The sequence below is a fragment of the Crocodylus siamensis genome, chromosome 9 (genome assembly GCF_052110815.1).
Source record: "Crocodylus siamensis isolate JL-2025a chromosome 9, ASM5211081v1, whole genome shotgun sequence".
NCBI lineage: Eukaryota > Metazoa > Chordata > Crocodylia > Crocodylidae > Crocodylus > Crocodylus siamensis.
In genome coordinates, this window is record NC_143403.1 from 38,359,287 (window position 1) to 38,502,745 (window position 143,459).

Below are 143,459 nucleotides of genomic sequence, written 5' to 3' on the forward strand. Positions count from 1 at the left end.
CTTTCTCTTACACAGATATAGCATGCTTGATCACTCCAGCATAACTCCACGATCATATAATGGCAGCATTGTTTGCCCTTGTGCTGAACAGGAATATTTCCTATACAAAATAAATGGGCATACGTGCCCAGTCCTGACACCTTCTCCCTTGTCATCTACCCAAGTTGTTGTCTAGGCAAATGTTTCTGCTGTAGCAACATTCCACCATATAAGTGCCTACTAGGCAACTCCCCCACCTCAACTCCAAAAGTAGTCCTCCTGCCCGCTAGATGCTGAAACTAGAGAGTCAACTTTTTCAAAACCAGCTGCAGATTTTGAATACTCTTTTGTCCCTCAAGTGACCTCAGGCTGGGTATTTCTGGAGTAGTAAGCAGTCCCAATTCTAGCTGAAGTCAACAAGAGATGTAGATATTCAGCACCCTGGAAGAGTCAGATCCCAGTAGGCACTAGTCAAAGAGAAACCAGTACCTCTAATGCTAAGAGCAGGCAGGTATTTTTGCCTCAAATATTCCAGCTTTCCCCCCTCCATCTCCTAGAAAAGCTAGAGTCCTAAAGGAAGTTGTAGCATTCAGTGTTTGATTTTAGCTAATCCCTTCCCCAAGAACAGCACAAGTTGTTTGTGGCTTTTTGAGAATTCAGGTGGGTTCAGCAAAGGCAACAGACACTGAAGACACACAGATGTGCTCCATTTCTAGATTTATTGTAACAGAGGACAGGCTGCATAAAGGCCTAAACAATTACACAATGGCAGAGGGCTCTCCATAATGGGCAAAGGTCAGAGTCTGAAAGAGGCAGAAGCTTCAAACCACAGCACAAAAAAGTCATCCCCAACCACATGACAGACTAGCACCAACAGCTATTATTGCACAATCAGGGCCTTTGGGTGGGCAGCTTCAGGAGTTCCTGGGCAGAAGGAAAAGGCCATGCCATGTGCATGAAGTCTGCAATTAAAGTGCAATCAATTTCTCCTAACCTGAGAAACAGGAAATAAGTCTTTACCTCATGAGCAGTTACTGCTTTTCTCCAGATCAAGGTGGCAGTTGAGGGCAGACAGGCTAGTAGATCTTCAGGGAAGCTTGCTAGCAACAGGAATTACAGAAGCCAAAACTGCCTGTGATTAAACTGCTGTGCAAGAGGCAAAAAAGGGAAAAAGATGGCAGCAAAAGTCCCTTTGACTTGAGGGGAGGAGAAGAGAATACTTATGAAGAGGAGGCGGCAGCAGCATCAGGCACATGCTTATCACTTTGCCTTCTGCAGTGAAGATCTCCACCCTGCCTCTGCTCCCCCTCAACAGAAACATTTCCCAGTCATAAGGAACTGCTGGGCCTTAAAGCTCTCTCCTTTCAAATGGGTCCAGTTACTTGTTTAGTGGGTGGGAATTTTAGACAGGCAGCTGTGGCTCAAATCCACAGGCACAGGCAGTCACAAGATCAAAACAGTCTCTGGGATGGCTGGACACACAGCTGACACTGCTGTCTTTACCTGTGTAATGAGGGACGATAGAACCAGAACTCAAATTATAAAGAATTGCACATACTGTAATGAAGATCCCTTTTCAGTGAAACAAGTTACAGTATCTTGACACAGAAAGGAGAGGGGCTCAACCATTAACACTCAGCTTCAGATAAACACTGGGAAGACAGAGTTCAGTATTAGCTGTCATGTGCTCAGGATTAAACAAGCAAGTCTGGCTTCAAATTTAAGCGACTGGGGGGGGCAGGGCGGAGAGAGAGAGATCATGAGGGTTCTACATTCGCTGATCAAAGATGCCAGCAGAGATTTCCCTAGTGACCAGCCCTTTTCAGAGCAGAACCTCAATTTCAGGGACATTTGAGGAAAGTGGTAAGAGGGGCAGCAATGAAGCAAACAAGAAAGGAGAAGTGGTACCATCAGATTTAGACACCAGGATGTCCTGAGGAGCTGACCAGAATAAAACCCAGAAAACTACAACTGTATGGACTTGTGTCAGCACAAAGAGCAGAGTTGGGAAGGAAGGGGCCTGACTTCTGCTCTAGCTTGTTTTAAGCGAGTAACTGTTTCTTGAAACATTCTCAGGTAAGGGAGAGAGCACTCAGTGCTTGTGCTACTCAAACACTAGTGATGTAAATGTTTGAAGAAATCCTGCCAAGATGCTCACTTCAAGTCTGAAAAACTTCCATGTAGGGTCAGGAGGCAATTCATGATAGGATGCTTTTGAAGGGAAGAGAGGAAGCCAGCCTGAGGAGTGCAAGTGGCTTTGGTTACATGTAGCAAAGCCTCTAGCCACTGCCTTGCCTACAAGATACATTCAATGACTGAGTTAAGTGCTGTGGTTGAAAGCCATCTGCTTGCCCCCCTAAATGCCCTTCACTTTCTCTATCCTCTGGAATCAGAGGCCAGGGACTGCCAAGGGGCAGGCCAGCTGCTCTGCTGCATTTACTTGGTGACTTGGTAGATAGCATGAGCCAGGTAACCCACATTGCCTGACGTGACCCCCGCTACGGAGATGCGGCCATCTTTAGTCATGTAGATAGAGAACTCCTTAGTCAGTCGCTCCACCTGAAACACAAGCAATACATACAAGTTTACATCCAGAGCCAACCTGGCAGGATGGGGCTCCAGTCCCATCCAGTTTGCCTAAAATGCAAGTGTGACCCCTAAAGACTCACACCAGAGCACATCCTGCTTACGTAGCCCTTGACAGCTCACCAAAACTTGTTGAGAGAGGCCCTCCAGAGAAAAAAAATTGCCCACTCCTGCTCTAGCTGAACTTTAACACCATCCATTAAGAGAGGAGTATTACTGATCATTGTGCTTTATGATTATATTCCTTTGGATTCTTTGCTCAAGCAATGTGGGGAGAGGGAAAGGGTGCAGGAATGCTTGTGTCACAGAAGCAATCAAAAACCAAAAGGTTAAGAATACTGATTGAGTGGGTGGGTAGAAAAAAAAGGTGGGGAAAAACAGACATGAGAATAACTAGCAAGTTCCTTGTTAAGAGGAGCAGACTCAATATAAAATTTTTGTTGTTCAAACCTGGAAGGACCAAACTTGCTAAAAAGCAAATCACTGAAGATGAAGTGACTGCACAGAATTTTAGAGATGTTAAATTGCTCAAGCATGAACTGAGCTGCCAAGTACGTTAGAAAAGTAAGCTGTTTCCTCACCAGGCCAAAAACATTTTCCTCAGTTCTCTGCCACCACCATTTCCTCAGCTTCCCTAAGGACACAAGCACTTATCATCCTCTCCTCCACTAGCATGTGGCATCAGGCTGGGCTCATGGCCCAACTACAACAGACATTTGCCTCCTTCCAACTGTTTCCCTTATCCACCCTCCCTCAGTTAAGGGTAAATTCATGCTGATTAGACAGGAACTGCACTAACCTGCTCGGGTTTCAGCCCTGTGAAGCAGAACATGCCAATCTGGTCAGTGATGTGCTGCCAGTTGTAGGAGGAGCCCTCTTTCTTGAGGTTGGACACCAGCTGGGTGCGCATGCCAATGATCCGGTCAGCCATCCCCTTCACCTCTCCCAGCCTGCAGGGACAGCACATGTATGAACAAAGGACGCAGAATAGGACAGGGCAAAAGCAGCATCCTAATGCCTCCAAAGCTTCCCTCTCCTCACTGCACATCCAGTCAGAAGGCAGCTTGTCTGCCTGGAGTGCACTGCTACTTTAACCTGGCCATATACCTCTTTCACTGTGCAAAGGGCAAGAGATCACCAAAGTGGAAGAGGCAGAACAAAACTGAAGGTCTTAGATGAGCCAGTGCTGGCTACAATCTGCTTTTCTTCCTTGATAATGGAAGACAACTGCTTTTTACTAGCCCAGAGAACAGCAACTCTCAGCCAGCATTCTGCTCCATAGCAGCACTGTTAGGTATGCAAACATGTACATGTGATTCACAAGATAAACCCAGAGATTTCATGTAGGAATCCCTTCAAATGGGAAAACATTCTGACCTGCTGCAGTCTTCCCAAGATCTCTGCTACAGGCAAACTGTTCTACTATTTTTCCAGCCTAAGGTTGAGAACCACCACCCTAAAAAGTTCTGTGACAGACTCTTGCTCAGTGGGGACCAAGCTGAGACCCACAATTTCCCAGGATCTCTCAAAGCAGAGCGTTGGAACAAAATATCACACACAAAAAAAAGAGTTATCGCAAAGGAGCCTAAGTTTCTGACATGGTCCATGATAAAGTTTGGTTCAATAGATGTAACTAGGAATAAGGGATAGAAATAAAAAAAACCTGGCAAAATAACTAGCTGACACTTAATACACAGAAGCAATCCATCCAAGCCTCATCTGCTGAGGCTTAGGTCTATATACATGTATTTCAGGCACACAAACATCAGGCTAGATATGTGCCTGCCAGAAGGAAACGGTAGCACAGCATCAACCAGCAGAACAAAACTTTCCCTTTGTTCTGCAAAGTTGACTGCCTACAGGGACCCTGAATTCTACCAAAATATCACAAGGGCTGGGAAAGGGGGATGGAGTTAGATCAGAAAACAGGAGTGAGGGTGGGAAGGCTATCACCCTTGGTCTTTCTTGGGGCAGGTAAAAGTTCAAATGCATGCTCCCACTTCCCCAGCTGAGATGTACTGGGGTGGGGAGAAGGGAAGGCCATGACAGTCAGACCCTTGGTTGCCCAAAGCTGTAGGGACAAACAACAGCTTTCACTTTTCAAGAGACCTAAGTCACCATCACAGCTGGGTCATGGTTTCTTAAAAGTGGAAGGGAACAGCACATACCCGCCTGAATTTCTACCAGGATGATGCCACAGGTGCAGGTGTGTAATTACCATGAAATTCTGAATAAGCTACTATTTCATACAGTTCCCTTGAGGGACAAACAATAAAACAAAGTAGCCAAAGGAAGATGCCAGATAAACTACATTTAAATAGGGAAGCTCTAGAAGTGCACCCACAGCATCCAAACGCTTGCAGGTAAATAGGTTCATTCACTTTGCAGCTTCTTGCCAGGGCTCCATGGCCCCGTAAGACAGAAAATCCAAGCAGGGAAACCTGGTTAGTGGTGCATTTGAGCTGGGGACTCCCAAAAGTGGCAGCCAGCCCCAAGGAAAAGAGAGAAGCATCTCTCTTCGAGCTAAGTCACCAAGCTGGCTCAGTGGGACCAATGGGCCCTGCTTAGGAGCTACTCTCCCAAGAGGAAGCCTCTTGAAGCATCCCCTTTCTTGAGGGAGGCAGCTGAAGGATAGGCCATGGGCCAGAGGACCCTCCAGTGCAGTTTTATTCTGCTGTGTTCCCTCCCTGCGATGGGGACATTCCCATGTCCTGATTTATTTAATACTTTGGCCTGCATTTTTCTACTCAGCCTCTTTCCCACCATAAGCAGATAAGGAAGAAGTTGGTGTCTGGTGGAGGAGACTTGTTTTACCATTCTTTCCGCAGGTCAGGGCTGTTTAGGATGGTGGAGGCAATCCGGGCTCCATTGATGGGTGGGTTCGAGTACATGGGACGGATCAGGATCTTCAGCTGGGACTCCACCCTTTTGGCTTCCTCTGCATCACTGCAGATGACGGTGAAAGCACCCACACGTTCCCCTAGAACACAGGCCAGGCCAGGAGAGGTGAGATCATATACTTCTACTATAGGGGCGGGCAATTATTTCAGGTGGAGGGCTGCTTACCCAGTTTTGGCAAGCTGTCAAGGGCCACATGGGTAGCCCCACCCCTTGACAGGTGCCCCGCCCCCTGGTCACCATCTTGGGACCAATGTCCCAATGTCTCAGGGCCAGCACCAGTGGGGCCCAGAGCAGGATGCAGGCTGGCAGGGGTCTGTGGAGCTGGGCTGGGCTGTACCAGCAGGGAGAGGGGGGGAGCTGGCTCAGCTCCATATGGCCCCTGCCAGCTGGGACCCTGTACTCCTGCTGCCCTGCTCTGGGCCCCACTGGTGCTGGCCCTGGGACACCAGTGTGGGCCCTGTGCACCCGCTCACTCCCAGTGCCCCCCCAGCCCACAGTACAGGCTGGGGGCAACATGCAGCCCTGACCCCCTGCTCCCCAGCAGGGACAGAGCTGGTGCTCCAGCCCCGCAGCCAGTCTGGGCCCTGTGCTGGCTCTGGGCTTGCCCGCTGAGGCTACTCTATGGCAGAAGCAGCTGTGGCCCCCTGCCATGCTGGGCAGTGGTTGCCACTGCCACCTCTGCGCTTCCCAGCGCACGAGCTCTGGGCAGGCAGCAGCAGCAAACACTGCTCAGCATGACAAGTGGGGGGCCGGAGCTGCTGCTGCCATGCATTGCCCCAACGGGTGAGCCTGGAGCTGGCGCGGGGCCCAGGCTGGCTGCCGGGGTGGGTTACGAGCTGGTGCTGGGCACGGGAGAAGAGGCCCCTCCCCCGTCCTGTGGCTGGTGCCCCACGCTGCAGCTGCTCGCAGCCTGCATGGGGCTGCCTGTCCCTGCTTAGGACAGCCCCGTGTGGGCTGTGAGCAGCTGCAGCAGGGAGCGCCGACCATGGGGCAGAGGAGGGTCTGCTTTTCCTCAGGCTCCTTTCCTGCCCGGGGTCCTCTCCTGCCCTCAGATACATATTTTCTAAATTTTTTAGGGGGCCTGCAGGCCATATTTTGCCCACCCCTGTTCTACCACAACAGCTGCTGCATGTTACAGGTCTGCTGTGTTTTGATTAGACCTACCCCATGACAGCATAGACCTCATTCAGGGAGCAAGGCATGCTCAGGGATAGAGACCATCCATTTGTTCACAGCTACAGCAGCATGCACTTTCATGTCTCCTCCTAGAGGCTGAGTGAAGACAAAGACCAGCTGGGATGAGGGATGCCTCTAGGGTGGTCTTGAAAAAAAAGCAATGACTTTTGATCACTACAGCATAAATGGCTTTTCCCATCAGCAGCCTAGAAATGAAAATTCTCAGAGAGCATCATGAATCCTGCAAGCCAACTCCTTGCTTACCATATAGGCCCATGTTCTTGGCGTAGGACTGGGACAGCACAATGTTAATGCCTTGCTCAATGAAGTGACGCACAGCCCAGGCGTCCCTGTTGATGTCCCCACTGGCAAAGCCCTGGTATGCCATGTCAAAGAACACAAAGAGATTCCTTTTCTGCAAGTGAAAGCAGAGGTTTAGCAATTCACCCAGGTTCCTTCTCACAACTGAACCCCCATTTCAGCAGTGATGATATATGACAGAACAAGGAGCAACAGTCTTAAGCTGCAGCAAGGGAGGTTTAGGTCAGATATTAGGACGAACTCTCTCACTCAGGAGGGTGGTGAAGCACTGGAATGGGTTACCTAGAGAGGTGGTAGAATCTCCATCCTTGGAGAATTTCAAGGCCTGGCTCAACAAAGCCCTGCCTGGAATGATCTGGTTGGGGATGGTCCTGCTTTGAGCAGGGGGTTGGACTAGATGACCTCCTGAGGTCCCTTCCAACCCTAATTTTCTATGATTCTATGAAGAGTAACACCAAACACAGAGATCAGACACTGACACATGAATCAACTTTAACTCAGCTCACCTTTACCACAGAGGCCAGCTCTTTCCATTGCTCTGGTCTTGGGTCCACACCCGTGGGGTTGTGAGCACAGGCATGAAAGAGGATGATGCTCTTCTCAGGAATTTTCTAAGGAAGATGTTAGAGAGTAATGTGAAAGAGTTGTAAAAGCTACCTTTTCCTTCAGTAGCACATACAGGCTGCTGTACAAGACAAGTGAGAGGCCCTGGGGCAAGCAGTAATTTAGAAGACAAAGTAATGCCAGAAAGGAGGAGCTGACCAAGGCAGCAGCAAGGAAGTTTGCCCTCAGGAGTCTGAAGAGTCTTGCAAGTCTCAAACCAAAGTTCTGAGAACTCCCACATTCCAGTTATAGGGGGAAAGAGGTTCGAGTCAGGCTCAGCCTAAAGGTTATACAAGGATGCTCAAGAACCCATAGATGCACCTCTAGTAGCATCTGTATCTATAGATCAGATATTAGCCCGATGGGGCCAATAATTTGCCTGATAAGCGCCCATGCTGCACGCAGCCGCAGTGCAGCAGAGCACACAGTATGGAGAGCTGCCTCCACCTGCTAAGTTGGAAGGGGAGGGAGAAGGGAAGGGGCATGGGCGGGGGCAGATCAATGTCCACTGTGGTGAGCAGGGGCGGGGCAAGGGCAAGCACTGCCCAGCCAGGGTTGGGAGGCACAAATGGGACAGAGGTGTGGCTCGTGGGGGGAGGGGGCAGCTCTCGCTGCTGCTTGCACCACAGGAGGGCAGTGGGGGTGGGTCAGGGGAAGTGTGCCCCCATATCTGCATAGCATGGGGCAGGCTGCAGCTGCAGGGTGGAACCGGCCTGTGCAGCTATTCTCGCTGGAGGCTGGGCTTGGACTGGGTTCCACTGGCGCTGGGAGGAGGCTGCAGTCACCCAAAATTTCGCTGCAGCTCTGCTCCCAGTTCCTTGCTGTTGCCCGGCACAGCCGCTGCTCAACACCCTGCTTCCACCCAACCACCAGAAAAAGCCATGGCTGTGCCGGGTGGCAGTGTGGGGCTGTGGCGAAACTTGGGGTGGCTCCAGCCTCCTCCTAGCGTTGCTGGAGCCCACTCTGAGCCCAGCCTCTGGTGAAGAGCCCCGCACAGTGCTGGCCCCACGTCATGCAGCTCTGGGGGCATGTACCCCTTCCCCCACCCTCTCACAATGTAAGCAGAGGCAGGAGCTGCCCACCCCCATGCCTGTCCTCCCCCCACCCCAGCTGGGCAGCATCTGCCCCTTCCCTCACCACGGAGGGCATTGATCTGCTCCCATGACCCTTCCCTCTCCCCTCCCATCACCACAACAGACTTACCAGCTGATGGCAGCTGTATTGGATATCGGATCAGTATTGGCCCCCAAGATCTCTGTTGGTGTACCCCTAGATGCTACCTTTGTTCACCACCCTGATTCCAAATCCAACTCACAGAAATGTCATCCAAGGCTCCAGAGAAGTCAAAGCCGCAGGTCTTGGGATCATAGTAGCGATAGGCCTGCAGCTGCAAGCCTGCATCTCTGAAAATGGGGGTGTGGTTTCCCCAGGACGGTTTGGGCAGGTACACATCATGGCTAGACTTGAAGAATCGTTGCTATGGCAGAGAAAGAAAATATGCTGAAGTGGAAGATTCAGGGTCCCAGGGCCCTAAATGTGCTGCAACCCAATATGTCCCCTCTCATCACCTCCTAGGGACTCACCAGGAAATTGGCTCCAATTCTCAGAGACCCAGTCCCAGAAATACTCTGCACAGTGACATACTGCAAAGAAAGAAAGGTACAAACATGTAAGACACTGACCTACCACACATGGCATCAACCATGTTGAACAGATACTGACATCTTAAGTGCTCCCTGGGCAAAGAGCAGAGAAGTATCCAGTTCACGTGTTAACTCATCACTAGGAATCCAGGTGTTCCAATTCCAATGGAAAAATGTAGATTTTCTCCTTTAAAGGAGAACAGCATGGGAAGCCACAGGTTTTCCCTTGCAGGCTGGCAGCCTTCCAACCTTCAAGGAGCTGTTTGGGGATGGGGAGAGCAATTGGAAGCAGAAGGTCCCATGTGTAGGCACATGCATGCACACATGTGGCTGGCATACAGCCAAGCAGTGTGGTTGGAGCAGCCCTGGGAGCCAGATACAGGAAGTCTGGCGTGGGGTAGGAGGGCAGGAAGGTCAGGGCTTAGGGACTGTCCAGGGGCCTGAGGAGGGGAGCACCTCAGTAGAGGGCTTGAGGAAAGGCAAGTGCCTGCTGGTGCTGGGGGAAGGTGTCTAGGTGCCAGGGCTGTGGCAAGTCAGGGGGTTCCAAGGCAGCACTTGGTGCAACTGGCAAGCCCAGCACTGTGCTATTGGCAGCAGGGCCCTCCCAGAGGTGCTGTGCCTGCCCCTCCAGCAGGTGAAGGGGGTGTGGGGATCCTTCAGGGTTAGCAGGAAGCTGTGTGGCTGGGCCAGCAGTGCCCAAAGCTGTTGCCTGTGCTTTCAGTGGCAGAGGCAGGGTGGTGGAGAGACCCATGGTCAGGCCTCCTAGTGCAGCACAGGAGCCCCAGCTTGGAGGAACACAGGGGCCCCAGCCTGGAGCAGGGTGTGCCACAGGCATCCCCCTCCTTCCTCCAGCCCACACCAGTGCCAGACTTGCTCCACTGCTGCCTCCATGCACCAGAACCACTGCAGTCACCATGCTGTGGTCCTGATAGGATGGAGACCATTTGGAGCCCCCCCTCACCATTCTCCTGCTGCCTGTGGCACAGGGCAGCATGTGGTGCCCCAGCCGCTGCCTGTGCTTCTGCATAAGGTGCACTGCATACACCTCATACTGAAGGTCCCTGAATAGCACCATCCTGTGAGACCATGTGGGGGTAGCTGGGGACCCCCTCCGGCAGGAGGCTCTGAGTTGGTAGTGAGTGGCACCAGCAGGGCTGGAAGGTATAGGGATAAGGTATAGAGGTTATAGGCTGGGAGTGAGGGGCACTAGCAATGTTGGGGGGTTGCGGGGGAAGACAGTGTGGGTCATGAATGAGAGGCACTAGGGGGGCTAAGGGGCTGCAGGTCAGGAGTGAGGGGTATTGGTGGGGATAGGGGGGCTGTAGGTCAGGAGAGAGGGGCACCAGCATGGCTGGGGGAAGTGGGGAGGGAGGGAAGACTGTGGATGGGGAGTGAGGGCCAATGGCAGGGGCAGAGCACTGGCATATCAGGGCTGCTCAGAGTCACAAAGCAGTGCAGGGGACAGCTACAGCTGGATCCATGTCCTGGTGACTGAAGGAGGCAGGGAGAATTCTGATTTTCCCTTATAAAAATCAGAAAATCAAATGCAAAAATATATAGGTACTTAAAATTTATTTTAGTATAATGATTTAGGCACTGATAGGCTTCCAAATTGCTTAAACATTGTAAATATATCAATAAAACTGTGTTCAACTAATACCGATATACAGATACGTTTCTTTTTATTGTGGAAAAATGCAGATTTGGGTTGGTTTGTTTTTTAAAATCAAAGAATTTAGGAATTGTTTTGGGTTTTTTTTTTTTTTTAAATCGGAGAAAACCTGATCATCGCTACCTATGCAAGACAAAATACTAGTTAGTGCACACAGCACATTTAGTTGAGACCGTAGATCTTTTAGTCAGTGGTTGGCAATCTTTATGAATGATGGGCCAGAGCCCATGAAGTGACTACTGCTGCAGGCTAATGGACTGTTGCCCCACCACTCCTGTGCCCCTCACCAGTTTCCACTTAGATTCCCATGGCCAACAGCCATGCCAAGGGGCAAATTCAGCAGTGAGGGTCAAGAGTGCCCAGGGCTGGGTAGTCAGTAGAGGCTCTGCATGAGAGAGAGAGCACAGCACAGAACAGACAGAAGGAACTTATCGGTGCCCCCTCAGCAGCCCCACACCACAGACCAATCACCTTAGCTGCTGCAGGCTGGATCCAGAGGCTGGCCTGAGGACTATAGATTGCCAACTCCTGTTTTTGTCCATTTTAAATTCTCACTTCCAATACAGCTTTAGGATAAAGAGAATTAGCTGTACAAGAACATATGATCATGTTGACCAAATACTGTATTCTAACAGCCTGGGAAGCCAGAACTGCTGATTTCAAAATCCAGCCCAGACGATAGAACAATAGCTCGTTGTGATGCTGGATACTGCAGGAGAGCTCAACCACTGCCAACACAAGGACCAGAACTCAGCCACTGCTAACCAGAACAGGACTTGATAAGCCAGGCAGCTCCTCCCCACTTTGCCACTGGCTTGTGCATGAGTCACTTTCATTTCACTATGCCTCTGTTCCTTCCTCTGAAGATGGGGAAGGACTATATTAAACTCCTTTGAGACCTACTGATGAGATCCCACAGAGGTAATTCCCTTTGCTGTTTAAAAGGGAAATGCATCCGTCATGTGAATATAGAATTGTTTACCAACAAGCACCACAATGACAGGTACAACATATCAGAGTAAACAATTGTACAATGGGGGCTGCTCTAACATTTTCCATGTAGTTCCTTACCCGGCCATTCTTGATAACCTCACTGGTTTCACCCAGTGCCAGCTCTGCTGATGCCTTATTGAACTCTGCCAAGCCAGCAATCGGCAAGTATTCTTTGTCCATCTTCTTAGCAGCGATCTGGGCCTCTGCCTATGGAGAGGAACACATCTTCAATGTCACTATTGTACAGGACCCATAGGCACTTCCAAAAGCTGGGGTCAGGCGAAAGAAAAGAAAGTTTCCTTTGCTTTCCACTCACTGAGATGGTATGATAACTCAGTTAAACAGGAAGTATCCCTCAGAGGTTAGGGCTCCATCCAAAGTCAAAGCCAAAAACACCAATAAATGTTTCTGCTTACAGCTTTCTCCTGGAGTAAGGGCAAAGTTTACAACTACCCTGATACACAGCATTGAGCCTTTAACTTTAGCATTGCTTCAGTGGAGCAACTAGCGACCTAGCGAATGCTATGAGCCAGATACAAGAAGCAACATGCTCAATGCCTACTAGCTGCAAGTGCTCACAAGCGGCTACCTGTTCCTTCTGCTGGCTGCAACCAAACCATTCTGCAGAAAGGGAGAACAACTCATTTACAAAAGAGCAAAGTTTCTGTATGTGCAAACATGGCCCAAGCCCCTCAGTACTGTAGTAATAAGCCTATCATGCCAACTCAGATATAAGCCTATACTCTGCTGGAAAAATTACAAGACTAGTTGCATCATTCTAGAAAATGGCTGGGGCTATAGTACAAAAGAGGCTCTCCTGTAAGTCAGGTTTGCAGCTCTCATCAGGCCGCAGTTGGAGTACTGTGTCCAGTTCTGGGCGCCGCACTTCAGGAGGGATGTGGACAGCATGGAGAGGGTCCAGAGGAAGGCCACCCGCATGATCAGGGGGCAGTAGGGCAGACCCTACAAGGAGAGGCTATGGGACCTGAACCTGTTCAGCCTCCACAAGAGAAGGCTGAGGGGGGATCTTGTGGCCATTTACAAACTAGTCAGAGGGGACCAGCAGGCACTGGGGGAGTCCCTGTCCCCCCGAGCACTGCCAGGAGTGACTGAAAATAATGGTCACAAGCTGGCAGAGGGTAGATTCAGACTAGACATCAGGAGGGGCTACTTCACAGTCAGGGTGGCTAGGATCTGGAACCAACTTCCAAGAGAAGTGGTGCTAGCTCCTACCCTGGGGGTCTTTAAGAAAAGGCTGGATAAACACCTGGCTGGGGTTGTTTGACCCCAGTACTCTTTCCTGCCATGGCAGGGGGCTGGACTTGATGATCCAAACTACTCATGCAACTCAGCTCAGATTGTGGTAGCAGGACCAGTGGCTGCTGGCCACACATTCCTCTCTATACATTCACCCTGCCTACTTCAGCCAGCCAAGAAATACTGGCAACATGTCCACAGTCCATAGCCTATTAATAGTTATCAGAGTATTTGGGAGGATAAATATATCCTTAGTCCCAGAACACAGGAATAGCTCTTGCCATGGCCTAAATGCCTAGGGAAAGCTGTCCTCTCTTAAAAAGGTCACATAAAAGGGCAGGCCACTGTTAAGAGCTAGGGCCTAGCTGGTTCAGACCAAGCTGGGAAGTGACTCTCCAGGAAAAAGCTGACCACACAGCTGGAGAGCACCAGGACCCTGCTGCAGGACCTAGAAGCAAGGGGTTAAAAAGAAAGAGCCTCCGGAGCTGAAGCCCAGGACAGACAAAAGAACTGTTTTGTTGAATGTGCCCTGAAAACCAAAAACTGCCACGAAAGACTTGAGTATAAGAGTCACTGTAGAGCTCGAAAAACAGGCAGAGTGGCCTGATACAGGCCGCTGGCCAATCAGAGACTGATTTCAGCAAGTAATAGAAGTACAGAGCTGTAAGGCTCCAGGTAAATAATCCCACCTTCACCATAATCCCTCAAGGACAGCACCTCTGCACTTCACACTGGATTAGAGAGAAGCCAGTAAGGGAGACTCAGCAGAATTTCCCAGACTGCCCCCAAGCTACCATATATGCATGTATTTTAGTCTCTGCACCTAAAAGGTATCCCTGCTCAGCAGCAGGCTTACTTTGCGGACGCAGTTCAAGACGTAGGGCTTCCCGTTATCATCCCGGTAGGCTCCAACACCCAGGTTCATCTTCTTAGTGTTGGTGTCACGCTTGAAAGCTTCTGTCACTCCCAGAATAGGATCAGGGGGTCCCATCTCTACATGAGACCACCAGGAGCTGCAATGAAGACCAAAAGGAAGCCTAATTATGAACAGAGCTCTTTATTCACATCTATTAAAAGGCTGTTTGTTATAGCCTGGATTATTGGCTCACCTACAACAGGATCACTTTGGAGCCGCAAGATCCCAGGCCAAAACATTTTTTTCTGTAGACAAAAACCATAATTTCCCTCCCAGGAAGGTATAGTTCAGGAACAGTGCTTGTTTCTCAGTTTTGCCAGTTTCAAATAATTGAGAGGTCTCCCACTGCCCACGCAATCCCTCTCCCGGCTCTATTGTAGAGGATTAGAGAAGGGTACCATAGCGAAAGTACGGTGCCAACCCTGTCCAACCACCAGACATGGTGCAAGTTAGATGGAATTTTCTAAGGGAGTCTGAAATTCAGTGACTTGAGCCACTGAACATCCCAGCCTACACTGCTGGTGTTGATGATGTTAGTTTTGAATGCAAACTGATCCAGTATCTCAAGGCACAGTGTATTGATCCTTGGTCCATCCAAAACTAGCATAAATTCTAGTATATCAGCTCTAAGCCTTGTTTGGGACAGAGCCAGGCTCTCAACTGTACCTGAAAAAGAGTTGGTATGAACATGGACCTACCCCATATCGATTTATCATTACAGAGCTAATAAACAAGTGCAGGATTGTTGCATAAGCTAGGCATCTCAAAGTTTGACAACTTCAATCTGACGTTAAAAGCCAAGCAGCTGTATTTCTGTCCACCAAGGTGCATATCCTTCCTCCCCCATAAAGTGGTTTATAGGGACTAAAAGAGGTAAGAGCACTGTTAATGGGAAGAACCATCTTAAATTTATGCTCCATTAGATGCTCAGCTCACTAGTCTCCTGGATCCACATTTAGACTCCATCAATTAACAAGCAAACAGCACCAGCTCAATGCAGAGGAAAGCATTCTAGCTTCTCTGTAGAAAGCTACAGAAGGCTGATTTTCATGCATGCCAAACACTAAAAACTCTGCTGGAGTCAGTGGGAACTCTGGCTGCTACAGCAGCAGTGAGACCCTTAGAGAACAGCTACAGCTTTATGTTGTGCTAAATTCATCTTTAATCACAGTAGTCTTAGGCTGCAAGCTCCTTAGCAGAAGGACCATTCCTATTTCGGTGCACAGGATACCTAGTATACAAGGTCCCAAATTCTGACAATAAATGTACCTTGGCAGCTCCCAGGCTTCCCTCCCCCCCACCACACACACCAGGCAAGCCTCCTCGCCTCCCAACATACCAGAGAGTTCGCAACCCCAAATGCTATAATTTCTCTTGGAGTTTTGTTTGTTTAAAATCTGCTGCTCTGACAAGCTTTTGAAGCTAGAATACAAACCCTCTTCATAACCAGAGACCATGGAAGTAGGAAAGGTCTTCAGCTCAGAGTAATCAAACAAAGCCCAAAGTCACTTTCAGGTCAGTGTGCTGTGAAAGGTCTGTATTTCACAGCACAGAGTCACTTTGAGGTCCGTGTTTCACCGCAGGAAACAGTTTTTTAAAGCACTTGCTTCCAGATGTGTTACACTGGCCTTCACAGTCTTTGTTGATGCATCACTGGTAAATACTTGACCAATCTGCACGTGGCCATGGAGAGCAAGTCAGCTTGCTGACACAATCCCCGTTTATCAGGGAGTTCGGATTTGAGGTGGGTGGTCTGATCCTGCTCTCTACACTCCAGTAAGGAGGTCAGGTGTGTTTCAAGGGGAAGTCAAGAGGCAGAGGCACCTCCAGGGCCATGCTTTCTAGCCACCTGCTCTTGTTCCATCTGCAGCACTGTCACTCCAAGGAGTGAGAGGTCCTCCTAATTAATGTCAAGGACGCAACAAGTCAGACTATAAGAAGCCTCATTATTTTCTGTTTGGACTCAGTTTCTCCACTAAGTGGCATAAGAGAAGACCTGGAGCTTTTAATCTGTCCCTTTGATTTGATGAGCAGCTAGATCTTTAATGAGAGTCCTCATCATGAACAATGGGAGTACTAAATATAGCTCCAAGACAAAGGACAGCAGTCCTACATAGCATATGGATACGTTGACAGTACGCATGATTGTGCCTTAACATGAATGTGTATATTTACCCCGACGTGGGATCTGGGGAGTAGCAGGATTTTGAAGGTGAGGGCTAAGAAAATTTTTTGCCATGCAATGCTCATCTCCTGTGCACCTTAGAGCTGAAGAGAGAAAAGCAGAGTGATACTGTTCTCCTTGTTAAAGTAAAAGAACAAAGGGGCTGTCAAACCCTGATAAGTCAGGCAGAAGGCAGGACAGAAAGGCACCTTGCAGACTAATTAAGAAAAGTTTCAGCAAGGCCTAAGTCAGTTTACACCAAGCTTTACCAAAGTAGATAAGTTCTTTGGGCTAGGAAAACTACCTCACCTAGATAAGACAGCTTTCTTGGCCATACATAAACTGATATCCTGGGAAAGAGGCCTGGACTCAACTCTTCAAAAAAAGGAGGTGAGGGCAAGTGCCCTATAAAGCACATACAGTGACTAATCAGTGCTTTGCAGTTAGGCATTTAAGTTTTATAATGCTGTGACAGACAAGTTACAGTATGGGCAGCCAGGTGTAAAGGGCAGCACTGAGATCTATTACTGCAGTGGTTCTCAATGTTCTTTGGGTAGATGTGATCTCTCTCATTAGACCAACTGAGTAGTTTGGAAAAAGTTCTTTGCAAGCTTTTGGGTGCAATCACCCTTCTTCAGGCATAGGGAGTCTCTGCTGTCCTGAGACTTCAAGGATTGAAAGAAGTTAAGAGTGTGACAGGATGTCAATGAGAACATAAATAGGTGGAAATTAGGAAAATAAAGAGGAAGGGAAGGGAGGGGGGAAAAAAGCCAAAGGTAAATAAGGGAAACTCTACTGTAGTAGTTTTCCAAGGTAGAAAAGAGGCTGCCTGTAAAAAAGTAAATAGCTGGAAATTAGTAAGCCAAAGGGTAGAAAAGGAGGGGAAGGGAGGAAGAAGGGGAAAGAAGAAGCAGAGCACCCTCTACAACCTCTCTGAATTTGGTAGGACTCCTGGTTGAGAACCACTGTTGTGATGCCTCTACTTACTTCAGTGCTTCTCAACCAGGGTCCTACCCCATGCTCTTGCCCATACTACGGTTCTCTGTAGAGGTCCACTGATATATCAGTCCATATTAGATCAGCACCAATAAAAGCAAAAATTGACATTATTGGCAATTGGCTTTTTTTGGTCAGTGTACCCATGTACATGGCTAGGAATGCAGCCAAGCACCTTGGAGAGCAGCATCTAGCTGGTAAGTCTGGGGGGAGGGGCATTGGTGGGGGCACACTGATACACCCATAGTGAGGTAGGGAGTGGGGCTGGGGCAGGGTGGGTGGGGAAGGGGTGGCTTCCCACCACTTTGCACCCTGCTGGTGGAGGCATGTCCCCCTGGATTAGGGCTGCCCACTGTGGGCTCAGGGCCAGAGGCTGCGCTAGCCTCTTCTTGGTGAGGGCTGGGCCAGGGTCATGCTTGGGGTGGGCAGCAGCAACACTGGGAGAGGGGGACTATAGGATGGGCTTTAGCCACCCCAAAATTCCCTCACAAGTCACCTGTGGCTCCACCTCACCGTGCCCCAGCCCTACTCTCGCCCTCACTGTGGAGGTCCTTGATCTGCACCCCCCACAAACTTGCCTGCTGGATGCTGCTCTCCATGCTGCTGATATGGCTGGTTAATAATTGGCAGTGCAAAGGGCTATGTCTGGAGTGTATGTTCTTGCCACAGTCCTTTCACAGTCCTCACGGAAACAGAGGGCTGTAAGGCAATCCCCCCTGTCTGGCATAGGTTTTCAGGAGGAGCATGTGGAATCAGACCAGCAAAGAATATGGCCCAGCCACAGCTGCTGTCCACGAGGCAGTTCAGCTTGACCATGGAGGCACTCATGTTGCAGTATCTTTGGAAAGGCTTCATGTAACTTTGGTTGAAAACCACCATGTTATTGGCCTTGTCACCCATACGTCCAAGAGGTGACTTACTGTGTTCTCCAGTATGGCTGGACAATGAGACCATCAAAGTGGGGCTCCAACTGCAGTTGGGTTCTCTTAAACTAGTCCAGGCCATTATTTGTATTGCAGTAGTGTCAAAAGTGATCCCCAGATAAAGAGCATCTTTACCTACTACAGGCAAGAGCATTATGAAAGGAGGTCATTGAGGATGCAAGACTTGACAAACTGAAAAATTCTGCTCTGGATTTGAGGACTGGAGAGGCAGTGAATATTTTAAAGTACAGGATCAGCTTTAGGAAGAGACAGAGTTAATCATGCAATATGCATATTCAGCCTTCTTGAACATCACCTGGACAGGTGTTTAACCAGAAGCCAGAGTCTGCGACAGCCAATTTAAACAAAAAGAGAACACTACCTTGGATACCTTCAGAGGCAAATAACTGGTACAAGTAAGGAGGAATTGATGTACCTGCACATTGAGGTACATTTCCATTTTGCCCTTTAACTATAACCAGAAATCAAAGATTGAGCTATATAGGATGGTGTTCCCTGTGATGCACAAGGTCACCCATGAGCTTTCTTTTTTGTTAGCTAGATAGAGCTCCAGATGCTTGCAATTACTTTTGAGATTCTTTCTACAATGCTTTTCACTTAAAACTAAGTGCTATAAGCTGCTTAAAAGTCCCAATCCTGCAAATACTTAAGCAGGCTGACAAGCTGAAGGGTGCTCCTCAAGCAGTTAAGCATATGGGGGATCAACATGAAGTTAAGCCACAGCACACCTCAGCATTAAGTACTTTTGTTCCAAGCTCCTGCTTACATTGGCTTAACACAGCCACCGGAAGGTTAGATTTAGGGCCAATGAGTTTCATGTTCACAGACAAATGGTTTGGGGTGAAGTCTGAAGAAACTCTCTTCTCTTGTTCCTGGTGCACTGCATTTGGCAGGGGAGGAACATGATTCAGCCAGAGGAAAAAAAAAAGGGGGGCGGGCGGGGTTTTCCCACTCTGCTTGCAGGAGTTTAGACTTCGCCTCTCTCAGGAAGAACATATGCTTTGTTTCCTAGGGGAAGGCTGGAAGTAAGAGTGAAGGGTGTAACTTTCATTACTGGTTTCAGTGCACCACATGAGCATTTGCCTACACAAATATGAACAGCCACATATGTACAAATCCCATGTACAGAGACTGTTTGAACAGATGACCCAAAATGCAAGTCAAGGCCTGAGACAAGCATGTTCCTGCCTGGGGGTGCACTTGCTTCACCTCTTTAACATGTGACCTAGGCACTCTATCCCACCTAATTAAAATTAAGATGACATCCGTCTCAAATTAAACGCTTTGAACCAAACATCACCCCAGCCTCTTCTGAGCTCTGGCTGCACATCAGTAGTAGTACGCCCCCCCCGCTTCGCTGTGCATCGAGAGGATTTCGCTGCCACGGACGACCCCGCCCCACACGAAGAGGACCCCCACGATTGGACTTTATGGACTGAGATGCTCTCTCCGATAGATATGTGTGTATCTATCTCCTTTCCCTCTCAGCGTCGCGACCCCCCCTCCCCTTCCCCCTTCCCACATCCCCCCACCCCCGGGGTTAGTTGGCTAACATTGTATCATATGTAACCTAGTCACCTTCCCCTCCTCTCCCCCATCCCTTGATTGTTAGTCCCTCACTCAGGCACTTTGTATTTCCATCTCAGCTTTGTCATCTTTTTCCTGGATTCCCCATCCAAAACATCTACTAATAAAAGTCAATATGCTTGTGGTTACAGTAGTGCTTTGGCAGTTTTCCTGGCAATTAAAAGAAGCTTCAGTGGTTGTCAAGATTTTTAATGGGCCACCTGCCACCCCAAGAGAATCACATGATTCCTGGCTATATCTAGTGTCACAAACAGCTAAAAAGCACTGAGTTTCACAAACCCTGTCAGTATGAACCCCTGAAACTATTCAGTTACTTTGGAGGGCTGGTGGGGGAAGAAACAAAGGTCAGCCTGCTGCAGCATCCAGGCCGATCAGCTGTGATGAACACCACATCCCCAAAATGATCACTGGAGCACAACACTGCTGCTAACTGGCCTGTGCCCACTGCTACTACAGGCCTTTCAAGCACTGATCTGGAGCACTTCCTCCTCACCCCCAATCAACCAGAGCTCCAACCTTACCCCATCCCCTGGGGTATTTTAACAGCTAGTCAAAGTCCAGTTACATGACAAGGTGTCATCAATAGACTGGGTGTCTTTAACTAGGGTTATTCTGAAGGTCAGGCCTACCAAGGCCTTTGTGGTGAACCCTCCCCACCTTGCACAATTTGAGAACTGCTATTTCCCCTGCTCACAGTCAACTGTCATTTGAGAGCCCAGACCTGGCAGAAGCAGGTTATGAATCTCCGCTTGACATCACCCACACTGTGGGCAAGACAGTGAGTGGTCTGGAGAGCTGCTCAGGAACAATCAGCCATCACTGTCAGGTCACTAGTAAATGCAGGTGTTAGAAAGGAGGCTGGACACTCACAGGTCATAGTCTTTTAAATGCTACCTGCCTCACGCAGACAGTTGGGAGAGAAATGCTGCTCCCAGGGCCAGCAGCAGCACCTAACCCAGGGTTCAGGAGCAGAGCTCAGTATAAACCTCCCTCCCATCTCAGAAACCCTCATGCTTTTAACGCTCAGGCTCCAGATGCCCTTGGGTAGGGGTGGGGAAAATGCAGCCCGCAGGGTGGATGCGGCTCACCCAGCCATTCTATCTAACCCACGGGACCCCAAAAGTGTAGAAAATTAATATTTATCTGCCCCTGGCTCCCTTTCATGCAGCCCTCAATGGCTTGCCAAAACTCAGTAAGCAGCCCTCCACCTGAAATAATTGCCTGTTCCTGCCCTTGGGCAAGGCCAGCTCCAAGCTTCTACTCTTTTTGGCTACAGGAAATCCCCAGATGAACAGTACCCGACCATAGCAGCCTTGGCCACACCCGGCAGCCCAGGCCTAGCTCCACCTGCCTGCCCGGACCAGAGCTCACAGCAGTCGGGCCCGAGTCAGACACGGGGGCGGGGGGGCAGCCCTGATCCCGTGTGCAGGCAGTGGCCCAGGGGAGGGAAGGGCCACGCGGGGGCCGCTGCTCCCTGCGCAAGATCCGCCCCCAGGCAGCCCCGGCCCGGGAAGGGCTATTCTTTGGGGCGCACGTGGACGCTTCCGCCGCCCTCTAAGCCGGCCGGTCAAGGGCACGCGCGGCCCCTCAGACCCAGGAGCCAATTGGAGCAATCGGACGCGCCCCCCGTCCAACCAATCCGGGACCCCCCCGCGACCGGGGCCGTGCCCCTACCTCACCACCCGCGCTACTACGGGCGCCGCGGAGGGACAAGCTTCCTCAGCGGGACGGAATCTGCCCTGCCAAGTAATCCCCGCACGAGGCAGCCCCAGGTCGGGCCCGCGCCCCCCGCTCCCCCGGCCGCGGGACCCACCTGGCTCTGGCGGCAGCGGGGGCGAGGCAGGCGCGGCGCGATGTCGCGGCGCCCAGGAGCCGGGAGGGTTGCAGCAGGGCCATGGCGCGCGGAGCTGGGACACGCAGGCGCAAACGGGGCTTCAGCGCACACTTCCCCGGCTGCTGCCTGCACAGACGAGCAGACCTCGGGCGGAGCCGTAAGACGGGCACCCCGCGGGCCCGTCCCATCGCGCTTGCCCCAGCGCCCCCGGCTGCGGGAGGCCGCGTTGCAGCTACAGCGGCGCGCGCGGATCCCGACCGACAGGAGGGACCCTACCGTAATTCTCCGTAAACGCGCAGCAGGGACTGCCATTAGCTAATGAATCCTCCCGCACGAGGCCCCTAAGCGGATGAGTGTCACGGCAGCTCAATCACATGAAGGCCGGGCACAAAACGCCTTAGCCAGACGCTGCCCCCCGACACCACCTGGCTTCCTCCCTTGCCTTTACTCAGGCCTGCCTGGATGTTCCCTCCATCCCACTCCTGTGCCCTGCTCAGTCTTTGCCCTTCATTTGCCTTCAGCCACAAATGAGCGCTGGCCAGATCCAGGCCAGTTTTGTCAGAGTGAGAGGCTCCCAGAACTGTCCCTGCTCCTTCAGTCCTGTGGGTGTGCCAGGTGCTTGTCACCTGCGGATCAGTGCCCCAGGAGCAGCATCGCCCTCCCTCTGGCTCCTGTGCCATGGGCCTCGGGTGGGACATCAGCCAAGCGCAATGCACCAAGGCTGTGCTCAATGCCCTCCCCCTAGCGCTTGTCCTGTCTGCTGGTCCCCAGACAGTTTGGGGGATGACAGTGAACCTAGAACATGTCTCAGAGACCTCCCTGCTTCCTTAAGATCACACTTAGTTGAAAATAAAGGTCTGGTATGAGCTGCAGACCACTCACTGCAGCCTCCCTGGCAAGCAGCAGCCCACGGCCCACAGAGTGCACTGGTTTTGATTCTCCAGGCTTTTAAGGACACATGATGTAGCTTTGGATCTGAGCAACTTTGGCTCTCACAAGGATTCCCAAGACAATCATGGAAGTCCTTGCAGGTATAAGAGCCACTTACATAACCACAAGCTGGTGGGACTGGGGTGTTTTTGTAGTTCACCATGACGGGAAGATTTAGAAAGCCTTTGGATCCTTTGCTGAAAGCCAGTTTCATCTGGGAGATGTGTATCTGAGCTGCAACAAACAGCAAGCCCCAAGAAGATGGGGGGTGGGGGGAGGGTGTTTTCCCTTTCTGGAGAACAGACAGAGCAGTTTAGCTCAGTGGTGTCTGCTTCTGTCTTAGGAAGGGGTCTGTGATGGCTAAAAGCTTGCCTTCATCCAGACCAACCGTACAGTTGGTCCAATAAAAGATAGTGCCCACAAGAATTCTTGCCTTACACAGAGGAAAAGTCATCCAGGCTGCTGCCAAGGACTATTGACTTACTAATGACTCTTATCTGCTTTACCACCTGCTCTGGAATAAGGTGGGGGAGGGGTTTGCATGTGATGACCAGGGCCTGAGAAGCAAAGTGCTTTTAAAAGAGATGAGTGCTCTCTGCACTGGGGAAGAGGAATCAGAACTTGTGGTAGAGGTGATATTTTTTATTAGATCAACTAGATTTTTGCAAAAAAAGTTCTTAATTGCAAGCTTTTGAGTACAAGCACCTTTTTTCAAGCATAGGAAAAAAGATCTTGTGTCTGAAAGCTTGCAATTAAAGACATTTTTTTGCAAAAATCTAGTTGGTCTGATAAAAGATACCATCTCTACCATGAGTTCTGATTCCTTTTGCCTCTAGATCAATATGGCTACAACCTGGATACCTGACTACAGGAGGGGAGTCATTTCCATCCCTCCCCTCCCCCTCCTGCCCCTGCTACTCCTCCGACTACTGGAGAAGAGCAGGTAGGAGTAAGAGAGACTCTACTTTCCTCCATGGACACTGACCAACAACACAGGGGCCCCCAGGGGTGGTGAGGATGGGGAGAAGAGATTTGTGTTCAAGGGTTTGTGGGTTTGCCAAGCCCTGTCTTTCTCTTGTGCTGCCTATTAGTAAAGAATGTATGTCTATGAACTCAGGGCCAAAAGAGGCCTCCAGGTTACTGAGTTCAGTCTGGTGCTCTCAGGCAACTGTGTCATGTAATTTCTTCCACCAATGTGTTTTACTGTGTATTAAAATGAGATGTGAAGCTGGTATTCTTTAGGCAGAGGACTGGACCAGGTCCAAGGAGAGACCTGGGTTCTATTCCTGGCTTTGCAACAGATTTGTTGAGTTAGTTACTATAAGTGAAGTGATCTGTCAAGCTATCACAGGGCCCCCAAATTGCTGAGCAAAAAAACAGACTGCACAGCAGAGTGGAGCTCTGGGGATGCTGTGCTGGAATGACAAGGGTAGCTTTGGAGGTCCAACCCTGGTTTAGGAGCCAAGGACAGACGGACCCCAGCACTGGACACCCTAGGAGGAACACCAGACAAAGCATCCACAGCTTGTGAGTGTGCCTGAGTGCCTGGACACTGGTTGGACCCAGCTGGCTTCACAGTGCATGAGATCTACACAGCAGCTTGGGGTGGAGACCTTAGGACTGAAGATTAGTTTGTGGATGGACTAATATTTATATTCCCTTCACACTCAGCTCCTCCACAGGATCTTGCCTTTGCCCTTGGAGCTAAGTCTGCTCTATTGATGCTCTGTGGCTAAGGGTGTGCCTATACTGCTTCCCTGGTGCTCCCAGGGAGTGCTGTCCTTCATCATACTCTGCCCATCCTCTCTGCACATACCAAGTACAGAAGGGAGATGGTAAAGCCATTTCAGAGGTGCTTCTGCCAGCCTTCTTGTGATCTCTACTTCTGGTGCACTTAACATCAATGGCAGGGGATGCCCCCAGGGAGGCCTCACCAGTTTCTTTCCATGTTTGATGTGTGTAGAGCAGAATCAGGTGGGTAGGATGTGTCCAATAGCAAGTACTTCTGGGGACATGGGGAATGTATACCCAGAGAGATACAGAGGGCTAGTGCTGTCACTGCAGTCCAGTTTGGTGGTAAGGTGATTGCTAATTTAAAAAGACTCAAGATGTGTGGGTCTGGCAGACTTAGAGGGTTGGTAATGGGAAATAGAACCCTACACCCCTGTCAGCAGCCAGCATACAGGCCATAATAGTAAGAGCTTGTAAGCTTTCTTGAGCTGATCTCTCAGTGAGCTCAGCTGGGAACTTAATGCAAGTAGTGTGTTTGGGATCTGCTGATCCTATCACAAGACAGAGAGCTGTAGTTTCTCAGCCAAGTTCAGAAACCACCTCAGAATTGGCATTGCCTGGTCATCTTAAGAACATAAGAAATACCATTTATTGGGTCAGAAACTGGGTGAGCAGAGTAGGTGCAAGGTCACCAGGAACTGGAGCTAGAGTTCTGTGTGCTAGGGCAGGAGTTGCCCAGCTGCAGCTTCTCCCCCTGCCTGGCTGGACATATGGTGTTTTTTTGTTTTTTTTTCTGTTTTTTTGCACCGGTCCTGGAAGCAACTGCAATACCAGGTCAATGCATGGAGTGGATGGAGCACACTCCAGTTCCACCACCCAATACCAAAAAGAATCTGCTCAAGATAGACCTCCTATGGAGGACATATCAGAGACAATTACCCTGGGGAGCTCGCCTACGTGGTCACGCTGCTTCCCCTGCCAGGTTTTTTTTTTTTTTTTTTCCTGTTTTTTTGCACCGGTCCTGGAAGCACTGTAATACCAGGTCAATGCATGGAGTGGATGGAGCACGCTCCGGTTCCACCACCCAATACCAAAAAGAATTTGCTCAATATAGAACTCCTATGGAGGACATATCAGAGCCAATTACCCTGGGGAGCACACCCTGCTGGACATCCCCCGCCCATAGCAAGACTCTGGCCAAGTCCAGACCACCTTCCAGATCATGGTGTCTCCCCTGCCAGGTTTTTTTTTTTTTTTTTTTTTCTGTTTTTTTTGCACCGGTCCTGGAAGCACTGCAATACCAGGTCAATGCATGGAGTGGATGGAGCACGCTCCGGTTCCACCACCCAATACCAAAAAGAATCTGCTCAAGATAGACCTCCTATGGAGGACATATCAGAGACAATTACCCTGGGGAGCTCGCCTACGTGGTCACGCTGCTTCCCCTGCCAGGTTTTTTTTTTTTTTTTTCCTGTTTTTTTGCACCGGTCCTGGAAGCACTGTAATACCAGGTCAATGCATGGAGTGGATGGAGCACGCTCCGGTTCCACCACCCAATACCAAAAAGAATCTGCTCAATATAGAACTCCTATGGAGGACATATCAGAGCCAATTACCCTGGGGAGCACACCCTGCTGGACATCCCCCGCCCATAGCAAGACTCTGGCCAAGTCCAGACCACCTTCCAGATCATGGTGTCTCCCCTGCCAGGTTTTTTTTTTTTTTTTTTTTTTCTGTTTTTTTTGCACCGGTCCTGGAAGCACTGAAATACCAGGTCAATGCATGGAGTGGATGGAGCACGCTCCGGTTCCACCACCCAATACCAAAAAGAATCTGCTCAATATAGACCTCCTATGGAGGACATATCAGAGACAATTACCCTGGGGAAGCTCGCCTACGTGGTCACACTGCTTCCCCTGCCAGGTATTCCTCCACTACCTGCTACCCAGAGTGGTGATATGAAAATCCCGGTTCGTTTCTTTGGAGGCTCACGAATAATAATTCCTCAGGCATACATTGTTAGCAACACAAAGGATATATTTGCAAATAGGGTCAGAGTGAAGACAAAAGACCACTCTGCCCCCGAGGAAAACTCTTAGCTGGCTTTTATCCCTTCCCTCCTGGGCACGTGTGCAGAAGCAGGAACTCTTACAACTCATTTCCGGTTCATACAAACATACATGAAATGACATCACGTCATCCGTCGCATGTGCATTATAATTAACTACTTAAGTATGCGAGGCGGATAGGCATATATGCATTAGCTAATTACGCATGCTTAGAAAACTCTCCAGGTTACCAAAAGTTCAAATCCTTCTCTTTCTCAAGGACACAATTAAATTGAATTACAGCTTCTGTAATCTACATAAGAAAGCAGAGGGAGTGTGTGATTTGGTGTAACAAAGAGATAGTAAGTTGAAGGAGAAGGAGGGAAATGTCCTTGGTGGTGTTCCTCCTTATCAGGTACGAAATACAAACTGTGCAGTTCTAACAACACTCTATTCATTATGCATTTTTAATAATATTTCTAACAGTGGTGCAGCAGAGGCAGGAGGAGGAGAAGCTGCTGGAGCCAGGGAGAGCCAAGCAGCATCCAGACAGGTACAGCCATACCAGGAGCAGCCTCTCTGGGATGCTGTGTGCAGGGTCAGGGTCATCAATAGACGCAGGCAGGAGTGTGGCACAGGCTGTCCCAGGCAGAAGTAGGTAGGGTTGACCCCATGCAGAGAGGTGCAGGAGCAGCTGTGGGCCAGATACAATTGGTGGATGCTGCCTCGCAGGCTAGATCCAATTAGTTGGTGCACTGGATCCAAGTCCGTGGCCATATTTTGCCCACTCCTGACCTAGCCTCTTTAGTCTCTCCTCATATGGAAGCCCCTCCATACCACTAATCATCCTTGCTGTCCTTCTCTAGATCTTCTCTGGTTCTTCTATATCCTTTTTGAGGTGTGGGGACCAGAAGTGGGCACAATATTTAAGGTGTGGATGCACCATGGATTTATAAATCGGTATAATGATACGTTTTGTTTACAGTTCCCTTCTTAATAGTCCCTAACATTTTGTTCACGTTTTGGTGGCTGCTGAGCACTGAGCTAATGTTTTTAATTAACTGTCCACAATGACTCCCAGATCTCTTTCCCATGTCATAATAGCTAATGTAGAGCCCATCATAGTGTAGGTATAATTTGGGTTATTTCTGCCCAGGTGCATCACTTCACATGTACCTACACTGAATTGCACCTGATATTTAGTTGCCCATTTGCTCAAGTTATATGAGATCCTTTTGTAGTTTCTTACAGTCTGCACCACTTTGAATAATTTTGTGTCACTGGTGAATTTGGCCACCCCATTACTCACCCTAAATTACTTATGAATATATTCTAGATTATTTATGAATATATTAAACAGCACTGGTCCCAACACTGATCCCCATGGCAAGATAGTTCACTTCTTTCCAGTTTAAGAACTCTCCATGGACTGAAAAGCAAAGGTCAGGATTGAGTAGCGCACAAGGAAAGAGCTTCTCATAACACCAGCAAGCTTTGCAAAGCATCCAAGGAGCGGCTTCTCATTGGCCACACTCGCCTATTTTGGGGCTCACTGAGAAGCTGTCTAGGCAGTGTTTGTTTATTTCAGTGCATTGTGAAACTGTCCACCCTCCTGTTATGTGAGCATATCCCTTGTCCCTTTACCCCCACTGTTCAGTTGTGGTTCATCGGTCCTCAGCTTCTGCTTTCTTTCACAGCCCCTTCTTCAGGGAGAGTTTTCCCAAGCCTTGACTTATCTTCTGATCCTTCTGGTCATTCACATCTCTTCATAAGAGGAAGCTTTCCTACACCTTTCCCTGTTGCAGACCTTGGTTTCTGCTATTTATAGGGAATAGTCACTGCTAGCACCCCAAAGTCTGCAAGCCACTCTGTACAGGATATGGTGGGAGAGGGGTTTTACACCCCCTGTCCCCTGCACTACATCCTGTTAAAGGGTGGTGGCCTTGGAAGTTTACAGCATGTGCCAAAAACATGCTGGAGACATGTATAATGACTCAAAGGTCCCGTGAGGCAGGGCATCTCCCAACACCCCTAAAGCATGTCTGCATCTTACTGGCACAATCTGGCTTTTGGTGGGGACAATGGGCAAATTTTTTTTGTCACAAAAATCCATTATGACAGCTTTGCCTTCCAGACAGAGTGAGTTTCATGCAGCCAGTAACAGCGTCAGAGTTCCTAGGTTCTACAACCAACTGCAAGTGTGTTTGCTCTACAATTGCTGCATACCTCAACACACCTGAGCTCTATCTAAACCAGCTGGCTTGGGGATTAGGAATAGTGTAATCAGTAGCCAGGAGCTCATCATGGGCTAACTAGCCTAGCATTCACTGAGCTTCTCATGCAGGTTTTGCATCTTGCATTGAGCCCCATGCTATCTGGATGTATGACTAGATAATATAAGAAGGGTCACACTAGTAGTACCCAAGAGAGATAAGTAGGGTATGTCTACATGAGCTGCACTCAAGTTGCTGTAGTGATTGCAGTGTAGACACACCTGCAATGGGTGACATGCAACAAATCACTGGTTATCTCCATCTGATTCCACTTCCCCATGGGCGTGTCTATACTTGCTGCTATGGCACCATTGTTACTGTGCTGTTATTTAGTACTTCTTTTTGGAAGTACTAAGATGGTGCAGTAACAACCTGTACTGTGCCATGCATGCCACGCATGGTTATTTTTAGGCACTACATCACCATAGCGATGCGCTATAATGGGAGATAGCACATTAGTACAGGGATGTAGCTTTGGTGGCACAGGTTTCCCCACAGACGCTACATTGCTGTAGCGCATTACTATGAGGGCGTAGTATCATGTGCAGACACTCTCCCTTCATAGAATAAGAATGATCTTACCCACTTTTGTACAGCACTCTGAGGCCTTCACATTCAAGATGCAGCACAAGTGAAAATACTTCATGTTAACTATTATGATGATAGCTGAGCCAGCCCAGAAGTTTAGGAGCAAGGACACTGCAGTCTTGCTAGGTTCTCATGTTTTATTCTATTGAGCCATGAGGTGGTGCTGCAGTTCTACCTTTGTTTCTGCCACAGCAACCAGAATGCATGGGAGAGAGGATCAAAACCACACGTTCTGTAGAAACAGTCCATTCACAAACACCCCAAACTTGTTTTGAAATCAGCAAGGCAGGGATCATCGCGGAGCCCTTGGCCCTGCTGTATGAGTATTCGTGTTCATGTGGCCAGGTGTTGGGGGATTGGAAACTGGCTAATGTGGTCCCAATTTTCAAGAAAGGGAGGAAGGAGGGCCCAAGTAACTATAGGCCTGTAAGCCTCACCTCAGTGCTTGGGAAGATCTTGGAGGGAATCATCAAGGAGTGCATCTGTGGGGGGCCTGCAGGGGAGATCATGCTCAGAGGCAATCAGCATGGGTTCATCAAAGGCAGGTCCTGCCTGACCAACCTGATTGCCTTTTATGACCAAGTAACTAAATCCTTGGATGATGGTGTTGCTGTGGACATAGTCTTTCTAGACTTTAAGAAGGCGTTTGACACTGTCTCTCACCCCATCCTCATCAATAAATTAAGCAACTGTAGCATTGATGCCTACACAGTTGGATGGGTAAAAAATTGGCTGATGGGGTGCACCCAGAGAGTACTGGTGGATGGGTTGTACTCAACCTGGCAAGATGTGAGCAGTGGGGTACCCCAGGGCTTGGTCCTCGGGCCCGCACTGTTTAACATCTTCATCAGCAACTTGAAGGAGGGGGTGGAAAGCACACTGTCCAAGTTTGCTGATGACACTAAGATATGGGGCGAGGGAGACACACTTGAAGGGAGACAGAGGTTGCAAATAGATGTAGACAGACTACAAAAGTGGGCAGATGAGAATAGGATGGGGTTCAACATAGACAAAGGCAGGGTGCTGCACCTTGGGAGAAGGAATCCACAGCATACATACAGGCTGGGGAGTTCCCTTCTTGAAAGCACAGAGGCAGAAAGGGATCTTGGAGTCATTATTGACTCCAAGATGAACATGAGCTGCCAATGCCAGACCGCAGCCAGCAAGGCCAGCCATACCTTGTCATGCATCCAAAGGTGCATCTCAAGCTGGTCCACAGAGGTGATACTCCCCCTCTATGCGACTTTGGTCAGGCTGCAGTTGAAGTACTGTGTCTAGTACTGGGCGCCACACTTCAAAAGGTATGTGGCCAGCCTGGAGAGGGTTCAGAGGAAGGCCACCCACTTGGTGAGAGGACAGCAGGACAGGCCCTACAAGGAGAGACTGAGGGACCTGAACCTGTTCAGCCTCAGCAAGAGGAAGCTGAGGGGGGACCTGGTGGTTGCCTACCAACTCATCAGTGGAGATCAACAGCAAATAGGGAGAGCCTTTTCTCCCCAGCACCACCTGGGGTGACAAGGAACAATGGTAATAAGCTGATGGAGAATAGGTTTAGGTTAGAGATCAGAAGGCAATTTTTTACAGTTAGGGTGGCCAAAATCTGGAACCAACTTCCCAGGGAAGTGGTCCTCGCCCCTACCTTGGGCAAATTCAAGAGGAGGTTGAACGATCACCTGTCTGGGGTCTTGTGAACCCAGCATTCATTCCTGGCTGTGGCAGGGGGTCAGATGATCTATTCAGGTCCCTCCTGACCCTAGCTACTATAAAACTATGAAACTAAGGCTACCTCCATAAGTGTAAGTATGAAAATACATCCATCTCCTCTACTTTGTAATTCTCTACCCAAATTCTCAGCAGGTCATAAAGGAAGCAACTATGAGATGGTGAGAGACAACCACTTTGATCCTGCCTCACTTAGCTGGGATATCGAGTGAGACATGACCAAACAAAAGTGCATGCTGGAAGATTCACACCACTCCCATATGTGAGATACCCCACACCCATAATGCCACATTCCAGTGGAAAATTGGCACCTAGAACTTAGCTGTTCTACAATACAGCCCTACAAGGGATCTGGTTACACCATGTGCACTATTTTGTAACAGAAGTTTGTGTGTTTTAACCAGACCTCAGGAAACTTTCCCCTCCTTAGCTGTAGATTGTTTTGGGGGTAGGAGTGTGTCCTGGCTACTTGAAAGCAAGGGTGCTCAACTCCCAGCTTGCAAAACAGATCCAGCCCTCAGAACAGTGCTATATGGCCCATAGAGCTCCTCATGGGTTTGAAAATTTGGCAGTGGGAAAGTAGCTACTGTTCCCCTGCTGCCAAATTTTTCAGCCCATTAAGGGCCTGGTAGGCTGGATAGCATGGCCCTGCATGCTAGATTGGGTGCACAAAGAGGCACAGGGCCTGATCTCAGCAAACAGGGCCAGTGTGAGGCCTGATCCAGGCATTCAAGGGCCAACCAAGGCTGTGTAGGGCCCATCCAGTCCACAGATCAGCCCTGAGCAACTCCTTTGGCCTATAGATCCAAAAGGTTGAGCACCACTGCTCTAGAGGATGCAGCTGTGATTTCATCATGTCAGGGGGCTGTCCTGTGGCAGCTGTGACCTTGAAGTAGAGAGCAGTGAGGCTTACAGGAGGCTGGGTTGGTGCATCAGCAAGATAGGCTTTTACTTACTTCTAGTCTCTGCCCACAAGTTTGTCACCTGCTATTGGGCCTGGTTACCACAGTCCATGAGGTACTCAGCAGCAGTTCTACCTCCCAGCTGTGCCTCACCCATGACTGTGCAGCTTCACCACTGCCCTGTGTTTATTTGTGTGTTCTGAGAAAATCTGTGTGACTATCCCACCATGCCTTAACAAGCCTAAGTGCCCAGAGGACATGCACAAAGAGCAGCACCAGTAGGACATGGGGCAACACATTCTGAGGGCTCTAGGAAGACAGAAGACAAGTCACACCTATATGACACAGAGAGGTTGGGAGCTCCCCTGCATTGCTGTGCAAGTAACAGCAACACAACTGTGGTTTGCCCAGCAAGTCAGGTATCTGGTGAAATCCAGTGCATGTGGGTTTTGTGCAGATACATGGATTTTGAGGAGAAAGCCAAGGTTCTTGGTAGACCACTGAGGAAATCAGTACTAGTCTGGGTGGGGCTGGCAACCTCACTTGAAGAACTTCTCCCACCCTGTACCGACATAGAGCAGGAGCCTCTTACAGTTAAAAAAAACCTTATTCCACTTGTTTGATGCTATTGCCCTGGGCCTCATGGGAGCTATAATAGGTATATTATGCATGCCTCCAGGAGAACTAGGGAGCATATTTTTTTCTCTGCACTAGCTAAAAGCAGCTGTGAAATGGAGCCAATAAGTGTCCTGGCCTTCTCTCAGAGGTGTTGGTAATGATCTCTTGAGAAATTCAAATAGCATCAGATCCCAGATTGGACCTATTCTATACAGAAGCTCTCAACTTTGCAACCTCTTTTCTCCAGAGTTGCTTTAGAGCAGTGCTTCTCCACCAGGGAGCTGGGGCTTGTCTCTGCCTCAACAATCCCCGGTCCCCACTGCCTGCCCTCCCTGCAAGGAGGTAAGCACTGTAGTATATAAATTCATTTTTGAAGCTGGGTGCCACTCTGTTCATAAAAGCTACGGAGGGGTCTCTCCGTTGTGTCCAATGAGGGATGCTTTGAGTCTGAAAAAGGTTGAGAACCACTGCTTTAGGGAATGGGCAGGAATGAGCCTGACTATTGCATTCTAAGCTACCCCTCCTGGGAACAGTGCAACACCACTACAGATAGGCAGCCTAGAAGGAAAAAAATATCAGGAAGTGATTTTTATATTTGCCCTTATAATTAAAATAATAATAAACTGCCATGGAGTTTGGTTCCAGGGGGGAGAGTGAAAGTACACAGTGCAGCATGGAGGGCAGGGGGACGGTAAATAAAGGGCAGGTAAACAATGCTGGGACTTCTTCCTATCACCCAGATCATCTGGATTTCTTCATATTTCTCTTATTTGTTTATCTCAAATCTCACCGCTGACCCAGATCAATTTGCTTTACCGCTCATCATTTGTCAAACTGTTCATGAAGTAATGCAGTGCCAGGGAAACAATAAGGGATGAAATCCTCCTGAATACTTATTTATTTGGATTTCAGCACTTATGTTTCTGGACAACAGTGCGTGTAAAACAGAAAAAAGCTGATTATGTTTGGTGAGCAATAGCATTTTAATGCTAAGTTAAGCAGCCTTTCCCTGCTCTGGATTGCTCTATTTTTCTGTTTCATATCAGCTAAGAAGGGAAGGCCTGGAGATATTTTAAGCCATCTGCTCTTATTGCCTTCGTACTCAAACTGAGCTGGAAAGAGCATTTTTAAACTAAACTGTTGCACAGCAAGAGAAGAACAAAACAGTGTCATGGGGGGTAGGGGTACTCAAGGGCTGTATTGCTGGTAAGGCCAGCGTGCAGCACATAGCAGGTTGTGATCATCTTCTCTCATTATCTTTTCTTTAGTTGGGTATTTCTACTACACCTAGTAGTATCTTAGTGCCCCTTCTGGGTCCTATGTCAGATCCAATCAGCTCTGTCAAAAATGTCAAAGGTTCATTCAAGCCTAAAAGTCCCTCGAGCTTGTGTGGTTGAGGCACACCCATTTCTTTAGCCAATGACAGGCAAGGAAGTGGTGTAGTCAGCATCATGTTTAGTTGCCTTTGACTGCCCAGAATGATAATGTACCATTTACAGCTGGATTAACTGAGCACGCCTAGTTACATCTCTGGAACCGTAGCAACACATCTTACACCAATGATACAGCCAACACCAAGTGTTCCAAAAACATGAGTCATCAGGCCATGTGTAGACAAAACAAGAGGCGTGTGCGCACAACATTTTAAAGCGGGCTAAATGCTTTTGCACCGCTTCAGTGGTATTGGTGTTTGCACGCCTCAGTGATGTACTGCGCATTAATTCCAGCCACTGTAGGAAATTTGACGGTGTAAAGCACACTAAATGACTTGGGGCGTAGCAAACTAAAGGAGTTTTAGTTTAGTTTGCTGCCCTACAGCTGCCGAGCAAAGCACTGGGCTCCATGCAGCTCCGCAACTCTGCAGAAAGCCCTGCAGGCAACCTGGCAGCAACCCAGGAAAGCAGCTCCGCCCGAGAAAAGCTGTGAGCCTGCCCCCGAGCCTGCCTGCCTGAGGTGTGTGGGCCCCGGTGCTTCCCTTCACGGCTGCAGTGCCCCCTGGGACCACCCAAGCCGGGTGCCTGCAGGCGCGTGCGGCTGGGGGGAGCCACAGCTGCCGCAGAGGGAAGCACCAGACCCCGCCCCCTTCTCCCCTCTTGCCGCCGCAGCTCAGGGACTGCTCTACTGCCAGAAGCTCACCCTCCCCTCCCTGCTGGAGAGGCAGGTAAGTCAGCGTGGTATGTGCACGACACAGGGTTGTAATCAGCCCTAAATCGAAGCGGTGTTTTTTAAAACCCGCTGCTTCAATTTAGGGCCCCCATTTAATCTACACACGCTGTATTACGAGTCTAAAATCATGACATTTCTCTCAAATGAATATTATATCCTTCGCCTTTTACTTTTTGAGCCTGGGTGTATTTACTCCGTGTTTTCAGACCTTTCTCCATAATCCCAAGAGCTAGAAACTTGCTCTCTTTTATCTTTTAATAAAAATGGAGAGTCTAATACAGTCTCCCAATTTCAGTAGCTGAAACTGCAAGAAAAAATACCTGAAAAGCAAAACTGGAGAGTTAGCCACACAGAGGTGTAGGGCTCTACTAGCTCCCATTACCAACCCTCTAAGCCTGCCTGGCCCACACAGCTTGAGTCTTTATATTAGCAACAATATGCCACCCAACCCTGGGCTGTTGATAGCATCAGTCCTCCATGTGGGCTGGGTCCAGCATAAAGAGCAAACTCTGTGGATATTTCCTGAACGTGCTCCGCTGGCCCCACATCTCAGAGCTGATGGGTGAAGAGGCTTAGGGGGGAAGAGGGACAAAGGGGTGGCTACCATCTTGTCTGATGGCTGCCCTGTGTGCAGCCCTGCCGGTTGGTGCTGACTGGTAAATGAGCCCTGGCGGAGGGGAATAGGGACAAGGGAGTGGCCACCATCTTGTGTGTTGCTCTTCCTGCCATTCCACTAGCCAGTGCCTTACAGCCCCTGGGCAGGCTATGAGGCTGGGTTGTGGCAACCAGTGGGCAGCCTCCACTGTGAAGCCAGCATTTTATTTTATTTTATTTTATTAAGTTGATTTCATGGACAATCCTGGTTTCCATGAAATCATGAATGGAGTAGACTCCTAGGTTTATACACACACACCACTTTCCAGTGTCCTCAGGAATACTTTTGTTGGGTACACCCTACCTGTGCGCAATTTTCCCTGTATTGGTGACTGCCCACAAGGGAGTGTAAACCCTTTTTCCAAAGCAGCAGAGTATTTTATTGATTATTGGGCTACATCTAAAGTAGTGGTTCTTAACTTTGTTAGACTCAAGGCATCCCTTAGAAAATGCCAGCTCCAACTTTTCACTTGTTTTTTGTTTGTAACCTGGGTGCACCCCAGTATGTGCTCCCTGCACTTCAGTTAGAGGGGAAAAGCAGCCAGGCAGGGGTGCTGCAAGAAGGGTCTCTATGCTGGTCAGCCCCCCTCTATTCTTATAGAGTCAAGCCAGGACAGCTTAACTATTTACAGGTTTATTAGTAAACAGGTAACACTATTTACAGATTTATAAGAGAGCATTGGTAAATACCAGCGGAGGTGGTTCAAGCATCTACATTGAACACCTTCAAGAGTAAATTGGATGCTTATCTTGCTGGGATCCTATGAACCCAGCTGACTTCCTGCCCTTTGGTCAGGGGGCTGGACTCGATGATCTCCCGAGGTCCCTTCCAGCCCTAATGTCTATGAAATCTATGAAATATATACAATATCCAGATCATCCAAATACCATCATGCTCTACTAGCCAAGTGCCTGTCAAGATTGATGGGGGAGGGCAGGAGCAGGTGGGGACAGAGCCCCAGGCCCCCCCATCCGGGCCCTCTCCCCCTTCCCTCCTGCTGCTTGGGGTCTGGGCCCACTCCTCCCCTCTCTGCTGCAGTGGCTGGTGGGTAGGGAGGAGCAGGCCTGGGCCCAACGTGGGAGAGCAGAGGTGGGGGAGGAGTGGGCCTGGGCCCTATGTGGGGAGGAGGCCCACTCCTTCCCTCCCCCAGCCGCTGCTGTGGCCGTGTCGGGCTGGGCCTGTTGTTCCCCCCACTCCTCTGCTGTGGCAGGCCGGCTTTTCCCCCCGCTCCCCTCCCCCCCGTGTTGGGCCCAGGCCCACCCTCCCCACATTACCTCTCCCCCTTCTGTCCGCGCTGTTGCTGCTGCCTCCAGGTCCCACCGAGGGAGTCTTCCAGGGCTCTTCTGGACCACAGCTTCTGCCCGTTGGGCAGCTCTTCTTAGCCCTGCCAGCTTCTCTGTCCCTCAATGCATCTGCCGCGTGCTGGGCACGCAGTTCCTTTTATTCACTGCAGAGGCGCTGCCTCCGAAGGCTTACCAGACCTCAGGTCCCGGAGGCTCTCTCACTCAGCAGTGATCAAGGGGACATACCTTTTATACCCACTTTTCTGCTGTAAAGTCACACCGGTATATTCATGTCTGCCATTTCTGAGTCAAAGGAAGGACTTTGTAGGGAACAGCACCACATATACAAACAATGGAGACTGCAAAACACTAGTCCCAGGTGCTGCTGAGGGCTCCGTTTTCCCAACTTAGCACAACTGGAGCTTTGAGATGCTGTCAGCCTCTGAATTCAGATCTTCTGAAGAGAAGCTCATTTCCTTTGCACTTGCCCCACAGCAGCTAGGAAAAGAAAAGACTTCTCTTCCAGGTGTCATTAGCAGGAGCCTCACTTGGCTAGTTTCTCTCTTCGGGTAGGTGTTGCCGGCACAAGGTGCCCGAGGGAGGCAACAATTGGGTTCGTTGCCCAGTGTGCGTCGCGCCAAATAAACACACTGGGGGGAGAAGTAGACAGAGTTTATTTGAGCTCAAGTAAAAGGCGCAGGGAGACTGTATTGTCTCAAATCCTGCGCACTTAGCTCTGCAACAGTGTACTTTTATACCCTGGTCAATTCTCTGCAGTGATTTTCCACTAGTTGGCCCCCCTCTTCCTCCTCTTTCCCTCCTCCCTTCTCTCTCCAAGCAGTGCCCTTGCATTCCAGAGATAACAGTTTTAGCTCGCCTGTTTTCCAGAAGGACAGGAGATTACAGGAAGCCAGAGAAAGGGTTACAAAGGTTGGGCAAGGGAGGGTCCTGGCTCATCTGAGCCCAGAGCAGAAGGATTTCATCGACACTCGTGGTCTTCCATCTCTCTGAGTTACCTAGGGTTATGCCCAGTGACACCAACAACTCCCCCCTTTGAGAATACTCAACAAAGTTTTGGCTGAGTTTTCTCATATTCTGAAGATAAAAAGCGATTAAGTGTTTGGGAACTGGGATCTTCAATGCAGGGGTATAGTGAAGCGCTTGGGGAGGGGGATGCACAGACTTTGCGCAGGAGGGCATTACAGCACGCAAATAAGAGGAGGGTAATTAAACACAACACAACACCGGTGACCAGGAGGTGAAGGATGCCCGTTCCTAGGCCTCTGAGGTTGGGCAACCAGCTCCAGAGAGAATCGAAAACAGTGGGTTCACGTTCTTGACTTTTCCACTGCTCAAAAGCCTGTTCAGCTGACAAAATGTATTTGTTAATATCTTGAGAATTTTCTGGAATATAAGTACAACATTCGTTCCCAATTAGAGCACATACCCCACCAAGATGCTAAAACATAATCTAGAGCCTGATGGTTTTGAAGAGATAATAAACGAAGTTGATAAATCTCAGAGTTAAGGCTCTTTTCAATAGCTAAAGTGTCATTGGCAAATTTTGTAAGAAACGCAGAAAGTTGACGATACAGCTTGACTAACCGGCCCACTCCATACGACGGGAGAAAGATCATGCCAAATCTGTCTCGTGATGAATCCAGTTCTTGTGTCCATCGACCTTTGCCGCTGTGTGGGAAACTAGTAGGACAGTGTGAGGTCCTTTCCACTTCTCTTGGAGGGGCTCATCCTTCCAGGTACGAACGAGCATGAAATCCCCGGCTGTAACGAGTGGACTGGAGCATCCAGCGGAAGAGGCTGCAAGTCTTTAGTGTACCTATGGAGAGAAGAAAGAACAGCAGACAGAGAGCACATATACCATGACAAAATATTACATCCTATTTCCCACTCCCCTGCTAGAACCGGCGTCCCGTTCATGGGCCATGCCCTTCCAAACATAATCTCAAAGGGACTAAGTCCTAATCTTCCCTTGGGGAGGGCACGGATGCGAAGCAGAGCAAGGGGCGAAGCATCGGGCCATCGCAGAGAGGCCTCCTGGCAGATCTTTGGTAGATGACGCTTGAGGGTCTGATTTGTACGAGTACTGGGGATCCGGGAGCTCCCCCACTGATGGAATGAGGGCATGCATATGGGTGTCAGCAGGTCTCGGCATCCTCAGGGTGGCAGCATTTTTAGCTTCTCTGTCCGCCCGGGCGTTACCTCTGACTACGTCTTGATCCTCTTTCTGATATGCCTTACAGTGCATTACTGCCACTGCCGAGGGAAGTTGAACAGCTTCCAGGAGTCGGAGAATTTGGGATCCATACTTCACTGGGGAGCCTTGGGCTGTCAGCAGTCCCCTTTGTTTCCATAGGCCAGCATGGGCATGCAGTACTCCAAAAGCATACCTAGAGTCGGTATAGATGTTGACCTGTTTCCCTTTTGACAGTTCTAGTGCCCGGGTCAGGGCCACCAGTTCAGCAAGTTGAGCAGATGTTCCGGCAGGCAAACCCTTGGCCTCAACAACATCATAGAAGGTCACAACAGCATAACCTGCCCTCCTTTGCCCTTCTACAACAATGCTACTGCCATCAGTGTACCACTCACAATCAGCATTCAGAAGTGGCTGATCCTGTAAATCTGGATGGCTAGAGTACTGTGCATCTATGATGTATAAACAATCATGCTCTTGTTCCTCCGTTTCAGGTAAAAGAGTAGCTGGGTTGAGGGAGGGGCAGGTTTTCAGAGTCACTTCAGGGTTCTCCCACAGCTTAGCTTGGTACCGAGCCACTCGAGCCTGGGTGAGCCAGAGACCCCGCTTCGCGTCTAGCAGAGCCTGGACCATATGAGGGGTATACACCTGCACGACTCCTCCCAGCGTTAACTTTTCAGCCTCCTCAAGTTACGCAGTTGCCGCAACTGCTCATAAACATGCTGGCCATCCCTTGGCAACTGGATCAAGCTGTTCGGAGAAATAAGCAACGGAATGTTTCCACGCCCCCAACAATTGAGTAAGCACTCCCAGAGCCATCCCTTTTCGTTCATGCACATACAATTGGAAAGGTTTAGAAAGGTCCGGTAAACCCAGGGCGGGGCTTCCATTAGTTTCCTTTTTAGTATTTTAAATGCCTTGTCGGCTTCTGAAGTCCAATAAAAGGGGTCATGGTCTGCCCCTTTTACACAGTCATATAATGGTTTTGCCCATAGTCCAAATTCAGGGATCCATATTCTGCAAAAACCTGCCATGCCAAGAAACGCCCTGAGCCGCTTATGGTTGCTTGGGGTGGGAACCTGGCATGTAGCCTCCTTTCGCTCACTTGAAAGCTGGTGCTCCCCCTGTCTTATGTGAAATCCCAGGTATCGTACTTCGGGGAGAGCAATTTGAGCTTTATTTTGAGCCACCCGATATCCTCGAAGTCCAATAAAGTTCAGGAGGCTTACAGTGGCATTAAGGCAAGAGATTAAATCTACAGCAGCAATTAATAAATCATCCACATATTGTAACAAGAGAACTTCATGCTCATTATTCCACTACTCCAAGTCTTTAGCTAAGGACTGGCCGAAAAGGGTAGGAGAGTTCTTAAATCCCTGGGCTAATACTGTCCAACAAAGTTGTTTTTTTAACCCTTTTTCTGTCCTCCCATTCAAAAGAGAATATCTCCTGAGAGGGGGGGTCAACTGGAATCGTAAAGAAAGTGTCTTTCAAATCAAGAACTGAGAAATGAGTATACTGCCCCCCTATGGAGGCCAGCAAGGTATATGGGTTTGGGACGAGGGGATGAATAGTTTTAACCCATTCGTTAACCACCCATAGGTCCTGCACCAGTCCATATGTGCCATCAGGCTTTAGTACAGGCAAGATAGGAGTGTTCCAGGCTGACTGACACTCTCACAGTATGCCGTACTTTAGGAAACGGTCTATAGTCTCCTGCAGTCCCTCTCTGGCTTCCTTTTTGATTGGGTACTGCTTGATTCGTACCGGACCTTTTCCTGGCAGTAGTTGGATATTAATGGGGGTTTGATGTGTAGCCTTTCCAGGGACCCCCCTTGCCCACACCAAAGGGTATACCTGGTTCCCACTGGTTCCACTTCGGGGGGGGCGTTCATAGCCGAGGGTTCAACCGTGAGGGTCATTATCCATGCATTTTCAGGGGGCAATGTGAGGGTTATTTCATCCTGGGTAAAATGCAGTGACGCACCTAATCGACAAAGCAGGTCTCGTCCTAGCAGGGGTGTTGGGCAATCTGGAAGGCAGACCAATTTGTGAGAAAGAGAGCCCGGTCTCCCAGAGCACATTCTGCAGGAGGATACACTGGGCACTGAGTCTTTTTTCCCGTGGCACTCACCACGGTGAGAGAGTCCGCTACGGGAAGTTGAAGAGGTTGATTTACAGCGGTCCGGGCTGCCCCGGAGTGTACCAAAAAAATCAATTTCTGAGTTCCCCACCCGCATTTTTACTCGGGGTTCCGGGGGTGGGGTGGTCCGTTTCCCTGACACCCCTACTCCTGTCCTTCCACTGCCATTACAGGAGTACAGTCTCTCCCTTTCTCTGGGCATTCATTCTTCCAGCGTCCCTCTTGCCGGCATAAGGCACACTGGTTCCGTCCCAGACGTCTTTCTTGTGGGCCAGGGCGCCCGCGCCCATGACCCCTTATACCTCTGCCTCTCCCACCTTCTTGTGGCCTTTCTCTGACTCCGGCCTGTACTGCTGCTACTAGCATTCTAACTTGTCTCTTTTCCTCTTCTTCCTTTCTGAGGGTATACGCCCTGTTTGCAGTCTCCAGGATTTGTGCTACAGACATACCCATTAAGTCTTCCTTTTTTTGTAAGAGGTAAGACGGGTATGATCCACAGGGTTGTTAGGGTCCCATCTAGAGTCTCCTAGGGGAACCACATCTGCCGGAACAGGAACATTGACGGGATCCCTTTCATGCCTCCGCTGTGCTTCCTCCCTTGCTTTGGAAATAATTTGATTCCGCTCTACTTCAGATAATAAGGTTCGCATAAGGATATTACAGTCGTCCCAATCAGGCTTGTGACTAGCTAAACATCCCTCAAAGACAGAGATAAACTTACTCAGTTTAGTTGAAAATTCTCCAGCCTGTGCCTATAAAGCCGCTAGGACCACCGGATTAAAAGGTACATGGGAGTATACTTCCATGGTCTGGGCTGCACGCCCATCTGCCCCAGGCCGGGCTATTACAGTTTCAGTAAGTAAAGGGTAAAATCCCACTGAGGGAGGAATCTCTGGAACCAGGGGCATCTGATCTTTATATAGTGGAGGTGTTAAAGCCGAAGGGAACACCGACTCTAGCATTACAGTGGTTGGGGGGGAATGCTGAGACTCAACACTGACAACTACCGATCCTGTCGGAGTCAAATTACACTTCTGCAAAATATCTGTCTTATTTCGTAAAGCCATAAACAATTGCGCATACAAATGTTCATTCCACTTACCCGTCCGCTGACAAAATAGGAGTAATTGGAGGATTGTATTATAGTTAACTGACCCTTCTGGAGGCCACCTTTCCTGATCCTCCAGTTGATATTGAGGCCATTCCACTGTACAAAACCTTTTAAGATTATTTTTAGTCATTAAATCTGACTTAAACAGTTTCCAATTAGTTAGAATGCATTCTAAGGGTGTACATCATGCCCTGCCAACCGTACTCTGTCCCTGCCCCATACTCCAGGGAGACACTGGGCGTCCCCAGGTCCTACAGGGAGACACTGGGCATCCCCAGGTCTTAACAGGCAATGCTCAGACTGCTGAGCTTATCCTACCTTGTCCGAGGGACCGGTTTCACACCGTCGCCCACGATCGCTTCTCCACTATTAGAGCGCGTTGCACCGTTGTGCCCTCTGGGGTCGATCAAACCACGTCTCCACCGAGGCCCCCGATGAAACCATCGGTGCGCGCTGGGCATCGGTTGTTGCCGCAAGTCTTCGACCCCAGGAGGGATCCGGGCAAGGCGAAATGTTAGCCTCAAGCCCAGCGCTGGGCGCCAAAAACTGTTGCCGGCACAAGGTGCCCGAGGGAGGCAACAATTGGGTTCATTACCTGGTGTGCGTCGCGCCAAATAAACACCCTGGGGGGAGAAGTAGACAGAGTTTATTTGAGCTCAAGTAAAAGGCGCAGGGAGACTGTATTGTCTCAAATCCTGCGCGCCTAGCCCTGCAACAGTGTACTTTTATACCCTGGTCAATTTTCTGCAGTGATTTTCCATAGTTGGCCCCCCTCTTCCTCCCCTTTCCCTCCTCCCTTCTCTCTCCGAGCAGTGCCCTTGCATTCCACAGAAAACAGTTTTAGCTCGCCTGTTTTCCAGAAGGACAAGAGATTACAGGAAGCCAGAGAAAGGGTTACAAAGGTTGGGCAAGGGAGGGTCCTGGCTCGTCTGAGCCCAGAGCAGAAGGACTTCATCGACACTCATGGTCTTCCATCCCTCTGAGTTACCTAGGGTTATGCCCAGTGACACCAACATAGGTTATTCTGATAGACCTGAATGGTGAATCCCTGCTGATACCTGTAATCAGCTTTGTTTCTCCTGAACTGTTATATATATATATTATTTCCATGGAGATTTCTTAAGATTTCTTAATGGAAAAGTGAAGTGATAAATTATGAGATAATACTTTAGCTAGCTAAAGAGACATTGGCTAAGAGCACGTGTAGTGAGTTATGTAACCTAGTTGCGTTCCCCTCCTCACCCCCTTCCTCTTATGTTAGTCCTTTGTTCGGACACTCTGCATTTCCCTTATGGCTTCTTCATTCTTGTTTCATGCCTCTTAACATTTTCTAATCAAATTAAACCTGTTACATATAAAGTAAAAGCTCTCTTATCCGGCATCCTCCGGGAATGTGGGATTCTGGTTAATCAAGTATGTCGGTTAATCAAATGTGCACCCAGCGTCAGTGTGCTGGGGGATGGGGTGGGGGCCCCTGTGTAGGCTGCTTTGCCCCATGCAGGCTGCCTTGCTCTGGGCTGTGGGCCGAAGAAGTGGCAAAGAAAAATTTGGCTTGCGGCGGTGAAATGGGAAGTCCCCCAGAAATGGTACTTCGGGTTTCACTTTTGCCACATCCCTCAGATGCCGGTTAATAGAGTTTTCTGGCTAATAAAGTGCTGGTTAACACAGCTTTTGCTGTATAGTTATGCTGGAATTTGAGGAAACCTGGTTGAAGCTGGAGGGCATAAGAGCTGCTCTTTATTCAGATTAAGTGGCAGAAGCAATTGAAGTCTTCTTTGGAATAAGGCAGACGTAATAATAGGAGTCACCATTTAGGACTGTGGTGTTCAACCTATTCAGCTCCATGGGCTGGATGAGTGGCATGGGTCTGATCCATGAGCTGGATCCAGCACAGGGTTGGTCTGCAGGTGTGATCTGGCTTTTGTGTGCTAGTCTGACACCATGTGCCTGGATCTGACTCCACATACCAGCTCATGCTGGCTTAACCGTGTGCCATCACCTGAGGGGGGGAGGAGGCCCATTCCTTCCCTCACCCAGCCGCTGCTGCAGCTGTGTTGGGCCAGGCCCACTGTTCCCCCACACCCTCCCAACCTTGGCCCGGGCCCACTCCCTCCCACGAGGTGGGGTGAGGCCAGCACCTGTGTCCCCACCATCATGGCAGCAGGCTGCTTTCTGTTAGAATGCTTTTTTGTGCTCTAATTGATTGTCTGTCAGCCAATTGGAGCATGAATAAAGTGCTATGGACAGACAGACTTAAGACTTTTATAATATTAGAATAATCAAAGGCCCAAGGGACCACCACCTCAAAAGGGCATGGGTCCATGCATAGGTAAGCAGCTCTCTGCAACAGGTAAGTACAACAAGGGCAGATAAATAACAGGTGTCAACAGGTAAGTTCTGACAAGAACAACAACAAGTAAATAAAGGTAAACCTGAGATAAATGACATAACCATGGTCACATCAAAGGATAACAATATGTAAATAACTATTTACAAAATATGAGGTGCAAGTCCCCCCTTGCAGGTACTCACGTAGCCAAGATCATTGGGCATTCACCTACAGGGAGTAAGGGGAGGGTCCCAGTACCTCCTCAGCCCCTGATGGGCCTCCCTTGGCCTCTGATCCCTCAAGACCAATGGGCTAGATGACATTGGCACCACAGGCCAGAGGTTGAGTACCACTAATCCACAACATGAATTATATGTAGGCTTGACAGAATTCAGGTTTTGGGGTTTTTTTTAAATAATTTCAACAGATAATATCAATGCTTATTTTTAAGCATTTATTTCAGTTTTTATTGATTTAAATTTTCAGGATTGTGCAGTTTAACCTCTCACCACAACAAATGTTACTACTGTAAGTCTACCTCCAGCTGAGCATCAGAGCTGCTGTTAGTCCCAGCTTCACTCACTTGTAGCTTCTTCATCTGCTTTGTCACTTCTCCTTCCTTTGTTCCCAGTCCCTTGGGGTTTGTGGGAGTTGCAGTCAAACTACAGTTAGCACAGTTCTGTAGGACTGCTCACCCTGTCGTCACACACTCTATCAGCCATCATTTATTTTTCTTACCCTTCATTCATTCTTCTTCATTCTTTATACAGGCATACCTTGGAGATATTGTGGGTTCGGTTCCAGACCACCGCAATAAAGCGAATATCGCAATAAACCGAGTCACACGAATTTTTTGGTTTCCCAGTGCACGTAAAAGTTATGTTTACACTATACTGTATTCTGTTAAGTGTGCAATAGCATTATGTCTAAAAAAACAATGTACATACCTTAATTAAAAAATACTTTATTGCTAAAAAATGCTAACCATCATCTGAGCCTTCAGCGAGTCGTAATCTTTTTGTTGGTGGAGGGTCTTGCCTCAATGTTGATGGCTGCTTCCTTTCACTTGAACACTTAGAGGCCATTGTAGGGTTATTAACTGGCCTAATTTCAATATTGTTGTGTCTCAGGGAATAGGGAGGCCTGAGGAGAGGGAGAGAGACAGGGGAACGGCTGGTTGGTGGAGCAGTCAGAACACACACAACATTTATCGATTAAGTTCGCCGTCTTATATGGGTGCGGTTCATGGCGCCCCAAAACAATTACAATAGTAACATCAAAGATCACAGATCACCATAACAAATATAATAATAATGAAAAAGTTTGAAATATTGCGAGAATTACCAAAATGTGACACAGAGACACGAAGTGAGCAAATGCTGTTGGAAAAATGGCGCCGATAGACTTGCTCGACGCAGGGTTGCCACAAACCTTCAATTTGTAAAAAACACAATATCTGCGAAGTGCAATAAAGCGAAGCGCAATAAAACGAGGTATGCCTGTATTTTGATTATTAATAATGGAAATATTTTTTGTTGGTCTGTGAGTGTGAGGTGAAATTGACATTTATCAACATTTACCAATAAAAATCAAATTCTGCCAAGCCTAATGATCTGTGCAGCCAATTAGATACTGAACTCTGTGAGGAGAAGTAGACCAGGTTTTGTGTCAGTGGTGCTCTGTGTGTGAGAGCAAGAACTAGAGCACCAAAGAGAGACCAGCAAAAAGCAAAGGGGAGACAGAGAAGCACTTGTAGCATGACACTCAGAGAGCTTTATGGGGAGAATGCTAGCTGACAAAAGAGGCCAGGACACTTCCTGCTGCTGCTTGATTCTATGTACAGTCTCTGGAAACAACCAGGATTGCAACAAAGCAATACCTGACTCCATCTCCAGTTTTCTCCACTAGTGGCAGCATCCTACAAGACCTGAATACTGGCTAACCACTTAGCCAAGAGGAGTAACTGTATATAGATCTTTAAAAACAGAAGGTACCATTATGTTTATAACTTATCCTCCTGATACAGGCCAAGGAACCTCACCCTATAATTTCTGCTCCAAATCTATTATTTGTTTGAGCTACAGCAGATCTTTTAGAAATGCAGTCAGTTCTAAAGATGGCAAGAGATGGATAATCCACCCCAGCCCTCAGTGATTTGTTCTGATGATTAAACAACCTCTTAGTTAAAAATCTGAGCTGTATCATCACATGCATTTTTTAAAATCCTGCAACACAGAGAGCTTGTGAGGGGTATGGAGGGCTGCAAGGAGCCTGTGATGCTTTTGTAACCTGGGTACACCCAATGGTGTTCCCTATTTTCAGTTGAATGGGATGGGTAGGCAGGAGGGGGTGCTGTGAGAAGGATGCCAGAATTTCAAGCGGATCCCTCTTTCCTCTATAGGATTAGCCCAAGCCCAAAATTCTTAACTATATACAATTTATTGAGTTATAATATACAGAAACATAAAACTAAATATCATATACATATATTTACACTATTGGTTAGTGGATACTAACCAATAACCAAGGTCAAACCCTAAATAACACCATTTACAACATCACACTACAACATTTCAATTACAAAATATAAGGTGCAAACATGAAATATCTTAATAACATCTATTCCTTAATATAGTCCCTGACCCATGGCAAGAGATAATCCTTCTTCCAATGGTATCTCTTGTGGGGGGGTGTCCAGGAAGCACCAGGGGCCCCTCCCCTTAGGGCTTTGACTAGGCAGAGGGCTGCTCACCCAGCCCCTTCTCTGGATTTGCCCACCCCAAACACCTTTCTCCTATGGGACCCAAGGGCCCAATGATTCCTCAGGTGGCAGTGGTCAGGGTGCAGCTCGATGGGGTCTCCTCTGCTGAAGCGCCTCTCTAGGCCTCTCCTGCACTGCTGGGCTCCTCCCCACCCTGTGCCCCGCTCTGAGCACCAGGGGCTCACCCCCTCTCAGCTGCTGCACCACCGCTGCTGGCTCCTGGGTTCTGGGTCTCACGCTGCAGCACTGCCACTTCCCTGTGCCCTGGCTCAGCACTGAGGGCTCTCTCAGCAGCTGCCTCACTGTAGCCCGAAGGCCTTTGCCCCGTACGCTGCCCCATGCACTGTGTGGGCCGTTGGCCCTGCTGGGGTTGCAGGTTCAAGCTGCCCCTTGCAGCTCTCAAAGCCTGGGCTCCATGCACTGAACCATGCACCGTGATGGGCCCAAGCAGTTTCACACTGCTCCCAGGGCCCGGTCTCTGCGCACCGTCCCTGTGCGCCATCAATAGCCAGAGCGGTCTCACACTGCTCCCAAGGCTGCTCCTCCAGTGGTGGCTTCAGGAGCCTTGGGCCAACTGCTGGAGGAGAGCTCCCCAGCTCCGCCCTTCATGAGTCCCTTGCTGTATCTGCCCCTCATGCTAGGCACACAGCTCCTTTTATATGCTCCAGGGCTCTGCCCCTGGAGTCTTCCAGACCTGACAGTTTACAGTCCTCAGTCAGGTCCAGGCAAGCTCTTCTCCCCCTCCCCTCAGGAAAGGGGCATGACTTTATTTCCCTGCTGCTTCCTGATTGGTGGATGTGCTCCACCAATCAAAACAGTGGGATCTCAAGCCTGGGATTCAACCCAAGCTCTGAAAGGTGAGCCTGCTACACTTTGAACTCAGACTCCACAACCAACAGTGTAAAGAACTCTTGATTAATGATTCTCAACCAGGATGCCATACCACCCTGTAGTGCCTTGAGATCCTTTTAAGGATGTTATGAAGTGCCATGCAATGTTAGTACTCTTTGGTGTGCAATCACAATTCATAAAATAAACCCAGAGATTTCAAATAGGAATCCACAGCGTTATAAACATTCTGCTCTGTTGTGGTTCTTCTAAGTTCATTGCACAGAATTGCTCTATTTTTTTCTATAGACATGTGGCAGATTTACTAATTCAGCCTTGCTCAATTGGGCTGGGAAAATCTTCATTTTGATTGGTGGAGGCTGCCCACCAATCAGGTAAGGGCTGTGTGGGGTCAGCCCAGCCCCTTACACAGAGGTGGGAGAGTGTGCTGAGTTCCTCTCCCTAGATCTGCCTTGGCCATCTTGGGTGAGGAGGGTGGGGGTACAACATCACTTCCCCCCTCGGCCTCATTGTTTTGTGTAAGACAGGGGTGACCAACCCGTGGCATGAGTGCTACAAGAAGCATGGGCAGCCTCTATGTGGCATGTGGCAAATCAGGGAGGGAACAGGCAGCACAGCAGCAGATAGGGCAGGGAGCATCAGGCAGAGCAGCACATCAGGTGGGGCGCACAGGGCAGGAAGCTGAAAGCAGAAGAAGGGGATCATAGTGATACTCAAGGAGAGCACAGGGCTAATTTGTGGCCTGCCTGCCAAAAAGTTTGATGCCCATTGGCTTAGCATATGAAGATAAGACCACTTCTTTACAAGCTCAAGCCAAGCCATGAAGCTTATTGCATGAGTATAAGGAGCTGGGCGAGCCCTGGCTGGAATGAGAAAGAGCAATAATTAACATTCTTAGCTGGAAAACTCCAGATGGCACTGAGTCTCCTGCCTTGCAATCCCTGTTGCAATGGATGATGGGTGCTATGCTTCACCTAACCTCCTGTAGGCATGTGATCCCTTGGGGACCATATTCAACAGGTACAAGTTAGAGCAACTCCGGGGCAGATCTAGCCTGGGCAGGGTGTTAGAAACTGGAGCTGCTTTTGTGTTCATAGCTCCTCCTTTTCTCCACACTGCATGTCCCAGGCAGGGAGAACGTTTGCTAAGAACTCCCCAAAGTTCAGGCAGAACTAGTCAAACTCCCATTCAGCCTCCCCTTGGGCTGCCTCATTCTAGCAGGGAAATTAGGCCGTGGAGCAGCCATTTCCCTGCAATACCATGCAGCAGGAGGTCAGCAGAGGTGGTGCTAGGCAGCTGCAGTTGAAAAGGGTGGCAGTTGTTCTGAGCACTTGGGTTCCTGTGAGAGCTGCTGTCTGGGGATAACAGTGGGAGGCAGAGCCTCCACCAGCACCCTGTGGCATGGGTATCTGGTGCCTCTTGAGTCGGGGGGGGCACGTGCCCCCCCAATATCAGTCAGCGACTGTGGGGGCAGTTCCCTGGTGGTTGGTCCTGCTGGCCGCTTTTGTTGGCCGCCCCACTCCCTGGCCGGCACTTGCAGTGGGGGCTTGCCCCCCTGCCTGCTGGCTAAACAGGGAGCACGGCCTGGCAGGGCGTGCACTGACGTTCTTAGGGGGTGCACGTGCACCCCTGTGCACCCTCTACACATCGGCCCTACCCTGTTGTGATGGGGCTGCTTCAGATGCTTTCATTTAAAATCACAGGTTCAAGAGGCACATTTCTGATACCTAATGACAGGCTGGAGAACGGGGTGGACCACCTGGGCCATGGCCTAACCAACTTTTAGCATGTTAATATAGCTAGCTGTGCAGTTAAAAAAATAGCTATACAGTTTTAACCGGAATGACAATTGCACATTTGTGGGTTATATATATTAACATGCTAAAAGTTGGTTAGGCCATGGCCCGAGTGGCCCACCCCATTCTGCAGCCTCTGCCTAATGAGGCATTTCCTCCTTCAAAGAGGTGCTCCCAAGGGCTGCAGTTCACAGCTTGGAATTGCCCCCTGGACCAGCAGCCACCTGTCATCTGGAGAGGGTTATGTGGTTTGGATGCCAGGGGTCACCGACCAACCTGGTTAACCTGCTGGACAATACAGGGCTCCAAGTTCTCAGCACTCCCATACCAGGGAGGTACAGGCAAGAGATGCAACATTACTGTATGCTGTATGTGCAGGAAGGCCTTTTCTCAGTGTCTCTGGTGGGGGCAATCTACAGAGCAGTCATGAACTTACAGACTATGTTCCTGACCCACGGGCTGTGCCTCTAAGCCTCCCTACATATCTCTATTGACTGCAGAAAGAATGAGAAGAGGCCCCTTTGGGCTTTCCTATAGCAACAGGAACATGTCCCAGGGACTGCAAGGCTAAGCATGCCCCACCTGTCTGAGCACACTGATGTGCTTCACTGCTTATCAGTGAGGCTATTCTCAGGCTTGTGCCCAGCCTGTTCTTGAGTCTTTAGTTTCCAGTGGTCCTGAGAACAGGTACTGAAGATGAGCCCTGAGCAGCTGCTTTGGCAAATTTCCACCTGTGGAGCACATCAGCAGACTCAGGCAGCATGTACTCAGGTTGGGAGCAGCCACTGAGGCAGCATAGACAAGCCCTCTGTGAATACCCAAGCCCAGAGCCAGGGCAGAAAGACAAGGTTTGCTGCTCAGTCTGCAGCTCTTCAAGTATACCCTGCACCTAGGCAGAATAAAGCCTGTGGATCTGAGTCACTATCACACTTCAGTCTTAACTGAACTCAGTCCTAGCTGAGGCTCATGGCTCACTCAGGCTGAAGGAGTCATATGGTGAGAGTCTGCTTTCCCATTGGTGGGTGACAAGTATTTTGTTTGTTTGTTTGTTTTTAAAGTATAGCTGTGTAATTCACATGGTATTCTATGGAGAAACAGGACCAGTAGATCTGAGCTATATATTAGATAACTCCTCCCAAGGGCACTTGTGACACCAGAAATAACAAGAGTGAGTTCTTCATCCTGTCTCCTACACGCTCTTCACTTCTGTCCCTACTTCTCCTGCTCTCCATCCTTTGTGTGGCCTTAATATGCTGTTCAGTGGAGAACACTCCCACCAGTGGTGTTACACCAACCTAGACATTCATCCAGTAGCCAGGAGGCATTGCAAAAACTTGCTCCAAGTATTCAATGGAGATCCCCTATGGAGGCTTCTCCCAGATATGGCAACCTCTCCATGAAATCTGAGCTTGTATTCAATGGGTTAAAACTCAGCACAATATACTCCTCAGGAAATGGCCCAGAAACTCTGAAAGACAAATGTACCAAGACCAGCAAACAGATTGAGCAGCTCTTTCTAGCTCTGCCTGCTGATACACACATTCAGTTTCTTCAAACAATACAACAGTCATCTCCTTTGCAATCAATCAGGAACGTAGAGAATCTCAGTGAATATCAAACAACATCTAACTTTGAAGATTCGTTTGAAAACTGCTCAAAAAAGACTCAGCTCCGGAATGTGACTGGCCTCAGGAGCTGCAATCTTTTTTTGGGAGAATCATTTCTGAAACTATTCTGTTTCAAAGGCTGGTAATTAATCAGTCTGTTCCCTTCTGTATGAGTGGATGATCCTGCTAAGAACAGAAATTGGCTGGCTACATTCATAATTTTAGCATTCAGCAGATCTTTTAAAGACACTTGTGGCAAAGGAACTCTACCTTGGCTAACTCTATGGAAATCAGATGAGTTGCACCAGAGATGTATTTGCACCATTCTCTATTGTTTGGGATTTTGACCTGGTTCCCTGGTGCATTTGTTCCTACCATTTATAATGATCCAATTAGTCACAGCATAGATTGCTAAAGTCCTGACATTAAGAGAAACTCACCAGATGTTCTTTGTCAAACTCACTTCTAATCACTTGTGTCTTGTGGCTGACATCAGAGAATTCCTACATTCAACAGAATATTCATCAGCAGCCATCACCCAGCTACTGGAGAGAATTAAACCTGCCAGCACTGGGGCCTGTACTCGGATTTCTTTGCTGAGATGAAAAAGGACAAATTCTCTAAAAAATAAATGAGATATTACTTATAATTAGGGGAAGAAATAAAAGATCTTTTTGCTGTACAGCTCTGTTATACATATTTCTTTAATGCTTTAAAGGGTGGTTGTCAAGGTAGATTTGGGCTTTGAAAAAGAAAAGGCTGGTAGAAAAACTAATAAGAGAAAAGTTTTCATGGCAAATATCGGCATAAACTCTTTTGTGAGGACCTAAATTGATATGCAAAGGGCATGGATGTCACTTTATTCTGAATAGCCTTTATTTTAGCCTGGTAAAAATAAGAAAGAACAAAAGTAAGGTCTCCATGACAAAGCAGAGACTCTTGAGCAGCATCAGCTCTGCCTCGGTTTTATCAGTCCAGGATAAAGGGAATCAGGAGAGTTGCATGTTCAGAAAGTGAAAGGAGCAGGTTGGCAACCCACAGGAGGCCAGATCCATCCTGTGGCCCAACTAGCAGACCAAAAGGGCTTTTGTGGCACTGGGAGAGGGGGAGCTTCACTCCTGCCACATTTGGGAAGTAGTGGTAGCATGAGTTGGGTCCTACTGCCAGGTTACCTTGGAGCTGAGTCAGGTCATTCCAGCCTGCGGCTGCAAAAGGGTTGAGGACTGGTCTAGATAGAGTAACATTTAAAAGAAGACATCAGGGCCTGGTGCCCCTGGTTCAGGCAGTTTGGAAACCTAGGTTCCATTCCTGGCTCTTGCCACTGAATTACTGTGCGATCATGGGCAAGTTACAGCACCTTTATCCTCCCTACCATCCTTCATCCATCTTGTCTATAAGCATTTGGGGCAGATGTTCTCTCCCACCATGTGTAGGTGCATACTCAGTTCTGATCTTAGTTGCAACCTCCAGGTGCTATATATTATATATACATATATATATTACAGATGTATTATTACATTATATTACAAATAAAGTAATCTCTTTTGTTAATACTCTTGAAGTATTAATCATCTTAGGTGTAACTAGTAGCATAGGTAAGGACTTCCATATTCATATATGGGCCGCATTGTGTTAGTGCAGTAAATCCAGAATACTTACTCACTTCAAGAAAGTCACTTCAAACTTACATCAGTGTAAGTGAGAGCAGAATTTAGGCCTTTGTGCTGAAAGAGGCAGCCTTCCTTTTCAAAGATAAAGAGGCTGTTTTGTGTTTCCACCTTTCATGCAAAGACACTCTAATCTGTTGTGTTACATTTCTGGCTATAGACTAGTAATACTCCGTGTTGACTGCTACCATGTACTTCACAGAGAGCTCTGAACCATCACAAACAATATCCCTGACAGCAGTCAGCAGAATTACATGCAATTTAGCCTGAAATTATAGCACTTTCCCTAGCATTTTCTCTGCATTGCTTTGATTGTATTTTATTCTCTGTGGGAAACCTCAAACAACAGCATTTTAGAAGGGAAGAAAATGTGACATTAGTGAAATAGAAGAGAAATTCCTAGAGTTACTTGACACTGATTCCTGCTCTGTGATCAGGGTCCTTTTTTTTTTTAATCAAACCTGATCCAGGTCAAACATCTAAATTAGGAAATATAGCATAGCTCTTCCCCCCACTCCTGGTATTCATTCTTCCTTAGGAGGGAAAATATTCATTTACCCTATTATGTTTTTTCATTCATCAACTTCCCTTTGTTTCTCCAATAGCCAGTGAGAGTCAGAATTAGCGAAGGCTGTCTTCTGCTTAACACAGACCAAAGGACTTCACCTAGCAACTACTGCATCAAGCCCATAACTTCTGTTTGGTCTATAATAAATCCTTTAGGACTATATTTGCCCTGGACGTAAAGACTTGGAGAGATGGAGGAGCCACCTTAGGTAAATTACTGCACTACCCCTATGGTTTAAAAAAATCACCTTATTAGACACTCTTTTGTAGAAATTTATGATTTGGAAGCTACATTATCATATTTCCTAGCATACAACATATCCCAAAATAAGACATGCAGCTTGTTTTTGAAAGGCAAAATGAAGAAATAAATCTTTCCTTGCAGGAAGTAACAGAGCAGCAGAAGCAGGGGAGCTGATCCTGCTCATTGTTCTTTTCCCTGTGGATGACATGTAGATTTTACTTACCATATTGGGCAGATGTGCTCTCCAACTACCAGTGAGAAAATGTGCAACAAAATGTGGTATTTATTCAGCTTCTCATGGCACTAACCTGCAAATCCTTGTACCAGTAGCCTTTACTGAAACATAACACTTCCAAGGGAAGTGGTGCTGGCTCCTACCCTGGGGGTCTTTAAGAGGAGGCTTGATGCCTACCTAGCTGGGATCATTTGAGCCCAGTTTTTTCTCCTCCCCAGGCTGGGGGTCAGACTTGAAGATCTACAAGGTCCCTTCTGACCCTACTTCTATGATTCTATGATCTAGTGTTACTGACCACAATGGAATCACTGGCTGGAACGAGGGTTTTCTATCTTGGGTCTCTGTGGTGATTAATATTTCATACAAAATTTATCTCAAACATTTTGTAAAGTTAAGCAGAGTTGTAATGATGAATGCATTGCAACAAGAGACAGAAATTAACAGGTTTAGGGGGTAGAGGCAGCAACATTTTTCAGCCAAGATACAGAAACGAAACTTCCATGTCTTCCTGTAATCAGGGTCATATGTGAGCACCTCCCACACACGTAAAAATAGAACTAGTAATAATAATTTCACTCTTTCTTTATCTCTGTCCTGCAAGGCAAACAGGTCAATTGAGTTAGGCATAATGGGCATTTTGCCCTTGTTCCTGAACTGAATGTAGTATTCATCCATGAGAAATCAGATGAGATATGTGGAAATGGAGGTTTTTTTAAATTTGTAATTTTAGTGTGTATGGTTCAAGATTTTTCCTGCAATCAGGTAGATTAGGAATTTTCCTTAAAAAAAATAAAAATTGATATTTTCCCCAGGAGCTAAGGATAAGCATCAAATACCCTGAGGTTTAGTAACTCCAGCACTTCAATAGTTTAGTGGTGCAACAGAGGTAAGGTTGCTTATGATTGTTTGTGACTCCATGACCCTGTGAATGCAGCAGGTCACATGCCCCACCCCAAGATTGGCCACCGCTGCTGCCGGCTTCCCATGGAACCTTTCCCATTGCAGAATGTGTATGTGTAGGCTTGGAGAGTCCAACAAACTTGCTCCCACCAGGCAAACAAGCTGCCTGGCAAGGTCTCTCTTATACATAAGTTCAAAAGGTGTCACCAGATGAGAAAGAAATCCTGTCCCCTGTTTCCCTGCCATCTCTAGCCATTTTTACCGTCCCCCTCATGAACTCCCTGAGGGTTCAGCTTATGCCCTGAAGTCTGAAATTTGCTACTGTACCTATGAGGCAGCAGGATATGGAGGAACTTGTGTTGTGCTGGGCATCAGGAAGACCTGATATTTCTTTTTAGCTTTAGCATTGACCTGCTCTGTTACCCTGAGCAAGTCCTGTCACCTTTTTGGGCCCCATTCATTTATAAGGCAGGGGTATTGCTGAGGAGTTACCTACTTCACTGTGTGCAATGAACAGTACAGCAGAAAGTAGATTACTCACAGGTCAGATGTCAGAGGTTCTGACCCTATAGACAAAAGGTGACAGGGTTTTTCCTGAAGCATTTGCTCTCAAGCCCAACAGTGCTTGAACTGTCTCATCAGCTGCCCAGGCAAGGGAGTTTCTTGGTGATATAGCCAGTGCTATATGCCTCCTCCAGACATGTGGTGACTAGAGTTATTGCTGGAATAAGGGCAACCCTAAGGCCAGCTCATTCACACCAGGGCACTTTCCAGGCGTGTTAAGCATCCTCTGCCAACAGCAAAGATAGGGAAGTCACAGAGGATCAGGAGCTTGGAAAATTAGGTCATTTAAATATGGCATCAGGAGCTAAAATTTCCAAGCCATGGTGCCTAATATTTTGCCCAGGGCAGCAGCTCCAAACACAGCTATTAACATGACTTTATCTAGCCAGAGACTTTGACACACCAGCAGCCGCCAGGGGGATACTGGCTCACTGTTCACATGTTGCTGTTTGCCTACTCAAGCAACTTAATCTCCACCAGCCAGTGATGGCTGTATGCAATATGGAGCTCACTGCTTCCCATCCCTGCTGTTTTACTGAGGTTTACTAAGACACCAGATGTGACCGAGCATTTTTGGCCTTTCACAATGCCAAATGCCTGCTCTCTCTCTTCCCACAGTAATGGCTTCACCCTCTGAGTTTCAGGTTTCATTGGGCCTCCAGCTTCTATCTCTAAAGATGGTAATAGCAGTTCTTGCTCAACCTTGAACAAACCTGATCTTCTTCTTTGACAAAGTAACTACTTGGGTGGATGATTGGAATGCTGTGAAGATAGTGTATCTGGACTTCACCAAGGTTTTTGACAAGATCCTACATGACCTTCTCATAAACAAATAAAACCACTATCAAGTAGATAGATAACTGGCTCAATAGCTGCAAGTAAAGGGTAATTATTTAAAGGGTCTATGTCAGGATGGCAGGAGGTTTTGAGTGGATTTCTACAGAAACAGTTTAATAGTTCTGGGTCCAGTGCTGCTTATCTTGTTTATTAACTATTTGGATGCTGGCATAGAAAGCATCTTGAGCAACTTCACAGATGGCATGAAACTGGGAAGGACTGTGAACACACTGGAGGATCCAAGCACATTTCAGAAAGATTTTGAGATTGGAAAACTGGGCTAGAGCTAACAGGATGAAGTTTAATGTGGACAAATGCAAGGTGTTGCACCTAGGGAGGAATAATCAAAACCATAAATATAAAGTGGGTGACACCTGGCTGGATGGCAGCACTATGGAAAAGGATTTGGGAGTCTTGGAATATCACAGACTCAGTGGCTGCCTATACAGATGTTCATTGGCATTTTAATTAGAACACATTGGAGCAGCCTTGATTAATCTGCTTGATTAATCTGCTTGATTAATCAAGTCTGCTCCACATTCTAATTAGAATGCTACAGCCTTGCCTCAGCCCTCATGCATTTTAAAAGGGCTGTGGGGTGCTTTAACTAAACCTCATTGAATGAGGTTTAGTTAAAACATCCTGCGACCATTTTTAAGTGTGCAGAGGCTTAATATACATGATGGTGAGGTGCTTTAATTAAAATAGCTGCCTAGAAACAGCTCTAATTAAAATGCTCCCCCTTCCCTCCACCCCTCCTCTGAGCATATGTATAGGCAGCCAGTCTGCAGTGTGATGCAGCTGCACAAAAGGTGAATGAGGTTTGCTGCATCAATAGAATCATTAGGTGCAAGATACAGGCAGTGATAGTGCCACTCTATCTGGCACTCATTAGGCCTCATCTGGAGTATGGTCTGCAGTTCTAGGCTCCACATTTTAAAAAGGATATGGAGAAGTTAGAGAGGGTCCAGAGGCAGGCAACAGAGATGATAAAGGGCTTGCTTGGAAAGCAGAATCATACAGGAAGAGGCTGAAGCAGCTAGGCATGTTCAGCTTGCAGAAAAGGAGCTTTAGAGCAGACATGGTAGTAATCTTCAAATACTTGAAGGGCTGCCATGAAGAAAAGGGAACACATTTTCTCTTTTCCTGCAGAGAGGAGGATGTGGACCAATGGCTTGAAATTGCAGCAAGCCAAGTTTAGGTTGGATATCTAGCAAAACTTCTCCACTGATAGAATAGTGAAGTAGTGGAACAGACTGCCTAGGGAAGCTGTGGACTATCCATCACTGGAGGTGTTCAAGAAGAGGTTGGAGAGCCACTGATCAGGGATGATCTAGGTGTAGCTATGTGTATGTTCTACCGTGGGTTTTTCCCATAATTCTGGGGTTTGATGGTTGCCCTCCTCCTTTTCTGCTATATGTGGTAGGGTGTTTTTAAGCCTTCCCAGAGGCATTGAATGTTGGCTACAGCCAAGACTGGAGGCTTTGACTGGTGTGTGCCAGTGCTCCTGCTGGGAGAAAAGATGATGGTTCTTGGCTAGAGGACCCCTCTTGCCTCCCCAGTAAGGTTCAGACTGATCACCCTATTTGGGGTCAGGAAGGAATTTTACCCCATGGTCAGGTTGGTACAGACTGTGTGGGGGTTTTTGCCTTTCTCAGGGGTGGGGGGAGGAGCGTTATGGTGTGGCCCTCTACCTAGTGCTTCTTGAGTGTATATTGACAACATTTCATAGAAGCAGGACACTGGCTGCCATCATTCCCCTGCTTCTCCTGTGGCAGGTTAGGGTGTTAAGTCTACCTTGTGGGGTTGATGGTAGTCTATGGTCAGGGTTGACGGTAGTCTTATGTAGAATTTAGATTATGGTTTGTATGGGACAGTTTGGCAGTGGGTTGGATTAGATCAGTGATTCTCAACCTTTTTCACACCGAGATCCATTAGCATAATTATCAGCTTGCCTCGACCCACAACCCCCTCATCCTAACCCACATTCACTTGTTTCCCACTGTGAAGTTTGTTGGGACTTGTTTCCCACTGTGAAGCTCCGTGATCCCAGCCTGTGGGCAAGGACATCTGGGAGATGGTGAACCTCTAGTGGCCAGGGAGCTCCTTAAATCAAGCAGCAGTACCTAGTGATGAGATTCATGATCCAGGGCTTTCCTGAATATGTCTGCACTGCATGCACAGCCACCTCATAGCTTTTGGAAATCTGATTTTTTCAAGGGAATGAGGTCAGAGTGCATAGACACACACACAAATATGTTTATATCGCTGTAATTTACTTTCATTTTGTACAACAGTGTAAGTTGTAATGGGCTCCCGAATAGACAGATAAGCAGCTCTCCAAGGGTAGCTGCATGCAGTAGTCACTATGATAGTGTTAGAAATGCACAGCCTGCATTTCTCTCTTGATAGGAAGAAATGCTACTCAAGGTTTCTTACCTCCCCCCAGCTTCTCCCTAGTCTTTCTCATGCTGATTACAGAAGCTGGAATTCAATTATCTGTGTCCTTGAAAGGGGGCGGGATTTGAACTCTTGGCGACCTGTTGTAGTTTCTGGGCATGCTTAATTAGCTGATGCATATTTACCTCTCTGCCCTGCATACTTAAGTAGCTAATTATACTATGCATGCGATGTATGTAGTGATGTAACTACACGTATGCTTGTATGAAACGGAAGTAGCTGTAAGAGTTCCGGTGTCTGCACACGTGCTCAGGAGAGAGAAGATAAATTCCACTTGCAAATACCAATGCGGGGTTAGAGTAATTTGAGTACCTGACTCTGCTCTGACCTTTGTTTGCAAACAAATACAACCTTTTATGCCGGCAGCTGAGTGTATGTCTGTGATTTTTGCGGGCCTCCAAAGAAACGAACCGCTTTTGTGCAACAATAGCACATTGCTACTATATGGCAGGTGTCAGGTATTGGCCTGACTACTATGAACAAACACCTGCTAGGTCTGTGCAAAATGGAAGGATTCTGTTTCTACCAGCGTTTCGACGGTTTGATGAAACAGCATTTTGTTTCAACATTTGTTTCAAGTCGAAACAGCTGTTCGGTATCGTTCCATCAAAACATTTTTGTGTTTCAAGCCTATTTTGACGTTTTGCCCATAGGAAATAATGGGGAAGGTTGAAACAGGCTATAAATTTGTCATTTCTGGCCTGATTCCAATAAAACCTGCAGGATTGGTAGCCCCTTCTGAGGGCATAAAGCCTGCCAAGTTTCAAGGAGATAGGTGCAGGGGGTTTGAAGAAACTGCACCCCAAAGTCTTGAGAGCAAAACTCTTGTCACTTGTATGTATGTAACTACAGCGAGGTCAAAACTGCAGGCCTGCTACCGCTGCTGAGGCCACAAAGCCTGGCAGGTCTCAACAAGATAGGTGTAGCATGACTCTGGGTTCTGGGGCTCTGCACCTCTGGTTGTTGACAGGCAAAATTTGTGACGTGGGTGCTTGTGCAACTGTGTCTGTTGTGGGGCGGGGGACACCACTGCAGGCCTGGCTGCTAGGCCCTTCTGCGGCCACAAAGCCTGCCAGGTCTCAACGAGATAGGTGCAGTGGGACTCTGGGTTCTGGGGCCCTGCACCTCTGGCTGCAGGCAGGCAAAACTCGTGACATGGGTGGGTGACACTGTGTGTGTGTTCAGGTGCACTCTTCCTGGTGCTGGGGCCTCTACATAACACAGCAGTGTGCCCCAGTGAGGTCTCCTCCTCCCCTACAGCCTCAGTTCAGTCCACCACTGTAAATGGCGTGAGGTGAAAATAATGTAGCTGGTTCAAGAGCAATAACACCAGCAGCACCAGCAGCATCTAAGGTACCCAAACGGAACTGTCACAGAGCCTTTCTTGTTATAAAGGAATTGACAGCAAGAAGTAAAGATGTTGTGTTGGATATATGTTACTCATGGTGTGTGTGACGGCTTATCCTGTGTTTTTATGTTTGTATGTTTATTATGAAAAAAACCTGGAATAGTTAGAGAATATCTCTTAGGAAGCTTTCATGTTGAAAAACCCTTTGTCAGGCTGAGGAAGTACCTGCAGTTGGTGTGTCTCCTGGTTCTGGATGGAAGGAATAGTAAAGAAGCCAGAGGCTGGCCTGGCACGCAATGCAGGCAAGAAAACCAGTCAGTGAAAATGGAAATGGAGGCATCAGGGGGTGAGGGACAGGCTGGGGTGGGGAGCAGGGGAGCAAAGGGGGATATAACAGCTCAGGTAAAAGTGCAGAGGTGCCTGGGGTATCAGATGTCTGGCAGGTCGCCATGTGCCAGAACTCCACTGTCTATATTGAGTCCCTGAGTTTCTGTACCTACTACCTAGGAGGCTGATGAAGTGCAGTTCATAGGCCCAGTTCTGAAACCTGGCTTGTACATTCAAACAAGCACCTAACCTCATCACCAGAATGGAAGCCAACATCCTACTGTTCAAAACACAAAACCTGCCAACTATCTCCAGTACCCCCACAAGCTGCACACCAGAATCTATCAAACACAAGAATACCCAACTACCTGTGGGGGCACAGTCCTCACCAAAAAAAACACTATGCTTCCAGTCTCTCAAGCCTGATCCTGAGAGGGAACAAATTACAAACCACTTTTCAAAGCCAGGCCTATGAACTTCACTTTATCAGTCTCCTAGGTACAGAAACTCACAGACTCAATATTGATTAGACAGTGGAATTCTGACACACTGCAGCCTGCCAGACATCTGACTCTGCACTTTTATCTATGACGCTATATCCCCCTTCCCCCCACAGCCCCCTCCCCGCCTCAGTCCCTGACATCTCCATTTCCATTTTCACTGGCTGGCTTTCTTGCCTGCATTGTGGGCCAGGCCAGCCTCTGGCTTCTTTACTATTCCTTCCATCCAGGACCGGGAGACACACCAACTGCAGGTGCTTCCTCAGCCTGACAATGGCATCCCGGGCAGCTAAGCCGAGCACACCAGAAGCCTCAAAAAATGAACTGCAACCAGCAAGCATCAGGCCTGTCAAAGACGTGACAGTTCTGGGCGTTCCCCAGCCAGGACTGTGTGCATGCGTGCATTAGCTCAAGCTTTCACCAGGGGATCGTTGGTCCTGGCATTTACGGGACTGCAGTGCTACCAGCAGTCCCACCAGGCCTCCCTACCCTGGCAGGGTGCAGCTTTAGTGGTCATGCCCAGGACCTGGGGCCTCTTTCTTCCCCAATCCCATACCTCCAAGCTCATCCTGGCAGGGGAATAAGCTCAGCAGGGACATGGTTCCATAGTTTCTAGGGTTGGAAGGGACCTGAGCAGATCATCAAGTCCGACCCCCTGTCATGGCAGGAAAAAGTACTGGGGTCAAACGACCCTGGCAAGGTGTTCATCTAGCCTCCTCTTAAAGACCCCCAGGGTAGAAGCCAGCACCACTTCTCTTGGAAGTTGGTTTCAGATCCTAGCTGCCCTGACCATGAAGTAGCGCCTCCTGATTTCTAGCCTAATCTACCCTTTGCCAGCTTGTGACCGTTATTTCTTGTCACTCCTGGGAGTACTCGGAGGAACAGAGACTCCCCCAATGCCTGTTGGTCCCCTCTGACTAGTTTGTAAACAGCCAGATAGATAGATCCCCCCTCAGCCTTCTCTTGTGGAGGCTGAACAGGTTCAGGTCCCTTAGCCTGTCCTTGTAGGGCCTGCCCTGCTGCCCCCTGATCATGCAGGTGGCCCTCCTCTGGACCCTCTCCATGTTGTCCACATTCCTCCAGAAGTGTGGTGCCCAGAACTGGGCACAGTATTCCCACTGCGGCCTGACCAGTGCTGTAGAGAGGGGGAGGATCACCTCCTTGGACCTGCTTGAGATGCGTCTGTGGGTGCATGACAAGGTACGGTTGGCCTTCCTGACTGCAACTCTGCAATGCCGGCCCATGTTCATTTTGGCATCGATGATGACTCCAAGATCCTTTGCTGCCTCTGCACTGACAAGAAGGGAGTTCCGCAGCCTGTAGGTATGGTGCTGGTTCTTCCTCTCCAGGTGCAGCACCGTGTACTTGTCAGTGTTGAATCCCATCCTGTTCTCATCCGCCCACTCCTGTAACCTGTCTAGGTCCGATTGCAGCCTATTCCTCCCTTCTAGCGTGCCCACTTCACCCCACATCTTAGTGTTGTCTGTGAATTTGAACAGGGTGCTTTTTACCCCCATCGTCCAAGTCACTGATAAAAATGTTGAACACTGCAGGCCTGAGGACCGAGCCCTGCGGAACCCCACTGCCCACGTCCCTCCAGGTCGAAAATGACCCATCCACCACCACTCTCTGGGTGCGGCCCTCCAGCCAGTTGGTGACCCATTTGACCGTGTAGGTGTCAACACCACAGTCCCCAGTTTCTTAATGAGAATGGGGTGAGAGACAGTATCAAAGGCCTTCCTAAAGTCCAGAAAGACTACATGCACTGCTACACCTGCATCTAAGGATTTAGTGACCTGGTTGTAGAAGGCCACCAGGTTGGTCTGACAGGACCTGCCTCTAATGAACCCGGGTTGGTTGCCCCTAAGCATAATCTTCCCTGCTGGCCCCTTGTGGACATGCGCTATGATAATTCTCTCAAAAAGCTTCCCCAGGATCAAGGTAAGACTAACTGGCCTACAGTTTCCCGGGTCCTCCTTCCTCCCTTTTTTGAAGATAGGAACCACATTGGCCCTCTTCCAGTCCTCTGGCACCACACCAGAGCACCACGAGTGCTCGTACAGCTGTGCCAGGGGTCCTGCAATGACCTCAGCCAATTCCCTCAGCACCCTGGGGTGGAGATCGTCCGGACCAGCTGATTTGAATACATCCAGTCCCTCCAGAAGTTCCCTGACTGACCCTAGGTCTGGGTGCGCCTACCTTGGGGCCTACGGATGTCCTGGTTAGGGGGTGACCCGGTCCCTGCTCAGGAAAATGGAGGCAAAGAAATTGTTAAATAGGTTAGCTTTGTTGTCTGGTGTGATGATCAAATTTCCTAGCATGTCTTGCAGGGGCCCCACGTTACCCGATACCTTCTTTTTGCCCCCTATGTATTTAAAAAAGGAATTCATGTTGTCCTTGATCCGGGAAGCTAGTTTCAGTTCCATCTCTGCCTTGGCCTTCCTGACCTGCCCCCTGCATCCCCGAGCAACCGCAGTATAATCCTCCCTGGTAATGGCTTCTCTCTTCCATTGGGTGTGTGCCTCCCTTTTAGCTAGGAGACGACATGTTCTTCCCCTGCTGGCTGGTGATGCAGTTAGTGCCCCCTCCAGCTGACAGCGGGGCATTACCTAGTTTTTGAAAAAATCAAAAAAGGAAATAGGTGGGGACACAGTGCGGAGGGTGGCATTCACTCTGTCTGCACCTGGAGCTTGGGTAACCCCAGCAGTGGGAGGTTTACCTTCAGGAACACCAGCTGCTCCACCAAAGCAGGATCCAAGCAGGTGCGGTGGGGTATCACTACATCCCCAACAATGCTGAACGCCCTCTCACTTGGCACACTGGTCAGTGGACAGGACAGATGTTCCCGGGCTAGGTAGCCTTCAAGGTGTGAGTGCTACCTGCCTGATGCTGGGGCCTGGTGCCTCTGGACCCCACCATAGAAGCCATGCCCTTAGCCCATATTGGCAGCGCCTGTGGTGGAGGACAAGACTGGCTCATGGATGGCGTGCTGGCATGAGACAGTGGATCCCCCTGTTCCATGTCCCCCCTGCTCCGCCATTCTGCCTCCTGACTTTCTTTACCAGCAACTCTGTCCACTGATTCAGTATTTGGCTGCCACATATGGTGCCCTTCACCCTTGAGTCACACATGGTGGCCAGCACATGGACTGTACTGGACTGCAAGGGATCAAGCTGTTTACTGATGCCCTCCTTCAGCTGTTTCACCAGTGCCTGCATGTCTGGTGACAGTGGTCTGCCCCAGCCAGGAACACTGATCCCCTGGAAGCTCTCCATTTGGCTCTGACATTCCTTCACTATAGGGATCACCTGGCTAAGGAGGGTGTTACACCACAGGGGGGGTGAAAACTGCAGGGGTGGGGTGGTAGCACCTGGTGAGGCCACAAAGCCTGCCAAATTTCAAGAATATCGGTGCAGGAGCTTGGGGGGCCCTGCACCTCAAGCTGCTGACAGGAAAAACTCGTGATGTGGGTGGGTGCTTGGGCGACTGCATCTGCCTTGGGGCACAGGGGGTTGAAATCTAATGCAGGCCTGGGTGCTGGGCCCTGACCGGCCATGAAGCCTGCCAGCAGTGTGTGTGTCTTGCTGGGGGAGTCTGTCTTCTGGGGCCCTGCACCTCAAACTGCTGACAGGCAAAACTCATGATGTGGGTGGGTGACCCTGTGTGTATGTTAAGGTGCGCCCTTCCTGGCGCTGGGGCCTCTGCACAGTAGGGCAGTGCGCCCCAGTGAGGCCCCCTCCTACTAGGGCACAGCCTTAGTAAATTCCTATATAGAGTAAATTCTCTAGTAACCTTATCCAATGTAAGTACAAAATTCAAAAGAATACATCAATGAATATAATAACCAAATAAAAGCACCTACAAGAAAAAGGTATTCTGAAATCCCTCTTGCTAGGGTAACAAGCAGGGAATCCTTTAGAAAATCAGTGCCATCACTAGTTAGCTATGGTGGTCTGACGGTGAGCTGCTAGAACAGACGGCTCAGTAAGTGACCCCAAAGCAGAAAGCAGGGTCAGTTAAAATGCTGCCTTTTTTATGCAGTTTTTCTGTCCCTCCCCCAGAGCACAGGGGTTGGAAGGGACCTCAGGGAAGGGTGACAGTCACTGGCCAGCTACCCATCTCAATAATGAGAGCACTCCTTCCCCCACCTCACCTTCCCCCCCATCCCCTCCCTCCGCTTACTTTACTTTCTCCTTCCCTGCAGGAAAACCATTGAAAGTAAGCCTAGCTTCCTGGTCGAAACTCAAAATATCTCATTTTTCGAAACGTTTCAACCTGCTCTGTTTTGTTTCAACCCTGGTTTGAGCCTGCCTGTTCCATTTTGACTTTGTTTTGAGCCATTTCAACCTCGAAACAGCAGTGTTGAAACAAAACAGGCAGCAAAACTTCACACAGCCCTAATGCCTATCCTGGTGCAGTTTATAACTATACTAGTGTAATTTATAATGGTGTCGTTTTACCTCTCACTTTTCCTAGCACAATTCTACACTGGAGTTAAGTGAGCTATACAAGAGTTGGGCTGTACATCATGTGTCTGCTTCTGTACTATATACACTACTGTAAAGTCCTATTAGACCAGTGTGAATGTGTCATTTGTACATGGACATAGTTGGACCCAGGAAGCCTGGCTTATACATGACATGAGACTGAGAACATGAGGCACATAAAGGCTAATTCCTGTGACTCACCCTGGTAGTATTTCAGAATTGAAATACTTCAGTTTCTGATCTTTCTTTTACCAAAAGCTCAAGAGTTTGCAGAGAATCCCACGACGTGCACACACACACGGTTGCTACAATCAACACCCAGTGGCTTCTACTGTTGTGACACTTCTGCACAGATCTTCAAATGTGGTTAGCACCCAACAAGCACTGTAAATCTGGCCAGCCAATTTTCATCCCTCAACTCCTTCAGAAACCTAGCACTTAGGTTCTTGCAAACGTGGCCCTCACCTTCCAGGAGAAATGAGATACCAAATGCAGCTCATGGGTTCCAGTAGCAGTACTTAAGTTTATTTGTAAACTGTTCTTTGGTAAATAATAAGACAGAACTTGAAAAGAATGAACGAAAAAGAACAAAAAAGAAAAATCATTCACTCCAGAGGCAGGAATTTACAGGAAACCAACTAAAGAGAGAAATGGGTCGAGCCCAGGAAGAGAAATGGACTATCACCCTATTGAACACTTAGTCTAAATCAGAGCCACTGGTAGATGAGGTCATGCACTGCTGCCCCTGCCCCCACCGCTAGTGAGATTCTGCGACCCGGGTGGCAAGCAGATCAGCAAGTCTAGCCTTGGGGGTTTGGAGGTTGTTGGTCGGAGGCCCATCAGTTGCACACCGGCATTTGCTCCCTCCTCATCCACTTGAGCTTGCTCTCTCTTATCCGTCTTCATGGAAGTGGCAGGGTGGGGGAGATTTTGGAGGAGAGGGGGGTGGTGCCTCTCTACATGGGAGGCTCGCTGCAGAGCACAATTTCCAGTTCCTTGCGGTACAGCTTCCCCCCATCGGCAAGGCTCATGATGCTCTTTCTGTAGTTGGTGAGTTGCTGGATGTTCATTTCCTGGCAGACAGGAACACAGGGCTATGATGCAGAATAGCCCTCAAACATGAGACCAAATTTCAATGAGGTCTCAGTAACAGAGTGTACTGGGGTGAGCTGCCCTTCTTAGAAGGGTTCAGGGGACCCATAGAGCATGAGAACTGTGGGATGGTAGCAAAGCATGCTGGGAAGTAAAGCAATACAAAGGTCAAATGTCATCTTTTTGCTGCCTCCCTTCCCAGCATTCCTTGCTACTACTCCACAGCTATCTACTGTCTCAGGAGAGAGCTAGGGACTGGGTTTTTCATCTAAGAAAGGAGCAGGTGAACAGCAAGAGAAGAGTTCCTGAGTGTAAGGGTCTCTGGTGAGCCCCTGCACAGGAAGGACTAAGGACCCAGCCAGCAAAGGGACATGGGAAGCAGCCAGATCCAGAAGGAAGTGAAGGGCAGTGCTCTCATGCTGATTCAGACATACCTGGCACTGCTTTACAGTTACACAAAGGGGAGAGCAATTGTGACTCTGGGGCCTCTGCTGTCCCCACATCCCTCTGCATTTAATTCAGAGCAGACATTGCTGAGCACTGGGTACTCTTCTGTACCCATCTGAGTAGGTGCTGAGAACACTCCTAGTACATAGCGCTAGCACTGCAGATTTCCACTATTTCAGTATCCTGAAGGGCGGTGTCCTAGATGACAGGACAAGCTATAGCACCAGCATTATAAACTTGGAGCCAAGCCCCCCAGGGCAGTCACTTAGCCCCTTGACTACAGTGCTGGGGAATTTGGATTGCCCATGCTTGCTGTGGGCATGAAACATGCCCCCTCTGATGGGCTGTTCCCTGGGGAAGCAACAACACTCCACTCATATACACCAGAGACAAGAGTCACAGAGGCCATGACAGGAATCAGTTCTGCACTTAAGGGGAGATATACTGGAACAGCAGGATCAAGCTAACATGCATCTTCATGTGCCCCATTCCCCTTCATTCACTCACCTTCTTGTTTTTCTCATACAGGTCTTTCAAAAGGGCATCCAACTCATGCTCATCAATGTAGCCACTCCCATCCTGTTAGCAACAGCAGAGGAGAACATGCATGTTGATGAAGAAATGCTCACATCTGAGCCCAGCAGCCTGCGATCATGTGCCTCCAAACACAGCCTCTCCTCCCTTGGGGCATCTTGGTCTTACTGAGTTTGTCTATACACCTTCTGAGAACACTGTTGGGAAGCACTTCCCCATACAACCTCTCCTGCTCCCCACAGGTCAAACCTGGAAATGAGGCCTGAAGGTGACAAAGATCTCAAAAGTGGCAGGAGGAGTCACTCTCAGGGCAGCTTCACCATCTCATTTCTGGGTTTGGCATTATGGAGCATGAGTGGGTGGTAGAATGTATTTCTGAGTGGTACTTCCAGGTGCATCATAGCACCAGTAGAGGCATGACTTCTGGCACCTTTCAATGACTGGTCAGACATGTCACTCTCCCGTATCAGTCATAAAGGAGAACGGCCAGCACCTGGGAACAGCTCTCTGTCCAGTCTTTACTTCAAGGGACAATAGTCTGGAGTGCATTTCACTTCAAAATGTGTGTCATTACAACAGAGCTGGGGTGTCAAAGATCTGGCCCATGGAGCCCTACAATCCAGCCTGCAGTGCTGCCTGTGAATCTTGGACTGGCCCTGTATGTTGTATGGTCAGTTCAGGACATGTGCTGCATGTGCTGCCTGCATACTGTATCTGGTGTGTGTGGCCAGTCTGTGAGCCCAATTTGGCCCATACACTTAATTCAGCCCATGGGGCTGGATGAGTTTGATATCCCTGGTACTGATATTCCTCCTTCAGCTGCTGGATCAATAGTGATGCCAGTTACAGACATGTAAGGTCCTGAGCCACAGCAAACCAAAACACTGGAAAAACTCCCAGTAACTTAATTAGGCTTTGGACCCAGCCATGTCCTTGAAGTGACTCCCCTGCAAACAGTGGTGCCACAATGGTAGTGAAAGGAGAGTCCAGCCCCATACACTGAGTTTTAGGCACTCTTCAGTATGGTCAGCACTGTCACCTCCACTTAGCCTCCAGGCCAACAGTAGGAGCAGGCCAGGGAAGCAGGGGCTTTCACTCTTTCTTTAATATTAGGCTTCCATTCAGCCCTTAAGTCATTGCTTCCACCTATGTTCAGGCCCCTGGATCCCAGTGTTTGCTTCCCTCCAAGATCATATTCAAATAATTATGCACCTTCCATGTTCAGAGCTGCTCTAGGGCAGATCGCCAGCTGACCTATGGTGGCATAATTACCCTGCAACTCTGTGGGCCTATGCTTGTTTATACCAGCACAGGATCTAGCCTTCCCACTGTAGGTGATAGGGTCTGTCCTAGTATTTACAATGGTAAATGGGAGAGATTCCTGAATGCCTGCCCATGACAATCTAGGGAGAACCAGGGAGATGATTTGCTGAAAGGAGTTGTTCCTTCTGTACCAAGCTCAGATTTGAGATCCCTTTGTGCTCAAGCTTTTTTCCCCCTCCTGGCAAGCATTTTACCTTGTCATAAAAGGTAAAGATAGCATTGAACTCCTCAGAGGCCAGCTTCATTCCCTGGACAAATACAAGAGAAATAGATATGAGCCAGGACACTGGGGGTGGGGGGGATGAAGAGAACAGAACCAAAAGGAAATACAAAGGTTTCTCTTTTCTTTTTACCTGAAATTTAAGTAGGAAGTTTTCTTGCACAGGCAAAAGTCTGAAAAGAGATTGCCAGAGTGTAAGTCAGGGGAGCTGAGAAAAGGGACTCATAAGAGAAAGGGAGTCAGTAGCAGAGCTGGCTGGGAATTCTACAGGGCCATCTTTTTTCATCAAAGATGGCCAGCTGACCAAAGCCAAAACCTTTGTACAGGAATGTAACAAGAAACCCCTTCTTGCCTGCAGCCCCCCCAATCCCCCCACATTTTGTGCATTTCTTTTTCCTTCTAAGTATTGGCAGAGACCTAGCATACTCATTGCATGAGTGTGGCAAGGCTCAGAGCAAGCCAGAAAGCTGAAATGTTTTTCTGTAGAAGCAGCCGGCAAACTATATCTACATATCAATTGAGCTAAGTGTCATTAAAGAAAACAAAAAAAGTAAAATATCCACTTCAAAGCAAAGCCTGTAAAAGACAAGAAAAGCCAAGGTGCGTTGAAAGTATGACTGTAAATATATCCTGGTGAGCATATTCCCCCTTCAATTAACACCTATTTCCCAAAGCAAACTTCCCATATCTGTCTAAAGTTTATTCTAAATCACTCTACATGACTGCATCTAACCTAACTCACTGTCCCCAGTGGCCTTTTGAACCTCACTACCTCACACTGCATTTTTATATATTTCTCACAGTGCATTTTTATATTTCATCTGTCTCATCTTTACCCTGGCATTCTGTATTTTATGTTTTATACCTTTCAACTTTTAACAAATGTATTCTTTTGAGTAAGTCACACCTTGTATTACTAAAATTTTAAGAATGCATTGGAACTGTAATCACTGGAATTGTATTGCTGAATTAGGCCAGTCCCCCTGAGTAAATGCAAGTATGTATGAATCGGTAGATAACTGAATGACAAAGCAAGAGCCTCTGGCTGTTAATTGACAATAGCCTAGCCAGAGGAACTTACCATTACAAAACTGTACCATACAAGCCATTTTAAGCTTATCAAGCCACCTGAAACCTGCAATGACAGCCTTTGAGTCAATCAAGTCAGGGGTGGACTCCCAAAACTTCACCATGGGGGGGCAGGAGGGAGGAAGCCCCCAGTGACTAACAGCTGTCATGCACTACTAAATACCCATGTGGGACAGCGACCTCCGGATTAGACAGCCAAGATGATGCTGGGGGATCACACGAGTTTCCCAGACAGAAGGGATAAAAGTCAGTGAAGCATGACCCTCAGTGGCACCCCTTCATTCAGCATCCAACCTACTGAGACATAAGGACAAGCAGGCAACCCATTCTGGAGAAGACTCTACCTTGGAGGAAGCTGACCATTGACAGCAGACTCCAGCACCAGAGTCCCGAATAGGTATAAACCAACATTGGTGCTACACTCCAACTGCAGCAATTGTGTATGTGTGTAAGTGTGTGGGAGTGTGTGTTAAGGTGGCCAGTACCACTCATAACTCAAAGTTTGCATTTATGATTTTATTGGCAAACTTCACATCCTGTCTAATAAATCAGAATTTTTGATGATCCTGAGAGCTGGTCCTTTGTAGCCAACAGGAGAAAGTTACTTGTGATTAACTTCTTGACTCAAGTTTTTTCTTTAAAAGGTTTTAAACTGCCATTATGCCTCAATTTGATGCTTTTGGACATGAACGATTGCAGTTTTCTGGTTCAAAATGCCTTGTCATTTAGACAATTAAGTTAAGGAGAGTAAAATCACTGGAGCATTTCAGTTACACCAAGTTATATTTTTTTTTCATTTGCAAAGTTTGGGACCTTAACTTTTTGCTTCAATTGCAGACAGGAGTAATTTCTGAAATCTCCAGCTTTTTCAAGACAGGGGACTTCATTTTTCTGTGCAACACTGACCATGCGAGTGTCTTTCTCAGAGTACTGCAGGTTTACTCCTCAGCAGAGATCAGCCCCATCTGCTCTAGTATGGACTTACTGCATGCATCAGGCGAGTTATTGGGAGCTCTGTAAAGACAGGCTTCTAACCTGCTCTGCATCTGCAGCTTTATCATGGGAAATGTGGTCTGTTGCTTAAGGAGACTGACTCTGTTTTCATGCAGGTATAAATCAGAAGTAACGCCAGTGAAACCCATAGAGACGCACTGTTGTAAGAAGCAAGAGCCAGGTTGTAACAGCACAGGGTTTGATGTCCTTTACCTAGGAATGCTCTTGAGGCAGACTTCCTGCACAGCCTATAGAACAAGTTCTGAGGATACTTGGCTGCCCCTGGATGGGGAAGTAATCTGTGCAGGTAGGAGGTGGGCTGGGTTGAGGGATTTCATAATTTTGGTTGGTTGGTATTGGGGGAAGACTAGGAAGCCTGAGGAGAAAACAGTGTAAAGGGGCTCTTACCGGGCCATCTCTGACAGGCACAGCTTCCCGTCTCCATTTGTGTCAAACATCCGCAACTGTTGGGACACAAACCAGCAGCCAGTTAAGTAACCATCTCCTCACCCACCCAATCAGTCCTTGTAGCTAGGCCTTTGGCAAAGCAAGGGACTCAGCTGATGCAAAGTTAGGTACCTATTGGCAGTCAGAAAACTGGACTCGTTTGTTTCACAGTCCTGCAGGAAGGTTGGCTTGGTCCAGGGTGTGTCAGGGTAAGATCCCAGATGGGTTCAGCAGTGGAGTGGGGACCTGGGCTCCTCCTGTACTGCCCCTGTGCATCACTCAGATTTTCACTGTCCAGGCAGGCTCAGGGGTCAGGCAGCCACATTCCTGCTTTCCACAGCTATTGATATGGTTGCAGCTCTGCTGCAGCTGTGCCCACAGGAGGTGGAAGGAGCAGAATTGGGCCTATTCCCATGTGGACGGGAGTAGCAGGGTGCCTATCCCTCCCTCCAAACCATGCCCTTACTTACAATGGTCTGTGTATACTCCAGTAGCTTTGGCTCATCATAGGGCCTGTTTGCTTTCTTTAACAAGTCTGACAGGAAGCCCTGAAACAGGAAAGGACCTTGTGAGGGACAACACATTTAAAGCCCAGTGTTACAAATTCACTGGCACTTTCTAGGGAAAAGGTATCCCCATTGTCCTCTATTAAGAGCAAAGGGGCAGTGTCACATAAACCCTTGACAGCCAACCAGAGAATGGAACTGATAGGTCCCAAAGGAGATTCCATTCCATGTCTTTCCAGCCAAGGGAGGCAGCCAGAGTGCAAGAGCTGGTCTGGAAATGTCAGAGCTGGGATATTCAGAGGGCAAAGTGGCAGTGGTATCACTGGGTCAGTAGCTAGTATCATGGCAGTTCCACTGCTGTGCCAGTCTTATGGCACTGTAATGCTCAGCATGGATTTCTCTTGGACTAAAATTGGGCAAGGAGAGGTTATCTTGGGATACTCATTCCTCAGATAATTAAAGGAAAGCAGCATCTGCTCCCCTGTGTCTCTAGGGGCCATATTCAGCTTTGGTATCCATCAAACAAGGGGACTGTACCCAGTTCCACCAGGGTTGAATTTAACTTTAGGTTTGTTCATACAGGTCACAATAAGCTCTTGTGTGTAAGAAAGCCACCCAGGAGGTCACCCATTTCTTACTTTGCATTACCACCTAAAGCAGGGGTGGGCAAAATATGGCCCGTGGGACAGATCTGGACCACCAGCTGATTGGATCTGGCCCACAGGCAGGCACCCACCAATTAATTGTATCCAGCCCTGCCAGCAGCTGCCCCTCCTGTGCTCTACATGGGATTGAGTTCTGCCTGCTCCCACCTAGGGCAGCTCCCCTGCTAGAGGGTGCCAGCCCCAGCCAGTGGGTGTATCTTCTTGGCAAGGCTGCTGCTGCCACTGGCTAGGAAACTGCTGGGCTCCTCTGGCTTCCAGTGACTCATCTTCCTGTCCCTGCTGCAGTGCTCTGGGCAGGGAAGGGAAGCTGCAGCATTGAGGGGAGTGGGGTGGGCTCTGCCTTTGGTTCTGCTCATACATGGCTGGGTGGTTGAGCCTGTGGATGGAGGTGGGGCATGAAGATGCTTGGCTGCTCACAAAGCCTTGTTGGGCAGGCACAGGACAGGCAGGTGGGGTGGGAACAGCAGTAGCAGCCAGTGTGCACTTGGTGCTGCCCCCCCAGACAGGCAGGCAGGCACATAGGATGGAAGCAGCAGCAGGAGCAGAAGCCAACACAGTCTTGGTTGTAGCCCCATGGGGCAGGTGAAAGACAGAGACCAAGAGAACCAGTGGTGCCAGGCTTGGCTCCCTGTGCCCCACTCCCCTCTTGCAGGGGCTTCTCTTGCTGCCTGTGGGCAGCAGCTGCTTTCCCACTCTTTGCAGTGTGCTGGAGCCAGGCAGGGAGTGCTGATTCCCTCTTCTACCTCCCCCTGCTTGCAGAGGGGTTGGGCTCAGCCATATCACAAAGAACAGGCAGTGGGGAGGGGGTGGGGGGGAAGCCGGTTGGGGGGAGAAGCCCCCACATGTTCACACCCAACCCGCCCACACCCCAGCCAGTCCCCACTATACCCACACACTCCGTCTCCACCTCCACACACAGCCACCCCGTCACCATACCCACACCCCACATACACACCTACATTTCCCCATACATGCACCCACAGCCCCTCACACACCCAAACTATGCATCTCACACCCCCCACACATCCATACATACACCCCACACACTCCACCATATCCTCACACCCCACCAACCACTTATGTACTCCACACCCCCACATACCTCAAACATCCACATATGTACTCACCCCCCACACACCTACACCTCTCCACACATGCATCCACATGCCCTCACACACGCCACCCCACAACATACCCACACACACATCAAAGTCCCACATACCCGCACAACTCAACCACATCCACACATGCACCCCACACCCCACCATACACATCTCACATCCACACATATACCTACCCACAATATATAACTCCCCCCTGTCCCAAAGGAGTACTTTTGGGGCAAGGGGAGAGACTTCCAGTGGCAAAGGGCGGGGGTGGGACTTCTGGTCACAAGATGGTGACCAGAGGACGGAGGTACCTGTTAAGGGGTGGGGCTACCCTTGTGGCCCTCAACACCTCACTAAAATTCATTAAGCATCCCTCCAGCAGAAATAATTCCCAACCCCTGACCTAAAGCAATGTCTTTAAGAGTCCAGTCTCCTCTCCTCCCAGAGTGGCAATGACCTGCTCTCTGCAATCTTGTATGTGGGCTTGAGAAGCATCCCTAGGTCCAGTACTGGTATAAAGAGCTTCAGGTGAGCTCAGGAGAGCCTGGTTGATGTCCTCCACCTGAGGATCAGGCCCAGCATTTCTTGCTAGCATTTCTAGATCAGGCTCCTCACTCCCTAAAGAAAGGTACAGGACTGCCTTAATTATGGATATCTTACCTCACTCCTGCTAAGTTTTTTGAGACCAGATGCAGCTCAACAACCTTCTGAGTAAGAGGACACGCCATACTGTTCAAATAAGCAAAGATGCACTGAGCCTTTGCCATCAGAGTGGAACAGCTGGTGTTCCTAAACTAAGCCCTTAAAGGGGGAGAGGAAGCTGCTCAGCACCTTACAAGATTTGGCTCTAAGGAAGAGAATAACACTTTCTGAAAAGCAGAGGTCATTGAGTTACAGGGAAGGGTGTTCCAGAGAAGGGACTAAATCCCAGCAGCTAGAATTTTACAAGCAGTGATAAACAGGCAGCCAGGAACTATCCTTATAATGGGGGTAAAGGATGGACACACACAGCAGAGCAAAACCTGCCTAAGACCCCACCCCCCACCCCCTTCCTCCCCACAACAGGGAAAAGCCAAGGTCAGTTGCCTGCTGAGTAGTGTTTGATTACAGGTTTGAGCAAACAGCAATGAGATCAGCTTTCATTGGTCCTTAGGACACAACAATCCCTGATTGAGGTGCTCTTGATACAGGTGTTACTGGGTATGTGAGGAAGGTCCCATCTTGTTCCTTCCATTTGTGCCTCTGTTAATACGGTCAGGGGCAGTTTTACCATTTGCCTCCAATGGGAGAAGATACCTTTCATTCTGCATTATGATGAACAAAAAAGCAAGGAAGAGCTGGGCAGGGACAGTGCAAGCTATCAACACTCTTTCTAGACTGATGGACCAAGTATGGCAGATACATATTGACAAAAGTGGCCCTTCACAGGGGGCATGTCTACACATGCACATTTATTACACAGTAGTTTAGGTTACTGCACAGTAACCAAAATTTACTGTGCAGTATGGGTGCACACTTACATATGCATGCCCTTACTATGCAGTAAATATGGTGCATTAAGCTGACTGGGTGTAAGTTTGATACCTGCATCATGCAGGTATCAAATGGTGGTAGGTATCAAAATGATGCATCATGATGCAGGTATCAAATTTACACCCAATTAGTTACTGCACAGTAACACTGTGTGTGTGAACTGACTTGGGACTAAAGTTAGTCCCAATGCAGTCCACATACAGTATTACTGCACTTTAAAGGCTGCCATGTAGATGCTGGCCTAAAAACCGCTTACTGCAGAGTAAGTTACTGCACAGTAAATGCATGTGTAGATGCACCCAGAGTGGACCACAGGTGAGCTATGCAAAGGTGAGGTCGTCCAGGCAAGACTGGCCCGTAGATGTAGCATAACCATTTAAAGCCTTATTTCCCAGGTCCTTGTGCTCTTCACTTGCACCCCACCTTGAGCTCATTGGCTTCTATGTAGCCGCTGCGGTCTGTGTCATATTTCCGCCAAGCCTGCAATAGGAATACCACAACACATTAGTACAGAATTGAGTAATTTCCCTGAAGAGCAGGTGTGGGCAGCTGACACCCTTTGATTTAGCAGACAAAGGCATAAACAAGCTCCAATGGCAGGAGGCTGGAGCTAGATTGATTCAGGATAGAAATAAGATACACACTTTTTAAAACAATGGGACTTAACTGTTGAAACAACCTCCTTACATAAGGACAGTGTTGGAGCAACCTCCCTAACTCTGTTACTTGAAGCCTTTACGTGAGGACTGGATGTGCCAAGAGATCTTCTCTAGTTCAAACAGATGTGTTGGGCTCAGTGCAGGAGTTACTGGGGGAGGTTCACTGGCTTGTGCCACAAAAGCGGTCAAATGTGATGATCACAGAGGTCCCTTCTGGCCATTGTGAATCCATGGGCCTGTCTACTGTGGCAAAGTGCAGTACTGTTTAGTTATCCAAGCTAGCTGTGAGTGAGCTAGGTCATTGCTAAATGTAATAGAACTGCATTAACAAAGCACTCTGCCCTTGCTAATTTACCCTTCTCAGCAGGGTAAATTAACCCAGAGTTGTGCCAGTTGACCCAACTGCAAATGGATACCTGGTTATTCAGGCTATGGAGTCAAAGGCAACTGGACATGATGATAAATGGATACCTCCTTATGTGCCACTGGCTACTGAAACAGGCCTGTGTTAATTATACCAGCCTGATGAGCTGATAGGCATGGCAGACCTTTGTCCTTTTTTGATTATGTTATGTAGACAAACCCCACAAGACTTAAGAGCTTCCTGATGTCTTTTTAGGGAGTCTTTGGACTTCAATGGGAACTGCATTTCCTTACCATCAACATTGGCTTCCGCCCCATGCATACTCATGTACAACCATTCAAGTGCTAAACCCAAGCAGGGTTTTCCTACCTAGGAAGCCACTCTCTTGGCCTTGAGAGAGGCAGTCAGTACAGTTACTGTGATACCAGAGAACAGGGTCTGTCCTAGCAACCCATGTGTTATGTTAGATGTAAAAAAGCTGATTTAGAGACATCAAAAATGTATCGCCAGTGACTTTCCCCACACTATGAAGAAACCCAAGTGGTTTGGATTTGGAAAAGGGCCTTGCCTAGTGACGAATGAGCCTGTTCTGAAGTCCTGGGGTGAGTGAGGATGTTTCCCCTCAACAGAGGAGACAAGGTAGAAGGAAAGAACAATAAAAATGTGCTTTCCCTGTGGTTTAAGTTCCATCTTGGTTCTTACACTACATCCATTAGCTTGAGAGCAGAGTCCCCACTGGAAGAAAACTCCATAGATCTGCTGCCCATATATAGTCTTCCTTTCACTCAAATTCTCCTTTCACTTACATTTTCCGAATGTAATGTCATTTAGCAAGTCTGATCTTCCTTTTTATTCCTCTGGAGATGGTTGATTGAACTAGTACCCTGCCTTGTCTTCTACGTACTGGAAGTCCTCTTCTGACCCACCTGCTTTACTGTTCTTCTTCCTACCATAGATTTCCATCATCCACAGGTGCCCAGTTAACAGAACTCCTCTTTGCTCCCTGCAGCCACATCTCTCAGGGGACACTGCAAATGTTGTCTTTTGTCTTGAAAGAAATTGGATTAACAGAGCCAGGTGCACTCAGAGATAAACTTCATGTCAAGAGTTCATGCTCATTATTATATTCACTATTGCTAGAGCGGGATGAATTTAATATTTAATGGCATACACTTATATTAAACAGTAGCTTCACTTGCTCATTAAGCAGCAACAGGTGGACTCCAGTTTCATTCAACTGCATCAAACTTGAAATTGTACTCATTTTCCAATGGTTGTTGTAAACTCTTGCATAGTGTTGCTGTGCAGTGTTTGACAGCTGCTGTAATTTGCTCCAAAGATGGCTGCACTTCAATAGCTGGTGAAGCCCTTCATGTAGCTAAAATATTTATGATGAACTTTGAGCTCTGTTTTCATCAAAGGTGCCATATAATACAACACAGTCGCATTACAATTTTAGAGGCATTTTTATCCTCGTTTATGAGATAGCATTATAAATATTAAATATTTAAGCCCCCAGAGGTCCCTCTGAAGTAGATAAGGAACAGAAGGATCATTTCACCCTTCTCACATATGCTGCCACTTCTGGGATAGAACACAGCTACTGCCTAATAGCCCAAAGCAACACTATATGGTTTAGGGCAGCAAATAAAGAACAGAATATTCAAATGCTGGCAGTGGAATTTGCGGAGGCAGCCTATCCAACGGTCAAGCTGCAGTTTGGTCAGGACACCATGATAAAACACCCCTAATTCTCTGAAAAGAGTGAGAGGCTCTTTTTAACCACAGAGTTTCAACATCTCACTTTCATGCCCTGTCCAAAGGTAGCATCTCCAGCAGAATGGCACCCACAAAACATACTAGCCAATAGGCAGTAAGCACTTTGTCACAGCCCAGGTCTGTCTCCCTGATTGTTTCTTCCTTTTTTAATTCTTCAAAAAGGTTAAAAAAGATTGAAAGGCCCTAGCAATTCACAGTGCTCTCTCGCCAAGTGAACTGTGGGAGCATAACTCCACCTCCCCTCTTAGAGGAAAGTATCTGCCAATGAATGGCAGCAGGGGACAGGTGGCTGAGGGAGGAACTTCAGGGGTGTTTCCAATCCATACCAGAGTAGGAAGGTTAAAAAAAGAGACCTTTTCTAAAGAATCTACTCCAGCTTTTACAAGCAGCCCACAGTATTCTGGGTCTGGCATTTGGGAAACTATTTAATACAGGTGTAATCAATATAGTTCCTAGTGATATATCTATGTTTAATCTGTGCCTCAGTTACCTGGGATTTGAGAATGAGGCTATTTGAGGAACTAAGCTAACTACTTTTGAGAGTCTGGGCCTAACCAAAAGCTAACCCAATGCTTCAAAAAGCAGCTCTGTAATAATAACAATAACCAGGAGTAATGGCCACAAACTCCTGGAACCGTTGCAGGCTTAACATTAGGAAAAACTTCTTCACAGTTAGAGTGTCCAGACTGGAATAAACTCCCTCCAGAGGTGGTGCAATCGCCTACCCTGGAAATCTTCAAGAGAAGACTGGATGGTCACCTCACTGGGGCCACCTGACCCTAGTTGTCTTTCTTGCCTAGTGCAGGGGGGCTGGACCTGATGCTCTTGTGATGTCCCTTCCAGCCCCTTACAAACTATGAATCTATAATAGCACTATAATAATATACTCTCTATTCACCTCCATGAATTCAGAACTGGATCCAACATGCTGTCTGAAACACAACAGGAAGTTCTCCTCTGTGGGCAGGATCTGAGCAAGCTGTTGGGGAGAAACAGCCAAAGAATTAGTGAGAAAAGCAGAATTCATTTCATGCAACCTGCAGAAGCCAGGGCTCAGCAACTGCACTTTAGCTCATCCCTGTGGAACATTTACATGAGAGCACATTAAGATTTCATGCTGCTTTCACAGGCTTCTGCCATTTTTAGAGGCAGCCCTGATACAGTATGTTGCTGAGATACATACACTGTGCTCTCTCTTATGGATTTTACTTCTGTTGTTACATGTAAGATATAGTCAGCCAGATTGACGTATACTTCTTTGTTAATGGAAAAACCCTAGCAAGTTTCCTTTCTGTTCTTTGCAATAACTCTCTGAAATCTTGGAAACATAATTTATTTCCCTATCAGTTTTGTCCTGTTCCTGGTGAAACATTTAGTGTCACATCCTTCTGTAGCACAGTTCACCACCACCTAATCCAGTTACTCTGCTAGTTTATGTGGTGATGCCTGTGCTTTGGTGTGAAGGTCTTAGGTGCTAATCCTACTGATGACCTGCAAAGGAACTAACTGGAATGTGACAGACTGCCTCCACACCATTCTCAAAGAGCTTCCAAGTAATGCAACTCTTTCCTTGTTACTCCAGGGTTTTTAACAATCCTAAACAGCTTTTACAGTCAGAATGAACAATTCAGTGCTGTCACAGAACCAAAAGGGGAATGACTAGAGACACATCACACTCTCTTCTACCTAATTTTTTTGTACAAGTGACTATTTTACAGTGTCATTTTTGGTGACTGAGAAAAAGAGAACCAAGAAGTGGGGAAAGACAGCCATCAAAGTATATGTTACTGACATGACCAGAGACTGTTGAAACCATAAAACTGCTGAAAATCAAGTGTCAGTATTGATGCTACGTGTTTACAGGTTGTGCTTTTTTTAGTTTTGATAAGAAAAATAAAGGCGTTCATTTCAAAGATGCTTCCAGCCCTTTTCACTTGCTGCCTTGTCAGGCAAAAAGCAGAGTACTATAAGGTTTGGGTTGTGAATACAGGAAAGGGCTATTGAAAAAAACCCTATTTTATGATGTTCTTGAAAGCAAACCCATGTCAACATTAATACTAAGGCTAGAAACACTTAAAAACTTGCATTTGAACCAAAACTATTTAACGATGTTACTTTAAAAATACAAGGCAGCTAGGATCTGGGGAATTATTTCAGAAAAGATTAAAAATATAAAAACTATTAGAGATAAAACTGACACCTAACTGACACTTCGACTAGGTCACCTAAACTGACACCTAAACTGGAATATTTTCCAGTCCCTCTAGTTTTCCAATCTGTTCAGTTCCCTTCATCTTTTCTCCCTTTCTCTGCCCTTTTCATAGCTGTCACCTTAACTTTTGAGTTATTTCTCTTGAGATAGTGTCAATGTGCTAATCAATGGGCCAGACAATTTTTTAAAAGACCTGTAGAGGCAAGCAGCTGGACAGGAGATTGATACAGGTCAGCAGGTGCCCCCTTTTTGTTAGGAAAATAATAAAGTGAAGCTTGCTGGGAAATCAGGAGAGCTGGTAAAGGACCTGCTGGAAATGGAGCCACTGGCTTCCTTGACTTCATTAGCACTATCAGTGGAAAAACCGTCTGAAAGGGACCATTTTAGCAACTAGGTTTATCCTCGCTATACAACTGGCTCTGTCATGACACAATCTCAACAGAGGTCTCTGCTTGCAGCTGGGGCCAAATTTTGCCCTAATGTAACTGCACCAGTTTCAAGAGAGCTGCAGCAGGAAGGGTTTGGCTTGGTAGATTTTACTGCACAACTGCAAGGATGCAAGTTGGATATCCAGAGGTTTTACAGCCGTCAATTATGGATGCAACTGACTTCAACTGAATCTGTGCCTCAGCTGTACCCAGGAGCGACTGCATGTGGTGTGCAGTGGTGTGAACAGTGGTAGCTCTCTGGAATGTCTGGGAAGCCATACAATGGGTGAGCATCTTAGGATGTGGGAGATTCAGGTGACTGACATGCTCCTGGTCCCCTCCTGTGAGTGCTAGCTCCAGCTAAGAGACAAGGACTCACTTGTCTGTAGCACTTTGCTCCAGAAACAGCCACTGAGGACTATCCACCCTGAGTCAGCTTGGCAGAACTGGTCCTGACACAGCAGAGCTTCTAGGCTCTACAAGGAGGCAAGGCCCCCTGAGCTGGGAGTGGCAAACCAAACAAGTGAATACATGGACGCACACAGTGGTAGGGAAAGGGATAAGAATGGGGCAGTCAAAGCCACACATGGAAAACTGGGAAGAGAATATAGGAGAGGCAGAGACAGATAGGAAAGGCAGAAAATGGTCCATGTAGCACAGAGGGAGAGGAGGAGCAGGAAGAACAGGACAGACACTTTCCTCTCATTTTAAAGGTGTGTCCCTTCCTTGGTGTCTAATCTTCATCACAGGGGGACTTGCCAACATTTTCCGGACCCCAGTTTAACACAGAGACCAACTGGCTCTCTATAACTGCTATTCTTAAAGGCACCTAAGGATGCCTTGGGATTTGGACACCTGAGACACTCAGGCTCCTTTGCAAATGTGCAGTAATACACTAACGGTAGGATTCACACTTCCCATCTGAGGATAGTAGAAGCTATACCTCAGCCTAGGGATGGAAGCCAGATCCCTATGGAATCAGTGACTTGTCTCCTATCAACTCAGTGGGACCAACCTTCCCTCCTGGCTGTACCTGTGTCTATACTGGTAGATGAGGAAGGAGGTTTTGCCACACAGAAATAGCACAACTCACCTCAGCCATTTCAATCTTGCCATCTGCATTTTTGTCATACTTCTGCATGAACTCCTTCATCTTTTCTCCAAAGTTGTCATTCTTAGAGTCCTGTGAATGAAGAGAGAGGGTTATCCCCTTGCACTTCCAGCAGGCCCTCTGTGCCCCATTCTCCATCTATTCATGGGGGTGTCATGAATTGATGACAGAGAAAGGCATCCCCATAACTCAGAAGGCAGCATCTTTAACTCTAACATCCAGAGCAGAAGAGCAAAGAGAACTACTGGCCTCAAAAACACCTGGGTTTATAGAATTGCTATCACTCCAGAAGCACCTGCAATCCCCTTTGTGCAGGAGGCTGGACACATGTGGTATGAGATATTCCATGCTCTGAAGAAATTAGACAAAAGACGGAGAACTGAGATACAGATATGTGGTAGGGCTGTGGGAAGCTTTGGGTGGTGATTTGATTTGGAGGAAATTCGGCTTGATTTGGTGGCTGAATTGCTGAATCCAAATCAAATCAGGGGACCAATTTAAAGGTCTGAATCGATTCAAAGCTCTCCGAATCTTCAGAAAAGATTCAGAGAGCTTTGATGATTCCGGCAGTCCCTGGTGGCTGCAGCTGGGAGCTGCAGCTGAATCCCAGCTGGTAAGTACTAGGGGCAGGCAAGGGGACTATGGAGGGACCCCTGCCAGCCCCCGCAACATCCCTGCTCTCCCCGCCCCACCCCCACTCCCCAGCCCCCCCATGGCTGCCCCAGCTCCCGGTACTTGAAAAAAAAAGCCCCAGTGCTCACAAGGGTGCTGCCGGGCAGTGGGGGCAATCCCCACTGCCCCACGCTGCACGGGGACTCTGCATGAGCCCCCCCATGGGTGCCCTACCCAGGCCAGCTCTGGCTCTTTAAGAAAAAAAGCACAAGAAAAGCCCCGGGCTTTGGGGGCTCAGCCCCCCCATGTGGCGGGGGGTAGTGGGGGGCAGTGGGGATTGCCCCCCGCCAACAGGAGCGGTGAGTCCGGGGGTTTTATCATTTTTTTTTCTTAAAGAGCCAAAGCTGGCCCAGGCGGGGCAGCTGTGGGGGTGGCTGGGAGAGTGAGGGGGGACATCAGGGGGCTTGTGCAGAGCCCCCCATGCAGCATGGGGAAGTGGGGGGCAGCAGGGATGTGCCCTGAAGTGCCGGGAGCTGGGGCAGCTGTTGCCAGACTGGGAGAGAGGTGGGGGATGGGCTTGGCCTGGCCTGGCAGGATCGAATCTCTGAATCAGATTTGGCTGAATTGAATCGGGACAGTGATTCAAATCACCGAGTCGAATCACTGTCCCCCGAAGCAGCTGAATTTGAAGCGAATACTAGCTGCTTCTCACAGGCCTAATATCTGGTAACTTCCTTAAGGTTCTGCAAGGAGTTTGTATCAGAGGCTGGAATTAAACACAGACATCTTGTGTACCAGGCCAGCACCATAAGCACAAAAGCATCCTTCTTGCTTATTAATACGGGAAGAGCAGGCCTGAAGGTGTCAAGGAATGATTAGTCTAAATTAGTTCCAGAAGATTAACATCCCAGCAAAACATTGGGCATGTCTTAGAAACAGGTAGCTGACCACAGGTGGGATTTTGTTTCTCTGGCAGACCAAACCACTGTGAAAATCCCAACATCTTGCTGTCAGATGGCGCTGCTTGTCTGCAGATCAGGGCTTTACAAAAGAGTATCACGATAGCTTTTTTACAGATGGAAAAACTGAGGCACAGAGCTCTGAGATGAACTGCCTAGGAGACCAGCAGCAGAACTGGGATACAACCCGAGTTCTCACTGGTGTTTTCCACTAGATCACACTATCATCCCTTTGCAAGTGATGCGTTAACGGCCTCTATCCCTTTACTACTAACTATAAGTCTTACTACCCTACCTGGAGTAGACCTGCTGGCATCAACAGAGCTACTTGTAGTAGTGAGAGTCCTTACAGTAGAGAGATGAGCCCCTGTTGAGATAACTGATGAGAAATCAGCTGTACATGAAGCTCCCTCTAACCCAGAGGGATCTGGTCAGAATCTATCTGACAAAATACTTTACAGAAATATACTATCTTATCAGTTCCAGTGAAGTTTTTGGGGATCCAGTTTTCTCTGGTTGCTTATGATAACAGCAGAGAGAAGCTTTTACAGTTAATGACTTAGTGTTAAGGCACTAGTGTAGGCTGTAGAAAACTCATGGTCAAGCACCTGCTTGCCTCACAATAAGTAGGGATGTAAATCTCTGCTCTGATTCAGGCAGACAAGAGACTTGAAGGTAAGTTTTTCTCATCTTAGGTCAGTACCTGAATGAGTAGGCTACAGAGCAACTGTCTCTCCAAAGCTCTACCTGAATCAACAGTCTCAGGCTTCAGACTGAAAACAGACACTGGCACAATCCAAGTGTCCCAGCAACACTCCTTATATGGAACTAAAGCACATTTTAAAATGTCAGAAGTGATGGCAGAATGAAACTGGACTCTACCCAACAGCTGTCTTTGCCTACCCTTTGTGGCTACAGCGGTAACTCAGTGTCCCCAACTACCTTAACTGATCACAAGTCTCATAGTATTACACAGAGCTAACCTTAGGGAAAATGGTGCCCTGAGTGAACTTGTATTTTGCACTCCCACCCAGTCAGAAGTACGGCTGCAGGCAGAGGCAGGTTGGCAGGGGCAAGGGCTCAGTTCAGCAGAGAGGTGGAGTGGCATGGTGCACCAGGCAGGCAGGTGGGCAGGCACTGCTGCTGCTGTGCGGGAGCAAGGAGGGTAGGCTGGAGCAGGCACCACCCCACCTGCACGTGCCTAGCCCAGTTCCTCCTGAGTAGCAGTTGGAGGTAGTGAGGCGAGACAGGCTGGGCTGGGCTGGACACTGCTTCTTCTGTCTAGGGTAGGGATCAGCTGGACTGGTGGGGCAGGTTGGGGATGTGTTTGTGCATGTATGTGTGTGTTTGGTGCCCTCCTGACTGTAGCATGCTGGGTGGTTGCCTATGTCGCCCACCCCTAATACTCTGGTATTATGTGCTTTCCTTAAAGTCCCCACTCTTTAGCCAGGTATTAGATGAGCACCTCGGCCTTCATTAAAAAAAATGTAAGTTCTAGCCTCAGGGACTCAAAAGGCCACATTTGTTATTGTAATTTTGAGGTCAGACTTGAAAGCTTGGAATTAGCAATACTGTGAACAATTCAAATACAGAAATACGTATTTTCTGAAACATTCCAAAAATCACCTGTGGACTGTAACCAAACAGGAGCAGAGAGAGTCTGGAGACTTTCTGGCTATGAGGGTGGTCAAGCATTGAAACCGGCTACCTAGAGAAGCAGTGGGATCTCCATCCCTGGAAATTTTCAGTTTGCAAAGACTGGGATGGTTTAAACAGATGATCTTGCCTTGAGCAGGAGACTGAACCAAATGACATTGTGAGGTCCCTTCTAGCTCTGCTTTCCTATGACATTACCCTATGCTACCCACATCAAGCTCTGTCCATCTTGCAAGTCTTATCAGCTGGAATATATTAGCCCAGGCCTTCCCTCAATAGTACACACAAGTTTTCATGAACCCTGTATTTTTTCCCTCTCATTTTTGCCTAGTTGTTTTAGGCTACTGTGGCATCAATAATTACACACTGAAAATGTGAGGGAAAATTCAGGGCTTTTTTAGACTCAAGGTCCCCTTAGAAAATTGTCAGATCTTAGCTTTCACTTATTTTTTGACTGGAAAAAATGATAGAGCAATTTTTCTCTGGCAAAGAACTCAACATAGGCTACAACTTGTCAGAATGTTTTTGACACTATGGATTCCTATTTGAAATCTCTAGGTTTATTTTGTGAATCATATGTAGGTGTTTGCTAATAGTGTGCAGCACACTGTGACACCCTTAAAGGGTTCTCATGGCATCCCAGTGTTGCAGAACCCTGTTAAGAATCACTGCTCTAGGCAGGAACTTGGTTATTCTGTTTTCCTTGGAGAGAAAGTGAGGCCCTACTCACTTTGGAACTAGACCAGATCATGTTTCCTGTGATTCAATAATTCATGCTCTCGATGCCATCTGCAATATGTGCCATGAGAGCTATTGAATCCAGTGGCAGACTGCCAGGGTCTGTGCCAGCAGTTCCAGCACAATGACACCCCAATAATGGGAGAGCTGTACAGGCAGTCTGATGAGCTGTGGGCAAAGCTGATGTCTGGCTTGAGGATTGTGAGAAGGTGCTGTGACCTGTACATTGACTCACACTGCTCCCTGAAGTATGGGGCCCTCAAGCCCTGTGCTGGGGTAGCAGAGTAGGCATAGACCCAGAGGAAGAACACTCCCTTCCGAGCATTTCCCTCTGCTCTGCGAGCTTTCTCCCTGGTGTAGGATAAATGAAGCAGACTCTCATGTGGTCACTAGCCTCCAAGAGCTAGGGATTTAAGTAAAACATCAAATATAGCAGGACTTATAATAGAGTCATAAGAATTGGTGACAGTGGGTAAGGCAAAGAAACGGATGGCAGTAAATGCAACTCCAGACAGCCTGGAGCTTTTACAGAAGAAACTGTGGGGTGTGTTGGGGGGGTATTCTGATTTCAAGACAAGGGAAATATCTGCTGTAAGCATGCTTTGGCAGGACAGATGTCACTAGCCTCATTCTGATATGGCGAGTCAGGGCTGCTGCCTTCTGCTCTATTTCCTTCCAGTGGTGCTGAAATCCCAGGCAGGAGCAGTTTTTGTGGCAATTCTGGCCTCCATTTTGGAGGTGTTGATAAGCAGGCGCACTGGGTTTTCATAACATTTGAAGCCATGTGGAACTAGGATTTGAATGGAGGCCAAAACCTGAATCAGAACCATCTCCCTATGCCCTTGTGAGTATGCCTGGCACTATGGAAATAGCTCCTCCAACGTGAGGCAGTCCTCCTTGTGGTGCCCCATCACTGCAGCCCTTGGAGGGAACGGTGCAGTGGTGAGGTGTGCTGGACATTTGTGTCAGGAGGGAAGCTGACAAGGAGGCAAGGAAAGGAGGGGAAGAAAGGAATGAAACAGTGGAAAAAGAGAAGGAAGAGCCACAGGCAGAGAAATGTCTTCTTACCACTCCAGCTCCCTTCCTAGCACTTTCCAGCTCCTGGAAGAAGTTTTCCAGTTCCTTGCCTTCAATGTAGCCATTTCCTGTAAGGAAAAACATGTGGTTAGACATGATTAAGGATTTGATGAGAGGTGGGTTCAGGTGCCAGCACTGTATTCTCTGCAGAGACCCTGTCCCTGGAGCTGTGGGACTGAAGCAGCCTTTGTACTTGCATGAAAAAATCAAGTTTCTAGCCTTCACAGCTGAGGAGAACAGCTTGACTTGCCCTAAGTAACCCAGTCCAGCAACATCTGCCTGAGTTTGAAGAGAGCTTGAGTGAACTGTTTTGAGAAAAATAACTGCCCCATGCATTTCAAGGAGGTACTAACTCCAAGACCCCAATACTCCAGGGGTTCCCCACATCCCCAGGCCAGCCAGTTACAATGTGTGGATCAGGAGTAAGGAGGGAAGAATGAAATAGGCCCACTTCATCACACAAGCTATGACACCAGGCAGCTGAGGGATGTACTGAGTGCCCCTGCTGCCTCCCTGTTGCCCGTAAGGGGAGCCTTGTTTGACTTTAACCCTGCCTCAGCCCATGTATTCATGCCTATCACAGATGCAATGACAGCTGTCAAATCCCTGCCATGTGGCTCCCCCCTCACTTCTCCCCAGGCCAGGGCTGGTATTCCAGTTCTGCATTTCATAAAACCTTAGCATGTCAGCTGAAAACCCACAAGGAGGGAAGCAATGATGAAAACCCTATGAAATTTAAGCCCATATGCCTTGGCAGCTCTGCTTAGGCCCTGCCTTTTTCCCTTTCTCTCTGAAAGACATGACTGCTCTTCATCAGCTAGAGCAAGACCCCATGCAATAGCTCCCAAACATGGAAGCAAAATAATTCTGAGGGCTGCCACCCCTAGATCACTGACTTTGAAGTATCAGGGCTATTGTGGCACAGGTTTACCTCCATTTCAAGTTTATGGAATAGAAGTGAGCAGTAGGCCTGTGTGAAGCAGCAAGTATTTGCTTCGGATTTGAATTTGGCTGATTTGGAGGGACAGTGATTTAATTTGGTGATTCGAATCACTGTCCTGATTTGATTCAGCCAATTTGGAATTGGAGATTTGGCACCGATTTGGAGATTCAGCCATAGACTATACAGGCAGCAGTCCTCAATGACACTGGACAGAGCTGCCTCCAGCTGGTAAGTCTGTTGTGGTGGGTGGAGGGGGGAGGGAAGGGGTGTGGAGGGGACAGATCAAAGCCCTTGCAGCAAGGGAGGGATTGGGCCTGGGGCACGTGGGACTTGGGGCAGGGGCGTCCCGCCACTGTGTGCTGATGCACACTGCCAGTCCAGAAGCTGCTGTTTTGGTGGTTCCTCCGATGGTTCTCGCTGCCAATCTGAGGCATAGGAGCAGGCATGTGCCCGTGGATCTGCGTAGGGTGGGCTGGGAGGGGCTGTGCTCCGGATGGGTGGTGGGAGTGGAGGTGCAGAACAGTCCTGCTGCAATGCCTCAGACAAGCGGCACACAGCAGCGGAAGCCACTCCAGCCTCCCCATGTCGCCTGGACAAGCCATGGCTTTTCCCTGCCCCAGCTGGGCAGGGAACCCGGGTGCATGCACCCAGATTGGGGGGAGGGGGGGCAGGGCTGGTGGCAGGGGCTATGGGGAATTTTAGGGTGGGTGCAGACCCCATAACCCGCACTCCACTGTGTTCTGCTGAGCGGGTGGAGCCAGGGATGCACTCAAGGTGGCAAGCTCCCACTGCCGGGCTGCACTCCTCGGGGTGGGCGGAGCCAGGGCTATGCTCCTGGCTGTGCCTGGGGCTAGCCACCCGGAGTGCAGCCTTGGCTCTGCCTGCCCTGCAGAGGCCAGTGGCGAGCAGCTGGGGCTAGCCTCCTGGAGCCCAGCCTGGCCCAGCCCACTCCATGCAGATCTGGGGACACATGCCCATGCCTATACCCTTGCAGACCAGCTGTGAGAGCTGCTGGATGAGCCACTGGAAGAGCATCTCCTGGACTGGCAGTGTAAAGTGGCACACAGTGGCAGGAGCTCCCCTCCCCGAGTCCCATGCCCCCCTGCCCTGGCTGGGCCGCTTGTCCCAGCCCCAGCCCCAATCCCTCCTTTGCTGTGGGGACATTGTTACCTCTCAGCTCTGTGTTCTTGGGGAACCCTGGCACAGTACACAGCCTGTCTAACTCACACCCTCTCCACCTCTGCCTGAACAAGAACCAATTAGAGGAAGGACTGACTTACAACAGACTATAAAGATACAGTGGGAGACACATCTAAAGCCCTCCAGGCAAGGGTGACAAGAGTGAAGCTCCCTTGGTCTCATTTGCATCCAAGATGAAACCAGATGACAACTCATTTAACTGGGAGATGGGACAGGAAAGCACCTTCATTATCATCCAGGATGGAGAACAGAGATTCCAAGACAAGGACTGCACTGAATTCTGGGACCAGACAGGCAGGGGAGCACCGCATGATGGGGGGTCCCTGCTCCAAATGCTAATCAACCCACAGCTACATGCACCCAGCTCAGCATTTATCAGACAATTTTAGTAATGACTCCTTTAGTGGTACCCAAAACACTGAATCTTCCTGTCTGTATTGTGAGCTCCCTCAGAGTAATGCCACCCATAACCAGAAATGATTAGTTCCTATTATCCAGCATATGAGCCATTGTTTACCCATAAACAAACCTAATGTTCTCCCTTGAGTCATTGTTAGTTTTCTACATAAGCCCCTACTCAAGCTCAGGGGCTTGGATCCAAAAGCTGCACCAATCTCTTCACTGATTGTGCTGAGAGCTCTGCCTGTCTGTCAGCTCCAACAACACCTGGGAACCTCAATTGACTGGCTCAAGCTTTGCTGAGTGGTGAGAACCCAACTCTCTCTCTCTCTCTCTTTCTCTCTCTGATTCCAGGAACCTGACCTTTATTCTCTTACTCCAGGCACAAGTCTCTAAACCTGACTTTTCTAATCAAAGTTGAGCTAGACTTCCCCAAAAACCTAACTGAAACTATGTAATATTGTAACTATTTTATTTCTCTCTCTTGTATGGCTATTAATATTGACATCATCATAAGTTCATATACCTGGCAATAAATAACTTTTATCATCAAGCTGGTTGCTATACTCTCTCTGAACCTCATTTACTCCTCCTTTCCCTTGACCTCCCCATTTGCTCTGTAGCAATGCTTTACCTAAGCCAAAGATCCCTGTAATGCCCAAAACTCATCAAGGGGTGTGTGTGTGTGTGTGTGTGTGTGTGTGTGTGAGAGAGAGAGGGTCTAATTGCATTTATTATTGTTCTGCTGACATAAGGGATGAACTGAGTACAAGGCACATGAAGGTGTCAGCTTGTCAATGCTGAATGGTCTGGCCTGCCTCAGATGCGCTCTGTTAACCTGCGTGCTTGTGTCTGATTGCATTTTATTGTTTCTCTGATTAACTGAATTCAAGGCATATGAGGGTGTTAGCCTCTCAATGCTAAATAACCCGGCCTGGCTCAGGTGTGTCCTGTTAATCTGCATGTATATGTGCATGTATGTGTTTGACTGATTTGGTGGCTGGAGGAATCCAGCCCCATTGAAACTGAATCCTGCAAGATAGCTCCATTGGGGGTGAGGACTTGCAGAAGGGAGAGATACAGCTCCATATAGAAACACAAGTAACACAAGCAGCACATTGATTGAATTTCAGAGACCCTAGAAATGTACCCCTAATAAATGAGAACACAAAGTGACAGGCAAATCTGGTAACAGCATTGATTTGCCTCCTCCCTCCCCCTGCACCTGCCCCTTCCCTCCCCTCTCTGTCCACCACAACAGACTTACCAGCTGGAGGCAGCTGCATCCAGCATCATCAAGGACTGCTGCCTGTATAACCTATGACCGAATCTCCAAATCTCTCTGAATCAATTCGGAGGCTTCTGAATCAATTTGGACCTTTTAATGGGTCTTCTGATTTGATTCAGATTTGAAGATTCGGCTGTCAAATCTCTCAAATCTATACAAAATGTAAAACCTGCCAACACATTTCCTCTGAATAGAACTGGCTACCAAAACTTTGCACAGCCCTAGTGAGCAGCATGCTTTTGGTGGCATGGAGGCTGCCTGACTTCTCAGAAGCAGGATGTGTAGACAAGGCTCACAGGGAGCGCAGCAGCTGGTAACAAGCAAATGATCTTTTCTGATGACAGTCTGGCAGAACAAAGCTCAGTAACTGTAATGTACAGTGACCTTGTTGGGGCCAAGGAAACAAATAAAAGCCATTCACTATTGTCAGCAAGCTGACAAGAGCTCATTGGAAGCTTCTGCAGGTGTCTTCCAGCATCCTGGACACACGCAGAGGAGCAGGAACTAGCCTGTCTGCACAGCCAGGCAGATGAAAGCTGCTTTGGAGGGTGAGATGAAAACCCCAAACAGACTGACAAAGTCAGTTGCCTTGGCTGCTCTAATGTGCAGCAGTGCACTTGCTAAGTGGTATCTGGGCATCTGTGGTACTTGTACAGTCCCTACTGCAGTGGCACCTGAGTCTATTATAACTTTATTGCCTAATACTCTGAAACACTTATGTGGGGCTGAGCAGTGCTAGCATCCTCCTGACACAGATGGGGAACCAAGGGAGAGCACTAAGTGACTTGCTCAGGGTTACACAGTAAATCTGTGGCAGAGCAGGGAATTGAACTCAGTTCAACAGCTGCTGCCAGATCACTGATCACAGATCTTTTCCATTTGGGGGCATCACCAGAGGCTGGGCTCCTTAGACAAGTGTGTGCTAGGCTGCTGGGTGATCATCAGCATCAGATTATTCAGGAATCCAGCAGGTCTGGATCCTTCACCAACATGTCTAAAATAATTCCTTCCTTCTTTCTTCAAGACCCTGATACAAAAACCATGCCTGGAAGGAAAAAAAGACCTAGTCTCTTGGGTCAATCAAGGTCCGATTTAGATTGAGTTTATCCCTGGCTCTAAAATTAATTGTCTGCCAGCATTTCCATTTTGCAGTTTGGACTCCAATACAATGCGCAAGGTTTTAGCATGCCAAGATATTTCTCTCTTACCCATAGAATAGAGTTAACTGCAGCTTGGTTTTTAAATCACAGGAGAGAGCAAATGAAAAATTGATTGGATTCAGATGCTTTTAGGAAGTTGGTTTGCAGAACTAATTCTGATTTAAAAACAAAAAGGAAAGGGGGTAAATAAGTCTTCCAAATTTTGATCAGGCCATTGCTTTTATTTTGAGAACAAAGCAACGACTGCATGGTATAAAATGCATGATATAAAATAAACCACTAAATATGGAACAACTGGTCTAAAAGCCTTTTCTATGTGGTTTGCTTGTGGGTAAGAAACAACTGACATTTACATGGTCCATTTGCCTTGAAAAATCACAAAGTGGTTTGCTAACTACAGTAATTAATTTGATCACTTCTAAAATGCTGCATTTTAGAATTTACATTTGGTGAAGATTCTGGCTTTCCCTGGTTCTTTGCAAGCCAGCTCATAAAAATAAAATGAAACAGGAGACCCTCCAGATACAAGCTTCTTTACAGTCAGACAGAAGGAGATACAAACCAGAATTTTCCCCAGCCTTGACTCCCAGTTGAAGGCCATGTGAAAGCAACTCCCAAATGTTAGTGAAAAAGGCAAGGTTTGCTGCATGCCCTAAAGGTCAACAGTTTTGGACTTTTTTAGGTCAAGAAGATTGCAAGGAAAATGTCCTCCCAGAAAATCTTTTTTTTTTTAACACAGAGGCTGCTGCTTAATCACCAATGTGCACACCTTATCTCAAGTAATAATCTCCATGGTTATGTAATTTATGTCATAAATACTGGAGAACAGGTATGAAGCTCTGGCAGCCCTGGAGGAGGAGGACAGAGAGGACAAAACCGGGGAGGAGGCAACTCCACGCACACCACGTCCCGTGCAAGCCGAAGGAGGCAAGAAGGCCAGGAGGAGGAAGCGTCGCGTGATCGTCATTGGTGACTCCATCCTGAGAGGTACGGAGGGCCCTATCTGTCGCCGGGACCCCTCGGCACGCGAGGTATACTGCCTACCTGGAGCGAGGATTCAGGACGTGAAAGGGATGCTCCAGACCGTAATCCGGCCCACCGATTATTACCCTATGGTCCTAGTCCATGTGGGTACTAACGATGCAGCCAGGAGGAGACCTGATCGCCTGATGGAGGACTACCATGCTCTGGGGTGCGTGCTGAAGGAGATGGGCACACAGGTGGTTTTCTCTTCTATCCTGCCAGTGAGTGGACGAGGCAGACGGCATGAAACGTGCATCGTGGAAACCAACTGGCGGCTACAGGAATGGTGCTTCGAGGAGGGCTTTGGCTTCCTCAGCCATGACCGGCACATCACGACGAGAGACATGCTGGGGTGGGACGGGCTCCACCTTTCCCCTAAAGGTAAGCGTGTGTTCTCTTCTAGGTTGGCGGACCTCCTCCGGCGGGCTTTAAACTAGGCTCGTCGGGGGAAAGGGAAGATGAGGGCGGAGGAAATATCAGACTGCCAGACCAAACAGCACCCACAACTACAGCCCAGCCCAGACCGACGAGCGAAGCAATCAAACAGGTAAGAGAGAGGGGCCAGGGTAACGTTGGGACTAGGGGGTCAGTACACACACCCACAGGAGGCCTAAAATGCTTCTACACAAATGCTCGTAGTATGGGCAACAAGCAGGAGGAACTCACCCTCCTGCTGGCTGACACCAGCCCGGACATAGTGGGGATTAAGGAAACGTGGTGGAATGAAACGCATGATTGGGCGGTCAATGTCAAGGGCTATAGGCTGTACAGGAGGGACAGGATAGGAAAGAGGGGTGGGGGCATGGCGCTTTATATTAAGGAGGAATACACATCCTCGTTAATTAGCAAGGAGCCAGGGGAGGGGCACTCTGAAGTGCTTTGGGTTAGAGTACAAGGCAGTCAAGGGGAGAGGGACTTAACGGTGGGAGTCTACTACAGACCTCTCAACCAGGGTGAAGAGCTTGACCAGGAATTCTTGGGTCAGCTCACAGAGGTAGTGAAGGCTAAGGATGTGGTTGTCATGGGGGACCTGAATTTCCCGGACATCTGCTGGGAAGAGCAGTCAGCCAGGTCTGAACGCTCACGTAGGTTCTTGGCCAGAGTGCAGGACCCCCATCTAACCCAGGAGGTGCACAGCCCCACCAGGGGAGATGCCTTGTTGGACCTAGTGCTGGCCACGGGTGATGACCTGGTGAGGGGGCTGCGAGTGCTCGACCACCTGGGCGACAGCGATCATCGCCTGCTGGAATTCACCATCCAGCGCAAGGTGGCAAAGGCATGCAGTAAGGCAGCGGCCCTAGATTTTAGGAGGGCAGACTTCAACGAGCTAAGGAGGATAGTTGGAGAAGCACTGAGGTCCTGGGGGGGAGGGGAGCCAGGTGTCCAAGGAGAGTGGTCGCTCCTTAAGGAGACGATCCTCCAAGCCCAAAGGAAGGTAATCCCAACGAGGATCAAAGGGAGCAGGAGAGCACACAAGCCTCGGTGGCTCACCAAAAGAATCCGGGAATGTCTCCTTGCTAAAAAGGAGGCTCACACCCAGCGGAAAGAAGGGGTCATCACCAGGGAGGGCTATTCTGTAGTTGCTAGGGGATGTAGGGGGGCAGTTAGGAAAGCCAAGGCAGAGATGGAACTGGGACTAGCTTCCGAGATTAAGGACAATAAGAAGTCTTTTTTTAAATACGTAGGGGGTAAAAAGAAGGTCCTGGGTAATGTGGGGCCCTTGCAGGACGACATGGGTAACTTGGCCGTCACACCAGACGGCAAAGCTAACATGTTTAACGATTTCTTTGCCTCCGTCTTCCTAAGTAGGGACCAGAACATCCACCTCCCTGCTGGGCCTGCCTTGGGCCCCAGGGGAGGCACACCTGGGCCACGGGTTAGCAAGGATTTAGTTAGGGAGCTTCTGGAGGGGTTGGACATATTCAAGTCAGCCGGCCCGGATGAGCTCCACCCTAGAGTTCTAAAGGAACTGGCCGAGGTCATTGCAAGTCCCCTGGCACAACTTTATGAGCGCTCGTGGTGCTCTGGTGAGGTACCAGAGGACTGGAAGAGGGCCAACGTGGTCCCCATCTTCAAAAAAGGCAGGAAGGAGGACCCGGGAAACTATAGGCCGGTTAGTCTCACCTTGATCCTAGGCAAGCTGTTCGAGAAAATTATGCTGGCACACATCCAGGAGGGGCCAGCAGGAGACTGCATGCTTAGGGGCAACCAACATGGGTTCATCAGTGGCAGGTCCTGTCAGACCAACCTGGTGGCCTTTTACGATCAGATCACCAGATCATTAGATGCAGGGGTAGCAGTAGATATAGTCTTCCTGGACCTCCGGAAGGCTTTTGACACTGTCTCTCACCCTGTTCTCATCAAGAAACTGGGGGGCTGTGGTGCAGACACCCACACAGTCAAATGGGTCGCCAACTGGCTGGAGGGCCGCACCCAGAGGGTGGTAGTGGATGGGTCCTTCTCAACCTGGAGGGACGTGGGCAGTGGGGTTCTGCAGGGCTTGGTCCTCGGGCCCGCGCTGTTCAACATCTTCATCAGCGATTTGGATGAGGGGGTAAAAAGCACCCTGTTCAAATTTGCTGATGACACTAAGATATGGGGGGACGTGGGTACATTGGAAGGATGCAACAGGCTACAATCAGACTTCGACAGGTTACAAGGGTGGGCGGATGAGAATAGGATGGGCTTCAACACAGACAAGTGCAAGGTGATGCACCTCGGGAGGAACAACTGGCACCATACGTACAGGTTGGGGAACTCCCCTCTTATCAGCATGGAGGCGGAAAGGGATCTGGGGGTCATCATTGACTCCAAGATGAACATGGGTCAGCAGTGTGGGGATGCAGTCAGGAAGGCCAACCGCACCTTGGCATGCATCCACAGATGCATCTCGAGCAGGTCCAAGGAGGTGATCCTCCCCCTCTATGTGGCACTGGTCAGGCCACAGCTGGAGTACTGCATCCAATTCTGGGCGCCGCACTTCAAGAGGGATGTCGACAGCATGAAGACGGTCCAGAGGAGGGCCACTCGTATGATCAGAGGACAGCAGGGCAGGCCCTATGAGGACAGGCTACGGGACCTGAACCTGTTCAGCCTCCAAAAGAGAAGGCTGAGAGGGGGATCTTGTGGCCTGTTATAAACTAGTCAGGGGGGATCAGCAGGCATTGGGGAAGTCACTGTTTCCCCGAGCACCGCCAGGAGTGACCAGGAATAACGGTCACAAGCTGGCAGAGGGTAGGTTTAGGTTAGATATCAGGAGGCGTTACTTCACGATAAGGGTGGCTAGGATCTGGAACCAGCTTCCAAGAGAAGTGGTGCAGGCCCCTACCCTGGGGGTGTTTAAGAGGAGGTTAGATGAACATCTAGCTGGGGTCATCTGATCCCAGTACTCTTTCCTGCCATGGCAGGGGGTCGGACTAGATGATCTGCTCAGGTCCCTTCTGACCCTACAAACTATGAAACTATACACACATTGTACACAAACAATTTATCTTTATTTTGGAGGTGCAAAAACAAAAGGCAAGAGTTGGGCTGGATCTTCTACCAGGGTTTCAGTTTGAAGTCACTGTGGCTTCATATTTGAAACCTTGGCCACATTTACTAAGACATTCCTACATCTGAGCCAAGGTTCCAGCAACCCTGTGCTGATGTTAAATTTCTCCACGGAAGCCAAGTACTCTCCTCTAAATTCACCCCTCTGTGATCTCAAACCAGGCTGAGTTTTTATCTGAGTTTTCAACCCTCCATTGTGTTGTGCAAACTCTAGAGATTTGAAGGTAGAAAAGGTGTTTGTATGAATCCCTAGTTTTATGAGGAACTAGCTCCAGGCATACCAAGGACCAAATTAATTTCTGGTATCACTGCAGAGAAAATATCTTAGAACTGCATACTCTCTGATGCTCTCAAATCAGACTGCTTTCTTCCTTGTCTCCATTCCAAAAGTTGTATATACAATTCATGCTTTCCCAAGGTTATTTTTCCATGTAAGCAATGGCTATAATTGTCACAGAAACAGTGTGATTGTAAGTACAGTGGGAGTTGGCCATGAGAGATAATTAAACCTTCAGGCCCCACCAAAATTTAGAATTCAATGTGCCACAGGCTGTAAATACACAATGAGACTCAGTCCCACCCTGAATGACTGATAATCTAGATAGATAAAACAGACAATGGGTGGAGGCAGAAACAGAGACCCAGAAAGGGGAAGCAGCTTGCCCAATGTTCTCCAGCAATCAGAGATCACAATCACATTATAGTGTGTGTCTCACACACACACACACACACACACACACACAGAGCCATAGCATTGGTTGTAATCTGGTTCTCAGGGATGGTGTAGGAGGGATGCTGTCTGGCCTTTATTACTATCCCTCAGATACGGCCTTCTAGTTCTGCTTAGTGCAGTCATTCTCAATCAGAGTGCGGTGAGACCCTTTTAAGGGTGCTATGGGGTGGAAACACCCACTCAAGTTAAACACATAGATTTCAAATAGGGATCCATCCACATAGGAAAATATTCTGAGAAGAATTGCTCTTATTATTTTTCTGTAGTCAAAAAATTAATGAAAGCTAAAAGCTGGCATTTTCCAAGGGGTGTCTTGAGTCTAGTGAGGCGAGCCTTGAATCTAAAAAGGCTGAGAACCACTGGTCTAGTGGGTGCAGAGAACCAGGACTCTCTGAAGCTGCAGCACAAATAGGAGCTCAATTCTCCTTCTGCTCAGGGTGGGGGTCACATCCACTAGCCCCTGTTGCCCATCCTATTAAGAAGTGGTTGTCCTCTGCCCTAGTCCACCTTAGAGTTAGGTGCACTCAGGTAACTAATCAGGGTAGTTTACTTGGTAAGCCTGCTTCACATTTGTGCAGTGTGTCTGCATCAGAGGGTTGCACTGAAGTAAGTTCTCTAATTTAGATGGGTCCTGAGGAGAAGTGTGATCCCCTCCTTGCCACTTAGACTGCAATCTCTTGAGGGCAGGGGCTGTCCTGTTCTGTTTCTTGTACAGCATCTAGCATACATTCATAGTTTCTAGGGTCAGAAGGGACCTGAACACATCATCAAGTCTGACCCCCTGCCCTGGACAGGAATGAGTACTGGGATCATAATACCCCAGCCAGATATCTATCCAACCTCCTCTTGAAGACCCCCAAGGTAGGGGAGAGCACCACCTCCCTTGGGAGTCTATTCCAGAGCCTGGCAGCCCTAACCATAAAGTAATGCCTCCTGATATCAAGCCTGAACCTACGCTCAATCGATCTGTGGCTGTTATTCCTTGTTAACCCAGGTGGTGCCCGGGGGAACAGAGCTTCACCTATTTTCCGCTGGTCCCTCCTGGTGAGTTTATAGATGACCACCAGATCCCCCCTCAGTCTTCTCTTGTGGAGAAGATTCAGGCCCTTTAGTCTATCTTCGTAGGGCCTGGTCTGCTGCCCCTTGACCATGCGAGTGGCCCTTCTCTGGACCCTCTCAATGCTAGCCACATCCCTCTTGAAGTGCAGTGCCCAGAACTGGATGCAGTACTCCACTGTGGCCTGACCAATGCTGCATACAGGGGAAGGATCACTTCCCTGGACCTGCTTGTGATGCATCTGTAGATGCACAACAAGGTGCGGTTAGCTCTACTGACTGCTTCCTCACATTGGCTGCTCATGTCCATGCTGGAGTGAACAATGACTCCATGATCCCTTTTAGCCACTGTGTTGTTGAGAAGGGTGTTCCCCAGCCTATAGGTGTGTTGCAGGTTCCTTCTCCCTATTCTCACCTGCCCACCTCTGTAACCTGTCTAAAACTAGTTGGATTCTGTCCCTCCCCTCCAGTGTGCCCACTTCTTCCCACATCTTTGTGTCATCAGCGAATTTGGTCAGCGTGCTTTCCACGCCCACCTCCAAGTTGCTGATAAAGATGTTGACTAGCACAGGCTCGAGGACCGAGCCCTAGGTAACTCCACAACCTGCATTCCTCCAGGTCGAAAACTATCAGTCCACCACCACTCTCTGGGTGCGACCGTCAATCCAATTTGCCACCCATTTGATTGTGTAAGCATCAATGCCGTAGTCGCCTAGTTTTTTTATGAGCATGGGGTGAGAAACAGTGTCAAATGCCTTCTTGAAGTTCAGTTAAATGACATCCACCTCAGCGCCTTCATCCAAGGAGTTTGTGACCTGGTTGTAAAAGGAAACAAGGTTAGTCAGGCAGGATCTGCCTGCAAAGTACCTGTGCTGGTTGCTCCTGAGCATTATCTCCCATGCTGGGTACCTGCAGATGTGCTCCTTGATAATTTTCTCAAAGGTCTTCCCAAGGACCAAGGTGACACTAACTGGCATATAGTTACCTGGGTCCTCCTTTCTCCCCTTCTTGTAAATGGGGACCACATTGGCTCTTTTCCAGTTCTCTGGGACCTGGCCAGAGCACCACAAGTGCTCATAGAGCCGTGCCAGGGGCCCTGCTATCACGTCTGCCAATTCCCTCAGTACCCTTGGATGAAGAACATCTGGACCTGCTGATTTCAACATGTCCAGCCCCTCCAGAAGATCCCTAACTAGATCATCCCTGACCCTAGGCATGGCGTTGTGTCTCCTGAGCCTGTCTATAATCCTAGTGGTGGAGTTGTCCCGGTTCCTGCTCAAAAATATGGAGGCAAAGAACTTGTTGAAGAGGTCAGCTTTTTCCTTTGCTGCAATCAATGGATTGCCAAGCCTATCCTGTAGGGGCCCCACATTACCTGGTGCCTTCTTCTTACTCCCTATGTATTTGAAAAAGGACTTTTGTTATCCTTAATTCTGTCCAGTTCTGGGCACCGCACTTCAAGAAGGACGTGGAGAACCTGGAGAGGGTCCAGAGGAGGCCACTCATATGGTTGAGGACCTCCATGGCCAGCCCTATGAGGAGAGGCTGAGGGACCTGAATCTCTTCAGTCTCCACAAGAGGAGACTGAGGGGGGATCTGGTGGCTGCCTACAACCTTATCAGGGGCCAGCAGCAGGGACTCGGGGAAAGTCTGTTCACCAGGGCCCCCCTTGGAGTCATTAGGAACAATGGCCACAAGCTGAGGGAGGATAGGTTTAGGTTAGATATTAGGAAGAACTACTTCACGGTAAGGGTGGCCAGAGCCTGGAATAGGCTTCCCAGAGAGGTGGTGCTCTCACCTTCCCTGGAGATCTTCAAGGGAGACTGGATAGGCACCTGGCTGGGGTCTTATGACTCCTGCCACCCCCAGTGCTCCTTCCTGCCCATGACGGGGGTCGGACTCGATGATCTGTCCAGGTCCCTTCCCACTCATTGAGTCTATGATTCTGTGGTCACCAGCCCTAGTTCCGTCTGCCTTGGCCTTCCTAACAGCCTCCCTGCAGTCACAAGAAACGGAGGTGTAATCCTCCTTGGTGATAGCCCCTTGCTTCCACTGATTGTATGCCACCTTTTTTGCCCTCAGGCTTTCCTGGATGCCTTTACTGAGCCAAGGGGGCTTTTTAGATCTTTTGCCCCCTTTGGTTCCTGTTGGGACTGACTCCATCTGAGCTCAGAGCATTATCTCCTTATCTGAACCACCCATCCTAGACTCCCATCTCACTGAGGTTCTGAGTCCCCAGTGTCTCTCTTACTGATCTCCTTGCCTCATTGAAGTCGGCCCTCTTAAAGTCAAGGACTTTTGCCTTACTGCTTGCTTTCACCTCCCTGTGCTGGATAGTAAATTCCAGCAGACAATGGTCACTAATGCCTAGGTAGTCGAGCACCCAGAGATCCCTCACCAGGTCATCTCCTGTGGCAAGGACCAAGTTCAGCAAGGCATTTCTTCTGGTGAGATAATGTACCTCCTGGGTTAGGTGGAGGTCCTGTATCCAGGCTAAACACCTATGTGAGACTTCAGACCTGTCTGACTGATCTTCCCAGCAGATGTCTGGGTAGTTTAGGTCACCCATGACCACCACATCCCTTGTCCTTACAGCCTCCGTGAGCTGACCTGAAAATTCCAGGTCCATCTCATCCCCCTGGTGCGGCCGTTTGCAGTAGACACCCACTAGCAAGTCCCTTTCCCCACGACCCCCTTGCATTCTTACCCAGAGTGCCTCAGCGTGCCCTTCTTCTGAACCCATCTTGATCATTGAGGATGTGTACTGCTCTTTAACTCAGTCCTTAGTAATAAAAGTAAGAGCTTTGAGTGTGGCCACTGACTGTGAAGACAAGGTGAGGGTATGAGGAGAGCTGTAACACTGTCAGGAAAGCTCTGCAACCAGACAGCATGGTTCAAGATGACGTGTCCTGCCTTTAGGCAGTATCAGTGGTTCCAGAGTGACCCCAAGTGGCTCTAAGTGAGGCCACACTCATCAGATTCTGTGAGCTCTCTGACATACCCCTCAAAATCACCGTGCAGCAAGGCCTCAAGAGGCCTGCTAGTGTATGCAGATTTGGATGGCTACAAATGACATCCCATGTGTGAGGGTCCCATTCAGCATCTTCTCCTACACCTACAGTAACGAGAGGTGGAAGTGACCTGCTGTATCAAGTCTTCTGGCATATTTCCAGCCTCTTATGTCTAATGTTATTAATTATCTTGTGGTAGTGCCTAACAGCTGTCCTCAAATTGAACCCCATTGTTCCAGGCCTGAAAAAAATAAGGACCCCTGTCAAAGACAGCTGATATCTCCTGACCGCCATGTCTCCTTCAGATGGAAAAGATTTGCTGAACTCCTGGTATTGTTTGATGGGAATCAGCACTTTGGGAATTTACATATTGCCAAGACTAGGAGCAAGGAACGAGATGGATCCTGATTAAGGGATTCAGTTACAAAGGCCACAGTAGAATGACAGTGGGGAGTGTCAGTGACTGGAAATATTTCTTCCCACAGTGGAGGTCATGGCTACAGAAGGCCATTGCATTAGACTCTGTGGCTGGAATTGAACTGGATGATGTTTATAAACATTGGCATATGCATCTGTGCAAGCAAATCACTCTCATGCTTCAGGGCACACAGCAAGCATTGATGGCTACTGAGGTCAGGAAGAAACTTTCACTCATTCCTCATTCTCCTGTATGCAGCATTACACAGTTGGCTGTGTGTTAGGGCTGTGCGAAGATTCAGGTGGTAATTCGATTTGGAGGAGATTTGGCCTGATTCAGTGGGTGAATCTCTGAATCCGAATCAAATCAGGAGACCAATTTAAAGGTCTGAATCGATTCAAAGCTCTCCGAATCTCTGGAAAAGATTCAGAGAGCTTCAATGATTCAGGCAGTGCCTGGCTCCCAGCTGGTAAGTACTGGGGGCAGAGGAGGGGGGCTGGGGGAGGGTACCATGGGGGGACCCCTCCGAGCCCCCCAATCCTCCACTCCCTCAGCCCCCCTGACCCCTGCCCACTCCCCTAGCCCCACCATGGCTGCCCCCGGCCACCCAAGCTCCCAGTACTTTAAAAAAAAAGCCCCAGTCCTCACTGGGTGCTGCTGGGTGGGGGGGGAATCCTGCTGCATGCGGGGCTTTGCATGAGCTCCCCAACCCCCACCACTCTCCCAGCCCCTCCATGGGTGCCCTCCCCGGGCCAGCTCTGCCTCTTTAAGAAAAAAAAACCCAAGAAAAGCCCAGGCTTGGGGGGTTCATGGAGAGCCCCCCCATGTGGTGGGGAGTAGTGGGGGGCAGTGAGGATCGCCCCCTGCACTGGCAGGAACGGTGAGTCTGGGGTTTTTAAAAATTTTTTTTCCCTAAAGGGCCGGAGCTGGCCCAGGCAGGGCAGCCATGTGGGGGCTGGGAGAGCGAGGTGGGGCATCAGGGGGCTTGTGCACAGCCTCCCCATGCAGTGTGGGGCAGTGGGGGGCAGCAGAGATTGTCCTCCACCCGGCAGTGCCTGCTGAGTCAGGGCTTTTTTTTTTAACAAGTGCCAGAAGCTGGGGCAGCCATTGCCAGGCTGGGAGAGAGGCGGGGGATGGGCCTGCCCTGGCAGATTCAGAGATGTGGCAGCAGCCAAATCTCCAAATCAGATTTGGCTGAATCGAATTGGGACAGCGATTTGAACCACCGAATCGAATCACTGTCCCCTGAATCAGCCGAATCCAAAGTGAATACTAGCTGCTTTGCACAGGCCTACGTGTGTATCCATTAAGAGCTCTTATGATCCTCTAAAAGCTCTGGCTTTGAAGGAAAAATGTTTTGGGTTCACTGAGCCTGGTACCCCAGGTCCTTTAAGACATGCTGCAATACCAAGGGTTCATTTGTTAAGATTCCCAAAGGGATACAGAACTCCTAGGGAAAACTGCAGACTTTTCTTCTGGACTGTAGGTAGAATAGTCACACAAGGTAGCACCATAAATTTTAACTAAAACAAATTTACTTTTTACAAAGTAGCAGAAACTGTTTGTATACAATGGATAATTAACCTCTAGAACTCATATCCCCAAGGGCAGGTAAAATGGGATATTTATACAGATAGTGAGAACATCCACAGTTCTATGAAATAGGAATCTGTACATACTGACCTTCAACTACTGAAGGAAAAAAGCTGGCATTGCTTCAGGGCTCAGACAGGTTCTCCAAGTGGAATTAATTAGAAACTTCAATTCTGGAATGGTTATTACAGATTTGTGTACTCTCTCTTAGGAAGTTTGATGGCTTCCTAACAGCCTTGTATGTGAGCATCTCACAGTCTCAACTGGTTTTCTCTTCATGACCCCCCTGTTAAATAGGATGATGTACAGACAGGAGACAAGGAACAGAGAGACTAAGAGCATGTCTGCACTGCAGCAATAGCCTGCAACAGCTGGAAACCCCCAAGCATACCCTGCTCATCCATATTCAGAGCCATGCTCCAAACATGGATTTACAAAACCATGTGGGAGTATGTAGCAGAGCCCTTCTTTGGGGATTGAACCCGTGTCCCTCTCTCAGTACTAGGGGTTGTGGCTGATACATATGACTGAAGGCTTACACTGTGATGGCCTATAGAGACAGAAGATTTCAGCCTCCAGAGCTGACATGAAAATAACCTTCCCCTTTGTACACATCTAGGCAGAATGAGCAGACCCTACTAATGTCCTTGATCACTTCTCCAAGTGTGGTGCTGCGTGTGGCACTCTGTTTCTGTCCTTTTGTGTATTGCTTGTTTTTACCTTAACATCCCTACTCTATCCCCACTTGCTTGGTCTTTGTCCAAGTTACATATTTTCCCCAGTGCTTGTTGGGCCTTTTACTTCTGTTGACTGAGCCTTTGTTGTTTCACAGCTACAGGCTCACACCGCAGGGAACAAACAAGCTGGTGCCCTTTGCCTGCCCTCACCTCCAAACTGATGTCCCTTGGGCAGCATCCACTACATCCTGAAAGCCCCCCTCAGAGCCATAGGTCATACTCAGGGCTCTGTGCTCAGTGATGCTTCTTCGACTGCACCATTAACTTAGCCCTGTAGTGTTTGGTTATTTATCTCACTGGTTGGCTTCATTTTGGCTGCTCTCCTTTTCTGAGGAACAGTCATTTTGATAAGCTTAATTGATCAGTATCCCAACAAGCTCTGCTGCATTACTTTGCTTGCTGCAGGTCACAGTAACATTCCTTGAAGGAGTCAGTATCTCATCACGGCTGCACTGGAGGTTTATGGGACAACATGTATGTCAGGAAGCCCTGCGGCAGTTCATGCCATGAGAGGGGGATTAGAACAGGGGTGGGCAATAATTTCTGGTGGAGGGCCGCTTAATGAGTTTTGGCGAGCTTTCGAGGGCTGCGTGGGTAGCCCCACCCCTTGGCAGTTGCCCTGCCTTGGTCACCATCTTGGGACCAGAAGTCCCACCCCTAGCCCCTGTCATTTGCCACTAGAAGTCCCTTCCCTTGTCCCCGGAAAGACTTCTTTTGGGAGGGGTGGGTTGCCAACTTTGAACCAGAACCCCCCCCAAATCATGCACTAAAAAAGTCAAATACCTACTATAAGATATTTTATTACAAAAAATATTTGTGTCATGATTTGTGTTTACGTAGTGTATATAGAGATGATTGCATAATACCTCAAAACTAAAGTCGTAGTCTTGTATATTGTGTGTGTGTGTGTGTGGGGGGGGTGTCGTTGTGGGCATGTGCGTGTGTGTGGTGGGATGTGGGGGGGTGTGGGGACAATAGGGTATGCTGGGGGGTGCATATGTGGGGATATCGTGGGGGCAGGGTGTGGGTGTGAGGGATTGTAGCAGAGTGTGGGGAGCCCCAGGGCATACACAGCCCCTGTCAGTGGCACCAGGAGCACCAGCAGGCGATGGGCACCCATGCTCAGTGCAAGTGCTACCACTCGGTGGCACATGGCTCCAACCAGTGCTACATGTGGGGGTGAGGAGTGCAGCCTGGCTGGGGCACCTCTAATCTGCTGTACTCCTCGTGTGCACATGCAGTTCCTGACACTCGTGTGGCACGGGAGGGAGGCTCCACGTGCTGGACCCCACTGCTTTCCCTGCCCCCTGCCATGCAGGTCCCAGGACTCAATGGGGAAGAAGCAGCCAGGGCTCCCTTCCATGTCTGGTGGAGTCTTGGGACCTATGTGACAGGGGACGGGGAAGGCAGGGGCTCCAGTGTGTGGAGCTTCCCTCCCGTGCTGCGCAAGTGCAAGAACGACACGTGAGCGTGGGAAGTACCACACAATAGAGTCAGCCTGGCCAGGCTGTGCTCCTCGCCTCCACATACAGCAGTGACTGGAGCTGTGTGCTGCCAGGCAACAGCACCTGCACTGGGCAGGAGCGCTTGCACAGGGCACGAGCCCTCACCATCTGCTGGTGCTCCTGCTGATGGGAGCTGTATGTGCCATGCAGGGAGGGCGTGGGGGGTCCTCACACTCTGTCATGATCCCTCACACGGACATCCTGCCCACCTAAGCTTCACACTCCTGCTGCCCCCTGGGGTGCAGGCTTCATGCTGCCACCAGCCCCAGCTCCATGCTCCGCACTCCTGTCCAGCTGCAGCTCCCCCCTGCCCCTGACCTTACCTCTGCCACTTCCCTACCTGGTTCCTGGAGCGAGCGGGACACCGGGGAACCTGAGCAAGTCCCTGGGCAGCTGCAGCAGTGACAGCAGCAGACCCACCTGGAAGCTGTGTGCTGCCTGGGCTGAGGCCTTCTGCCCATGAGGGTGGGAGTGAGGCACAATGGAGTATGTTGGTGGGGTTGTGTGTATGTGGGTACCTTATTCCCACCCTCATGAATGGAAGGGCTGGGTGGAATACAGTTAATTAGTGGGCACTCACAGGCTAGATAAAGTGCCTGGCAGGCTGCACACAACCCGCAGACTGTATTTTGCCCATCCCTGGTTTAGAAACTGGGAGATATAAGTCAATAACAGAATCTCTTTTTACTTGTTGCTCATGGCTGCTTCCTAGCAATGCTAGGGTATCTGTGAGCGCTCATCGGACATGTTTCCACCGGTGTGACATTGTTTTCCATGTCTCTCAGAAGTTTAAACAATGAGTCATATCTACTCAGGCAGGGGATTTGGTTACACAGTTGTTGAAGACACATTTCTCTGTCTCCTGCCTCACAGATCTGCATCTTTCTTCCAGACAGTCCATCTGTACTACATAAGCCTCCTGATCCAGCTCCTCACTTCCAGTGGTTCCTCTAGGCAATTATCAGGTGAAGCCTCCTAATGAGAGGCTTAGGGAAGAACTGAAAACAGCCTTGGGGGAGTCATGATGAAGCCACCCTCTCAAGGCTTTGTCTTAAAGTAACAAACGGAATGAAGTGAAAGCGTCCTATGGGACCAGGCTGTGGTTCCTTCTGCAAGATCATATTCCATGTTGTGAGCCCCTGCTTACATGGGCCCTTGCTCTCATGCTCCTAGGAACTGCAAAAGTCCACTTATATCTCCATCTTCTCTGGCATCTTAAACACCTACTCATCCATAATTCTTTGGTAAACTATTAGCTAAGGAGTTACACAATCACACTGTACCTGCCTTCAGAATATGGTGAGACCATAGTCTGTGTTCTGGCCCTTGGTAGTTATTGCTTTAACCACACTCATTTGCATTTTCCCTACTACCAGATTGTATAAGATATTGTCTGCCTACATCAGGATATTGTTCCCATTGTCCATAATGAATGAGAGGTTAGGCAAACGACATAGAAAACAGAGCTATGCTGAGAAGCATTGAGAAAAGTCCACAGGGCAAACAATCAGTCTCTTTCAGAGGTGCAGGGCAGTAATGTTACAACTGTCTATCTTCTTATCACCGGATTTATACTGCCACCCATCCTTGGGTTGTCTAAGCACTTTCTGCCCAATAGCAATTCCAAAGTCCTTTGCAGATTTCAGAGTCTCCTGCACCAATGGAAGGTACAGCTCTAGTCTACCCTTCTGCTCATCTTCAAAACTACAGCAGGACATGTTGAGTTTCATATCCACAATCTAGGGCCTAGTGATAAACTCCCAAGGGCAGGAAATGTTATGAAGTGCCTAAGTGAGCCATTTTGTCATCAGCAGCAGGGAGCCTCATTTCTAAGCATGAACCAAATGGGTCAAATACATTTTTGACACTTCTCTGTTGAGGCTCCTCAGAGCATTTTAGATAGAAAAACCAAATAGAATAATAGTTATGGCTTTTCTTCAAATACTCCTTTGTCTGATTTTCAGTCCTCAATGTTCAGACCCACCTGACAATAGTTTACCTCAGTTAACAGGTTCAGTTGCAAATAGAGCATCTGTACTACCCAGCTATGTCCAGTGGCTAAGACATGGAGAGCTCTGCCATTCATTAGCAGGACCATTCTTTGATGTCCATAGGTTGGTGAATATGCATGACTAAGGGAGCTGGAAGAGCATAGAAGGTGGGGATCAGTCTTCATGGAAAATCTAGATATTTAAACTGGCCACGCCAGTGTAGTGGAGTGTAGTGGAATGGCTTACTTCTCACGACGTCTCCTTAGTGAGGCAGGGAAGTATTGTATTATCATCATTCCCACTTCACAGATGGGAACTGAGGAATGGAGAAATCAAATGGTTTTCCAAAACCCCAGAGTAAATCTTTGGCGTGGTCAGGAAGATACAGTTAGTACTTGTATAGTGCATCAACCACAAACCCACCCTTCCTCCTCTTTATTAATAAAGCATGCAGAGAAGACAAGATCCTTTAAATTCAGGTATTTTTAACTCTCTGCTCAGGAAAGGCCAAGCACTTGAAAAGTAGAGGCTGTTGCTAACACAGTTACTCAGACCAGACCAGGCACCTTCAGTGCCATTGATCCCATGCACTAAACTTCACTTAAGCCACCAAATCCACCAATAGGAACCTTGAGTTGACCCCAGAAGAAGCTGTTTTTCCACCTGCTACATTAGAACTTCTTAGCCTTTTCCCTACCATAACCTCCAATCACAAAGGAGAAGGTTTAGAAACCATGTCTCCTGAAAACTGGTAACAACCTTGTGGCCCCAGATAAAAGCCCCTAGGCTACATGGATGATTCTTGAATGAACAAGCTAGCCATTTCTAGTGTTGAACTTTCCAGCCACCCACATGTATAAAATGGATGCTGGGAATCTCAGCAACCAGCTTCTGCACTACTGCAGTGAGGGGCTCTGTTGTTGGTGCTGCCGTACTGCATCCTGGTCTCTGCTCTTAACCCAGGTAAAGTAGAGACATGTTGCGGCTAGTACCAGCCTCAGTGATTCTGATTCCCATTTGGAGCTTGGACAAAGTGGGCAATTAATTTACCCACACTCTCAGCTGGTTTCTATAAAACTTGGTGCTTTAACATTGCCATTATATTCCTCATCAGTTGAGATATCCCTCAAGTCAGTGAATTCAAAATAAAAAGTATATGAACAAGTAAAGGATGTGCACTGACACTTGCTAGGAGAAAAATGACAAGGATAATCAGTCCTGCTTCTCCCAAGCATACATTGATCAGTGATTTATTTGCTGATGTCCTCGCCATGCAGAGGTCTCGAGGCTGTGGTACAAGTTAAATTAGTGGGTTACAATGTATGCCATAAGTAATTGTGTTGGTCAAAGAAAATGGTGTGAAAGTTGAAAAGAAAACATATTCACTGGTTAGGAAATCTATAAGTCTGAAAAACTGACAGGGACAAAAGACAACAAACAAACCTCCCTTCTCTCTCCAAACCAATGTGTGTTCACTTGGGACTTTATGACAGTTATTAGGAGCTGATAGGCCCTTGCCAGCTGTTTTAAAAGAATATCTCCTTCCAACAGTAGCTTCATAAGTTTCATGGAACATGGTAGAACAGCTCTGATTCTCTCCACCAGAGACTGTTGCAACCTCACAAGATCATTACAGTATGGCCATGTGGCATAGAGCTGCCTCTTTCATTCCCTTGCCTTGAAGAGGGATAGTCTTGAAGTTTAAGATCCTAATGTAAGGGCAGGTCTACATGATAAACTTACTGTGCTGGGTACCAGTTCTCTCAATCATGCCCTGCTGCTCCACACAGGCAACCTTGTAAACTTGGGCTCAGTTCCTAACTCTGCCATACACTTCCTTTATGACCTCGGACAAATTGCTTCTCTTCCCAGTTCCCTATTCAGAAAGGGCTGAGACTATTCCCTAGCCTCACTGGGGCACTGCAAGGTGAGGAGCCCCCAAAATAGATCTGACCCCTCTTTCTGTAACCTCTGCCACAGGCAATGCTGTGTAACAGCAGTTTCTCAAACAGATTCCCTTTGTCCTCCCTCCCCTCAAAGAGTGCTTTGTAAAAGTTTCAAACATTGGAGCAGTCACTGCTTGGAAATGATGAGATTTAAAAGAAGGAGATTTCAATGGCTGGCTTTCCCCCTCCGGTGTTTGATTTCCCCAGGGAGTCCCAGAGAGGCCTGGTTCATAGCACCATTTCAAAATGGACTGAAATAGATTTTTTTTTAAATGATGTGTTTTTTTTATGATGGTTTCCCCTTTTGTCATCCAGAAGCAAAAGCAGCTTTTTTCCAGCTCTGTCTGGGGCTCTTTGATAAGATCAGCAACGAAATGGGCTGAACAGTCCTTGTTAAATAGACATTTTTGAAAGCCAAAGGATTCATTTTCTTCTTGCTTTTGGTCACTGTTCAGCTGTGCCTCCAGTAGGTACTTTTACCCTTTGGGCTGCCAATCTTTGTGAACACACCCCCAACTCCACAGAAGGTGGAAGCCTTAATATAAGGCAAAGTGCTGGTATAACTACTGGACTGTCTAGATTACATGGTGGGAAATGCTAGATGCCATCTACACTAATACCTTACTGTTGCAACTGTATCATCAATGGGTTAGTAGTGGCAATGATGGGGAGTTATAAAAAGGCTCGAGTGTAGACAATGTCTATAGGTAGATCAATGACTGAGCCGATTCATCCAATTGAGCCAGATATGGTCTTACCTTACACACAATTAGTATGAGCATTATCTCACTGCCTCCCTGTTGCTGCCTGCCTGCCTTTCACCTGTAGGCAAATCACCTGTGCATGTTTGTACCTCCTATGATGACTAGCTGGGTTTTCCTGACAGCATTAATTTGGCTGGGGACAGTCCTACCTTTTTAATACCTTCCCTGGAGAGCCAGCGTCCTAGTAAATGTTTCAGATCCATTGGCAGGGAGAGGAGTCTTCCCCCCATTCACTCTTCTCTGTTCCCTGGCTCCTTTTCTCCAGTAGGGCCAGGTTTTTCCAGTAACCAGTGAGCTGAGCCATTCTGACAGTAGGGCGCATCCAGATGAGCCCACACGTGCCCCTTGCAGCATCTCAAGCTCCTTTGAGATGCTGCAAGAGTCAGGTGCAGGAATGAGAGAATGTTCCCCCTTTGCAGCATGGGGTCAAAATTAGACTCCTGGATATCCAGAGGTCAAAAAAACCCACAGAGGAAAAAGGTGGAGCAGCTAGAGGCTGGGTCCTCCACAGAGATGCTCTAGTAGCAGCCAGAGCATGTTTCCGGTTGGCCCTTGTCCTGGTGCTGAAGCACAGTCTGCCTGTTCAGGGCAGGCAGCGTGCCAGCTGCAGGGAGCTGGACCTGGGCTCCACTGCAGGTAAGTAGGGGGCTGAGGGGAGGGCTGAAGGAGGGGGGAGGGGACCATGGGGGGACCCCCACCAGCCCCACCTGCTCCCCCAGCTCTCTGGATCCCTGCCCTGCCTGGCCCCATTCCTCACCTGCACCCCGAGCCCTGCCCTGCCCAGCTCCATCCTTCACCTGCCCCTGAGCCCTCCTCCATGGCTTTCCAACGTGGCCCCATCCCCCCAAACCCCCCCAGCAGTTCTAGCTGCCATCCGGGTCACTGGGCCCCTCCCTGCACATTGCGGGGTGGTGACAGCTTCAGTGGCCCCAGCCCAGGCCCTGCTGCCCCACACTGCTCTGTGTTGCCCAGGAGGGGCTCTGCTACGAGGCCCCAGAGCTGCAGTGAGTAGACACTTTTTTTCCTTTTTTTTCCTTTTTTTTTTTTTAAAGTGCCAGAGGCTGGGGTGGGGCAGGACAGCCATCGGGGGCTGGGGGTGCAAATGGGGGCTGGGGGTGGGCAGGGCAGCCCTTAGTGGGGTCTGGGGGAGTGGGGGGGGTGGGGCAGCCATTGGTGGGGCTGCAAGAGCCAGCGGGGGACAGGGCCAGGCAGGGCATTAATCCAGGGGGCTGAGGGAGCAAGTGGGGGTGGGGCATGTGGGCCCTGCAGGGGGGGTGGTAGCCCCTGTTTGGGGGGCTGTGGCCCCTGTTGGAGAGGCAGCAAAACATATAGGTATTTAGAATTCACTTTATTATGAAGATAGAGACACTGGTAGGCTTCCAAATTGCTTTAACACTGTAGATATATCAATAAAACATTTTCCAACTGATCTCTGTCTCTCTATATAGTGGTCTTTTCTTTTAATTGTGGAGGAACATGAATTTGGGGATATTTTACAGAGTGACTTTGGGATTTTTTTTATCAGGGATTTTTCAGTGTTCAAATAAGGAACACCAGAATTCCTGCTAGGGAGTCCAGTGGCAGGTTCCTGTCTGCTCAGAGCTGGCACCTTGGACCGAGGTGGAGGTGGCTGAACTCATGCCAACAGGTGCCAGGAGGACATACTCTGACAGTTCAAAGCAGGCCATCACACCCAGAACATCTTCTGGGCAATAGCTGCCTAGATAGCAGAGCAGGGGGCACATGTGGCAGTAGTGCTGTACAAAAGCCAATTTTTCAGCCACGGTCCACTGGCAGCTGGCACAGAGGAGCAGATGCCTCTACTGGCTGTGCAGTCCCCACCTGGCTCTGGCAGGTATGCAGCAGATCACAGCCCCTGCTGCCAGACCCCTGCAGCAGGTAAAGGGTGCTGGAAACTCTCAGGGCTGCTTCAGCAATCCAGCTGGCACAAGGGGTAGTGTCCAGAGGTACCAATTGGCTGGGCCCCAGAAGCTCCTGAGAGTGAACAGCCCTGAGCTACTTGGCAGGGAAGCTTTTTGTACTGATGGGGCCAGGACAGGGTCCCCCTGGCTGCAGATCTGGGAGGAGCCAGGCAGGGTTATTTTGCCCCAAATGGCACAATTTGTTCCACACCAAAGTGTATGTCTAGGCATGTAGGCTGAGGGAGAAAGCCCCGGCTCAAATTTGCACTGCTTCTACTTGAGCTGCTGCAAGCGTACGTGCTTGCATGTGTGGATGTGCCCCATGGGTCCTCATAAGACCACCCAGCTAGGCACTTCCTGTTCCTTCCTTTGCAGGAGAGAAAAAGAATCAGCATCTTAAGTTTGGAAGGGACTTTAGGGTTCATCTAGTCCAACAGTCCCAGGGATGCACTATTTCTATACCTTGCCTATTAAATACTTGTCCAGTCTCTTCTTGAACCTCTAAAAAAGGAGATTCCACAATTTCTGTAAGCAAACAGATCTAGGAAGGCAGGAGGCAGAGTGGCTAGGGCAGTGATTCTCAACCAAGGTGCTGGGACCCCCAAGACTGCCACCAGATCCTTCGAAGGGGTGATGCAAGGTGTGAAGCAGATAAATGCAAATTCAGCCTTGTTGCTGCCTGAAAGATCCTCCACCCCCACTGTATGCCCCCCATGGAAGGAGGTTAGCTCTGTAATACATACATTTGTTTTTGAAATTGGGTGCCACTTAATTCACAAAAGTTATAGAGGGGTGCCTCGAGTCCAAAAAGGTTGAAAACAAGAAACACTGTGCTAGAACCACCATTGTTTTCGCAAGAGCAGCACCCTTTACTGCAAGGGAAGCAATGACAAAGATGACTTGGGACAGGATAGAAGTAAGTCAGAGGACTGGAGCCATGCGAAACAGACACAAGGGCACCGGTGCATCACATGATGGTGCCGCCAAATCCAGAGGACAAGCAGTATTGCCTTGCTATCTGTGTTCCCTCCAGTCATGTCACCCCTTGGAATATCTCTAGTCTGCATACACATAATGCAACCTTGTATATATCCCTTTGTATATATATCCCTTTGGTATCCAAGTGTTCTACAACTCTCTCCATCAAACAACATTACAAAGGAATATGTATGATTTTTTCCAGAGAAAAGGAAGGCTGTTATTTTTTAAAACTCATCACCAATCTTGTGGTGCTCATCACCAATCACTGGGTATTCATCTTGTGAGACCCATATCCTGTTGCCAGGGTGCTAAGCATCTGCTTAAAAAGGGGTATGCAACCCAAAAACTGTGCTTGTAAAAGATCTGCAATGTGCAGAGCTATGACTCCCTGTTCCTGGACCAATGCTGTATCCTCTGGGCTGTACTGCCTAAAGGTTTCACTGCAGCTGGCTGGGGTAGGCCCAGTTCTAGGGCTCTGATCAATCTCATTCATTACTCACTAAATCAGTTTTATTTTAAATTTTCCTGCACACCAGAGTTCTGATTTGCAGGATCACAAAGCATCCACTTGGACCTCGTAAATAAGACAGCTTGCATGTCCACAAAGAAAGAAGGTCCCACAGAGAGCTGGGTAAAGCAGAAATATTACTTATGGATACTGGTTTCAATGTGAAAGTGAAATTCAATATCACTCTTAGTGACTGGGTCTGGGGGAATAGTGAAAATAAATGAACATTAAATGGAAAACTAGTGAAATCCAGCATAGGACTTATCTGATTAATAAGTACAGGAATGATTAGCTCAGACCTGACCCTGTGCCAGGTTCTCTCACCAGCATCCAGACAGTTTTTCATCTGTGCACATCACCTGTGTGCAGACAAACAGGATACCACATACCCATCACATAAACAAGGCCTAGCGACTACTTAAGCATGGTTTATGTCCCTTGCCCAGGAAACATTTTTACCCACAGAGCAGAGTTTTTCAACCTAGAGTAAATGTACTTCTGGGAGTACATGGCAAACTTCTAGAGGATACACAAGAGGAAGGAATGGGAATGCAGAAGGGAAAAAGGGAAATATAAATGGAGGAAAAGGAAGAAGGAAAACTAAAGTGAAGAACAGATCACTAGTGCTACTCTTAGATTGTTGAGAGGTTACACTGTGGTTGCAATGACCTAAAATACTACTTGTCTATTTTTCATAACAAAGAAGCATAGGGGGATACAGAAGAGTAACAAGTTTAAATGGGATTATGGGACACGACAGTTTGGAACCACTGGTCTTGGTACTGTCCAATGCTGCATGTGTTGCCTAGTCTCAAGCACACTGAAGCCGTGGCCACAAGTTACATGTATTATGCAATTAATGAGTTAATTGCATAATAAAATTAAACCAGATACATGTGCAAAGTAAAAATTGCACCGTAAAATAACTATCCAGCTATAAAAAGAGCCAACCAGTTACAAAGTTAGTGCTTGAAAATGTGTAACAATTTTAAAGCTAGTTTCTATCCAGCTTTAATTTGGAAGTGTGGCAGGGCCCTCAGTCTAAATAAGTTCAGCTGCAGATCAGAACAAGTTGTATTATAAGCTATCACTGTTCCTGTACTGGCCTGGGCATCAAACACACTTAGTGAGGAGGCCTAGAGATTAGTCTAAGCATACACATGCTAAAATCATTAAATACTGTGAAAAAACAAACAAACAGTCACAGCCTTCTTGGTCCTGTTAAAGTTTGAGATGGAAAACTTCTGGGCTATGCATTGCCACTAATTAGACTCTAGTCATTTTCTATTTCATGTTATTTAACTACGCACCAAATTAAGTCATGTTAGGGTCAGTGTCAGCCACCCAAAGCTATATTTCATTGCTAGAAGCTAACACCCTAATCCATTCAAACACTTTTATTTATCACCCTATTTTCTCACAGTCTCCCTTCAACTTGGGATCATTAGGGCAGACAGATTTTTAATTTAAACCTGTCCACATGGCTGCATCAAACAGCATTCCAAGGAGCATACATTTGTTCCCCTTTAAAAACTCACCACCTAGAGCAGTCGAGCAGATAAATTCTAGATGTCAAACCCAGATTTTATTACTAGATGCTCCAAGAATTTTTGCTGCTCAGCAGCAATCAATAAAGTTTTGATTTTCTGGGTTTTTATAATTTTCTGTTCCACCTAGGATGGAAAGAAGGATGGATTCCATCTATCAGAGAGGAACAGTAAAGCCAAGCCACAGACATGCAATATAAATCAGGATACCAGAGCTTCCTGGGTACAGGAAGTGCTGGGTGAGATTCTCTGGCCTGTGATACAGAGGTGAGACTAGATAATCATAATGGTTTTGGATGTCAATAAAGAATCAAGGCCACAGGGACTGGTGGGAGGCGGGGGTGTCTATGCCTTAGACACTACTGTGACCTGCAGTCTAGTGTGTGAATACCTAAGGTAGATATACACTCAGGTACTGGAGACAGTCTAACAACCCCACCCAAGATCTCAGTGTGGGCAACTCCACTCCCTAGGGTGACTTTTGCAGCCCACATTGAGTTCAGTGATGCCGCAGCTAGATGGTTACCAGTACTTGAGCTAGGTAGTTTATCCACATGATGCTGTGTCTGCAGTATACATGGACCCTTAGTAGTCCTCCTAATTCAGAACTGAAAATGGAGGGTGCAGAGACAAACCCATGGAGAAAGTCCAGTTGGAAAAAATAGCCACAGTAAGCAAGAAGCCATATCCCCTTAGCAAACTGATGTCCACTGTACCAGATATTCTTCCATAGGGAGTGGGAAGAAAAGGTCCTCTTTGTGTCCACTCTACAGCAAGTGCATCCTGAAAGCTACAGGCAAGGCTGGCCTTCTGGCCAAGGATTTCTGTTACTGCAGGGGGCTTCCCCTCTTCATTCCAGGAAAAAGGAGAAACATCTACAAGCTGCTTTGCTGGGTAAGAGGCTCAAGCATCAAGGAATCCACCATCTGCACAGATGTGTCCTGGCTTTTCTAGGCCAGTGTAACACCTAATTTCAAACAGGAGAGAATCCTTAACATGGATTCACACATATGGCATAGGAAGGACTCCATGTACATAGAACTGTCCACGGAGTAGTGCTGAACCACTTCTATGGGTTCAAAAAATACCTCTGAATAATGATGTGCCCTAATGACCACCCCCTACCGGCAAATGTTCTATTAACCATCTATTGATAGTTAACTGTCTTGCACAGTACTCTTGTAACCCCATAAAATCCAGCCTGGAGCCCAGCTCTCTTCTGTGGCAACATGGGTCTGATCAGAAATCCACTGAAATCAATGGAAAGACACCCTTGATGGCAGTGGGCTCAGTTTGCAGAAGATAATGGGAGTTGGAGAGGATATTTTATATCTGTTACTGGGCCCTAGGTGCAGAAGAGTTGGAGGCCTGTACCTGATCACCTGAGAGATCAGGCAGAGCCTGAGAGAGAGGGGGCTGAGGAGGAGGGCAAAAGAGAAGTGCGGAGTGGAAAGAACATTGTGCAAGTTCATTTCCCATGGTTAAGAGGAGGAAGAATGAAGGAGGGAAGAGAATGAAACAATGGTGATAATGAAAAGCAAAAAGAAGAGAAGCCAGCTGAATGTTGCTAATTGCACCTGATGTTTTAATTCAGTTTCCCCAGGCATTTGAATCAATCCCTTGGGTGCCTCTCTCCAAAGCATCTTCCCTTCAGCTGGGGCTGAGAAATCATTTTCATCCAGCACAAGAGTAAACAAGGCGCGCTGAGCAGCCAGACTCCTGTGCATTGGGCCGGCTCCTCAGCACTACAATTCTTGTTCAGAAGAGTTTGTTTGCCTGTCTCTTTCCCATAGCCTGCCTGATCTCCTGGCAGGGCCAAGCAGATAGCCTATGCATGTCTATGTGTGTAATCTCTCTCAAGGAAAGAAATTACACCTTCCAGAATAGAGCATCTGTGACTGATGATCCCGTGGGCACTGAATATGTCTTCCTTGGGGACTTTCTTGCAGCAGATGATACAACATGTTCCCCCTAACCTCTCAGTATAACTCTCTTGGTCCCCCAAGCTCTGCTGTGAAGGAGCACATTCAAATCACTGGATGCAGTCTCTGGCCAATGTTTCATAGGAGACGAGCTAAATAATTTGAATGGACATGTCTAGCCTCAAAACCCATGATGCTTTACAGGGAGGCTCCCACTAACTTAACTGGGAATCTGTTCAGTCCCACTCCTTGTTTCCACGATACTCTCAACATGGAGGAAGAAAATAGATGAGATCTGGAGGTAAGAAGCCAAGTGCATTCATCAGGGATATGACTGTGCAGAAAAGACATAGTGACATTCCAGGTTTAATTTCTCAGTGAACCTAGATGAAATGCACTGTGTGTGCAAAGGTGGAGCTAAATCCTTTGTTCATTCATGCTGGTGTAAATCCAGAACAACTCCACTGATTTCAGTTAAGTTACTTTGGTGTCACGTAGACACGAAGGATAGCAGAATATGCCTTGATTTTTCTAGCTGCTGGCTGCCCTGTAAGAACCCAGCTGGGTCCTTTTTGCCTCTTTCATCCATGCCCATAATCAACATCTGCAACTCAGAATTCAGCTGCCAATTTTGTGGAGGAACCAGAACAGAGTTGTTAGTGTGGACAGCTCCCAACTCACTCTCCCTCATCTGCACTGAGTCGGCAAGCGCAGAGAGAGCAGGGCTTATTTTCATTCAGGCAGCAATAATGCTTTGCTGTCAGGACCTAGTATATTTTCCCTTGCTGTCTGATTTTAAAATAATTATGAGGGCTTTACTTGTGTAACAGTCTCTAGTCAAGATAAAAAACTGATGCTGGGAGATTTAAAAGCAGACTAGCCCAAGCCTAAACGTTTCCTGAAAAATTCTTCCCCTCTCGGCTTCTCAGTTTGTTTACAGAAGCGTGTTGGGTGATGCCAAAGTGTGAACACAGAGTGTTTTTTAAGCAGGTGGCATCACTTAATTGGGCCCTGACATGCCCTGAAGGGAGATGCAGTCATCTGGGGAGGTTTTCTTCACAGGTCTCAGTGGGAGGAAGGTTCAGCGGGGGTGGGGGAGAGAAAAAGATACCAAGGACAAATCTGAAAACAAAAATGAGGCAGGAAAATACTTTTGAAAGACCAGAGCATGAGCCACTCATGGTAAGAGATAAGACAGGATAGGACACTGCTAGAAAACCTTTGTTTTAACTTTGGATCTTACTCAATTCCTACTTTACTAGATTCACTGATCTCCACCATTTTACTTGGGTTTGTTGTTCACTTGCTTCTTACTATAGGACTTTGAATCCTGTTTTATTTCCCTGTCCAAGTTTAATGACTCCTGTTGTGATTACCCAAATGCCTGGTGGCTGTATACAGGTAAAACTCACTCAAAGAAAATTCCCTTTAATGTCCTGCTTACATCCCCCCAGTTGCCTTCACCCCCCCCCCACACATCACTTTCTCACCCTGGATTTGCTACAGAACCAAGTTTCTGTTAAAGAGGGAAACACGCTGCCAAAGTAGGATCATTTGGATCTGGAGCCCACTCCCAAAATTTAGGCGTGGTTACAGATGGGTCTTTGCTTCAGGCAAATATCTGCCTCTCTCCTTCTGCTCTAATTACTGTCACCAAGGTGATGCAATGGCAAGGACATGGCTAATGATAAGCTGGCATGACAATAATAATAGGTTGGATGTCATGCCAAATAAGTGCCCCCAGGTGTCCTGGGAAGCCCTCCACATGCACTGATTCACCCGTAAATTACATGGCTTACATGTCAACAACATGTTTATTCAGAGGGGGAAAAGCTGATTTTGCTAGATGTTTCAGGGCTGTTGTTTTAACCCCCTCCACTCCACACCACTCCCTTGAGAGATCAACACTGGGTAAATACAGAATTCCCTGCAAGTCTGTTCTAACTGGCAATTACTTCTAGAGAGAAAACTTTATCAGGTGCAGAAGAGAGGGGCCATTGGGCTACCAGGCTAAATAGCCAAGTAGCCAAGTCATGGTATCTTGAGAGCCTGCACAACCATCACAGTGATGCTGCCCATCAAACTCTCTGCTTGTTACCTGCACTCCTGCAGGAACCAGAGGGTTTCTCTCCCAACAGATCAGTGTCCCTGGGAAGCCCCTCATGCTAGGCAGCCTGCTTGAATTTCACAAGGAGTTTGTTTAAAAAAAATGTAACAACAACAGTAATAATAATACCAGGAGCCCTGGACTTCTGAGCTCTCTCTCCCTTCCAGATAAAGTTTCTGGGGTCCCAGAGGCTCATTTACCCTGCACAGAGCAGTGACACTCTGAAGTGATGCTTCTTCTCTGACCAGAGAGGTAAATTATTTCCTGATACTTAGCATTTGAAAGTTGCTAAGATTCATGGCTGATTCATCTGGGCTAGTGCCCCTTGGTAGTATATGTCTGTGAAGGGAGATTGGGTGCTGTATTAAGACCCTTTTGTACCCCTGTGCCCCTCACCCTACCCCTTTTTGAAGCAAGGCAGGGAGGGTGTAAGGAAATCAGATGTGCATAGGGTGTTTCTCTCTGCTCCATTTTAGCTTTGCCCACATTGGGATAAGTTTCAAGCCAGGCTTGTTTTCTGGTTGTATCTTCACCTCTATCTAGGCTCAGACAAACCAAATCCATTAAACTCTCATGGTCCCCAGCTTTGAAGCCAACTGTCATCTGAAAGGGTAGAGCACATGCAACAGAGATAAGCATTTACCAAGGGGCTGGAATGGACATTCTACCTCCAAACCACTCTCACCTCATTTTAATGCACTCCTATTTGAGCAGGCATCATGCCAGGGTAGCTTGGTACCAAGGTAACACTTTACACTCCACGTTCCTTGTGACCTCACTGAGGATAAAGCTACATTCAAAAAGTGAGATGCTTTTCAGAATCTTTTTATGCCAGGGGCTCAATTCAACTGGAGTGCAAGCAGGTGTAACTCCTTTGCCATCAGCCGAGTTGTGCTAGCTTACCTCAAGGTTCAATTTAACTCCAAATCTCATTATTATTCTCCCTCATATCCTGTCTTCTCTGAGTATAAAACATGACAAAAGGAGGGTTACTAGACTCACATAACCAACACAAACCACTCTAATACATGGAGCTGGAGTTAAGACCGGGGAACACTAGAAGTTAGAAGCTGTTTGGGTGACAACATGTAATATTAGCTGTCCCCAGGACTAGTTCAGAACTGACACAAGTTAATGACAAATTACCAAAGCTTCCCACAAGGTCACACGTCCTTCTCTCATGCAAAATCCCAGCACATTACCAAAGCTGACATACCTCCATTGTTCAAGATGCTTGTGGCAATGTCACATCAAAGCACAACAGATGGGTCAAAAAATTCCTGCGCTCAGTGGCTTGAGCCAGGATCTGTTATCTGGGTCATGGGCAATGACAGAAGTTTCCTAACAATTACTAGTTCTCCCAAAACAAAACAGCGCATCAAACTTACATGCTAGAAAAAGTTGTCATTTTTTTTTTTTTAACAGTTGGCTTGATAGAAAATACACCATTCCAAAGCCCAACCATACAGAGATATGGCTCTAGCAACACAACACAGGGATGGAGTTTTATCAAGAATTTAGTGTGTGTTGGTTTATTTTAAATAATCCTAAAAGTAGCTGAGATTTAAGAGAATTTGGGGGTTTTCTTACTGACCATCAGCATCAAAATGTTTCCAGACGTCCAGGAACTGGGATGCTGTGAGTTCCGCCAGGTGCAGGTAAGGGGCTTGCTGCTTCACTGCCATGGTCCAGTGCCTGGGCAGTCCTGAGCTGCTCTCTTGCTCCTCTCCTCAGCTCCAACGTTGTGGCCAACAGTGTTTCCAGCCTGCTTTCTGCTCTGCCTTTATATAAATGTGCCGTGGCCCGCAAAGGAAGGCAGCTGCCACTAGAGGGTGCACAGACTCTGAGAACTCAGGATGAGACCAGAAGCAAGTAAAGGAGCCTGGGCAGAGGCTGGGATGGGGGTCAGGATTTAAAGGGACACCTAATATCCAGGAAACAGTAAACTGTTTTTGCAGAGGGGGAGACAACAGCCTTTAGCAACACTCCCCAATTCTCTGCAATTGCAGCCCACGTTGCTCCCTCAGCTAATGGCAACTCTGTCAGCAGAGCAAGGCTCCCTGTGCCCTCCAATGAAATAGGCCAGATGGACTCATTTTAAAGGAGCCCAATTCAAACTGTCCACTACTCAGACTCTCAAGACCCCTTGCTCTCTCACTGTGGTGCCCAGCCCAGGCAGTACAGTGCTGTTCCAGCATGGCCTTGTATAGCAAGGAAAACTAGTTACATAGAGAGCTGATGGGGGCAGGTGCAAGTTAACCTGGGGAGGGCTCATACAAATCCCACCCCCCCAGCAGGTACTCACTAGCTTCTGGCATGTCAGTCTCAGCAGAAATCAAGGATTGAAAAGACCAAAGAGGCAGCATCCTCTCTCACCCAGAGAGGTCAGTTTGCATCTGGCAAGCTGGGCTCACCAGACGAAGTCACCCTGGTCCAGTGCATGGGGCCATGATAGCCTATACAAGCACCAAAGAGGACACAAGCTGTGGCACAGCTGTAGCCAACAGAGAATCCAAGCAGTGGAGATGTGTCCAGATGGTGCGCATGAACCATTTAACTGACAATTGCAACCTGCCTTATTACTGGTATGATGTACAGAGCCATTCTTCCAGAGCATCCTGGCAGGGTCATTTGGGGCTCCCTGCTGCCTCTTCCCATGCCAGACTTCTTCATTGGAGAGGGGATATTGATCTCTGGGGCTGTCAATCCAGAAGCTTTTAGAGGCACCGGGCACTAACAATTATATATGATACTCAAATTGTGCCCAGGCACAAAGCCTAGCCAGGGATCTTACACGCAGCATGGCAGAGGCAGGCAGTAGCACCAAACCAGCTCTATTACACTCCAAGCAGGCTGGGTAGAAGGATTCTTTCTCATTCTGATGCATCTCTCATTAATGAATGCAACTACCTCAGAGGCCCAGAAATATCCCCTAGCTCCAGCTAGTAGAAGCCTACCAAGCGTGAAGACTAGACTCTCTCTGGTTTTTTTTCTGGGTCTTGCTTGTAGGACAGGGAAGATTATGAATCTTCCAATTAGACTTAAGGCTCTTGGGGGCAGGGACTGCACTAGCATTATTGTTTTCACCACCTGGGTCTCACACCTGGAACAATGAGACCTGACCTTGAGCGTGGCCTCTTGCACTTCATAGAGTACTGCCATAAAACGACAATAGTGCTATCAGTCTTCCAGCAGTGACAGTCTTACAGTGCAATGTCAGGAGGCACTAAAGCAAAGGGTGACACCTTTTGAGAAAATACAAGCAGTTCTGAACTACAGCCCAGTTCTGGATCCATGCCATCATTTAGGTTTGGACTAGACCTGTTTGAAGCAGCTACTATTCACTTCTGATTCGGATTTGGCTGATTCAGGGGACAGTTGATTCGATTCAGTGATTTGAATTACTGTTCCGATTCAATTCAGCTGAATCTGATTCACAGATTTGGCTGCTGCTGAATCTCTGAATCAGCCAGGCCAGGCCCATCCTGGGCCCCTCGCCCAGCCCGCCAATGGCTGCCCCAGCTCCTGGCACTTGTTAACCCCCCCCAACTCAGCAGGCACTGCCAGGCACCTGTCCCACGCTGTATGGGGGGCTCTGCATGAGCCCCTGATGCCCCACTCTCTCACTCGCCCCCCCACAGGTGTCCTGCCTGGGCCAGTTCTGGCCCTTTGAGAACCCCCCCAACTGCCCCCCAGACTCACTGCTCCTGCCAGCGGGGGGTGATCCTCGCTGCCCCCCTCTGCCCTGTGCCACCCAGAAGCCTCAAGGCCTCAGCAGGAGCGGTGAGTTCCAGGGCTTTTCTTGTTTTGTTTTTTTTCTTAAAGGGCTGAAGCTGGCCCAGGTGGGCACCCATGCAGGGGCTGGGGGGGGAGTGAGGAGGCTCATGCAGAGCCCCCCATGCAGCATGGGGCAGTGAGGGTCAGCAGGGATTGCCCCCTGCCTGGCAGCACCTGGTGAACACCAGGGCTTTTTTTTTAAAGTACTGGGAGCTGGGATGGGTGGGGACAGCTATGGGGGGTATAGGGGAGCGGGTGGGTGTCAGCGGGGCTGGGGGAGTGGGGACTCTGGGGGGCTGGCAGGGGTCCCTCCCCAGCACCCCCTCCCCCATCCCTAGTAGTTACCAGCTGGGAGTCAGCTGCAGCTCCCTGGTGCTCTAGGCATAAGCCTATAATGCTGTACTTCCATCCAGGCCTGGCTCTTACCTTGATATCAGTTTAATAAGCATTTCAAAGTATTCTGGAAACCACTGGGAGACTGTATGGTGCTTTCTGGGAATCGTTTGATATGGGAAAGCACCTAGAGTTGACAGTGCAAGAGGTACTGAGGATGGATTATTGCTAAAGGCAGAGATTGCCAACCACTTATGGTCCTTCCAGCCCTGTTTCCCATTTCCAGCTTGAGTTAATAACTGAAGCTTCAGAGAAAGGTCAAAACCAAAGACCCAGAGTGGGGAAATCAGGAGAAAAGAAAGATACTGCCAGGAAAGAAGGGAGAATGGAAGGTGAAGCAGTTCCTGCCTGTGCTTCCATGGAGATATTTCTCTCCGTGCTCACTGCAGGGCTTGCTAGTCAATCAACAGCCCAGTGGCAACATGCAGGGGATGCATGGAATGAAGTGGTGGATGAAGCAGCTGCAGCACTTCTGGAAGTGGGTGCAGCTGCTTCTGGAAGCTCTGCCGCTGCTTTCAGGTGAGTGCAATCAGCTGTGGGGGATCCCCCCCATCGGCGAGATTGGTTGCGGAGGGACACCCCCTCCCCAGTTCCTGACTGGTCACTGGGGGGGCATGTGCCCCCCTGACTCAGATGGCACCAGTCACCCATGCAACAGCCTCAAACTGCTCCCACCCATTGAGTGCCATTTATGTCTCCATCACTCTGAGCTGCAGAATTTGGCCTTTCCTGGGTCCCAAAGGAGCTCTTGATTAGAGCTCCCTTTACTGTCCCATGTCTCCTGGCCAGTGTTTTCCTCCAGCCCTGGCCTTTCATTATGGGATGGAAATCTTGTTCTTCTGTCCCCTTAAATGATCCTTATTCACCCAGAGCAATGACAACTTGTTTCTAGAGATGCAGGCAGGTTTCTCAAAGGGCAAATGAGAAACCAATGGGGTGGGCCACCTGGTGACATGCAGTCAGGGGCTGTTCAACAAGAAAAAAAGTGACTTACCAGGTGTGTTATGAGGGCTTTAAGAGTCTCCTAAAGGACAAATCAATAGCAGTGCTTTTTCCCTGACATGTTCTTTTAACCATAGATCTTGACCTACACCAATACTTCGCAGCATATATCTGCACCTGTCCAACTCAGCAGTGTAATGAACTGGATGAGGTCTACTCGTGAATTCAGAACTGCTTGGAGTCTACTGAGGCAGACCCGGAGAGTCTGCCCAAATAGAAGCTGGGAGGTCTTGTAGAGGAGCTTGGGATGAATGTTTTGCATCTGCAGTTCTCAGAGGCCCATCATTCTTCTTCATTCCATCCAGGAAGAGCACACACCAACTGCTGAAACTTTCTCAGCTTGATGAAGGGTTTTTGAACCTGAAAGCTTGCTTAAATTTTTTTTCCATTTAAGTTGGTCTAATAAAAGATATCAGATTCACCCAAAGAACTGTCTGCCTGTGTCCTTAGACCAACACGGCTACAACCTACAGCCTTGTAAACATTCTTCTTATAGTTGTGCAAGCCAGTCGTCTGGGGAAGAAACTTTGGAAGTAGAGCACAGGTAGTGCAGGTGGGTGATGAGGGGTTTTCTAGATTGGAGGCACTGCCTGACTGGAGGGTCTGAGCGGATGTGCTGATGTAGGTAGTGATTATGGTCTAGTTCAGCATGGCAAAGGAGGCGGAGGCATTGCTGCTTACGGTGGATGTCTGGGGGAGCAAGACAGTTGAGTGGGAGCTGTGATGTATAACCAGGAACAACAATGTTGTTTTGGCTAGTTTGTTAGTGAGGTAGAAGGTGCTACTACCAGTCTTTGTGATGTTTAATTTGAGTCTCCAGTTCTGAAAGTAAGTGCACATTGTAGTGAGGTCCTTTGTCAGAACTTGGTTGATCTGAGAGCTCTTGGCCATCAGAGATGTTACCAGGGATCAGTACATGGAAGTGGCTCTCATCGACCCCTGGTTATGGCCACTTCTGCCATTTGGAATAATCAGGAACAATGGCCACAAACTAACAGAGAGCAGATTTAGGTTGGATATCAGGAAAAACTTCTTTACGGTAAGGGTTGCCAGAATCTGGAATCTTGTCAATCCCTGGCTATGGCTGCTTCTGCCCTAACATGCATCAAATGGGCCTGATACCAAGTGCCTCTTGTGAATATGGCACCCCCTCACAGACCACAAACCACATCATTACAGAATGCCCTATCTTCCGTTGCCCTGGAAACCTCAATGCTCTTGACAACCCATCTCAATCCTGGCTCAGCTCTGTCCAACATGATATATGACTCCAGCACAGCGTTTTTGTCATGGAAAAAACCAAAACAGAACTGCTTAGCTGTGTTTCATCATCCCGACACTGCTACTAGTTAGGGGCGCTTCTCCTTAGTTCAAGTGATCAGGGCCTGTGGTTTGAACTGTGTTGTCTCTCTCTTGCTGCTGTGAAACCTCCTGGAGAGCACCACAGTAATAGCCCTGCAGTGCCTGGATGGCTAGGGATTGGTTACATAGGAACATTGTGCAGATGTAATGGCACAAATGTGGCAACTACTATAATAATAATTCTATAGCTGAGATGTTTTGGATTCTGGGAAGAGGCACCGTGTATGGTCTGAAGTCATGCTGCTTGTCATGTATCAGGGAACAGAAAGGCATCGGAGTCCTCACATGCCTGGAACAGTTAGTGCCAGTTCTGAACTCTGCTGCTGCATCTCTCCTTCCAGCCTGTTATTTTAGGCCCTGCATTTATGCCCTGGGGAGCAGTGCAGCTTCCTGCCAGGTCACCCAGACGGTTTTCTGTTGCTTGTCTGCTTTGACTACAGTACTGCACAAAGGTCTCTGCTGCTGTCAACTCATTCTAATTGTGCTGCCTTGACTCCCCCTCACACACATTGAGCATCACTTGACCCTGTTGGTTCTGCCAGCTGTCTCAGTTTTCACAGACAGCAGTAGCCCTGCTTTCTTCTGCATACAGGCTGCTGGGGGATGCAAAACAGTGCTGATCTCTTGCACACAGTGCTGTATTGCTGCAGGCAGCGTGGGGCAGGAACATATGCATACACACCAAAGTCAAGAAGTTCAGCAGGCTGAACCCCAGAGGCCTGCTTCTGAGTTCTCACCCCATGGTTCAGGGGATCTATTTATGTAAAACAAGGCCTGAAGTACCCCTGTGTCCTCTTAGTCCCTGGGAACACCCTAGAGAGTCCTTAGCAACCGGTGGGATACACAGTAGGCCTGTGCAAAGCTGCCACACAAGCAGCTCCCAGACCAGCGACACTCAGCAGCATGAGCCGCCTCACCCCAACCCTGGGCAGCGCTTGCCTCAGCCCAGGTCCCAGCCCCAATCCCTCCCTCACTGTGGGGGCATTGATCTGCCCCACCCCATGCCCCTTCCCTCCCCCCTCTGCCCACCACAACAGACTTACCAGCTGGAGGCAGCCGTGTTCAGTGTTGAGAACTGCTACCTGGGGAGGAAGAACCAGCACCATACCTACAGGCTGGGGAACTCCCTTCTTGTCAGTACAGAGGCAGAAAAGGAGCTTCGAGTCATCATTGATGCCAAGATGAACATGGGTCAGCAGTGTGGGGATGTGGTGAGGAAGGCCAATCACACCTTGTCATGCATCCACAGATGCATCTCAAGCTGGTCCAAGGAGGTGATCCTCCCCCTCTACGCGGCACTGGTCAGGCCGCAGTTGGAATACTGCATCCAGTTCTGGGCGCCGCACATCAGGAGGGATGTGGACAACATGGAGAGGGTCCAGAGGAGGGCCACTCGCATGATCAGGGGACAGCAGGGCAGGCCCTACAGGGACGTGAACCTGTTCAGCCTCCACAAGAGAAGGCTGAGGGGGGATCTAGTGGCCTGTTACAAACTAGTCAGAGGGGACCAGCAGGCACTGGGGGAGTCCCTGTTCCCCTGAGCACTGCCAGGAGTGACTAGAAATAATGGTCACAAGCTGGCAGAGGGTAGATTTAGGCTAGATATTAGGAGGCGCTACTTCACGGTTAGGGCGGCTAGGATCTGGAACCAACTTCCAAGAGAAGTGGTGCTGGCTCCTACCCTGGGGGTCTTTAAAAGGAGGCTAGATGAACACCTTGCTGAGGTTGTTTGACCCCAGTACTCTTTCCTGCCATGGCAGGGGGTCAGACTTGATGATCTGCTTAGGTCCCTTCTGACCCCACAAACTATGAAACTGTGAAACCTGTTTAGTCTATGGCCAAATCTCCGAAGTGGCACCAAATCTTTTCCTAATCAATTTGGAGGCTTCTGATTCAATTTGGACCTTTTAATGGGACTCCCAATTTGGTTCAGATTTGGAGATTCAGCCACCGAATTGAGCCAAATCTCCTCCGAATCAAATCAGCTACTGAAGCTTTGTATAGCCCTAATACACAGCACCTTCTGGCTTCTCTTGTCAGTACTAGGCCAGGCCAGAGCCAGGTTCAGGATGGGGAACTCACCTGATACCTGTACACAGTCCTCTGGAGCTGTGCTGTCCACTCCTCAACTCCCTACTTCACCCAGAGGTACCCTTGTGTGGATGAACTCTCAGTCAGCCCAAACCCTGTCCTGGAGGGACTGATTCTGCCACTGCAGTTGGATTCTGTGTGGAGGAAGATAGGGTAGTGGGAAAGCTGGAAAACAGGATACTAAGCAAATACACATGAGAAGAGGCAAAGGCACAGGTCCTGCAATGCCATGACCCCAGAGTTCAGGGCACTTGGTTTATTCTGAAGGTTTGGATTCAGGTGTACTTAGCCCTTCTTGAGGAGTAGGATCCTGCTGGAAGAAGATGAGGTCAGACCAGGAGAGGGGTCTAAGAGTGGGAGAAACCATGAAAAACAAGGTAAGCAGATGTCAGGGCCATGACCAGGATGTGGGCAGTCAGAGTTCAGCAGGAGGGAGCAGAAGTGTAGGAGTCAGAAATAGGCAAGGTCAGGAATCATGGACCAGGAACCAGGATTAGGCTTCATAGACTAGAATGAGAACTATGAACAAAACTAATATCAAGATAACTAGGAATTAGGAGCCAAAGACTAGACAAGAAGAGTTAGACAAGAAACCAGTCACTAGAAACTAGGAAGAGACCTGGGAACCAGGGATCCAGGCAGGCAGCTAGATATAGAGAACCAAGCATTTTGATATGCTTATGGGAACACCCATGGTGATGGGACCACCACATATCACTGATTACTTGGGACAAAAGATAACAAAACAGGGATGGAAGTAAGGGTCATAGATTTATGACCCCCAGTTCACCAAGGCAGGACACTTAGCAGAGCACCCTGGACAGTGCCCACTGGCCTTTGAATGAGTCCAAGGAGCCAGTGGACCCTGCCCAGTGAAACTGCCTGGAGATGTGATTGGTAGGGCTGTGTAAAATTTCGCTGGCCATTTCTTTTGACACTTTTGATTCGTTTTGAGCTCGAAACAGCAAAATCAAAATGAAACAAAGGGCTTTGAAACAGCCTCAAAATGAAATGAGGGCAGTCATAGAATCATAGAATCATAGAAGTAGGGTCAGAAGGGACCTTGTAGATCTTCAAGTCCGACCCCCAGCCTGGGCAGGAGAAAAAACTGGGCTTAAATGATCCCAGCTAGGTAGGCATCAAGCCTCCTCTTGAAGACCCCCAGGGTAGGAGTCAGCACCACTTCCTTTGGAAGTTGGTTCCAGATCCTAGCCGCCCTGACCGTGAAGTAGTTCTTACAGATGTCTAATCTAAACCTACTCTCCAACAACTTGTGGCCGTTATTCCTTGTTATGCCAGGGGGCGCTAGGGGAAACAAAGTCTCTCCAAAACCCTTCTGGTCCCCCCTAGCGAGTTTATAGGTGGTCACCAGGTCCCCCCCTCAGCCTTCGCTTGTGAAGGCTGAAGAGGTTCAGGTCCCACAGTCTCTCATTGTAGGGTCTGCCCCGTTGTCCCCGGATCATGCGGGTGGCCCTCCTCTGGACCCTCTCCATGTTGTCCACATCCCTCCTGAAGTGGGGTGCACAGAACTGGACATAGTACTCCAGCTGTGGCCTGACCAGTGTTGCATAGAGGGAGAGGATCACCTCCTTGTCCCTGCTAGAGATGCACCTGTGGATGCACGACAAGGTCTGGTTAGCCCTGCCAACCGTGACCTCATATTGTCAGCCCATGTTCATCTTGGAGTCAATAACGACTCCAAGATCCCTTTCTGCCCCTGTGCTCTCAAGAAGGGAGTTTCCCATCTTATAAGTGTGCTGCTGGTTACTATTGCCCAAGTGCAGCACCCTGCACTTATCAGTATTGAAACGCATCCTGTTTTCGTTAGCCCACCCCTGTAACCTATCCAAGTCTTGCTGCAGTCTTTCCCTCCCTACTAGCATGCTCACCTCACCCCAAATGTTGCTATCATCAGCAAATTTAAACAGGGTGCTTTTCACCCTGTTGTCCAAATTGCTGATAAAGAAATCGAACAGCGCGGGCCCAAGGACCAAGCCCTGGGGGACTCCGCTGCCCACTTCCCCCCAGGTCGAATATGACCCATCCACCACCACCCTCTGAGTGCAACCGTTCAGCCAATCTGCAATCCATCTGATTGTGTAGGCATCAATGCCACAGTCACCCAATTTTTTAATGAGGATGGAGTGAGAGACGGTGTCGGAGGCCTTGCTGAAGTCCAGAAAGACTACATCCACGGCAACACCTGCATCCAATGCTTTTGTGACCTGATCATAAAAGGCAATCAGGTTGGTCTGACATGACCTGCCCCTAATGAAACCGTGCTGGTTGCCCTTGAGCATCATCCCTGAGGCTGGCCCATCGCAGATGTGCTCCATGATGATCTTCTCAAAGAGTTTCCCTCCTACCTCTCCCTCACAAGGCTGACAGGCCTATAGTTGCCCGGGTCCTCCCTCCTCCCTTTTTTAAAGATGAGGACCACATTGACAATCTTCCAATCATCTGGCACTCGGCCCGAGCACCATGAGCGCTCGTAAAGCCGTGCCAAGGGCCCTGCAATAACCCCTGCTAGCTCCCTCAACACCCTGGGGTGGAGAGTATCTGGACCCGCTGATTTGAACCCGTCCAGCCCCCCCAGAAGCTCTCTAACCCAGTCCTCCCCAACCTGAGGTCGGGAGGCATTCCCCTTGAGTCCGTCTTGCATCACGGTGGGGAAGTCCCGGTCCCTGCTCAGGAAAACGGAGGTGAAGAATTGGATAAAGAGGTCTGCTTTCTCCTCTGGCGCAACCACCAGATTGCCCAGATGATCTTGCAGGGGCCCCACATTTCCTGGTGCTTTCTTCATCCTCCCTATATATTTGAAAAAGGGAGTTCGAAACATTTCAAAAGTTTTGAAACATTTTGAGTTCTGAAGCTGAAGCTGGGCTTGCCTGCAGGGAAACAAAAAGTAAGGAGAGGGAGGGGGAAGAGGCGGGAAGGACTGCTCGCATATTGACTGTGTAGCTGGCCAGTGACTGTGATCATTCCCTGAGGTCCCTTCCAATACCACTGCTCTGGGGGAGGGATGGAACAACAGCATAAACAGCAGCATTGTTTGAACTGCCCTGCTTTCTGCCTTGGGGTCTGACTATTACTGAGCTATCTTCCAGCAGCTCAGGAGCATTAGACAATGAAGGCTACTACTAGCATTGATTTGAATGATGTCCTAGTTGCTAGCCTAGCCTAGCAAGAGGGATTCCAGAATACATTTTTCTTTCTTCTAGACCCTTTTATTATTATAGTCATTGATTTATTCTTTTCAATTTAATAACTATATTGGCTATTGCACTATAGAATTTAATTTATGTAGGAAGAGAGATACATTTATATTTTATTTCTATACATTTATACCTTGCGACATAGACTACACCTTACAGAATTTATATAGGAACACAGATACATTTATATACTTGTATAATAGCAAGACACTATGAAACACACCATGAAGCATGGTGGAAAGGCAGGTGGCAAGCCTTGAGGGAGGAGCGGAAGAGGGGGTAGAAGGAGCGGTGTAAGTTCCCCCCCCACACCCAAACTGAGACTCAGCCTCTTTCCTACAACTAGCAGGGTTGAGGTTTCTACAAGGAGCAAGGAGAGGGGAGCAGCGTCAGTGCCACTGCCTGTGCCTGAGACTGCATCCCCTCAAGAGCACCAGCCATAACCCCCACACCCACCACCATGACAACAAGCAGCAGCAGCAGCAGCAGCAGCAGCAGCAGCACCAACATGACAGTATCCTCCACCCCATTTCACCTCCCATGCTGAGATTTCCAGTGCCAGAGGAAGAGCTGGAGCTAGAGCTGGATCTCAGTGCACTAGCAAGGGAAATTCTAGGGAAGGTAGGGGAATCAGCTGAGTTTGTGCTCCACACATCTCAAGTTTCCCCTAGAGCCACATCTGCCTTCCCAGAAGGCACTTCTGGAGGCTGAGGTAGAGGTTGTGGAGACAAGTGGCTCAGCTGAATCTGCTCCTGTTGCTGTGCCTCTGTCTGCTGAGGGGAAAATTGCAGTATCCACACATGCACCTGCACCCTGGAAGTGAGCCGGTAGTGTGGTTTGGGATCATTTTGAGCTGGCAGATGATCCCATGTATGCTATCTGCCTGCACTGCTGAGCTAAAACCAGCCAGGGCAAGGGGACCAAACACATGAGCACCACGGGGATGCTGATGCATCTCCGCAGGCACCATCCCCTGGCCCTTGCTCCTCCTCAGCCTGACACCAGTGGGAGCATGCCCAAAGGGAAGTCCCCCTCTTACTCCAAAGTCCACTTCCCTCCAAAGCAGAGGCAGACCACCCTGGAATACTGTGCAAAAGGTGGACACAAAGGGGGGGGGGTGGCGCATTGCAAGGCATGGCAAGCAAGATTTCCAGAGCACTGGGAGATGCTTGCTGTGGATGGCCAGCTCTTCTCTTTAGCTGAGCGGCCAGGGTTTAGGTGGTTCATGGAGCTCCTGGCCTCATCATGCCAAATGCCCACATGCACTACCTTCAGCAGGATGGTGGTGCCCTCCCTGTATGAGGCATGCAGGGAGTACTTGAGGGAAGAGCTGCACAAGGCAGGGCTGCAGGTGGCCTTACACTTCACCTTGGACATCTAGAGCAGCCGGGGTCATGCCTACCTCTCCCTCACAAGGCACTGGTGCGAACAATCAGGCAGTCGGTGGGCTCTCCTTCAAGCTGAGGTGATGGATGAGTCCCACACAGCGAAAGGGATCATGGGGCCCATGAACCACTTGGTGCAGGGGTGTGTCATCGGGCAGGACAAGCTTACCTGTGGGTTCATGGCAATGGGGCCAATATGGTCAAGGCAGTTCATGATGCCAACTTTGTTGGCATCTGCTATGTGGCACACAAGTTCCACCTCATTGTCAGGGACACCTTGGAGGGGGACAGGGCTGCCGGTGATGGCACCAACACCACCAGCAAGCTCATTTTCAAATGCAGGAAGGTGGCAGGCTACTTCCACTGCAGCATCAAGGAGGGCAAAATGCTGCGGGACAAACAAGCAGAGCTGAACATCCCAGAGCACAAAATCATGCAAGATGCAGAGACTCAGTGGAAATCCACATACATGGTGCTCGAGAGTCTGGTGGAACAACAGAAGGCCATCCATGAAATGGCCTTGCTTGGGGAGATGGGGATCAGCGACCCCCTTAACAGAGCTGGGTGGGATACCATCTCCCAGATCTTGGTGGTCCTCAAGCCCTTCCTCAAGGCCACCAAGAGCTTCAGCGCTGCTGATACCCTCCTTAGCCAGGTGATGCCTGTAGTGATGGACTGCCAGAGCCAAATGGAGAGCTTCCAGGGGATCAGTGTTCCTGACTGGGGCAATCCACTGTCACCAGATGTCCAAGCACTGGTGAGGCAGCTGAAGGAGGGCATCAGGAAATGGCTTGATCCCTTGTGGCCCAGTATGGTTCATGTGCTGGCCGCCATGTGTGACCCGAGGGTGAAGGGCAGCATATGCAGCACCCAAAGCCTACAACAGTGGACAGAGGTTCTGGTGAAGAGGGTCAGGGAGGCAGAACGGCAGAGGCAGGGGGACATGGAAGAGGGGGATCCACTGTCCCATGCTAGTAAGCCATCCATCAGGCAGTTTCCTCCTCCAACACAGGTGCTGCCAATGTGGTCCTGTAACAGGGAACCCTAACCCTGTCACTAAGAGACAGGGTGGCTCCTTTAAGTCTGGAACCTTCTGGTCATGGCTGGCCGGTCAAGTAGGGGTTAAAGCTCAAGCCCTGCCAGCCGGTCAGGTGACCGGAAGGGGCAGGGCCTGGCTCACATATAAACCCTAGGGCTGAGGCCGGGATGGCAGTTCCCTGCCAGGAGCCAAGGGGGAAGGAGCTCTCCCAGAGTAACCAAAGGGGAGAGGTCTGACTGCAGGTACAGCCTCTAGTATGGGTGAGGGCTGGAGCACACCCAGGTGTGGCTTGGATGATGTTATAGCTGGGCAGCTTGAATTTATGTTATAGCCCAGGGGCTTGTGTTTTGTTTGCTGTTTGACACCGGTGGTTTGGGTGAGGCTATGAGGGGATGGAGGACGCCTCATAGGGGACCCACAGAAGTGTGAGGACCCCAGCACCAGAGGGGGGCGCAGCATTTGGGTGCATGAACCCCGGCACCAAAGAGGGCACAATATTTGGGGGTGAGCTAACCCCAGCACCAGAAGAGGGCGCAATACTCAGGTGTGAGTGAACCCCAGTGCCCCAGAGGGGCAGGAGCCCAAGTGAGGGTTTGTTTGTTTGTTTGTTTTTGAGAACTAGAGACTGAGAGTCAAACCCTGATTAGTGGGTTGTTTTTTTTTTGACTGACATGCCTAACTAGATGAAAAGGGGGTAGGCCCACAGTGGCCTAGACCCCGACATAAAGAGGAATTTACAAATACCATCTGCGAGGCTTGGGCTGCGGTGTAGGGGAGGAATGGAGCCGCAGATAGCGCCCCTGGCATTGGGGCAGAAAATGGGCAGCCTCCTGCTTAATTACATCTATTAATCAATTAACAACAAGGCATGGCAGGTGAGAAGGTAGGTAGTTGGCTCATAACAGGTGGGCAGGGCCACCGGTAGACAGACCCCAAAGAGGCACCCCTGTTACAGGGCCAAGGGCATAGCTTCCATGGTGGGGTCCAGAGGCATCAGACCCCAACATCAGGCAGGTAGCACTCAGGCCTTGGTGGCTGCCATTTTGCTGAGGATGTGGAGCCACTGCTGTGCGACCCCTTGGCCTACTGGGCAAGTGGCAGCCAGATGTGGCAGGATCTGGCCATGGTTGCTCGTGAACACCTGTCCTGTCCAACGACTAGTGTTCTGAGCGTGAGGGTGTTCAGCATTGCTGTGGATGTTGTGATACCCCACCATACCTGCTTGGATCCTGTTTTGGTGGAGCAGCTGGTCTTCCTCAAGATGAACCTTTTGCTGTTGGGGTTCCTCAAGCTCCAGGTGTAGATGGAGTGAATGCCACCCTCCTCACTCCATCCGCACCTATTTCCATTTAATGCTCTCAGAGCTGGAGAGGGAACTCACTTCATCACCAGCCAGCAGGGGAAGAACATGTCCCTGATGAGTTTCCATGCCAGGATAAACTTGAAGGTAGAAGCTGGGGCTATGGGGAAGGAGGCCCCAGGTCCTGGGCATGACCACCAAGACTGCACTCTGCCAAGGTTAGGAGGCCTGGTGGGACTCCTGGTGGCATGGCAGCCCCAGAAAATGCCAGGACCAAGGATCCCCCTGGTGAAAGCCATGTAGGAGGTGCCATAGCCTCCAGCTACTACACACATTCACACAGTCCTGGCTGGGGAAAGCCCAGATCCGGCACATCTTTGACAGGCCTGAGGCTTGCTGCTTTCAGTGGAGTTGTGGGGCTCCAGGTGAGCTCAGCTTAGTTGCCTGGGATGCCAGCTTTCAGGTGAAAAATCCTTTGTCAGGCTGAAGAAGAACCTGCAGTTGGTGTAAGCGTGTGCTGCTCCTGGATGGAAACAATAGTAAAGAAGAAGCCAGAAGCTGGCATGCAGTGCAGGCAAGAAAGTCAGTCAGTGAAAATAGAAATGGAGGTGTCGGGGGGTGAGGGACTGGCTGGGGTGGGGCAGAGGGAAGGGGGTTGTAGCAGCGCAGGTAAAAGTGGAGAGGTACCTGAGGAGTCAGATGTCCAGCAGGTTGTAACGTGTCAGAATTCTGCTGTTTATACTGAGTCCATGAGTTTCTGCACCTACTACCTAGAAGGCTGCAGCCCTGGGTGCAGTTTCCCAGAACCTCTGCACCTATCTCCTTAAAACTTAGCAGGGTTTGTGGCCTCAGCAGGGGTTAGCATGTCTGCAGTTTTCACACAGCTGTGCCTTAACACACACACACAGTGTCACCCATGTCAGGAGTTTTGCTTGTCAGCATCCTGAGGTGCAGTATCCCCAGAAACCACTGCACCTATCTCCTCGAAACCTAGCAGCCTCCATGGCCTAAGTAGGGGCTACCATGCCTGCAGGTTTCACTCTGAGACAAGTTTTGATTTCAAGACTTTGTGCTACAGTTTCCCAGAAACCCCTGCAGGCTTCATGGCCTCAGAAGGGGCTACCATCCCTGCAAGTTTCATCCAAATTAGGCAAGAAATGACAAAATTATAGGCAGTTTTGTACTTCCCCATTATAGCTTATGGGTGAAATGTCAAAACAGTGTCGAAACAGCAAAACAGTTTCAACAAAACAAAATGGAAAGCAATTTCAAAATTAAACAAAACTCAAAACAAAACACTGTCCTGTTGAAATGTCAAAACAAAAGTCGAAACAGAAACATGCTGTTTTGTACAGCCCTAGTAACTTGTACAGAGAATCAGGAAAAAGCAGCCCAGGACTGATATCTTGAATGGGGACGGGGACATCCCCTCCTACCAGAGGTAGGGACAATCTTGGGGATAGCTCTGTCAGGCCTTCAGTCTGCGCAGAGGTAGTTAGGGATCTTCTGGAAGGGCTGGACATTTTTAAATCTGCAGGTCCAGATGTCCTCCACCTAAGGGTGTTGAGAGGGAGCTGGCAGGGGTCATCGCGGAGCCCTTGGACCGGCTGTAAGAGCGTTCGTGGTCATCTGGCCAGGTGCCGAAGGATTGGAAACTAGCTAATGTGGTCCCAATTTTTAAGAAAGGGAGGAAGGAGGACCCAACTAACTATAGGCTCGTAAGCCTCACCTCAGTGCTCAGGAAGATCTTGGAGAGAATCATCAAGGAGCACATCTGTGGGGGGCCTGCAGGGGAGATCATGCTCAGGGGCAATCAGCATGGGTTCATCAAAGGCAGGTGCTGCCTGACCAACCTGGTTGCCTTTTATGAACAAGTAACTAAATCCTTGGATGATGGTGTCACCATGGACGTAGTCTTTCTAGACCTTAAGAAGGCCTTTGACACCCCATTCTCATCAATAAATTAAGCAACTGTGGCATTGATGCCTACACAGTTGGATGGGTAAAAAATTGGCTGATGGGGCGCACCCAGAGAGTAGTGGTGGATGGGTTATTCTTAACCTGGCGAGATGTGAGTGGTGGGGTCCCCCAGGGCTCGCTCCTCAGGCCTGCGCTGTTTAACATCTTCATCAGTGACTTGGATGAGGGGGTGGAAAGCACGTTGTCCAAGTTTGCTGATGACACCAAGATGTGGGGCAGGGTGGACACACTTGAAGGGAGAGAGAGGCTGCAACTAGATTTAATCAGACTACGTAAGTGGGCAGATGAAAATAGGATGGGGTTCAGCATAGACAAATGCAGGGTGCTGCATCTTGGGAGAAGGAATCCACAGCATACATACAGGCTGGGGAGTTCCCTTCTTGAAAGCACAGAGGCAGAAAGGGATCTTGGAGTCATTATTGACTCCAGCATGAACATGAGCTGCCAATGCCAGACTGCAGCCAGCAAGGCCAGCCATATCTTGTCATGCATCCACAGGTGCATCTCAAGCCGGTCCGGAGAGGTGATACTCCCCCTTTATGCGACTTTGGTCAGGCCATTTGGAGTACTGTGTCAAGTACTGAGCGCTGCACTTTAAAAAGGATGTGGCCAGCCTGGAGAGAGTTCAGAGGAAGGCCACCCGCTTGGTGAGAGGGCAGCAGGACAGGCCCTATGAGGAGAGACTGAGGACCTGAACCTGTTCAGCCTCGGCAAGAGGAGGCTGAGGGGGGACCTGGTGGCTGCCTACAAACTCATCAGGGGAGATCATCAGCAGATAGGAAGAGCCCTTTTCTCCCCAGCACCACCTGGGATGCGAGGAACAATGGTAATAAGCTGATGGAGAATAGGTTTAGGTTAGAGATCAGAAGGCGATATTTTACAGTTAGGGTAGCCAAAATCTGGAACCAACTTCCCAGGGAAATGGTCCTCACCCCTGCCTTGGTCAAATTCAAAAAGAGATTAGATGATCACCTGTCTGGGGTCTTGTGAACCCAGCATTCATTCCTGCCTGTCAGGCTAGATGATCTGTTCAGGTCCCTCCTGACCCTAGCTACTATGAAACTATGAAATTATGACTCACCAGCACCACTGACCATCCCAAGGGTTGCTATTTATACTGGAGCATTCACACCCCAAAACTTAATGGGGCCAGCTGGGGGTAATCAGGCTGCTAGCAGCCAGTCTCACCCAGGCAACAGGGCCAGCTAAAGGCTGGTTAGTTTGCCTGCTGTCTTGACTCCTAAAATAGAACATGAGCAGATGTCTAGGAAACAGGCTGAGGTTGATAGGAGCAGAGAGCAGGAGAGGGACAGGTTTGCAATGCAGGGAAGGAGCATGAGAAGCTGGAATGTGAACTGGAGTTGGAAGGGAAACCTGCTGGGCAGAGAGAAGCCGAAGAGTTGCCTGTGGGCTGAGTGCTGGTGAAGCATGTGAGTCCTTCAGTGGCAGGCTTGGTTTGCCACTGAGCTCACTAAACACAGGCCCAGTGTTAATTTGCGGGTGCACAGACTCTGGTGAGAAGCTGCATCAGTAGAACTGTGAGCCACGTGACATGTCAGCCCAGCCACCAGAAGGGAAGTGGGAATGGAGGTCATTGCGGTACAGAGCATTCCCCTGGATACAGAGATCCAGAACAGACTTGTTTGGACAGAGTGGTTGCTAGTCTTTCATATGTGATGGGCTAGCTGGCAGTGACTATGCCCAGGGGTTTTGAAAGGGCAAAAGATGATTGGAGGACTTGGGATTCCCTTTCCTCACCAATCAAGCCCCAGAGACTCACCCTCCATGTCCCCTGATTGGCCCCTTGGGTCACCTGGAGGGGGATAAAAAGGGCAGCACAGCTGACTCAGAGGAGAGACCAGTGAGGGACCACAGGAAGGAGGTTGGAAGAGCTGACAAGAGCTGAGCCAGTGGGGCGGGAGCAGTTGCCCCAGAAGAGCCTGAAGGAACGGGATCTGCAGGCAGCAGTTGGACCCTCAGGAGTGCAGTGTGCAGCCGGCAGGAGAGGCTCCCCAGCTCCAGCAAAGATCTGAGCAGTGATCTGAGAGGTTCCCAGCTCTGCTTCCAGCTCCTCCAGTAAGAGGCCAGGCAGCTCAATGTGAAGGTCAAGGGTCCAGGAAGGTCAAGACCCCTAGCAGCTTAGACTAATAACAGCATTGGTGGCTGTGTGGTAGACTCTCTGCCTACCATATTGAAAAGCTACATTCAAGTCCCAGCTGGGGTGAGTGAGATAACAAAGAGAAATTATTCTTGCAGTGGAAAGGGCCATTGTGCTTTCTCCCCCTCTAGGTACCTAGGCCCTATATTTCTTGTCATTTGACATTTTGTATTTTGTGCCTTTTATATTTCACCAACCAGTATTGTTTGTTCTGCTGTTTGTGTTTTATATTTTGTTAACCCTGTCTTTTGTCAACTGGACTGAATATGTCTATGACTGTAAGTGTCTAACCTTTGTTGAATCCTGCCCCCTTGGGGCATTGTAGTGTCCACTATACCCCCTGGTTTATACTGGTTATGTTCCCAGTATTGTTCTCTCATTAAAAGGTATATGGTTAAGTCCCCATTGGTGGTCTGGCTCTGCTGTATAGGGGGAGGAGAGTCCCTACACCTCCCACAGTGCTTGTGCACCTGCTTTGATCCCTTCAGTTGGAGAGGGGGTACCTCTTGGAGTACCGCCCGGGTTACACATATGCTGTTCTGCACAGAACTCATTGCTTCCTGAAGCAGCTCCTAGAAATGCTCATATTAACCTGATGGTGCATGCACACTATTGATATAAAAGTAAGACTTTGGGCCTCAAAGCCACCCCAGTGAGGTAATCCTTTGCATTCAAAGCCCTACTCCTAAGTGTCACTAAGCCAGGGGTGGGAAAAACAGCCAATCTGGCAACCAGCAGGACTTCATTTCTCAGCAGCCCCTTTATGGACACCCCAACCCCAGCTGCATGGGAAAGCTCAAGGCTGGGGTTGCCATGGAGACCAGCCACAGCCCTGCTGGCAGCATGCATGGCAGAGCAGGGCAGGGGGCTGCTCCGGAGCTGTTGGGATCTTGCAATGGGGCAGCTTGCTCTAGAGCCAGGGCAGAGCCGCAATTTGTAGCCTGCATGCTCCAGACAGGGGGTCACAGGTAGGGGATCATGGCTCTGCCCCATCTCCTTGCAGCAGGTACAGCCGGGGCTGGAGCAGGGGCAGAGCTGCGATCCCCTGTTTGTGTGCCCTTGCCCAGATGGTGCAGGCTACAGATCACAGCTCTGTCCTGGTTCCGGGGCAAACTGCCTTCATTGTGAGTTCCCAGCAGCTCTGGAGCAGCCCTGTCGGCTCTGCTGCATGTGCTGCCAGTGCGGCTGCGGCTGGTCTCTATGGCAACCCCAGCCTTGAGCTTTCCTGTGTAGTTGAGGCTGGGGTCTCCATGGACACCAGCCCCAGCCTTGCACAGGGGCAGCTGGGAAATGGAGTCTGCTGCCAACCAGATTCTGCTCTAATCCAAATTTATTCTTATCTGAATATGTAGAAGGGCTGATGAAGAGGTCCTTTCCCTTGACTGATGGGTAGCACAGCCAATGCCTGCCTTATAGCAGTGGGATTTAATTCCTGTTACTATGGTCCCTTACATTTGTTATAAGAACTGGAAGTGGCAGTGATTCCCTGGTTTCAGTTCTCCTGCTTGGAAAGTAAACCTGTCACTGCAGTTATAGCCATCATTATCCAGGAGCCATGTTAGGTGAAAGCTCCCTAGACATAATAGATCAACTGTATGAGATTAGTTATATGGTCTTCCTGGTCCACTGTCCTATTTCTGATGGTGTTCAGCACCAAACACACCAGGAATGTCCTTATGCAGACTGTCAGTGAGTCCATACGGGCTACGGCCTCAATCCCTTGGTTCTTGTATGCCATGACTTTGATCTTATTAAATAAATAGGGAGGAAAGAGACGTTACATTGGTCAGCACCCTTGGAAGGATCATGCTGGATCGGACTTCAATATATAAGTGCTTTATCGCTCTTTCTTTTACAGGTAAACTTGGAGAGGGAGCCAACAGTCATACTCGTCTCTGTGGTCCCCTGCCCTCCGAAGAGGAGGATCTCCACCAGCTTAGCCTGGCTGGTAAGTACAGCGTCGCGTCTCAATTTCCCGCCACTAATTATATTGTTAGCGGCTTGTTAGGGTGACTCCCGATTCCCCTGCCGGGCCCAATGTCAGTGCAGGGAATCCAGACATTCCTGTTTCTTCAATGTACTCCCCCTTTTGGTTTCAGGTTTGGGGTGCTGGGTCCCTGTCTCTTCAGAGTCTGGGCAGGTGGCCTCCACCCCACTGGTTCCCAAGTTACTTCGCAGCAGCTTTTCCCGTGCTGGGACTCCACCCCCTCTGACTCACTGCTGCTGCCGGCTGCCGGGAACTTTGAGTAGATGGCACGGTGGAGTTACCACTCCTGGGGCTCAGTTCTTACTGGGTCCGCATTGGCCCCTGTCGCCTGGGATCCTCTCTTCTGATCCTCCTTGGTGAAGGTCTGTACCGGCACCCTCTTCTCCTGCGGTGCCCGAAGGCATCTCCCTCAGGCCTCTTCTGCCTTCATATAATCTGGTGCTGGATCCCACTGGTTCTCGGTGAGCGTGGGGCTTCTCTCCCCCTGCCGGCTGTAATCGCCTCCAGCTGCCGGAATCTCTCCAGTACCAGGGTTTCAGTCAGGACCCTGTTACACGGACACCTATGCAATATTACAGAGGTCTCCCTGACATTAAGGAATGGTCAGCTTGTATCCAGGTTGAGGATTAACATTATTACCTTAGAGCTGTGGTTCTCAAAATTTTTGGACTCAAGGCACCTCTCATACAATGCCAGCTCTTTGCTTTCATGTGCTTTTTGACAATGCAAAAATAAGAGAACAATTCTTCTGTTCCAAAGAACTCAAAAGTCTAGACCACAACAGGTCAGAATGTTTTGGATACAATGGATTGTACTATGAAGTGGAAACTTGGACAAACAGCTAGGGAGGAGTGTAAGAGTATTGCTCAGGTGTGAAGGCATGAACCCAGGAAAGCCAAACAAAGCAATTGGAGTTGCAGTTAGAAAGGGACGTGAAGGGTAACAAGAAGGGTATCTACAAGTATTGCCAGCAACTTTTAAGCAGGGGGGCAACCTAGTGACAGAGGAGGCAAAAAAGGCTGAAGTGTTCAATGCCTTTTTCACCTCAGTCTTCACAGGCAAGGTCAGCTCCCAGACTAATACATCAGGTAGCACAGTTTGGGGAGAAGCTGAGAAGCCAACAGTGGTGAATTTGCTGATGACACCAAGATGTGTAGGGATGTGGGCATGCTAGAAGGGAGGAATAGGCTGCAATTGGTCCTAGACAGGTTACAGGGGTGGGTGGATGAGAACAGGATGGGTTTCAACACTGACAAGTGCAAGGTGATGCACCTGGGGAGGAAGAACCAGAAGTATACCTATAGGCTGGGGAACTCCCTTCTTGTCAATGCAGAGGCAGAAAAGGATCTTGGAATCATCATTGATGCCACGATGAACATGGGCCGGCAGCATGGAGATGCAGTCAGGAAGGCCAACTGCACCTTGTCATGCATCCACAGATGCATCTCAAGCAGATCCAAGGAGGTGATACTCCCCCTCTATGCGACACTGGTCAGGCCGCAGCTGGAGTACTGTGTCCAGTTCTGGGCGCCGCACTTCAGGAGGGATGTGGACAACATGGTCAGGGTTCAGCGGAGGGCCACTCGCATGATCAGGGGGCAGCAGGGCAGGCCCTACGAGGAGAGGCTATGGGACCTGAACCTGTTCAGTCTCCACAAGAGAAGGCTGAGGGGGGATCTAGTGGCCTGTTACAAACTAGTCAGAGGATTGGGGGAATCCCTGTTCCCCTGAGCACTACCACGAGTGACTAGAAATAACGGTCACAAGCTGGCAGAGGGTAGATTCAGACTAGATATCAGGAGGCGCTACTTCACTGTCGGGGCGGCTAGGATCTGGAACCAACTTCCAAGTGAAGTGGTGCTGGCTCCTACCCTGGGGGTCTTTAAGACAAGGCTAGATGAACACCTTGCTGGGGTAGTTTGACCCCAGTACATTTTCCTGCCAAGGCAGGGGGCCGGACTTGATGATCTGCTCAGGTCCCTTCTGACCCTACAAATTATGAAACTATGAAAGAACAAGTTAGGGACAATTTAGAAAAGCTGGATGTGTAAAACTAATAGAATTAATCGATTTGATAGACATTAGGGCTGGAACGGGCCTTGCAAGATCATCGGGGCAGGAAGTCAGATGGAGTCAGATCACCCCAGCAAGATAAGCAACCAGTCCATGGGGCTGCATGAGATGCATCCAAAGGTACTGTGGGAGCTGGCTGATGTGATTGCAGAGCCACTGGCCATTATCCTTGCAAACTCATGGAGATCAGAAGAGGTCCCGGACAACTGAAAACGTGTTCACCTTTAAGAAAGGGAAGAAGGAGGATCCAGGGAACTACAGAAAAGTTAGCCTCACCTCAGTCCATAGAAAAATCAAGCAGGAGGTCCTCAAGGAATCCATTTCTAAGCAGCTGGAGGAGAAGCAGGTGATTAGGAACAGTCAGCATGGGTTCAGCAAGAGCAAGTCATGCCTGACCAACCTGGTT

The 143,459-nt window shown here is 48.8% G+C and overlaps 2 protein-coding genes and 1 pseudogene across 2 annotated transcripts; all 3 read right to left on the bottom strand.

Moving 5' to 3' along the window:
- Positions 1–679: 679 nt before the first annotated feature.
- Positions 680–21,709, bottom strand: GOT2 (glutamic-oxaloacetic transaminase 2). Its single transcript, XM_090062771.1, has 10 exons — positions 21,552–21,709; positions 13,988–14,144; positions 11,953–12,081; positions 9,150–9,209; positions 8,882–9,043; positions 7,470–7,574; positions 6,907–7,057; positions 5,380–5,545; positions 3,365–3,515; positions 680–2,538 (listed from the first exon to the last, which is right to left on the bottom strand). The coding sequence occupies exons 1-10, from the start codon at positions 21,632–21,634 to the stop codon at positions 2,416–2,418; spliced, it is 1,287 nt and encodes a 428-aa protein (XP_089918897.1). The 5' UTR covers positions 21,635–21,709; the 3' UTR covers positions 680–2,415.
- Positions 21,710–25,500: 3,791 nt separating this feature from the next.
- On the bottom strand, positions 25,501–25,655 carry LOC149857373 (U2 spliceosomal RNA; annotated as a pseudogene).
- Positions 25,656–65,940: 40,285 nt separating this feature from the next.
- Positions 65,941–121,059, bottom strand: CALB2 (calbindin 2). The gene is made up of 11 exons (XM_090063384.1): positions 120,886–121,059; positions 86,977–87,053; positions 81,926–82,015; positions 79,091–79,171; positions 75,814–75,870; positions 72,048–72,125; positions 71,539–71,594; positions 69,182–69,221; positions 69,023–69,076; positions 67,479–67,550; positions 65,941–66,505 (listed from the first exon to the last, which is right to left on the bottom strand). The coding sequence occupies exons 1-11, from the start codon at positions 120,974–120,976 to the stop codon at positions 66,389–66,391; spliced, it is 813 nt and encodes a 270-aa protein (XP_089919510.1). The 5' UTR covers positions 120,977–121,059; the 3' UTR covers positions 65,941–66,388.
- Positions 121,060–143,459: the final 22,400 nt, after the last annotated feature.

Bases quoted from the DNA above. Each gene is read 5' to 3' on its own strand.
- GOT2 (XM_090062771.1), bottom strand. From the start codon at position 21,634: ATGGCCCTGCTGCAACCCTCCCGGCTCCTGGGCGCCGCGACATCGCGC. The intron at 9,210-11,952 runs GTAAGGAACTAC...CTTTCTTTGCAG, and splicing joins AGGTTATCAAGAATGGCCGG to TATGTCACTGTGCAGAGTAT. The intron at 3,516-5,379 runs GTAAAACAAGTC...CTGTCCCTGCAG, and splicing joins CCTGACCTGCGGAAAGAATG to GCTGGGAGAGGTGAAGGGGA.
- CALB2 (XM_090063384.1), bottom strand. From the start codon at position 120,976: ATGGCAGTGAAGCAGCAAGCCCCTTACCTGCACCTGGCGGAACTCACA. The intron at 79,172-81,925 runs GTGAGTTGTGCT...TCTCCCCAACAG, and splicing joins GCAAGATTGAAATGGCTGAG to CTTGCTCAGATCCTGCCCAC. The intron at 75,871-79,090 runs GTGAATAGAGAG...TTCCTATTGCAG, and splicing joins CCAGTTCTGAATTCATGGAG to GCTTGGCGGAAATATGACAC.